The sequence below is a fragment of the Oryzias latipes genome, chromosome 16 (assembly GCF_002234675.1).
Source record: "Oryzias latipes chromosome 16, ASM223467v1".
Classification (NCBI taxonomy): domain Eukaryota; kingdom Metazoa; phylum Chordata; class Actinopteri; order Beloniformes; family Adrianichthyidae; genus Oryzias; species Oryzias latipes.
The window spans coordinates 14,688,167-14,825,412 of record NC_019874.2 but is presented as its reverse complement, the minus strand read 5'-3'; the positions used below and the strand labels follow the sequence as shown (position 1 = coordinate 14,825,412).

Below are 137,246 nucleotides of genomic sequence, written 5' to 3'. Positions count from 1 at the left end.
CTTTCTCTTCTCCAGCTCTTTTGATGTCTCTCATGGACCTCTTTAGAGCCTTGGGAGTGGGGGGCTGGGTAAAAAACAAGACCTAGTGAAACTGTACCTGAGTTTGATCATATTTATTGTGCTTCCCCGGTCTTGGGTCTTAATTGTTTATGCAATGCAAAGTTTGTCTGAATGTTGATTTGTATACAGTATTTACTTGAGTGTAGTTGAATAACTTAAGAAATTCATGCTGTCAATCACGATGACCATTGTGTGTTGTGATTTGACATGACTTTAACATCACACTGGAAAGTCTTTGTTGCTGCAGACTTAAAAATACTTCTTTTTTTAAAAAAAACCCTAATGTTTTGCATTCAAATCACAATAAAAAAGGAAAAAGAAAAAGAAACTACTAGAATAATCATTTATAAACAGCTCTAGGACATAGTTAGAAGTTGCACTTGCAGATCATCCAACAAGTGTAGTATGATGACTTTTAAGGGCAGTCGCAGGAAAAAAAAATACTCCTGATTTATAGTTCCAAAGTTGTTGATAATAAAAGATTTGTGATCATCCATCACTATATTTCACATCTTTTAAAATTTAGGCAAAGTCAAAGTATGTTAATAAATTTGGTACTTTTGCCCAAAGTAATTTGATAGTTTTGTACCACAACTTTTGTGGTAGAAATGAAGAGTACATTGCATTACGTATGCATATGCAGCTGAAAAACATTTTTTTGGTGTTTCTTTTTTTTGAGTAGCTAAAGGGTTAAGTTACTCTATGGTAAAATTGATAGAAGTGGAAATTTCATGTGCTTAAAAATGCTGGTATAATTTACTGTAACTCCAAAACCATCCCTTTTACTTTTCATTCTTTTTGACTAAACCGACTAAACACAGTTATTCAATTATTTTTTTCTGGCAATAATTCATCTTTCAAGGAGCCCATTCCTGTTATTTCAATTTTCAACATGTTTGAAGCAATGATGTATAATAAGTGACTGCTTCGGGAAATCCAGAAATATGATTGCTTTCCATAAACTACGTAGACTGATGACAGATCCGTCCAGTTTACTAGTAGTTTAAAAGCAGACCTCGATACATTTTTAGCTACAGCAGTCAGAGTGATGTAATTGAATGTGCTTTAACTTTCCAAGTCCGCAGGCAGTTTTCACTCAGTTCTTTAGTTATCACACAAAAAAATCACCATTCATAAATTTAACCTAACAACATATTTATTTGCTGACACTGGCTAAAAGTGCTACTATTTTTGCTTTGGTAAAAGACTGGGGAAATTCACAAGGCTCTCCATTATCACATTGCAGTGATGCACACAGCCTGCAAGAGTGTTGGAAGTGTCATTGATGCCCACATCACGCACTAACACCCCTCTGGTGCCAGACAGAGGAGTAGGAGAGAGTAGAGCACGCAGGGACTGAGTAATCTGTGGAGGAAGAGGGGGAAGATAAACATGAAGGCGCGATGAGACATGGTGGAAAAGAACAAAGTGTTATAATTTTGGATCTGTGTATGAAATATGCAAGTCGGGGATGGCAGGGTCCAGAACAGAGGGAAAACCTGCCGTTGCTGACAGGTCAGTGTGGGTCATCAGGGTCACATTTGTAAGATGAAAGGAGACGCTACGGTTGGTTGCTTTCAGGGGGGAAGGAGAGGTCAGGAAGTGGCCCCTCCACAAACACCAGACTCATTGTTCAAGTTCAAGGTTACTCTGAATAGGGTTTTCATTGACTAAGCCCAGCCAGCCAGCCTGCAAGAAGCTGGGGAGAAGAACACATTGTTCTTAAATAATCGGACGTTAGTTTCATGCTTTTAGAGTGGTAGACTAATGATTTCACTCCTACCTAATTAAAAGCAGTTTTTGGCTTGGCTTGAGGTACTGACGAGGTGATATTTAGAGGAGGGGCTTTTCAATATGCAAGCTATTTTCACTTAAAAAGGGGCTCACATGGGTCTGTGCTCAAGTGTGTCCAGTCTGTAACCCTTAAGGGGGTCAACAAGGTCACAGCCAGGGGGTCAGATGTCAGGGCAGCTCTCCCCCCCTTGCACCCCCCCAGTAGCCTCCCTCCTTCCCTTTATGTTGTGTCTGCTCACTCGTCAGCTCCTCATTAACTCCTCATGGGGGATTTCCTGTTCGCCTCCTTCACTTCCCCATTCCTGCTTAAAATGGAGCGGCGTATTAGGTCTTTTTGCAAAGCATGAATAATTAAATCCTTCACAGTTACTAAGCCGGTGCTGTGAACTAATGGCTTAAAGGTTGTAACCACACTCCAGGAATGCAAAAGCTGCTCTGAGCAACGCTGAACCTGCTCAAAACTTCCACGGAACAGAGCTAATTCTATCTATGTCCCAAATAAACCCACAAACAGAAGCACATAATTCAGCATCTGACTCACTGTCTTTAACAGAAAATCAATAAGCACACAGGAATGATTAATCAGTTTCCCGTGGCCCCTCCCTGACCACTCAGCACCTTCCACTCTCTCCTCTCCAACCCCTTTTGCCCCGTCTCAGCTCAGTATTGATCTGAATGCATTTGCCTCCTATTTATTCCTTAGCATCCCTCCCCCCATCGCCCATGTGCTGCCACCGCACTGAGCGGTCACAAAGAAGCTTGTATGCAAGGGCGCCTTACGCGTGCACGTGTGTGAGCCCCTAAAACACATCCCCATGTACGGCCTCACACTTTCAACTGCGGAGCTCGTAGTCCGTTTTCCCAGTGCAGGTGCATGACGTGTGAGCGTTTGTGTGTCACCCGCACATTCGTTTAGGCACAAAGCAGTGTTCTCAGGGGTCAAACTGACAACCCGTTTGAACACCCCGCCTCCCCTCCTGACATTCTGGTTGGTGGCACACAGGTTGCCATGACACCAGACTGTTTTGTCTGCCCTTTGACCCCTTTAAGGGGTTCTGTGGTAAATCAGGCATTACATGTGAGGGGCAAACAGAAAGGAGGAGAGGATCGGGGGGTCTGTATTTCCTCTGTAAAAATGAGGTCCAAAAGGTTTTTCTATACATCCGCTTTGTAAAGCAGAAGGTGGGGAGCCTCCAAGCGGCTTGCAGGAAAACAAAGACACATGTGCACATGCAGGCACTGCAGCGTTGTGCAAGGATAAATGAACTAGGCTCAAGCTCCAAGGAGGTGGAGAGTTATTATGCTCATTGTGCATTCGGCCAGCTAAAGCTGTTTGGCTGTTTCTTTTGAAGTTATATTTATCAAGCTGGAGCAGGAGGCTTAGCACTCCAAGCTGGCGCATTGCTTTGTCTGCACTGCAGAAGGCATCTGCACCCCGAAATACCTTTGATAGCAAGGTTTTCAAACCTTCCAATGTAATAATCTGGAGATTTCTCTGAAGACTTTTTATTATGAAGAAATAAATTTCTTGCAGCCTCAAAAGACTAAAATTTAAACTTTTTTGATAGAAAAACTTTACATACAGGTCTGAAAACTGATCCATAAATTAGGCTCTTCAATAATATTAATAATGATGCAATACCAAACACTGACTTCAGTGTTAGTTATTGTATTATTTATTAATGTTTTTATTTTGGTACAGAACTTATTAGAACGTATTTTCCTTGTATATTCGTGCTAAAACATGTATGCATATTAGCATCAATAGGCATCCAGTAGTTAAAAGCTATTAAGTAACAAACAAACAAAAAAAAAGCTGATAGCATTGCATATCATTTCTAAAAAAAAAAAATTTGACAAATGTTTTTTTTATGTTTTTCAGAGGGGCTCTGGTTCATATCTGAAGGACACGTGGAACACCTATAAAGGTAACATTTGATCTATCCTGTTTGTCTCTGCATCATTTTAGCTTTAAAAAGGCCTCTGACACGAATTCATAATTAGGATTACATGTCTCTTACCTCCTTATCAACCCATCCATTAACTTATCCATCTATCTATCATCTATCAATTCTTTGAGAAGTATTCAACTTGTCCAACTTTCTTTAACTTTTTGATCCTGTAAAATTATGAAACAATAAAACATCCTAATTTGTAGCCTAAGATACAAATGACCATTCGTATTAATTGTCCAGTTCTGCATCCATTGTTTTGTCTCGGCTCCTCTGTGCAAAAAAGCAGCAGAAATTGACAAAAAATGTGTCCAACTGTTTGGTGTCTTCACACTGTCTGCTTTATTTAGCTTACATCTTTATATCTATAACTGCAATGCATTCAGATAAAAGGACAAGTTTGGCAACAGTGGAAAGTACATTTAAACCTTTTTAATAACCAAAAACCCCAAAATGCAAATCATTATAAGTATGTTGCTTGAATCTTTTTTGCGATTTGCAGAATAAGTTTTGGTTTTTTAATGAAGAAACTTAAATATTATATAGTTTGTTCTTGAACTAACAAAAATTGCAGGATTTTGCTGGATGTTGTAACAAAGTTACAACAAAAAATTAATTCATAACTTATCTAATTAGTGACCTGTCCAGATTGTACCCCGCCTTCGCCCAGCAGTAGCTGGGACAGACTTTGTCAACTTTGTGATCCCGAAAGGGATACAGCAGGTTAAGAAAATGGATGGATGGATCTAAATAGTTTTAGCTCCCACTTCCCAAATCTGGATTCACTTCCTTCATGTTGTAGTCTAAGTTACCACAAAAAAACACTATCATCGTTACGTACTCACCCTTATAAAAATCTCTGTAATATAAATCACATGCATTTATTCAGCTTGTGCTTTATTAGCATCCTTAAAAGCGTGACATTACAAAGGACCACACATAAATCAATTCCATCATACGCAAATTGACAGCTGTGCCATAGCAACAGTTTGGCTAGTTGCCAGGCTGTTGGGGTTGTCAGGCAAAAGGTTCCCATGGCAACATTCATTTTGCCATCTTGGTACATGAGGTTGGCGGCAGATTAGTGTGGGACCGAGAACTGCTTTTACCTGGAAGAAGAATCGCATTCATATTTTAGCAGATTGTGGCTGCACTCAGTAACATTAAAAAACATTGCAACATTGATGTAACCCTCGGTCAGAGATGTTGTATGTATTATTCAAATGTGAAGAAGTAGCACAGGCCACATTGTGATATTTAAAACGGAACGCATATGAAAATAAGACCAGAGAAGACATGTATTTTCCATTTTCCTTGAGTTGCATCATCTTCATTTCATCAGCTGCTGGAACAAAAGTCAAGTCTGTAGGGTTTTTTTTTGTTTTTATGGGAGGGGGAGAGGTAAATCTTTAACTTCAATAACTTCAATAGGTTGAAGTGACACCACCCTGTTTCAGAAGGACTTTTTTCTGGCCCAGTTTTTCACAGCTTAGACAAGCTTGCTTCAGGAAAGGGTGAGATGAAAACTGAGAGATAGCTGACATTGGCACACTCGCTCTGCATTTCTGCATGAACTCACTGTGAAAATATTGCAGAGAGGGTGTAAATTAAAGAAGCTTGTGGCTGTAAAGAAAGAAAAGCCGGCTGGTCGGCACAGAGAGGGCGGTGGGCATAAAAGCAGAAGGTGGTCAAAAGGGTAAAGAGGCGGGAAATGGGGGGCCCATGAAGCGAGAGGGGGTGGATTGAAAGGGAGTAGCAGAAAGATGTGGATAAAGTAAAGGTGAGGAAATAGGGCACTAATTCATCTGACGATTTGCAAGGTTATCAAATGCTGCTCTGCTGATTCTGAAGACTTTCTTTTGGAGTTTTTTTTTCCCCTCGTCTTAGTAATGCTTGCGGTTCTTCTTTGTTGGAAAATGGAATCTCTAATTTCCACATGCCCAGAAATGATTTCATGCACTCGCTCCTGTTTACTGCTCTTCTTTATCAGCAGTGTGAAGTCTTTTAAATATTTTCAAATCTAACTTTTGTCATGATTGCATGATATTAATATTTTGTTGTCATAGGGGCGGGCTGGAATCCTTTCATTGGCATCATGTGGCATATCATTTTGCCCCAGTTATGTCTGAACGAGTTCTTAGAGGAGAAACTTAACACCCCCCCTGACCTGCCATTTCTAGAATGTAGCAGTGTTGATAATCTTCTTGTATCCAACAAACCAGATTCTGCTGAGAGTTTCCACAAGGGTTGACTTTATAAGTCTCTTTTCTTTTTTGTCTCGAAACTGGGGAAAAAAATTCAATTTTGACTGTGAAGCGAAAGTTAACCAGGTATAAACGTCACAGCTGACAGCAGTGATACTGACAGATGGCAGATGGTGTTTTAACTACAAAAACATGTCAGCCATTAAGTGGAATCCGAGCTGAATGAAGTCAGTGTGGTGTTGATGCAAAAACTGTATACAGTTGATCATTTTATAAAAGAAAAAATGTCATTATAAAAGAAGAAATATGAGCTCATTTCACAGTGGGCATACTTTGGAATAAGATGTCATACATAACTGTTACCAGGACTGTCAGACCCTGAAGCAATGTTTTTTTTTTAGCTGTCACTGTTTCTCTGCTGTCAAATCTGGTGACACAGAGGTGTTTGCACAGTCACCAGCAGAGGGCAACAGCTCCCAAGAAATATGTGGAAGTCCAGAGAATGAATGTAGGAAGGGGAGCCTCAGTAATACTCGCACCTGCGTGACAGTCTTAAATGTCAGGAAAAGGATTTTTATCATTTCCTGCCTCCTGTTTGATTATGTAAGCTGCTAGATATTTGCCCCCCTTGGTACCAATCTACACATATCCACTAAAGGTTGTGTATTCACACAGTCCAGGCTGTGTTGCTCCTTTTTTGTTAGTCACCCACTGCAGCCATTGGACACTGCCCCTCCTGTCCCATTACTGCAGCACTTGGAGAACGTCAAACGGTTATCCAGAGAAGTCAAGGTTGTCTGTTCAGACACCATTTAACAGAAATCGAGGTGTTTAAGGATGTTTTTACTTTCCTTTGTTTAATTAAAAAAATGTTAAAAAAAAAAAAAAAATGGCACAGATGCCATGCGTTAAATGATTTGTCAAAATCATAGCCCAGCAGAAAAAATACCCACAGATTGTTTTAAACAAAATATATACATATATTTTAAATAATCTGTATGAAAAGTTATGTTAGATTAAGTTCAGATAAATGTTTTTTTTTAAAGGAAATATGAAAGGGCTTAAAGGTGCTAGATGATCGTCTGGAGGCAGACAGGTGCAGAGTGTATGCACACACTCCTGCGTCCTGCTGCTGAAGATCTTGTGTGGAGAGCTGCTCTACAATCTGTGCTCTGCGGTGTGAGGTAGTTGGTTGTATGGTTTCGCATAATAAATAGCACGGAGATAACTGTACAACCTTCTAGCTTTCCCTGCGGAGTCACTTCTTGCCACGACTAGCGTACCACCAGCGGAGAGGTAAGTATGTTTTGTTACTCTGGCAGAACATCTCCTGGTGTTTCACAACAGGACCTCTGAGCTGCAATGTCTTTTATCCTCTCAAGGTCTAATAAGGCACAGTCCTCAAAAAGATTCCTACCCTTCAGCTAGTGTGAGACTTTGTGGGCAGTATGTGCAGCAGCTGGACATGTTTGCTTTTGGCTGTACGGTAATCAGTAATGCATCAACAAGAGAAGATGCCCGTCTTCTATTTTTATCTGACTTTGTAGTTTGAGTGCAAAAAGATTTAGTGGATATGAGAGTGGCTATAATGCACACCGTAGTTTTTCAAGACAATGCACACAAGAAAAATACGGATATTACTGTGTAGAATTAAGCAAGAAAAAAGTATCTAAAAAAATGCATTACTCCAAACAACAACAAAAAAAACTCTCAGATGATTCAGAAATGTTGGATTTTAAGAATCAAAAATAACATTAATGTGAAATATCCCAAATTAAAAAATAATCAGACAAAAAACCTTAAAAATATTTTACAAAGTGCTAGCATGTTAGACATAATCCCGAAATCTTGCAAAGCACAAGTTTTTTCAAAAATCAAGTGAGCCAAAACCAAAAGAAAAAAAGATATTTTAAAAAGAAAAAAAAGAAATGCTACAAATCATTGAGGGTATGACACATCACAAAATTCCGTGCTTGTTTAAGTAAATAACAAATAAAAGCCCGTACATTTAACAGTTGTCAGGAAAACTTGTTTTCTTTTAAGTTATTTTACTGCTTTATTTATAGAATGTTCAACCACATTCTCAATAAAACATGACATGTCATCAGGGCCCAGCAAAGCAAATCTGTTTGCCACACTGGTACTTTGGCATTATCACTTTCACATTATCAAAGTATTTTCCTTTCATTATCCTTCCACCACCCGTCTCTCACTTACCTGCCCCCCTCCCTCCCAGCATGTCAGGCTGGTGGTTCAAACAGCAGCCATCTGCAGTGCGTATAACCGGCTCTCCTCCCTGAGAGGGAAGGGTGAAACAAAGGGGGGGGAATATATCAGAATAGTGCTGAATCTGCTCTGTCAGTCAGTGCTCTTCATTATCCACTATACAGAACTCTTCACCAACATGCTGCCGAACATTAAACCACTCCAAGTATACAGTAGATGAGGTAATTCTATAGCTCATACTGGAACTTTTGGGACTTAGTTGAGTCTAAAATTGTTTCCCATCAGTGAATATTTGTGGATTTGCTTATTTTTCCAGCTAGGCAATCATGCTGATTATACATATGGGTGAACAGATTGTGATCAAATATTGCCTTTCCATGCGCCGCTCTAAATTTGTAAGAGTATGAATGCCAGCATCACCCATTTCAACAAATATTTATGACAACATTCAGCAATAAGCAGTTGTGGCGAGCAGCAGCATTGCCACGGACATGCTGAGTCCCACGGGACATATCAGCAACCTAGAGCCTGACGATCTTGAGACAGACGAGGCAGACACCATCCCAGACTGATGATGTCATCCCTGTGGAGCGCTCCTGGTGCTTTGTTTCGCAAGCGGCACTGCAAAGTACAGCATCTGCCACATACTCACAAGCTCACACGCGCACACCTGTCCGTGACACTTTTCATTTGTCATTCAGGCTCGGACCCAGTCGACGGCCGCCAGTTTTTACTTGGTTTTTGCTTTAAAATGGCGCCCAGATGGCTTCTGCCTCTGAGAGAGATTCTTAAACACACCCGAACAGCAAGAGGACAGAGACGAGGCAGAAACCTGCACGCCATAAGCTCTTCCCAACTTAATGCATAAATATACAGGAGTTTGTCTTTGTGACATTATTTGCTAGATCAAATAGTATATTTGCTGCACAAGCAAATACTGAATAGGGCAGAATGCTCTATGCACGTCTCCCAGCAGATCCTGCAAACACATTCAGCATGTTGTCTCTATGCAAATTTCAGTGTCATGGCTTTACAGTATTATTGCAGTGATGGAGGAGGAGGTTGTTGAAAGTGCTGCTGTGCATCTAAGCTGTTAATAAGACAGCTATTCAGGGAGGATCAAAGCGTAGGACACACTCACTATGTGCCTGCTGATACTATTCAAGAGGAATTATGGACGTGCAGTGCACATGTGTGAGTGCACCGTCTAACATTTTCATTCTAGCTTGCATTTTAAAGGTTGGATGGCGGTCATGTGTCTCTGTTTTGAATCTTATTCCTTAAAGGGGAAAATAAGCTTGTCTGAAACATTTCTACCGTAAGACTTTTCCAATCTAAATCTATGAACTTTTGTATATATTTGCATATTTAAGTTCATTTCTTGATAAGTCTTCCTTTTGTTCACCTCCAACTCTTTGTCAGTTTACTCTAATTTGGTCCATAAGGTGTAAGATACTGTTGATGTGCTCAGCCATACAAAAGGGTCAGAACACTTTAGGGTCATTAGTGATGCTTACACATCAAGTGTAGTGTTTATGCGCCGTCTCACCGAACAGACAGCTAATCAGCGGCTCTAAATTAGATTTACTTTCAATTCTCAATTTCCCCAGGGGCTGTATGATTCTGTTATCCAACAAACACAGCGGTGGATCTGTGGCCGCAAAGAGGGGAGCGCAAATATTAGAATTAAACTGCCCTTAGACACGAAACAGTGATTAACAAGAGGAAAACAAAATAACAATAATAATAGAAATCTTAGAAAGCGGCTGCGGCTTCTTTGTTTCATTAAGCACAAAGAGTGCATGTAGGTTTTACATCAGTGTCAATGAGTCGGTCGCGGCGAATGGCTGACTGCACACTCTGCACCTCTGGTGTCAGCCTGCATAATCAAGAGACATTTTATAGCTGGCAGAGCTCTGTATGATGGTTTTATTTAGTGCGTTTGATGTCACTCCAGCTGCAATTTACAGTTGTGTTGAAGGCACGCCATAAATCCTGTAATCAGTTTGATGATGCCATGATTGCTGTATGCACAGGAGGAGGCGGTAATGTCAGGCACTCAGGTTCACAAGACTCTCGGGCTTCATATTTTTGCTATTCTCATCCTATTAGAGATTCTGACCCTTCCCCCCCCCCCCTCTGTCTTTACTGCCATAGCCTCTCTGTTCCCCCCCTCCCACCCCCCACACAGTTCCCTTCTTTCATAGTCGCAGACATACAAACACACACATGTGCATGCACTCGTTGCACCCTCTTTCCATCACACACTTTCACAAGCCTAGCTCCCAGACCCATGTGTGTGTGTATATGTGTGTGTGTTTTTGTGTGTGTGTGTAGACGATAGGCTTGGGAAAAAAGTGAGGATAAGGGGGGGGGGCACACACAAAATGATGGCCAGAGATTGAAAAATACGGATGATGAAGAACAGCGGAGAAGACTTCATGGTGCAACGAAAGCGAAAAGAGAGAGCCGGGGACCACTAATGCAGCATGTAGGGCGAATATGTGTGCGTGCGTACGTGTTTGCATGTGTGTCTCATCTCCAAAGTGTAGTACAGCATGTGCACCAGCCGGTTCGGCGTACACACGGCATGTGAACGAACAACTGAGCAAGCTTTTTTCCCCTCTCTTCTGTATTTTCCCCCTCATTCTCAGCTCTCGCGTGTGAGACAGCAGCCCTGCAGAGACAAAAGGTGAAGCTCTGCATCGAGCTGTCAGGTAGGTAGAGAGCAGAATAATGGAATCAATACTATTGTCTGTAACCTACCTGCCGCTGGGCTCCCTGTCTGGTCCCGGCAGAGACCATCAGAGGGAGAGGGAGCTGGGAGAGGAGGCACAAAATCCCTAAGACTTGCAGAGAAAGGAGAAGATGAGGCTGACTGGAAGGAGATTGTCTGTTATTTTTTTCCTTTTTCAATCACAAGGTAGGATAATATTTTACCCCCGTGAGACTCATTTTTATCATAAACTTTTTTCTTTGTGAATGACAACCAAATAGAATAGCTAACAATCGTTGTGCGCATGCTTGTTTCCACTATTATAAGTGGACATGTTTGCAGCTTTGATGTGCTGTTCTACCCAGGGTTTGCATGCACTTCAAAGTGTAACCAGGTTGCATGTCGCTCAAGTCATGTTTGATTTGAAGCTTCTTTAAACTTACAATTCTCATTAGAATTCAGATGTATAGATTCGCAGCTGTAAATGATGCGGGGTTAGGATACAGTCCATGTAGCAAACTTTGATCTCTCCCTAGCTGTGGGAGTTTTTCTTATATTGATGACACGAGTGACAGTATTTAGAGGAAAATGTTCAATCTGTCTGCAGACAAATCCATTATTCATTGCAGTTATGACAAATGTCTGCTGTTGCCTGCGGTGTGCTCCAGCTGCCACATCTCACAGCAATAACAAAGAAAACAGGGAAGATCATAGAACTGCGTTTGAAAAATCCCAGGCCTGCACTTTACAAACTATGTCTAAGAAAAACCACATTTACATAAACGCAGTTAGCTCATTTCAGAACTACACTTTTATCTTCATTTAGGCTATAAAGCTGACAGCAAAGCTCAAAGACGGCATAACAGTGCAGACTTCGTTTCACTTTGCTCCCAACATGACATGGACGTGCAGTCATCTACGGTCCTTACTTGTCGTTCTGTCTGTCTACCAGTGGATGGCATCACCCTTTAATCTGCATTTTTCTTTTTAAATAATGAACTTGTCTGAGTAAAATTAAGTTGGCGCTGAATAAGATTTCTTTTGTTGTTTTACAGGCGGACGCGTCTTCTTATTTTTCATCTTCTTTTTCAGATGACTTGATTCATATGAAATGGTGAGTAGGATGACAATCTCTGTTAAGGATATAGTACCAAAAAAAGTGCATTAATGTGTTATTAAGTGTTTCTCACTTGATGAATGAAATTGCATTTTTCTTTAATGTATTTGGGCTGCAATGCCTTTTGAGGTACTAGTTGTCATAATTCCTGATAATAAAAAAATGCCATTCAATATATTTACAAGAAATATATAATACATTGCTGCAGAGGTAAAGATAATCATACTGAGTTTTCCCAGTATATAATGTGGGAGGGTGAGACAGCTGTTTGTTAAGCTGTACATAAATTAGTTTTTTTTTAAAATCTTTTTTCTTTCCTTCAGTTTTCAGATGGATAAGATATTTTTTATTTATTTAGCTGAATGAATAAAAAGACATTAAACATGTTTGACACAAAGAGCTGAAAAGGCCCTTTTTCCATCTAGATGACTTCCTTTACATTCGATATCCTTCTCCGTATTGTTCCTGCTGTTTATGTCCTTGGTGAAAAACATGTTCTTTTTCTGTGATTTCTTCATTAACAAAGTGTCATATTTGGGCCGCATAAAAAGCTTTAATGAAGTCGACCAGTTCTGCGGCAAGCCGAGAGACTGATTGGTGCTGCAGAATCCAAATGTCAGATAAGGTCATGTCTTTGTCTCGGTGCTGCAGCTCTGCAGGTCTCTCTGTTGATACGTTTCATCTTGATGCTGGGTTTTGGAGTCCAGTATGTCCGTTTGCTGTTAACCTTCTCCGTGTTTGTAACTTCTCCCGTATGCCCCTCTGTCCCTGAGACCCTTAACCTGTGAAGTCAAAGCAGGTCACAGGTGAGGTCCTCGGGAACAGGGCTGCATTCAGTGTCAACATTTTTCAAAACAAAGGAGAGTTCTGTTGGAATATTTACCACAATAAAGCATCATTCTTTCAAATGAGTCACTTGTGTGTTGTTTCTCTAAAAGGCCGATTACTCACCGTGGAACGTAAGTATCCGGTATTTTGAGATTTATTAAGGCCAGAAGATGATGACCGGTTCTCCTGCACTACCCTCTATCAGGGGGCCGACCCTTTTGGCTGGCTTTGTGTTATAGCCTCTAATGGGGGCCAATAGGAAGGCAGCCAAGGGTTGTGACCCCGTACTATTTATCTTCACTAAAAACCATCCACCCATTTGCACACTTGGACTTCTTAAATCATCTTTTTTTAATGCACTTATCTACTTTGAAAAAAAACTAGGTGCAAAATTAGTGTGTCATATGTGTGTATGATGAAATAAAAATACTTTGGTCAACATCTTAGATGTCTTTCCTTCACATCCTGAAAACCTCATCTTTTCTGTTTTCTGCTTTCATTAAAAAATGTGTTGATTTCATAAAGATTTGACTGAAATAAAAATTCTGTGCACGCTGGGAGATTTATCAATGTGTCCTTGTCATCAAACTCAGCCTGTTGTAAAGAAAAAAACCATAGACACACACACACACATATGTCCTCCTCACACACCAGCTTACACACACATGCTTGCTTGGGATTTTCTGCAACCCACCATCTGACTAGCTATCAGACTTTGGCAGTCCTGGAGCACACTCTTGTGCCTGATATTGATTGGCCTGTCTGTGTGGAGACAGATGAATGCATTAGTACCCCGCTCACCCTGCCACTGGAAATATATTAAGTTCATGTATTAGGCACCCTGTCTGGTTGCCATGGAGATGCACCAGGAGCGAGGGACCAGGGGGAGGGTGGTAGGGGTGGGGTGTGCGTGGCAGACTTGGAAGGATGAGGATGGGAGACAAGTGGAGGATACAGGATGTGATGAGGCAGTCGAGTTGATTTGTAGTTGTGCTCTTCCATTGCCTCCCCCTGTCTGTCACTTGTGTGTGTCCTCTCTCTGGCTCTTTTTCCTTACGCCGTTTCCTCTTTCTTTGTCTCAGTTTCTGTCCTACATCGAGGTCTGCTTTGTTAGAAAGATATGGCATAAACTTTATCATCAACAGCGGGCGCTTTCTCTGTACCTCTATGTATGCGGTTCACTGTATAGTCCCTTTTTTCCCTTTATTTATCTGTTTGCCTCTGAGTCTGCGTGCCGTCCCCACACCACCTGCCATTTATTTATTGCTGTAAATTTCTCTTGAGCTTTCGTACCAGCTCTCCTCTCGCTGTATCCACTCTTGCAAATAAATATATAAGCGTTTGACTCCCTCTTCATCTGCCCCTCTTCTCCCTGCTACCGCCACCTCCCTCCTTGGCTCGCTCCTTCTCTGAGCTCTGCAGCAAAACTGCTGCATTGAGGCGGCAGGAAATGGGGACTCGAGACAATAGAATGGAAGGAGGTGTAGAAGGAAGCCTCTCCATTTGTACCGAGGCAGGCTGAGAACGCAGAATACTTAAATAATGCTTCTTATCCTTTAGAAAATTTTAATCCAGAGCCATCATGTAGCAACAGAAACAGTTGGAATTTTCACACTTGTCGTTTCTTAGAAACCAGATATTGAATAGCAACACATTTTTAAATGAAATTCACTGTCTGACCAGTTTGAAAAATGGACTCATTTGTTTTCAGGTTTTTTTGTGTGGCTCTGCTGTTCTGGCCCTGTCAGAGCTGCTTCCAGTGCTTTGTGGATGTGCAGGACTTTCTTCGCCTGTGCTGGGGTCACGTTTTAATTCAGTCCAGCGCTAAGAACATTGATGAGTGTTTCAGGAAAGTGGAGCGCATTTTTAATAACAATGAGAAGATGATAGAGGCTGCCAGAGTAGGTAAGGGGGAAAAAAAGGTCTTTAACCTATTCATTTTGAGTAATACAAGATCCACAAAGTGGTCACATGTGTCCATCTCCCAGGTGAAGGCTTCGACAAGAAGCTGAAAGAGATTCTACTTGCGGAGATTATGCCCATGGTGCAAGAGTTTGATCAGAAACTGAACAGTGGTAACTAAAAACAGCTTTCTTTTTGCTTCTTTTAGCATTATTACAAGCCTACAGCTTCAAGGTTAAAAACAGAAAGATTTTAGAAATGATGCCCCAAAGCTTACATTTTACCAGGATACATTGAGCCAAATATTTCTTTCTTCCTCCTCCTTTCCCTTCTATCAGAGAAAGTGTACGAGCAAAGGTTTCAGACAGCAGCAGACAATTTCATCGCAGCTGCCTCCAAACTGCCTAGAGGTGAGACACAGTCTCTTCTCCTTTCCTTCATCTTTTCATCTAAAGTAAGGCCTATATTGGTCCATTACCGATCCCTCTGATCTGTCTCCTCTCTGTGTAATAAGCGAGGCACCTTATTACAGCCTTTCAGATTGTGTGAAGAATAAAGGAAGAGGTCAGGTTGAACTGACTCTTACTTTTGGTTTGGCACTAAATCGAGTCATCTGAGGAAAATGAAGTGTTTCTTTCTTTTTCACAGCCTCTGGGTGTTTCCCTCCGTGCGGTTAGTGTTTTCATTCAGCTTTTTTGCCACAAAATACTCTCTTAGAATATTTTGAAAAATGGTTCCTAATTAGGGTTGTCACATCTGTTTGATGCTTTCATCAGGTTATCAGAGTGCAGGTGCCGTGTACAACTGCATGACCTGCTCCTATGACTCCTGTGAGTTCCCTCTCGACTGTCCAGGTGGGTTTCAGAGGAAGAAAACATGACTCGACATGGCCTTGTGTTACTATACTCTCCTGGTGCTCTGGATTTGATCCCTGAAATGTTCTTAGCAGAAGTCAGGATTAAAAAAAAACAGTGGAAAGGTTTTATTTCCTCATATTGGATCTCCTGCGTGGAGCCCCTTGAGGTGTTCTTTAAGTCCTTGGCTTCTATATGTGAGGTTGCAGCTCACTCCCACTCACAGTGGTATTTGTATCACCCCTGAAAAGCGCAGCTAATGTTTAGCATATCATCACTTTTACTCCACTCCTCAGAGACTAGGCTCAAGTATAATTATTAAGGAGAGTTCAGACTGTGAGAGGTCCCCACCACCCAAGTGAATGTTAACTGTTCTAGCTCTGTCTCTGTCTATATGTGGGTGGCTATATGTATATTTCAGTGGAAGAAATTGAAGTAACAGAGAACAGCAGGAGCCGGCTGTGGTGCGATGTGCCGTTTGACCTGCCAGCCGATATTGAGGTGATCTGGAGTTTTGCAGAGGAGGTAAGCAGGAGAGGATTTTTTGATTTATAATTTTCCAACACTCTTTGACTGGCTTAATGTCAAGATCTGTATAAAAGGACCCCAATGTTACACAGAGTGGCCATAAAAAGAGTTTTAAAGATGAGAGACCAGTGAAAAGAGACCACACTTCCCCTCATCCATCTGGTTACATGCTCTCAACCTTACCTCAACCTAACATCACTAACAAAAATGGCAAGCAATATCGGAGCTGTCCATCTGTAAAGTTTTGAGGAGTTTTGAGGAGACGTACATGGATCTACAGTATTTGTCTGCAAGTGCATGCATCACAATGGAGCGAAGCTTTGCCATAGCAACTTCAACGTCACACCGACAAGCTTTTTCCAAAGGCATTTTTTTGTCTTCTCCTGATTCATTACAATTTGAATAAAGAAACACTCAGAAATGCAATTTTGATCTTAATTTTCTTTGTATATGTCATCCATCATGAGAAAAACGCCCTAAGAACCTGTTAAAAACACCAAAAATATCTTTTCCCAAATCATAGTGGATCTTTAATGCAAAACAAAGTAGAATCTGGGTAATAATACTTTGTGTCTATGGTTGCCAAATTCCAGCCTACTTCCAAACCATGCTTTTCTTTGTAACCATTGCATACTGGATCAGGTGAATGAATTGGCAGGAAAGGATTTAGAAAACGGGGCCTCACTGCTGCTTAAGAAGCCTTTTCCACATTTCAGATGATTTCTGTTTATTATGATTTATACATTTTCAAATTATTATCTAAGTGGTTGTCCAGGTCTTCTCAGTCCCAAGAGCAAGAGATTCAATGAAACACACAGTTCCAAATTTTTGTTGTTGTTTTAATTATTCTAAAACGTAGTCACATAAATTCCAGTTTACAGTATGCAAAAACAGTCGGTAATTGTTCCATCAGGTTAAAACCCAGCAGCTGGAGGAGTTTAAAGAGGTGACCACAGGAGTGGACAGGCTCTACTCCATCCCCTCAACCAGCTTCCAGCATCAGGGCACTTACCAGTGTGAGATCTACAGCGGCCGCTTCTCCATCGTTAGACTGTACTTCTACATCAAAGGTAACCTGATATGCACACAGAGGAATATACAGTAAAACTAAGAGCCTTAATGTTCACTGCAGGTTATTTTGAGCCACAGGTCAAAAATGTTGTCAGGCTGATAAAAATGTGGTCTGGTGGATAAAATTAGAACGTCGATAAAAACAATAGAAAACTCATCCAAATATCAACAGTTTATCTGAAACATTGAGATTGTTGTTATTTTATAATTCAATGAAAGTAAAAACAATACATTTTTTTATGTTTTTTTCTAAACAATGACAGCAGTCACAATTAATTATAGAGTTCAACAAAATGAATACACTTCCTGGCTAATAAAATACAGGAGCAAACCAAAACATAACATTTTAATCAAAAACACTTACACAGCTATGTCTGATGAATTCAATTTTATTTACAGAAATTAATGACAAACTCATACCTTTGATAAACTAGTTTCTCTGTTGATTGGTGATAGAAAATCACGACTTAAAATTTTTATTTTGAACATTCCCACTAAACCGAGAGTGAAAAATGTCTTTTTAATATTGGTTTATATGGTATATTCAGACAATTAGCAGAGAAGAAGGGCCTGCTGCAACGCTTTAGGTCAGTTTTTTGATTAGCATCAGTAAGTATGAGTACAGGTTCAGATTTTCCCAAAGCTTGTTGTATTTTCCATAAAAAAGTGTCATATTCTTGTTGCATCCAAAGTGTCATACCTTAAAATTGCAAATGGAAATCTTTAAATACAATCAAGATATAGTCAAATTAACAAATTTATTGCTATGGAAAATTGGAATTTGATTAGAATATAGAATAGATCAAATACTTTCATCATTACATTCAAACCTCTTTTTTTCCCTCCTCATGTTGTTTTGACTGTCAGTGACCCCCCAGGCTGTGGTGGGCCACACAGAGCTGCAGGAGATATTTGACCTGTCTCTGCTCCCAGGAGGGCAGTTAGGCCCTGCGCCTGAAGGTTCTCCAGACTCCTTCCTCCCCCGTCTCTCATTTCTTCTCACCGCCTGTTTAACCTGTTCATTGCTGCTACTGTTCCTGTCTCTGGGGTAAAACACAGCTATTATTTGCACCGTTTAAGACATTAGCAGCATAGCACAGCTGCCCCATGAATACATGATAGGCCTTCTTTATGTTTCAGAATTTTTCTTTGACTGTTTTCAGGGCTTTTTTTTGGTTGTCCGTGCCAGAAAAAGAGATTCCGATCTCAAACGAAGAGGAGGTGTTGTGATGCATGCAGTCCAGTGCATTAAAGGGATCCCATCCAGCACTGGGCCAGAGTTTTTACAGAAAACCGGCGAATAACTCCCTTTCACCACTGGAGGACAGCATACACACCAGTAAATGCATCAAGACTGCTGTGATTTGTCCATATTCTTGTAGCTTGTCTACATTACACCTATAAGCACATATTTAAGCAAAAAAGTTTTACCATTTATTTTGATATTCAACTTTAATACCATCCATTCATTTTCTTAACCTGCTAAATCCCTTTCGGGGTCACAGGGCTGCCAGAAGCTCTCCCGGCTACTGTTGGACAAAGGCGGGGTACAACCTGGACAGGTCAGAATTTCAACCAAGGCCTTTTTCACTGTAAGGCTAAAGCACTACCCACTGCGCCACCGTGCTGCCCACCCAACTTTAATGTCCAACTCAATATAATCTCATGTGAAGTTTGTACTTTTTATGTTAAATTGCACTGCGAATTCAATTCATTCATTCACAAACACACTTTACAAACACACTAAAAAATATATTTTTTTAACCTTTGCTGTTAAAATTATTATCATATTAAATGAGATGATAAATGTAAAGCATCTGAGTTCTAGACTTAAAACCAATCAATTTTTCTTCTTACAGAAACATTTCCCAGAATTTTCAATAACTAACGTGTTCATTTTATTTTCTAAGCATTATTTAAATTTTTTTGTTTTGTTTTAATAGTATGTCTATTGGCATTGGGCTTTTATTATAAATTGTCAACTAATAAAAACGAAATCTATGTTAAGAAATAAATAACTAATAATAGATAAGAAGCAACTGGAATGTCGTAGTGAATATGTCTGAGCTTATTCCATATAGTCTGTTCATTTTTGTCAAAAGGTGTTTGAATTTTTCTTTGTTTTAGTTGTTTTATTTTTAAGATTTTGTCTTAACCTCACATGCTACACAAAGTGATATTTACCACAACGATAAGGAAGAAAAAAAATGCACCGCCTGTCTGAGATTTACTGTTAACGTCTAAAGTTTAAGACCATAAAAATGCAAGGTGTCATTGTTCTTTTCTGTGATTCTCAGTGGTTTTTAACAGACATTTTTTGCTTAACTGGAATAGATTTAACATGTCAGAAATAACATCTGGGGAACTTAATGGGTGATTCTACAAAGTCTTATCTGGTAGAGATGAAGCAATGTTTAAAAGCTAACCCAAACCCCTTTGTGCAGGCAGGGTGGATCATATATTAAATGTTAAGGTGGCAGTTTGGAGCTGTCATCATGGAAAGACCTGATAGTCCATATCAGTCACTTAAGGGAGGCAAAACCATGCAGAAATGGGAAAAAAAAGAGATAAAAGTGACTCAATGTGGCAGGAATTGCACTGTTACTCACTAGATTAGATATTGTGGACATTAAAATCAATTACTGCCTTATTTGAAATAAAGTATCCTTTATATTTGAGCAAGAAGCAATACAAAAATATGTACAAAAAATGTATTTTCTGGTGGGGCAGTCAGTTCAATCATTGAAGTCCTTTTGTGACCACTAGGAGGCAGCAACATTTAGATAATTGAAGTCTCCAGAAATCATCAGTTTTTTGTAATAGAAGCATTTTTCTCACATATTGTTGCCTAGAAAGGAGTGGTTACTAAACATAACATTACCATATACAAAGTTGGGTATGATGACATGGCAGGGAGCTACTTTGATTGCAAAACAGACTTTTACCAAAGATGTTAGTCTGCAGATGTTTATGGCAAAGATAAATACCTCGCCCAAATCTGTATGATGTCAGAGTTTGTTGCTTTGGCAGTCAGGAAGGGACCATAAGTTGTTAAGCATTATGCAAAAGATTTTACACACAGGTCAGCATGAAACAAAAGGATGTTAGTTTTGCTATATTTTAAAGGAAGAAATGATTTATTATAGATTTAATTGAGAATTTTTCCTTAAAAAAGAAAAGGGAATCTCAGTCTGTTTAGGTTATTTGTTGCATGTTTACACTAACCAGAAATTCTGTCAGACCACAGATTTCTCATCACTAGAATATTCTCAACAAAGCTAACAGAAATTAAGGTTTCATAAGTGTTGCAGCTGAAGTTTAGACTAAAGCAAATTATTTGATTGCAGGTCATATTAACCTTTTTTTTTAAGAGTTTAATGTTAGACAAAAATCCTTCATAGTGAGGCTCCAAGTGAAGTGTTTACATTCAAAAATAACACACTAGTGCTTGGCTGACTGCCAGTGAACAGAAAATGATGAAGGAACGCTATGCAGAGCTTTAAACCCTTTCATAGCCCCCTGATTTTAATAATAAAATCCAGGTTGGTCCTGCGTACGCCAAAATTCATACACTGCATTTGCAGAAAGGGTTTCCAAAACTAACAGGTTGTCATCAACACTTAGCAATTTTTCAAAAATAAATGCTTATGTGCTCCAAGAACAATAACCACCACATTCCATAATTTAAAGCTGCCACAATAAAGAAAATGGAAAGTTAAATCATGCACATTTCTTGAAACTCTGGGATGGCCCACATTGCATAAAATGTTACAACATTATTTCTCCTTTTCTAAATCACATGCATCATGACTGGAGGCCTCTTTGACCATCAAATGATTAGTCAGATAGAAAGTAGTGAGGGTTAGGACACAAGTAGAAAAGTTTAAGCTTGCTTCAAGCTTTAGACTTACATGCAGAAGGAGTTGTAGTGAGTGAGTGACCTGCAAAAGGCTGTGCAGAAAACAAGCTCTCTGCCACAGAGTAGTAGATACATACTTTAGTTGAACTTCCCGTTCTCATTACTGCAGGCCAGCACACTGTTACTGCAGGGGTTGGTTCCAGGTGGAGATGTCAGGAAACCTGGCACAGTATGTTCTTCAAATCAACGTAAAATAACTACATGCCTTTTCTTTGGAAACCACATGCGCCATTGTTAAAAATACAATGGCTTTACTTCTTTAGAAATAAAGAATTGTCATCCGCATTTTTTTAACTTTAAGGGTTTTAGGGAGGGGGGACATTTCTGGGAAGTAAAATTCTTCACATGGGATTTTTTTTAAACAAAACAAGTGAAGAACAAGTCAAAACAAAATAAAGATTTGCATTTTTGCTACTCGTTCAGATTCAACTTCTGCACAACTTTCCCTCAAACTTCCAAATAGATGTTTCCAGAAATCCAACTGGGACTGGGCATCCAAGAGATACTCTTTTTTTTCCAGAAAGGTTTTTTGTTTGTTTTGTACCGGTAAGTACTTTTCTCATCAAAGTCAGTTTAAATGTGAATTTGAAACACAAAACACCCATATATCTGTCCTTCAGTCTGACTGCCAGCACCTTGGTTACAGGGAGAGGACATTAAAGCTCACAACTGCAACAGCAAAAAGGCTGTTTAGCAGACATAAAATCCCATTTTAGAAATTGTTATATCATGATCAGATCATGATATTAACAGAGAATTAACATGAGCCTCTGTGGCCTTGTTGTCATGTCTTATTTCCTATCTAAGCCGGTTTTCTTATTAGGAGCCGCCTTGTCATTTTTTAATCACATTTTATGGATTTTTTTTTCCTTTTTCTTTTCTTTTTTTTTGGTTGTTTGTTGCAAACTGAGTTTATTATTATGGTTTCTTTCATTTGGTGTATGGAAAAGTGTTTGTGTTGAATATCTAATGAAAAAAGGGCAAAATTTTATGGCAAAGTGTTTGAGTATTTGAGTGTTTTATACAGATGTTTTCCCTGTATAAGAAAAAACATAATTAAGGAACTTTTGGTTGACAGTATATGCAAAAGTTGGTCAAATTTACTTTTACTTAAATTTTTTTACATAAATTTTACAAATTATTACACATTGAACCAACTAAAAGGAACTGTGAAAATGATTTATTGGGAATGAAGTTTTTTTTAACGTAAAGTCCAAACTTTTAGTAAAAAATAATTATGCAAAAATACTATATGTTTTGTTGCTCATGACAACCAAAGAAACTGCAAAATGTTTTACCTGAAATTTAGGGCAAAACATTTCAGACAAAATAGACAACATTTTACTTTTAATGGTGATCCTCTTTTCTAAATCAACAACTAACTAACCAACTAACTATTTTTTGATTAAACAAATAATGTATACAGAAGTTTAAACACAAAGTAGATTTTCAACAAGATGTTAATTAACCCATAAGAACCCAAACGCATTCATCCTTAAAAATAAAATTATGTGGAATATACCACAAACATAATTCTAGTATTTTTCTGTTATACTAATATTATGGGTTATGAACATAAATGAAATATGGTAATACATTTCAAACTATTGTGTAAAACAATATTTATTTTGTTTTATTGCTTATTATAGTTGTATTGAAATTATAACCTTTATTGCCAAAAGTTTGATGAGAACTTCAGAAGAAGGGATTCACCAATAAAGAATTTCAAAGTAAACATCTTCACTGATTCTATCTTTAAGGCAGAGTAACCTATATTCATAGGTAGAATAGAACTGAACATTTTTGAATATGTTGGCATGTTTTCCCCCTTTCTAGTCCTCTAAACTCTCTGTCTTCTAGGCTATATCTTAAATAAGAGATAGGTCAAGTGAAATAAATTAACCTTTTTTTCATGAAAAACAGGGTTAAGAAGAATGAATAATGTAATAAATAAAACTGTGTTTGAACAACCTTTTTTGACTTAAATTAATTAGTATTCAAAAACATCAGTAAGTATTCTTTTGGTTTAGCTTTCAAAATGTATTTTTTTGAAGAAGTGTTTTTTCTTTGAACAGTTTAAGCAAAGAAAGATTGGAACTTGCTCCTTTTCCCTGTTCCAGCCTTATAGAAAGCAGTTCTTTTAGGATGTGAGCAGAATCCGATCCACAGCCCTTATAAAGCTACCATGACACAGCTAAATATAGCCAAACATGACTCAAACCTCAGTTGTCTTAGCAACAAGTGATGGATTTCAACAAGATAAACAACAGGAAACTTGCATGAGTGGGATATAGTACCTCCTTTTTCTTTATTTCACAGACTTTACTAGTCATTTTTTGTTCAACAGTGAGTCACACACACAACCCTCAGATGTGCTTCTAACTTTCACCCCAGTTGTGTATCAAGTCACTGGGAGGGGTGACCAAAAACAGCATTGTCAATATCTTCCATTTCAGATAAATTCTACAGGGTTGAAAGAACCATAAATCATTTCCATACTTTGCAGAAAGCTACATATAAGTTGTTACTTTGCTCTTTTGTCTCGTTTGTATAAAAACATGAAGTTTACTGTCATTTGTCATGAAAAAATCTGTTTCGTTTTGCATACAAATTCTATATGTAGCAATAAAAAAACATATTTTCTAGTTTTTTGTTGATTTCAAAGTTGCACTCTTTAAAACTTGTTGAGTCTGTTAAACATACAATATTCCTCAACTTTGCCTTGATTGGATGTTTTATTTTTCAGAAGAAAATATAGATTTTTTGTTACTGTCAATCATGTTATTTTCAAATTACTCTTCTCAGAAAAATGAAACAAAAAAGAATCAAAGGAGTGTGATAAGCATGACCTCTATTAATTTAAATAAAAGAAAAAAATCAAAAACATTCAGTGATTTTGCAAATCCCTTCTCAAAAATGTGATTGTGACTTTTTTTAAACAAAGATTACCCCTACGCTTTCCTGTGGTGTACCTCAGTGCTATTTTAGCTTAACACTACTTCAAAGGAGCACCAAATGCAGCCAGGTTGGGTGAAGAAAACGTCCAGAGACTATAATACTGTACGGGGTATGCTTTTTACAATTTTTGGAATTTTAGAGGAACCCCCAACAAATTCGTTTTTGCAACTGTTGGTCATACTTTCTGCAACTCGTAACCTAAATCAGTCCAAAGCCAACTTTAAGTGGAAACACTACCTTTTTGAAAGAATGAAACAAATAAACAAGTAAAAGGTCCTTAATATTTAACATAAATAAAAATCCCCAAAATATTTAATAAAGTTTTACCAAACTATTAAAGTGAAGAAAACATTATCTGTTTTTGTTTCTTTAAGTGTAACCAAAGCGTTATAAACTGTCTTTTTTTTTTTTTTAAATTAGAGGCTGGCCTTCCACCTCCCAAAAAAGAAAAAAAGTCTGGAAAATGTTGTGGTCTTTTACTGGTATCTTTTCCCAGACAATGTGTGTTGCGTAGTTTCCAGTAATTAAAATCCTTTTGCAGTGTTCATCCTGAAAACTGACACAGATGTTTATAAATGGAGGGTATTTCATGTCGACAAAAGTACAACCTAAAACGGAAAAATATTTTTTTTAAAGTTTGAGTTTTTCCAGTTGCACTCTAAATGTTAGGTCATTTATTTTTCTTCTCCAATCCTTTCCTAGTTACTTTGGACTCTGTCATGGTTTAGGATTGAATTTAAATGTTCTATAGTGAGTAGTAATTATCTATTGCACAATTGAAACATTTTGTTATATTTGTTCTTTATTCGGACCACATCATTTGAGCTGTTTGCAATATCAGAACAGATAATGACGTCAATGACAGAGAGGACGAGATTCATTCTTTTGTGGGCAACCAGGGTGGGGTGTGGGGGGGGGGGGGACCTTTTTCTGTTAGACCAACTCAACAGCTCATCGGGAGTAGGGCTGATGCAGCTTGTAGGATTACGCAACACTTCGGCTTGCCATCTCCAAGAGACCAAACGTGCTTCCCAACATGTTCGTTGAGGTCAGCAGGGAAGCCCAGACAGGGTGGGGGAGGACAAGTTAATTGAAAGCAGAAGAAGGGGAAGTGATGCCTTGCTTTGTCATACAGTTGGTAGGGACTGATCTTCTTCCATTTTCTCCTCATTTCTCTTAGTCATTAGGGGTCTTACTAAAATGATTTCTTACATTCTTTGACCTTTAATATTTGGTGGTTGCTTTGGAGAAAAAACACATAATAACTGTGAAATCTGGTTTGTACCATTAAATCTTAAGAAAGTTAAGCAAGAGTTTGATATGAGTAAAAAAAATGCCTCTGGTCAATTAGTTTTCTTTATTCCGTGTTAACGTCACTGTCTGGCAGAATCGTCTGAAGTGTGTCCTGGTGGTCTTTTAGTCACCATGTGTGAGCTCAAAAGTCAACATCCGCGGATTGACTATTGTGTTGATTATTAGAAAGACCAACAGTCCAGCAGCGCAATAGGGTGGGACGTCACCCTGAAGAACGTCATAAGACGCCTTACATTTAAAGTGATTCATATCAGATTGTGCAATACTGAAATTTTTCAGGACAAAAAAAAGTAGCTAAAACTAGTTTAAAGAAGATTAATACGCCTTTTTTTCCCTGTGTTAAGGTGAAAGTGGCTGGCTGCTTTAGAGTCTAGCTGTAAACTAGAGTTTGCTTCACAGCCTTTGCTGCTAGAGCTTCAGCATGTTTTTTTTTTTTTTTTGGGGGGGGGGGGGGGGGGTCCAGCACTTCCCATTGCTTGCACAGTTGTCAATATTTTCATTTTCAACCAAAAAAGCAACCAAAGTGGTGTAAAACTTAAAAAAGCAATCAGTGTGGTCTAGGCTGCACAGTTAAGTAGCGGTTAACACTTTCGCCCTGCTTCAAATCCCAGCACAGACCCTTTTTGGGGAGTTTGGACGTTTTCTTCGAGCGTGCGCAGGTTTTTTCCGAGAACTCCGGCTTCCTCCCATAGACCAAAAACAAGCTTCATGGGTTCATTGGTGACTCTAAATTGTCCCTTGGTGTGAATGTTTTTGGTTGTGTGACCCTGTAACAGACTGGTGACCTTTCTAAGGTGTGGCCCTGCCTTCCCCCAACAGAAGCCGAGACAAACCCCTGCAGCCCCGTGACCCCAGAAGAGATACAGCAGGTTAAGAAAATGGATGGATGGACGTGACCCAGCGCTGGTTTTTGATTTAGACAATAATCGGCCTCAGCAAAACACAATTTACAATTGAAGCCAAAACTGAATTAATCTTCTTTTATGTCTTAAAATACTAACTTCCTATCTGAAAAAAATGGGAGTTTGATTATGTTAAAGTTTATTCTAAATCAACAAAATATGAGCTGTAACTGCAAAAATTATGATGAATGAATTGGGGTCAGATGAGGATAGGTATGCAGGGCACTACAGCAACTACACCAACAAATAGTGGGAGGAGAGTAGTTGAAACTTTGAAAAGGCAAACTGCAGAAGAACAGGAGCTTGTTAATAGCTAATATCATAGCCACAGGACAGTATAATCTTTTTTACCATCTTTATTTTGAGACATAACTAGGCTCAATGCTGGCACAGTGCTGATAAATGAGAATTAATTAAATAGATGCGCAAGTGTTACTGGCAGTTCTTAATTAAGATGCTTTTCACGTAAAAGCTAACATCATAGCGTGATGTGGGAGAGAGGATCAGAGATAAAGATGAAACAAGAGAAGAAAACGTTTTTTTTTAGTTCATGTCTTTGGCAGATGAGAGCTTCGGCTGCAGGGAGATTGAGATATGGTCCAAACATCTGAACCTCAGACCATGCGCAACATGCTTGACAGAACATCCTGGCTTTTAGGGATGCTGACCACCAATCTTCGTGGTTGGAGTTCAAAGGTAAAATTAAAATTAGGGATAAAAGACCAACATAGTACATGAAGCTGAAAGGCTCAGTCCCGCAGATTGAGTTCCTGAAACTAACTATGTGCACTTCTACTCAACATTTTGAACACCCAAGTAATGTATTGAATGATATTTACTTGTGACCTTCACATTTCATTTAGATAATAGACATACCAATGAGAACACAATGTTTCAAATAAAAAAGAGACCCAAACATCACCAAATTGTTTTAAGACAAGAGTCAGTAAAAGTTGGCTATGTTTCTTCAATAAAAAAATGCACCCTCAAATACAAATGCAAGCTTTGTCACATTTTTTTAATTACATTTTATTCACTCTTATTCAGATGAATTTCCACTTCAATTTTTATAAGAAGTTCACAACTAAAGTTGTATCGAAGTTGCACACAAAAAGCAATAAATAAAAATAAAATCAGACAGAGCTTTCCTGATTGTGTTGTTATAATTCAGTTCAGCCCAGATCATTTTAATTGTAAACTGATTGCCTAAGGACACCATAGGCAACTTTGAAGGGTTTTTGATGTAGTATCAGCACAGAGCAAGGCAGTTTAAGCTGTTAGGGGCCACAAAAGTTTAAAAATCCCAAAAGATCTGTTAAAAGACAAAAGAGACATGTTAGTAACTGCAGTGGTGACACAACATGAGGAAGACTAACTTAAAATCCCTGGAAAATCTGGATAACTTGGTTTATTTTCAGCAGTGGCAAAAAAGAAAGCAAATGAGAATTAAACTACTGGAGTATCTGCTGTATCTGCTATCAGATAAAACAGATGTGTTAGTTGCGACTGCAACAAGAATTCTCACCGATTGCCAAAATCAAAATCACTCATTTTTGTAGAAACAAAAGAAATCATCAGAAACTTATAGGAAAGAGACACGTAAAGAGGACCAACACATATTTGGCAAATAAGATGTCTCACTTAAATAAAAAAATGAAAGTTAATCATAGATACACTTCAACTGTATAATGGTGCCAGAAAATAATTATTTGGTCCTTAGCAAACATTTTCTTATATACTTGTAATGTAGCCCTGGTTGGAAATGACTGAGACTGAAGGTTTCCTGTGGGTCTTCACTAGGTTTGCACACAATGGAACTGCTGTTTTGGTCCATTCTTCCTTGTACATTTCCTCAAGAGCTGCACAGTTATGGGGTCATTGTTCTGCAACTTTCAACACTCTCCACAGATTCTTTATTGAATTGAGGTCCAGAAACTAGATAGACCCCTCCAGAACCTTGAAATGATTTTTACATGGTCACCCCTTTGTTACCTGAGCAATGCATTTGGGATCACTGGCCTGCTGGAAGATCCTGCCATGTTTCATCATCAGTACTCTCACTGATGGAAAGAGATTTTAGTTCAAAATCTGACCATAGATGGCCTTGTGGTCTCATTCATCATTTTCTACACAAAGATCAGTCTTCCTTCCCCCTTTGGAGAAAAGCTGCACCAAAGCATGATGCTTCCACCCCTATGCTTCACAGTGGGTTTGGTGTGCTTTGGATGCAGCTCAGCATTCTTACAACTTCAAAATTGGCAAGTGGCATTTATACCAAGAGTTCCATTTTAATTTGATTAGGCCACATGATATTCTTACAATCTTCTTGTGGATCATCCAGATTTTTTTTATCAAACTTTAAATGGGTCTGAACATGTGGTGATTTAAGCTGAGGGACCTTTGGAGCCCTGCATAATTTGACTCTATGATGATGTTGTGTATTCCTTGTGTTACTGTTGTTACTGGGGTCCCAGGTCTCTTCAGGTCATTGACCAGTTCCCCCAGGTAGTTCTAGACCGTTTCCTCACTGTTCTCAAGATCCTTTGTACCCCAGATTTTACATGTTGAATGGTTCATTCCAGTCTTGTTTATGTGGACAATCTTGTCCCTGGTGTCCTTAGACAGCTCTTTGGTCTTGGCCATGTTGGAGTGGTTGCACACTCATTGTTTAAAGTTGTGTGTCCTATACAGATAACCATTTCAAATAGAGGCTATTAATACAGGTAACAAGTAAAGGAGAGAAGAGTTTCTTAAAGAAATGTGAACCTTCATTCCAATGTACACAAAAACACTAAAACATCTGTTAGAAGACAAAAGACATAACATTTAGTGACGGCACCAATGACACATTCAATATGATCATAGGTCAGCACAAGGTGTACACCACCCCACAAACTCATTTTCATCCTTCAGTATAAAGAGTCGGGCAACTTTTAAATACGTTTCACCATTTGTTTGTCTTAGTGTTACTACACTCCCTAACTACAAAATAATAGTTTAACAATAGCTATATAAAACTCCCAACCACCCCCTCCTCATTTTTATTGCTCTCTGAATAACAACTCCACCCGAGAGCCTGAGCTCAGTATATAGCAAGGGTCAGAGGTGTTTCTGGTGCCATGTCAGACACTTGAAGGGGATTTATTGTATGCTGCTTCTCTAAAGTCATATCACCCCTGTTGTCCTACACACATAGAAGGATTCATTAGTATTGGATCACTGCCTTTGTTAAATATACAAGACATCATCTGGTGTGCTTTAAAGAAAATAAAATAATAGATAAAAATTGAAAAATTGAATTCTATTGCTAGTTTCCATACCTTAAAATTCTCTTTTTTCACAGCATTAGTTTTTGATGGGGTTTATCTGAGTCTGAGCTTACTGGTAATTTAAAAGCAAATGTTCATTCAAAGTAAAACTATTCTGTTATTTAAAGCCCATCTAACTGCTCTAACTGTGTTTTAACTACATAGTAATACGCTTTGATTCTTATTTTTACCCCCCCCCCCCCCCCCCCCCCAAAAAAAAAAAAAAAAACATTGAATCACAACATGACTTTGTATAGGGTTAAGATTTTAATTTTTTCATCAAATTAATTAAAACTTTATTTATAAAAAGCCCTTCTCATGCATTGTGCAGCTTGAACCACTTTATATCCCTGTTCAGACTGTTACTATCTTGATTTTTTTTTCTTGTCCCCAGTCTGCAAAACATGAAAAACAAAGCATCCAGATACGTTGACCAAACTAGTGCTGTTATGTCATTTCTTAAGGAACAATTATGAAATTATGAAATGCGCACATCCACAGTAACTCTCATTTTTTGTCTTTATTTCCAATGAATCAAACTTTGCTTGCAAAATGTGTCCTTAAATCTTTTTTTTATTTCAGTACAGTCCTTGTACCTGATCACTTGTGTTTTCTGAAAGGTTATTTACTTGGTGGTCTGCGTTACATAGACAAAGCAGGGGCTAATGGCTTAAAAGGTTAGGATAAGTGTAAATTTATTCATGTGTGTGAACATGTATGTCCACTTCCTTCAAAGTCTGGCTCTATCTTTAAACAGCACCTCCCCTGCTGATAGCAAGGACTTGCCCACAGCCAAGTATTTTACCCGCTCTATAACAATAAATATTTAAAAAATGACTGCATAATATGTGATACAAAAATATTTTATTTCACAAAATTCTTTAAAATGTTTTCACATTTGCAGGAAACGTTCAGCCATCATTACATACATCAAGACACACTCCAAATATTCGCAAAAGTGCATTCACAAAGTCTAGTTAAACGCTTGAAAACAAGTCATGCAGCATCTGTTGTAAAAATAATTTAACAAAATAGTTAGGTTTATCCCGCTGTTCCATGTTGCATCATGTAACTCCGGGTTTCAATGAGAAATGTGCAGCATCCCAGTATTCTCATTGGTGTTTAACACTGTCGCACTTTTGGTTCAGTTTTCTACATTTTCAAGTAAGTCTGCAGCAGAAGTACAGCTCAGCATCCAGTGCAGCTAAAGGTCAAAGGTAGGTTCACTTAAATAATACAGATGCTTATGTCATTGTGCCTCATTTTCCACACAAAAACACAAAAGAAAACAATTCTGTTCATGTTCTAAAAAATGTTTCAAAAAATAACAACATTTCAACAAACATTTCAACATCACGTTTGAACATATTTAGATATTATAAATAAATTCAGTATAAATCTCCTCTGTCATCTTTTGATGAAAGAGAAACCTGAAAAGTGCAATAGAGGTGAAAGCCTCAGTACAGTTTAAAATAAAAGTGCAAACATCCACCTCCGCCTGTTAAGTAGCTTTCCAAAAAAAAGCTATCATATGTATAAAATGTTTCAAATACACACAAAGAATAATTAAATGAATTAAGGACAACTGAATAAATTATCTTTCCTCATTATAGCTACACATTTAATGTGTAATCTTGAGAGCGTTTTTTGCAGACCTTACGGAACAATACCCAGTACAAAAACATCATAATTATCCAGTAGCATACATATGCCACACACCCATAGATAAGAAACTTAGTCTCTAGTAACTTTGCTAGAGTTAACCAGTCCATCTGACTCTCTTTATAGATGGTGTATCCAAATCCGCTCAATAAAATAGCAGCCCACACAGACAGGGGCAGGAGGGGCATGTAGTTTCCCACTATTTTGCGCCTGCCTGAGGTGCCCCAGCTGCTTTTAGTCATTGTGAGAATCGCAAAGTACTTGGCAGGCAGCAAACTGGTCATGTACAGAGCTGAGTACAGTGACATAAACACCATCACTGGGTTTTGCCGCAGGATGCAGGCATAGGTGGCTTTCACCAGCCCAATCAGCTGAATGCAGCACAGGATCCACAGGATGTCCCACAGCGTGCCTGTCCAGAACAGCTGGATGATGGTCGCCGTGACGAAGAATGGGAAGATACCTGAAACAATGGACTCGTAGGTCATCCAGAGGTGATGCTTGTGCCACCACATGGCGTTGTAGAGCCACTCACGGAAGTAGGACTTAGTCCAGCGAGTCTGTTGGTTGAGCCAGCGCAGAAACTGAGCAGGCGTTTCTGTGTAGCATCTTGACTGAGCTGTGTATCTAAAAGATATACAAAACAGAAAAATCTTTAAGAAATCATTCTATGAAATCATCATAATTAGTAAGAATAAGGGGGGCATACTTTGTTGCATAGCCCATGCTTAGCATTCGATTTGTGAGATGTCTGTCATCACCAAACGTGCAGTGGGTTCCCAGAAACTTCTGATTATACCACGACTCCAGAAACTGCTGCAGAACGTCATTCCTATACAGACCTTCATGGGGGGGAAAAAATCATAAATTTTCATGAATATGACAATTTTCTGCTTATTTGATTGCCGATTAAAAAAAAAAAAAATTCTTTACCCAGAGGACCACTGATGCAAGACACACAGTTGAAGAAAGACTGGCAGGCCCTTTCAATGTTGAAAGCCATCCAGTACCTGAGACTGCTCATGAAGCTGATGTAGGAGTCTTTCATATTGAGGATCATCACATCGCCCCCCACTGCACCATACCTGGAGTTACTCTCCAGCACCTTGCACAGCTCTACAGTAGCTAACGGGTCCAGCTTTGTGTCAGAGTCACACACCTGAGGGGGAAAAAAGGACAGTGTCACTGGAAATGTATTCCCAAGCTCCTCCTTCTGGATTTTACCAGATAGGAAATTAAAAAAGAAAGAGTGAACAGGAATGCATACCTGCACATAATCAACTGATGAGCCGAGAGCTTTAAATGCTGTGTACATCACCTCGCGCTTTCCTCCCCATTTCTGCATGATGCACACACACCTCTTTGTCTGGATAAGGTGCTCAACTTCATATCGTTGTAAGTCATCTGCCATCATGTAATCAGCATCCTCTCCTGTAACTGCAGCCATTTCTATATCCTGCTCAACCTGGCTGGGATCCCACGAATGATAATTGTTTCTCCACACATAAAGTCCAGGATTGTATTCTGCAAACACCTCTTTAAACATATCCATCATGTACTGGTCATCCTCAGAGTTCCCATCGATCACCATGACGATTCGAAGCAGCTCCGGTGGATATTTGAGGGCCTTGACAGAGTTGAGACACTCTCTGAGATAGACGGGGTCCTCCTGGTAAGCAGATATGGTGAAACCGATGGTTTTAGTGAAAGTGCAGGGCTTTGTACGGGCTCTCATTCGCCTGTGCTCAACGAAGGCAAAGAGACTCTGAACAAGCACATGGAGTGAGAGGAGGAGTCCATAAAAACCAAAAGAGATGATGTCGTAGCTGGATGTCACTAACTGGAAACCAGCAACATAGGCCCACACCATGACACCCAGAACCAGCAAAGCAAAGAGGAAAGTGAGGATGGCACGGATTATTGAGCCCAGCTTTAATAACAAGGGTTTTGGATCCATATTTTCCTGAAATAACAAGACAGGGTGTTTGTTTGAGCTTGAATAAAGAAGATACATACTTTTAAGAAATGTTTATTTTTAAGTGAAATAAAAAAAAGACCAAAAAAATGTCTGTTTTTAGATTTTCTTTTTTGGGACTTGATTTATAAATCTAATTATAACCCATTGGTGTTAAAACTTTACCAAAATGCAAGAAATGTAGAAAACCAAATGGCACATGCAGAACTGCTTTATGAAAATTATGCATTAGAACAGTTGTAGCCTATTCTTTATGTCACTGACAAGGTAAGCTGCAAGATGCATTCATAGTTATGCAATAAAATATTAAAAATGCAATTTTATACAAACACAATGGAGCTGCACTCATTTTTCATCTTGTGAAGTACTCATTTGTAGTACAACTCTGCCATATAGCAGTTCAGAAAAACCCTATTTATGGTTTTTAACAACAGTTATAAAAGCTGGCATTCTGCAAAAATTCCTGACATTTCTTAGGCCTACCTGGACTCAGTTTCCCTCTGTTTTGAACGTGCCACGCCGGCTGGTCCTCCTTCTGTCTAAAGTTGGTGTGAAGTATGCAGTCTGAAGAATGAAGCTACGCTCGCGCCGTCCCGGCAAATTATCAAGCAGGCGCGCTCCCGCTGACTCAATGTGACGTCAGGAGCGAGGCGGTGGTCCCTGCTGAGGATTGGCGTTCCCCTTTACCATGGAGATGACTAAACAACCATAATTGTGTCTACTGTAAGGAAAAGGACTTGCCCAACAGCCTTTTTCCCCTCGTGGTCAAATCAGCCCTCACTGGATTTTTAGTGCGAGATTCAAACAATACTTACGGTAGCAAAAAAACGCTGAGACTCTGAAGCTTCAGGAAAAATGTTATTAGAACTCCTGATGAAGGTAATCACGTTATTGATACAGGTGATAATTATGTAAAACTGAGTGTGCACGTTTGGAAATCTTCACTAATAAAAGGATCTACAAAAACACAAATTACCTCATTTACTGATCTGGACTTTATAAGTAAAACCTGCTCCTCAAATTAAAAGATTTTTATACTTCATTAAATTAAAAAATATATATTTACTTTATGGTTTTTGAATAATCCACTTGTGAGATATCTTAAAAGCATCGATATACATTTGAAAATTTTGGCTGTGAATAAATCCTGATCTTCAATTTAGTACATTAACATTCCTTCAGTACATCATAGAGTACTACCACTGAAAATATTTTTCTTTTTACTTTATGGTTTTTGAGAAATACTCATCTAAAATATAATAAAGGTGTAACTAGGTGTACTAGATGTACTACAAAAATGTGTACTATACAGAATTGGTGATGCACTAAATTGAGGATTTCTTTACAGCCAAAATCTGCAGAATTTGGTCAGTATTACATTTTATGATATTTTAGATGTAGATTTCTCAAGAACCTTTTCATATCTTTAGTGGTTGTACTCTATGAAGGACTGTGTAGGTCTGTGAAGGAATGGCAATATATAAAATTGAAGGATTTATTTCAGGATTTATTCACAGCTTAAATCTGCTAACTTTTGTCAAAGTTACAGCACATGTCATATTTCTCATAAACCAAAGAGTAGAAAAACTTCATATTTTTTGTGGTAGCACTCTTTGAAATACTAAGTAGGTCTGCGAGTGAATGTTAATTGAAGCTCAGGATTTATTCACAGCCAAAATAACCAATTTGTATTAAGTGGATTTTCCAAAAAAGTACTCAATGAAGTACCAAGTAATATTATGAAGGAATAGCAATCTAATTGGAGAAGGTTTGACCGCAGTCCCAGACTAAGTTATAGTTTATTATTAGTTTTAACTTGTTTATTGTTGGTGAAATACTATAAAAAAGTTAAACCTCTCTCTACTCTTAAAATGTTTAAACTCAAAGCTTATTTGTTTTTATCAAACTCTCCAATTCCCTACAGCTGGCATTTTTGTCTGTTCTGTTCCAAAAGATAAAACTGTCAACAGTGAGTTTAAATAAAGCTAAATCTGGACACTTACTACAAATGTGGAATTTCAGGCATAAAGAAAGAGAAAGGGGGAAAAAGGGAAGACTTTCTGTTCCAGCATGTCTTCACATTTTGCAAGCTGGATGTCGCCCTCTACTGGCTACAGATAAAAACTGCAAAAGAAAAGAACCTATTTAAATCCCCCTAAATTTTATTTACTGTACATTATATAAATATATTGGGTTCTTTTTTATTTTTACCCAACTGCTCCTGGCAAACAAACCATTTTCACATAGGTCTGTGACCAGATTTATTTCTCTTTTGGTATGTATACACAGCTTTATGACGACAAAGTCTGTCAGATTCATATAGTCACAAAAGCCTGGGGTTAAGCTTCCTGCCCAAGGACATATCGACATGTATACTGTCAAGATGAAGAAAATAGAGCTACTCTTGAGGATGTTAGACACTTCAATGGATCTTGCTCGAGAGCTCAGTCTTTTTCTGATGGGGGAGTGAAGGTCAATCTCTTAAGAGGCAGGGTTTCTTCTACTGCAATCATCATACACCATTTGGCAGAAAGTGACTCGTCTTCTGATGAAACCGGAGGACATTAGGGTCACATTTTTTTCCTTTTTTTATATAGAAAGACCAACAGAGCCTTTACCACATGAGTCACAACAAAAGACAGAAATTTAAACCGAATTTTTTTGTTCATTTGATTTACTATATCTGAAGTCAAGCATAACTCAAATAAAGGAGTAATACATATTTCTTTACAAAGTCTATTTTCTTTATTCTAAATCTTTATGGTATCATGAAAACACAACCAAGTAAAAATTAATGAGAATAATGTGCAATTTGCCTTTTTTTGAGCTTCTATGTTTACTTTTCATTCAAAAAAGATGCATTATTGGAACACCGCTCGCGCAACCACATCAACCTGAAACAGCATAAAAAGAGTTCATAAACACAGTGGGCTGAATTCCAGAGAACTTCAAACACAAACTTCTACGGTGCCACAAAAAGTTTGTGGAGAGGTTTGTTTTGGAGACCTTTTGTATGTATGATATGACTCTTCATAAGTCTTGTCTGGCTACAACGTTTATAGATGGATTGGTCAAGCAAGTGACTCATTCTTACATTTGTGCCAAACCCATACAGCCATATTCACTTAAAGTCCTTTTTGGGGGGTTTCCAGAAGTTTTTTTAAATGTGAACTTCGTAATGTCCATTTGTTCCTCTTTGCCTCAAAAAATAACATTTATCCTAAAATGCAGCACATTTTCTAAGTGTAGTCCTGCAAAAAATCTGTATTTACTCTGAAACCTGATTTTTTCATTTTGTTCAGTCACCTTCAAAGTTTTTTCCTTGATCAGTATTTAAAGCTTCCAAAACGATGTGACACTATGAAGAAAATTAGATCTATTATATGCTTTAATGGAGTCCATTTGGTTTCTATCATACATAAGCAGGAAAATACTTTTTTGCCATGTTTAATTATAAAAAATCACCAATGGGAATCCAGAAACTTTCCCCAAAAGTATTGCATTACATTAACACCATACTTTTTGCTGTAGTGAAGTATTTTAAGGGATTACTAAAACATTTTGAGTAACATTTTTTTTATTACATGTCTAGTAACATGCATCAAAAAAGACATACATGCTATAATTGCTTATCAAGCTTGTAATAACAACTGTTTAATCTCTTTTTTTCAAAGTATAAAGCCTGTATTTTCTTTCTATGAACTGTTTTTTCACTTGACCAAAAGTAAAGAAAAGTACTTGTAGTTATATTACACTGTATCACCTCTCATGAAAATACTTTGTGGTTTATCTGACAATTCCCAGAGTGTTCTGCTCTTGCAAGTATATTAAAGAAAGGGACTGTGGAGTAATAAATACCTTAGAGCGCTACGATTTTGGGTGAGTAATATTGTAAGGTAAGGGTTTAAAACGAGACATGCACAGGTAGCAAAATTAGGCAGTAACTTGGACAATACATCTGAGTATTCAGTATTCAGTTAAGTTTTTCTTTCTTTTTGCTCATCAGTTTATTGATTGTCAGCAAAAAAACAACAACTCTTAATTTGGGTAACATTAGAAAACAAAAACATTTGCAGAAGAACAGATGTAGTTTTTATTCCTTTAACCTTACAAGAAACACACTAAAACAACAGTTCCCATCCTAGAGTACACATGCAGTACTTTAGATCAGCATCAGAATATCAAAAATCTAATGTAAAGGTATTCGAATAGTGGAAAACTTTGAAACTTCCAATTTGATAGTTCTATTTACCTTATTACGTACATAAATTGAGGTTAGTTTCTCAGTATCAATGTTTCAGGAACTATTAGTGGATCCTTGGGGTCTGTAAAGTATGCCAGTTCAAAAAGACTTAGACATTTTAGCCAATAGTCAGAACAGTAACATATTGTTATAAGGAAAACATTTCTAGAACAGTTTTCTGTTTGAAGAATAATACTGAAGAAGAATGATTTTCTGCTTTTAAGAAGAATATATATATATATATATATATATATATATATATATATATATATATATATATATATATATATATATATATATATATATATATATGTATATATATATTTATGCCACCACGTAGCAGAAAAATCAACTCTATCACAATTAACAAGTTTTTCTTAATCTGAAAACATATTTTTACAAACGAAAGTAGCAAGAACCAGAACATTTTCCCACCTTCTTGTTCTTTGATAGTTTTATGATGTTTTTTCTTTTTACCCTAAAAATTACCTAAATTCTGGACTCCAGGTTCAATACAATCCAACAGTTCGGGTGTCTTATAGGCACTTTATTTGATGTCTGCAAAGACGCTTAATAATTACGGGAAAAAAACATGAAAGTTGTTGAATTTAAAAAAAAAAGAAAATCACATCTGTTCATCCATCTATGTCCCCCAGCTCAGACAGAATCCAGCTACGATGAACAAATACAAATTTGATTTATTTGTGGATTATTATCCATCAGAAATATTTGTGGAATTCTGTGTGCAAAGTCATCAAACTATAACTCAGTTTTTCAGAAAAAGTTCGCAGTCAGTTTCTGGGAATAATTTTGGTCTGGAAAGGATTCCCTCTGCTGTACTCTATTGATTACATTGATTTAGAATAGTTCTGAATGTGGTCAATAGATGTAAAGAATACTTTTAAAAAAAGAAAGAAAATCAGAAGAATGTAAATAATGAGGATAACCACAGAGTTGGCATTATAGAAGAAAAATAATTCCAATGTAATTTTACACACAGACACAAAATTTAATCTATTCTCTGAATTTATGGCCAAACCCCAAATTTGCTCAAGTCATATATTTTCATTACTCAATTAAAATGAAAAAACGTGTTATCAAAATCTCTGAAATGGATCCAAGTGTACAGTGTCTGCTTAAGATGAGCAGTCATCTTCAGTTGCAAAATCTCAGCCTGCACATGGTACAAATTAAATACACGTTAAATGATAATCTTACGTTTTTGGCACAGACTTTCATTTTAATATCTCCTAAATCTTCTTAAATTCAAAGTTATTTTAGAATAGATATAACTTTAGAAAATGGCACTACATCATCTGTAGAATCCTGTGTGCATTTTTTTAGCTGTGGGACATAAATTATGATGTTTTCTGATGTCAGACAGCAAAAATGACTTTTTTTTTTTACCTTATTTCAAGTAGGACCTAAGTTCCTCCAACTTTGAACACAAAGTGAAGGTTTTGTAGTTAGTAGAATCTGTATTGCACTCAAGATGCAGCTCAACTCAACTAACTGAGAGACAGAGGCAGACAGATGCTTGCTATAGTTGGTAAAAGCAAGTTTCTTAGTGAAAGCTTTGCAGCTCAGGGTCAGAAAATGACTTGTCTTTGTTACGGATTGTGATCACTGAGATTGTGCAGGTATGTGAGCGGGACGCTTCCTCCTGGAAAGCAGTCTCCAGCACATTTAGGATCGATTTACGGACCTTATCCTTGAAATCCTGGCCCATGAACACATAGAGCAGTGGGTTCAAGCAGCTGTTGAGAAAAGCCAGACTTGTCGCTATAGGGACTCCGATAGTGATGACGTGACTCAGTATCTCACTATCTAGCATGTGATTTACCAACTCAATCAGACCCATGATGTGAAAGGGAGACCAGCACAGGAAAAAGGTAACGATGATGGCAGCGATGATCCTAAACGGCCGGCTTGACTGGCTGGCCAGAGTGTGGTTTCTTCTGAGCCGATGGATTATGACGGCATAACAGGAGACGATGACAGAGAAGGGGATGACGAATCCCAGGAGAAAGCGGGTGATGGTCATGACTTGATGGCGAAAAAGTCTCAGCTGATTTACTGATGGGGTGTCATAGTCGTCAGAGAAAGCAAAGTTGTTGAAGCAGTTGATGATGTTTTGGTTGAAGAAGGAAGGCCCCGTGTCCCTGAAGATAAAGTACGGGGAGCTGAGAATCAAAGCCAGCACCCACACGCAGACGCTCACACAGGAGGCCTTACGTACATTTCTGTGGTTCTGGGCCCAGACGGGCCACACCACAGACACACATCTGTCCACACTGATCACTACCAAAATGTAAACGCTGGCAAACATGTTCAGGAAGCTTATGGTGGTGTTGAGCTTGCACATGAACCTTCCAAAGCACCAGTGGAATTCCATGGCGGTGTATGTCACACTGAGAGGCAGGAATGCCGTGAAGAGGAAGTCCGCCACTGCGAGGTTGAGGAACCAAACTGTGTTGACTGTTTTCTTCATCTTGAAGCCCGTTACCCAGATCACCACCCCATTCCCAAGCACACCGAGAATGAAAGCCAGGCTGTAAACAATGAGAGACATGATGTTGAGTGAATGTCTCAGGTCAGCGTGGTCCTCCATGTATCCATACTCATCCCTGTATTCATACTCTTCATACAAGGACACATTTCTTTCATAGACGTGTGTTGAATTGATGTGGTGGGGCGGTGACGCCGTTATTAGCTCCATCATTATTTTTAAGCCTGCAACATAAGAACAGACGTTAGTTTTTACAATGATGCACAGTAAAAAAGAATCATTTTTAAACAAATAGAATATGTTTACTGAGTACTACTATATGTATTGTTTGCTATATTATGAATTGAAGTATCTTTACTCTTCTTCAACGTACCTAGTTACAAATATCTTTTTTGCAAATTTGCAAAATTTGCAAATGTGAATATATAAGAACTTGTTGAAGTGAAACTAAATACTGTGGTGAGATCAGCTGAGCTTTTTGAAACTTTCAGAGTGAAGGTTGCAGCATCTTATATGTATTAAAGGATAAGATGAAAGTCTTAGAGTAATTTGAGAAGATACTAGTTCACAAGCAGAATCAAAGAAGCTTCAAATGTGGCTATTTGGCTATGTAAGCAAGAACTGAATTCAAGATGTTATAAACAAACAAAACAAAACAAACCTAAAATGTCATCACTGCAACCACAGATGGCTCCAGCTATAGCAGGTCTTCTTTAACACTATTAATAAGCTCAAAATAAATCTCTGAATGAAAACATTAGAGCTAATGCAAAGTCAACAACTTTTTGACAATTGGAGAGAGAACCTTTAGAATTTGTCATTCCAAAAAAATCACACAGACAGTGAAGCACGGAGGTGGAAGTGTCAGTTTGCTTTGTTGCACCAGTGGATCAAAGACTATTGATTTTAATGTTTATTAAATGGTACTTTGAGATACATGAGGTACTATCTCATGTAAAAAAGAAATTTGCAAAATAACCCCAATCAAAACATGCAGAAATGGTTGTAAACTCAGAAAAGGAAAGTTCTTCTAACCCTATATATACTGTAATGCTGCATCCAAACAATCCATCAAATGGCATGACATTGGTTTGCACCCAAAAATGACTAACAAAACGTTTTTTTTTTTTTTTTCTAAAGCTTCATGGGGTTCTTCAGAGCAAGGCCAACTCCAAAAAAAGTTTTGACATGAATATTTTTTAGGTTAAATCTAGCTAAACTTTGTTTGCTTGCATAGCATAAATAAACCAAATAGAAATATATATATTTAAAAAATGATATTGATAATGCTCAAAAGTTTTATTTTCTCAAGTTTTTAAGATTTACCTAAAATTAGATGTATAGCAGCATTGAATGTTAAAATGTATGTCTTCTGTCCAGTACAATAAAGTTCCATGAAGGTTAGAGCGCGAGTCTACATGCATGTTGGAAATTATTCTTTTGTTAATTTCTTCACCTAAGTATTCCCGCTACAACATTCAATTTAATAACAAAAGAAAAAACAGCACGTCTTTGGTTTCAGGTCTGTTGGCAACCGAACGGACTGGTTTTAGAAAATCCAGAAACATCCTTTACCTTGTCGGTGCGGTCCGTGTGCTGAGAGCGCAGCCCCGCTCAGCTCTGACTGCTCGGCGCGCGGAGCTCACATCCCAGCCTCCTTCATTTGGTGACGTCACGTCAACAAGGACCAGTCCAATTTTTACTACAACATTTGTGCGCACTCTTACAACTGTATCAAATTGCCTTCACCAGTGCACTATGTGAGGATTAGAAGTCCCATCAGGATTAGATGGGACTTGACATGTGAGTCTCACATTTGAAACTTAAAGAACATGGTTTGTTTATTAATTCATCTATTCCTTTTTGGCCCCAAAACATTGCTGTCAGGTCTAAAAATTAAAGCTCCCTTTATCGCTTTGCATTGGGAATGCAGGAACACGAACTGCCTTTTTATTATTTTATGTAGTTTATTGACAATTAATGTCAGTAAAATATTCATTATTACTGTAACATTAGGACTTGGAACTTGACTTAAAATAGGGTGTAACAATTAATCGATGTAATATACAGGTGGTGTGGTGGAAGAATGTTCTAATAATGTTGCATTTGCATTATTTTGATGTAAACATAAAATGTGAATGGGTGTGATATTAATATTTGTTCACTTGTTTGCACACATATTTAATTTACACTTCATTATCTTGCAAGAAATACAAGGAGTCTGGTAAACTTCACCTGCTCTGTTCAGCACCTGGTATTAATCTCTGAGTCACACTGGTTGAATTTTTGGCTAAATATGTCCTGGATTGATTTTAGGTCAGTGAATCGGATCATTCAAAATGAACCAACATCCACCATGAATCGCATTGGCAACCAGAGATTATGATATGAATCAGATCATTGTTAAAATAATTCGTTACATCCCTACTTAAAACTAGAACTCTGAGACTTCACATGAGAGCATCTCTGCTTACAAACAGAAAACTGATATTTCCAAAAAAAATATCCTTTTTATTGTAAATGGGCTACGTCATGTTGTCTTTTGGGAAACTCCAGCTGTGAAAACGGTGTCAGCAAACAGCTAGATGCATAAATTGAGGGTTGTAGAAATGACTACCTGAGAGAGCATTGACTGCTCATGCCCACCCACGATCCTGCAGCACAGCATGTTTTTCTCTTTGTGGGCTGATCATGTGCTTGCTTGAGGTTAACAGTAATTGCTCTGTGTTGACTGTTCTACTCTATATCGGAGCTCATGCATTTCAATAATTCTTTCAATAACAGAAGGGTGCTGAGGCCTGAGTTACTTTGGGGTTTCAGGAGTTTTAAAAAACTTTTTTGCTGCTACACTCTCCTTTAAAAAGACTTACGTTTTAAACGTCAGGGTTAATTACACACTTATTATTGAGATTCCAAATTTCAGCTCTATAAGAAACTACACTCTAGCTTGTGTTTAAACCATGAAATAAAGTATTTTTGTGGTGCTAGAATTTAGGTTTTAGAGATGGGAGATAATGTTTTTTTAATGGATTTATAATCCTTAATCTGTCAACTTTTCAAAAAGGATTTTTGTGGCATGAACACAGAAAACACAGTAAGATGCTGAAAACAGCAAAAAACAAACATGAGGGTGTGTCAGCGGCAGACAATGGAAACAGCTTCAATTCATCGAAGTGAAACTTTGTTGGGAAGGAAACTGGAGTTTGGCTTTCAGCACCACCAGGATCCGTTTTTTGCGTAGTTTCTCTTTTCTCAACACCCACGTGTTATGACAAGGTAATGAACTGATTCCACTGGGACATTTGGAAGCTTAAACACCCCAGTTCCAGTAATCGTCCTCAGAACTGGTTTGATTCTACAGCTTTAGCTACTCCCACCTGCCCAACCCCAAAACTGGATCCCCTGCTAATGTAAGCACAGCCCACACAGGATCAGGGTCCTGCCAGCAATCCAGATGTGAGGGGGAGGAACAAAAGGTGGGGCATGTGTGCATTTGTGTGTGTTGGGGGGGGGGTTCCAAACATGAGACAACAGGGGATTTTTTGGTCTGTTTTAGCTCCTGCATTTTCTCAGACCAACATTCTTCAAGTGGATGGAAGAGGTTAAAGAAGATCTAAAACTCTAATCAAGAGCATTTTATGCAAAAATAAAAAAAAATTTCATCTCACCACTGTTTTCTATCTGTGACACAAACTTGACCATCCCAGATAGATTATGTGGTTTGATCACAGTTTTTGTTGATTCATCCACCAGTTTTGATTAGTGGATATAGTGGATTTTCAAGTTCGGTTTTCAGAATTGTACAGAATACAGCAGAGAGCAATTCAGCTAAGTCTGCAGTGTATATTGATAGCTATTTCAGGGCTATAGTTTCAAGTAAGCCTCCAGAGATCAGGGCTTGCCAGACGTCTTGATAAACCACCCAAACATGTAATCATGTGAGCTGCACAAATGCCAATTTAGTGAGTTAAACAAAAAGGGGATGGTTACAAGAATTTAGTTTCAGTGTGACGTAAGGAGATACTAAGTTTGGGGGTTTATCATACAATATGAAGGTCTAGAAAAGCATAAAATGCTAATTTGTTCAAATGCACATATGTATATAATTGTGTGTTTTTGTGTGCCTGTGCTCATTTGTGAGACACTAAAGTGCTAACTATAATAGTACGCTGCAGCCTCAAGCGTCACTACATTACACACTGTTATTTACTGCCATTCTCGGTAACAGTGTGACTTGCTGTAAGGAGGTTTTTCCATCCACAATTTATTCTTGGTGAAATTTATGTCAGCTGTTTTTAAGTATTTAAACTGAAAATATGATGCAAAAATAATTAAACAAAAATCCTTAAGGTTAAAGGTTTTAAAACAAGTTGCAGCACTGGCTGTAAATTGAACTTCTGCGTTTGTGGAAAGAGTTGAGATTTCTGTTTTGGTTAGAACTCTGTTTCATTGTTACTGTAAAAACAGCAGCCAAAGGGGGGAAAAAGCTGCACCTCAGAAACCTAAACCACTTCCTCACTTTTCTCCCTCCTTTAACCCACATGACAGATACGCTCAGCAGAATTAAGGCAATGAAGAATCTGTTGAGCAGAAAACAAGGCTACCACCACATGACCGCCAGTACAGCGATGTCTGTGCTCTGAGATGTAGAGAAATGTCCTTTATCACAATCTAAAATACATTTTTGACACTCTTGTAAAAACATTTTTCTTGTTGTGGCATCACGACAGCCTTTTTTTTCCTCTGAAAATCTCTTCGAATGCCATTTAAACATCAGGCCGCTGGTAAACAGTCATTCATGAATGATGATCCCTTGCATGTGTCAGTGCACTTCAAATTACTGTTCCAACCGTTATTAAACAGTGCTCTAACAGTAGAAATGCTGTATTCTTTCAAAAACATTGTATTTACGTCAGATGGATTTAGGCAAATTATTATGTCTGGTTTCACTTGTAACCACACAGGTAAGTTAAGGTTTAAATGAGAATTTACCCATTCAAATATATTGAGTTTCTTTACAATTGTAAAAAAAAGACAAACTATTGTGCAAAAAAACTAAGTTTCTATTAGGGTCACTCAGATGGAACACAACTAATTTTTGGTGCTGTTGTTTGATACACTGCTCCACTTTCCTTCTAACAGTTGCCTTTATGTTTTTCGATTTCAACTCGTTTAAAAAATGGTTTGGATGCTGCCAGGCTTTCTGCATCATAAAGCAACTTGAATCGCGTTGGGTAAAATGCTGAGCCAAAGATCTATCAGGTGACACCTTCTTGTAAATTCCTGCTTGGTTTGTTTACACAACTAGATCTAATACGTGTTTAGGTCTCACACCATGAACTGATTTTAAACTATTGTAAAAATTTTAGTTTTCTGTTTGGCTTCTTCTTTCAATGGTCGCCACACCAAATCTCCCCACAATACGCATGTAATTTGGATTAGCTGGATCGCCCATCTTTGCAGCACTTCAAAATTTATTCTTAATCTTGCTTTACCAGTAATTGGTATACAGACTTATAAATAGGAGCAAAGTGATCATTTCTCCTGGTTGTGGTAAAACACAGGCAGCAGTGTTTCTGAACGAGCTGCAGTTTTCTCACAGAAAACTGTAACTGTAGTCCAGTTTGCTTGGTTTAAAAGGGTAGAAACCTCTGTAATGTTGTGTGAACATGATATCTGTGAATTTCAATTGGATTGTGATGTAAAACAGCTGATTTAGCTGTGCCCCAAGTGAATTATATCACTTAGACATAAGTTATTATATAGCTATATTCTTAGGTCTTTATTCTTCTAGTATTAGTCTAATATTCAACCATTTTCCAAAAACTTGCATTGTTTAACTGAAGGATTTTGACTAAACTTTAGCTGCTCTAATGGACCACGGTCATTTGGTGACATGTCAAAGTAGAGTTGAGTGTCAATTGCTGAACTATCATATAAAGCGTTGTCAAAGCTGGTTATCATTCATCCATTCATATGTAGTTGTCTATCATGTTGTGTCTAATGCCTGTTTTATTTCACAAAACCACTGTGCATTAAATAACTGCAGTCCACCTTTGCTCAGCCCCCACTCTGTCTGACAATATGATAGAAACAACCAGCAATGCAGCTGCCAGGATTTATTGAAGGACAAAGTATGGGTAAGCCTGTTAAAGCACAACTGAGGCATCATTAGTAACAATGTTTATTAGAAACACTATTTTATTTATCACTTGTAATGAACTGTTTCACGCTGCAGTAACAGACGGAGGTGTGGGGTCTGTGCCAGAAAGAATGTCAGTCCATCCAAATGTGGCACACAGACAAACCTCACTCCCATCAGCTTTTGATCTATTTTCAAAGCGTTCCCACTTAATTATGATAATTCTATTTTGGGGCAAAATAAAAAAAACTGTTGTTTTCTAGGACATAGTTCCTGCAGAGCGGCAGAATGGCGTTGGCAGAAATTTGCCTCTGAGTTGTGGGCCGAACTGTTACAAGGAATAAGCCTGTCCTCATGTCCCATCATCCGTTTGACCCGCTAGCTTACGTCCCCTCAGAACCCCAACCTGACATTAAAAAAGACCAAAAAAAATGGCCAGCAATATTTGAGCTAACCTGCCGTACAATTTTGAGTGAGATGCCAGCTTGAAAGAAGACGGAAGGAAAACGTACATGAATCTGTTTGTCTGCAAGAGGATGCATCAGACAGGAGCGAAGCAGGGAGCTTGCCGACTGTAGCACCTACATCACGGCTACAAGTTTTTTCAAACAGCCTTTTTTCGTCTACACCTGTTTCACAACGATTTGAATAAATGCTCAGAAATGCTATTTTAATCTTAATTTTTTTACATATATTGTCCATCATGAGAAAAATTACAGAAGAACATATTAAAAAAACAACAACAGGATTTTCATTGGAGTGGGTCTTTAAGAAATATTAACGCCTTCAGGTTTCAGGAGATTCAAAGGAGTCCCAGAAAAAACGTTCAAACATGACCAAATTAGGTTTAAACAAATGTACTGATAGCCATTTTCAAAACAGCAGATGCAAATGACTGAGTCACTATCAGACCTCTGCAGTGTTGATCATTTGAATTGAACATGTTGGAACAGGGACTGAATGTAAAACATTCAGGGTGGTAAGACCTGAACCAGAACTTTGAGTTTATAATATGTTACCAACCAATGGGATGGGACATCAAGCATGAAGAATTGGTGGAATATATATATTTTTTAAATCTTGATCATAAAACTAACAATTTACGACTGACCAGTTTCTGTAGTTTGTATGTGTCTGTGTGTCTGTGTGCTAAGGTAAACAGAAAATTGGTGTAGAATTATAAATCGTAGCACATTATATACAATAAAATCATAAATGCAGATTTGATAGTTCACACTTTTTTCTTGATATAATTTTTTCCCGTTCATCAGAATTATTCTGTGCTTATTCTACATTTTCTTCTGTTTCACGTTGTAGATTAGACCCAGTATCACTTGGGAAATATAACACATGTTTTGTATTAAGGCGAACAGAAAAACCTTGAGAAAGAAAGATAAGAGTGCCAAATGACTGTAACTCTAGAACACAGTACCGAAAACACATCGAAAGCATGAAGCTTTTGCTTTTCCTGATACTTTTTGAAGGGGCAGGTATGGAAATGGGGTGTACATCACAGGTTATGATGGTTTCTCATTTTTCACTAATTTATTTAATCTCCAGTTGCCCTGCAAGAGGATGAGAAGATTGTTGGAGGATTTGAGTGCCAGAAAAACTCTGTGCCCTACCAGGTGTCACTCTTCACCGGGTACAACTACTGTGGTGGGACTCTTCTGTCTGAGCAGTGGGTGCTTTCGGCTGCACACTGTGAACCAAAGTAAGAAACAAGACTGATAATGTTTATTGTTTCACGGCAACTCTATTTGATTAAACCCACATGCAAAAACATCTGAATCCTTTCAGGTCAAATTTGGAAGTCCGGCTGGGAGAGCATGACATATGGGAACCTGAAGGGACTGAACAGCACATCATGTCTGCTAAATTTATTCGCCATCCCAACTACGACCCCCGCACCCAAGACAATGACATCATGCTGATTAAACTGAGTGAACCTGCCACTCTAAACAGCTTTGTGCGTCCTGCAGTACTTCCTTCAAAATGTGAAAACGATGGAACAATGTGTCGCATTTCCGGATGGGGGAACATCCGCTCCAGTGATGAGGGCTGTGAGTTTAACTTTTGCTATATACAAAGGCACTAATAACCAACATCTAAATGGTTAAATAAGGCATAAAGAAATGTTTCTTTTTATGTTTTTCATAGCAAGGTATCCTGATAAACTCCAGTGCTTAGATGCCCCTCTCCTGAGTGATGAAACTTGCTTTAATGCGTACCCTTTCCAAATCACGGAAAATATGATCTGTGCTGGATATCTGGAGGGAGGGAAGGATTCCTGCCAGGTACGTGCATGAGCATACAGATCAGTGATAAGAAACTCACACAGGAGCTGAGATGTGAAGCAAAAGAAAGAATGAGAAGAAGACAAAATTTAAAAGTGCCTTAAAACAGGAATATATATATTAAAAGCAGTTCACTTGTTTTTATGTGATAATGTAAATGTTCCACGTTAGCAAAAGGTATTTATAATGAAGAATATATTTCAGATACTTTTTTCTTTTTTTTTACAATTCTGTGAATGGTGAGAGCATGAGTTGAGAAAACTGGATGAACTTCTGCCCTTGAAAGCAAATTCAAGAACGTGATTTCTGATATGAGAATCACTGTATATTTCAAAGTCTGCATCAATATTTAACGATACCATTTATGGACAATTCCTAAAAACTAATATTTTCAAAAAGTTTTTTTCCTCAAAAATGTTTATTTTTTATGCTTGATACGCTTCACTGACTAAAAAAAAGAATATACCGTAATTGAATTAAAGTTGATTGATGAGAGATTAATTAAAGTCCATGATTGCTGAAGCAATATTTGTAGTTTCAATTGTCCCTAATTGACCATTAATATTGTTATTGTTGTAATTAGTAGAATCTTTGTGTTTATTTTAAAATGCATTTCCAGAACTGTTGCATGTTTTTCTGACATGGGATTGAATTTTTTCATGTGGCTTTGAATCCCCTCTCAAAATGGCCTCTGATCGGTTCTATCTTTAGGGAGATTCTGGTGGTCCCATGACGTGTGATGGAGAGCTTCAGGGTGTTGTGTCTTGGGGCCATGGCTGTGCCATGAAGAATAAACCTGGAGTGTACACAAAAGTTTGTAATTATGTGTCCTGGATCAAGGAGACAATGGCATCAGACTGAGCAAATAAATCTATCTGGGAGTACATTTGTACACCAGGAATTCAAAGTCTATGTGATTTCAATACATTATTCATTGATCTGAAAATAATTGTAGTGGCTTTATTTGGCTAATTTGGCCAACATTAAAACTCTCCTCTGTTGCTGATCCCACAAATGCATATTTCTAACAAAACTGCTTCCATATCACCGGCTTCCCAACATGGTTTATTGAGAATATTTTGTAGCAACAAAAAAGTCTAGCAAATACAAATGTCCTAACTTTGTTCTAACTTTACACAGTAAGTTTGAGTTTATCTGATGGTCTTGTGTGAAAACACTCAAAAAATACATTTTCTTTCGGTCATTTCTTGTTTCTAATCGTTTCTTGTCTCTTTGTCATGCTCAATGTCTAATTTTGCTGCAACTCATATTTTCCCTTGTTAAAAATATTTTGGGGGGGGTTGCTATTGTCAACTTACCCTCTCCCTGGACTACAGCATTTAGAGGTTTCCAAAAAGCTGAAGTAGAACTCATTCTAGGCAGTTCTAAAATAATCGGTGTCACTGTGTTTCTGGAGGTGAACACAACCATTCTGGAGAGTAAAATGTGGCAGAGAGAAGTTGTTCCACTTCACTGTCAAGTAGCCATCCATTCATCCATCCATCCATCCCTCAATCTTCTGCTACTTATTGAGAGTTAGATTGAGGAGAGCAACAAGACCTCCTGCAGAAACGTCATACGCGGCCGAGATCCTGTCCTCTGGTAGGACGTGCCCAGAATAACTCCCCAGGGAGAATGGACCACTAAAAAATAAAGATCAGTCACTGTGTAGTGAAAAGTTTTTTTTTTTTTGGCTTTATCATGGGTCTGTGAGTGTGTTTCTGTCCCAAAGGAGCAACCACAGCACACTAAACTCCATCTGTTTATTGTTGAGAAACCATGAAACATTTGGAATTTCCTGTGTTTTAAAACATGGAGATAAGTATATTTTAAGTAAACGGGTGTGAAGCAATTCCTGGGACATAGTTCAACATAAGCTACTTCATCACAAGCTTTATGGTGAGCTTGTTCAAGGGTTCCTCTATACTTTTTTTCTGTTCATGATTTTTTTTTAAAAAGTGCAAAATACACTAGAGAGATATAACTCATTTTCAGAAAACATATTTTTGACCCAAAAGGGATGCATCAGAGCAATGATGGATGTTGAAGTGGTTAACACCACAACCTCAGTGATTATGAAGTGATTATGAGTGTGTCTGTCTTTGTGCAACCCTGCAAATGGTATGGTGACTTGTCTTGAGTGTACCTAGCTTTTGCCTCAAAGTGCCAGACAGAGACTCACAAACCCTAAGACCATGCACAAAACAAAGCGGGAATAAATGACAGATGGGTGTATATTTTTTCACCTGGCTCATTATTTAAAGTTCTGCAGCAAAAAAGTAACAAACAAGCGACATGAAATGATCAGAGTTGGTGAAAAGCATCCTTGTTGTCATACACAAACTCAAGAAGGCATTTTATTGGAAGGTAACCAGATTTCAGGGAAGTAAAATTGAGCTGTTTGCAAACTGAACAGCAACTCCCACAATGCAACTCTTCATTTACGGCAAGTGTGTGCGACAAAAATAATCGTTCTTAAACAAAAAAAGAACCACACATCTCAGAAATCTATGCAGAATTCCGTGCTTTTTTGTTAACTGAAGTATTGTTTCCACAATTTAAAGCATTTATTGTCATATATTTAAATTTTCGTTCGTGTGTCTTGGCGAGGAAAGCAGGAAACGCCGTTTAGTTTTAAATTTCGCGCTGTTTGCTGCTCCGCTGCTAATGAATGCGTTAAGTTAGCAGGAAAGCTAGGGTCTAAAAACACTAGGGGAAATCGTCAATTAAAGTTTCTCAAGAGCTGATGAAAACTGCTGTCCAACTTCCATGGAGGTGACGGACATTGGGAACAAAGAGGAGGGGAAAGTGTGGCATCGAAAACCAACACCGGGGAAAAGGTGGGTTAACAGTGTACAGACTACAGTCAGGTGTTTCTATTGACCAGTTTGTCACCGTTTGTTGTTTAGCTTCCAGGAAACTTACGACTTGGCATAGAAATTATGAAAAAAACAGTCTTTTAAGCAGCAATCTATCTACTTAAAAAAGATCACAACAGAAGCATAAATTACAGTTAAAAGTTTACACTTTGGTCAAATTCAAAGAGATTGGTTCACAATTTCAAAATTCGGTTCTATTTCTTATTTGATGCAATAAATATAAATTAATGTTTTAAATTTCTATATATTCATTGTTATGATTTTTCCCCTACATATTATTATCTATTTATTTTGTTTGATATTGAAAAAGAATACTTGTTCAACTAGTGATGGATGGATGATCTTGTCATAATTATAGGATGGATCATAATCTTATATAATTATATTAGGTTTTTTAGTTTGTATGTATGTTTGTTTTCTTTTTGTACAGTGTGTTAGCTTCTCTGGTACGGACTGCTCAGCAGGGCAAGGTTGTGCGCTTCCTTCACGTGACCTTTGACACCACAGGAGACTGTTTCCTGGCTGGAGATCACCATGGAAACATCTATCTGTTTGATATTAGTAGAAACAGGTGACTATTTTTGGGTCATTTGGGCAACCGGGTCCTCACTTCATTTACAGGGAAAACTTTTTCCAACTATTACTGACTAGCTGTATTTTAAATAAACACATTTGCCTTAGAGTTTTTTAGTATTTTAAAGAATACTTTAGAATTCTAAAGTATTTTAAAGACATTTTTTGTCTAACTTGGAGTAGATTTCGTCTGGTGCTGAAGACGGGACAAGCTTGTACAGCTCTGGCCTTCAACCTTCGGAGGACCACGGAGTTTCTTGTGGCTTTAGCCGACTACAGCATCAGATGCTTTGATAAGGGTAAGGTAGGCAGAACACACACACACACAAGTAAACCGTTCCCTTTTTTTATTACGTGATTAAATAATTTGAATGATCATTCCATAGATACAAAACAACTGGTCAGTTGGATGCGAGGTCATGAAGGAGCTGTTTCATCCATCTCCGTCCATAGCTCAGGCCGCTACGCCATCACAACATCCTCGGACACAGCTCAGCTCTGGGACCTGGACACCTTCCAGAGGAAAAGGAAACTCAACATCCGACAGTCTGTTGGAATCCAGAAGGTAGAACTGCTTCCAAAAATTTATATTTTGTCCAATTTAAACAAAGACATATGTGTCCCATCTCTTGAAGTGAGCAAATCCAAGAAACTCATTTTTTTTGTAAATGTACTGTATTTAATATTGATTGGTTATTCAACTTATATATTTCTTTTTGTCTTCATTTTAGTTCATTTCTTGTAACACTCCCTATTGTGTATGTTGCAGGTGTTTTTCCTCCCTCTCAGCAACACAATCCTAAGCTGTTTCAGTGATGACTCCATCTTTGCGTGGGAGTGCGACACACTTTTCTGCAAATATCAGCTCCCGCTTCCCGATTCTGGACCCAGAATCTCCTACAAGGCTTTTGCTGTCACTCTGTGGGTCTTCACAGGACAACCATCATTGTTTCCCCACTCTCTGTATTTTTGGTCTTGACATTTCACAGCGTTGTGGTACTCCAAAAGTTGTTTTGTGTTGACAGCGATGGTAAAAGCCTTGCATCAGGTGGCCGCTCAAACCTGCTGCACCTGTGGTGTCTGGAGAGCCGACAGCTTGTCAGAGTGATTCAGATGCCGAGTCAGGTTCGGACCATCAGACAGCTGGAATTTCTGCCTGACAGCTTTGACGGAGGTGCTAGCCAGGTACAGGGGTCTGTTTTTTTTTGTGTTTTTTAAAGTTTGGTTTTCTTTGAGTGAGAACTACGTAATCGACCTGCCTTTACACTCGTACATTTTTACATTTTTGATTTTATAGTTTTTAGAGAGAGAGAGATAGTACTTTATTAATCCTAAGGGAGCTTGCAAGTCCATCCATTGCTCCAAATATACACAATAAATTAAATATGAGGATCATAAAATTATATTAAAAGTAATTAATATTCATAAAAACATAATATTGTCAATTGAACTCTCTAAGAACACAATAAAAAAAAGAATAAAAGTTGTTGACCTTTCAGTGACCCCTCCTCATGCCCCTTCCCCTCCCAGCTGCATTGAATAATCTTATTGCACGTGGTGCAAATGACGTCCTCAGTCTTTCTGTAGAGCATGGCAGAGAGCGAAAGCGGTCGCTGAAGGCGGAGAAGACTCTGTGTAGGGGGGTGATCAGTGTTCTTCACCATACTGTCCAGTTTGGACAGCATAAGAAATTCAGGAAGATGAAAAGCTGCAGATCAATAATTTAAGTGAGAATATAATTATGAATTAACTGTAAAATCCACTAAAAACTGCTCAGGAAGTATCCCTTCACTAATAATAAATAAAAAAGTATAGCTTTACAACGCTAATGCTAAATGTTTTCTGTATTTTTTATGCTTTTGAATATTTCAACGAATCAGTCAAACAAGCTTTGGCTGTTATAAAGCTGTGAAGCTGCTGAAACCTCTGTGACTGGCAGGATTTATGAATGTGTGCATTTGCATTTGTTTATTTTTTTTACTTCTTCCAACAGACATTGGGTGTGTTGAGTCAGGACGGAATGATGCGGTTCATCAACATTCATACCTGCAAACTCCTCTTCCACATCGGTTCCCACGATGAGGCCATAACCGCGGTGGCTGTCAACCCCAGTGGCCGGCACATTGTGGCTGTCATGGATAACGGGCGCATTAACATCTACAGTGTGCAGAATCTCACACAGGAATTAAATAAGGTGACTGCATGAGCGTTCTGTTGTAGTGTGTGTCACATCTTTTGTTTGGATCACCATTTTGATCTAACTTTGTCTTTAAAGTCTATCATTACAAATTATTTTACGCAAACAAAGAAAAATTCAGTATACGCATGTTTTTAGTTGCATGTGGAGACATTTAGGAATCCTGTTTAAGAATGTGTGAATTTCATTTGAAATGACCCTTTGGGGTTTCTAGGCTTATATATTCATTGCTTTTGTGTTTGTCCACCCACTCTCTCTCTCCTCAGCCTCCTCCAGCCCAGGTTGCTGTAGTGTCTGGAAGTGAAGGTGTTCCAGACCTCCCTAACCTGAAAATGAAGGTCAGATCAGAGGTGCTTCCGAGACCAAAGAGAATTTCAGGAAGACGACCTCAGGTGAAGCTCCTATCCCTGCCTGCAGCGTCTTCAGCTGAAGATAAAGAGGTAGAGGAAAAGGGTTTTTGAATAGAAGAACATTTTAGTTCTGGTGTTTTGTGTCTGTTTTTATTTGGCTCTTTTTGATCCAGTAATTCACTTTTAATTATCCAGATTATTTTTAACCGAAACATAATTTCCCTAAATTTGTGCAAAGAAGAATTTAGCGACTGTGTAAGTTTGTGTTTATATTGTTTTGTGTTGATTTTTTGTTTAGAATGAGTTACCAGCTGGTCTAAATAAGAAGAGACTGGTGGCTCTCCTAAAAGCATTTGGAGAATATCCTGCAAAATACAGGTAAAAACGGTCTCTGCCACGACTCCACATTGCACACCAGCAGGATTCTAACTGCTTTCTGATGTTTTTTTTGCATCACATTGTTGCAGGATGTTTGTTTGGCGGTCATTGCTCTGTCTCCCGGAGAACCATGCGGCGTACAGCAGTCTGACTGACAAAGGCCTGCACTCCGCTTTCCTCACGTTGCACGAAAAATACCCCATCAAGAGTCAGAAACTGCAGAGAGCACTGCAGAGGTTTGCTTTCTTCTCCTTCTCTTTTATATAATATTTCTCTCAGCACACTTTTATGTGAAATCCATGTAATCACAGATTGCTTTTCTTCTTTTGAAGTTGTTGGTTCTCTGTTCTGTTTTTTTTTCTGCTCCAGAGTTCTATCTGCATTAGCTCACTGGGCTGCCATTTTCGGAGAGGTGGAGTATCTCCCTCTGGTGGCCTTCCCCTTTGTGAAGCTCTTCCAGAACAATGCAATGCTCTGTTTTGAGGTGGTGGCCACTGTCATAGGTACTTTAACATTTCACTTGCACCTAATTAAAAAGGTAATTTAACCTTTGCCACTGCTATGACTACTGTTGTTACTATAAGTTTTAAATGTAAGAACAAACAAGCAATGTTCTGTTTTAATGCAAAGCCAAAGCTTCAATCTTCTGGTGATGTGTTTAAAATTACTAAACTGATCAAAAATCACTTTTCATTAGAGCGGTTTTGATTAAACAGATTGATTGTGAGGATTTTTTTTTTTTTTTTAGAAAACTGGTGCCAGCACTGGTTTGAGTATTTTCCGAACCCCCCGCTGAACATCTTGAGCATGGTGGAAAATGTTGTGGCTCATCATGACAAAGAGCTGCTGCAGCACCTGGTGGACTGCGGCATCACCTCACAGGTGAGATCAGTACAGACGCACAAAGACAGTGGGTGCTGTAAATTGTGTTGAAATTATTTTCTGTCTTTGTCCCAGCTGTACGTCTGGCCTCTGCTGGAGACTTTGTTCTCAGAGGTTCTGACTCGGGATGAATGGCTGAGACTGTTTGACAACATCTTCTCCAATCATCCGTCATTCCTGCTCATGGCCTGTGCGGCTTACATCATCTGCTGCCGTGAGCCTCTGCTGCATTGCTCCCAGAGACAGGACTTTGAGGTACAACTGGTTGGAATGTGAGCATCCTCGCTACTTCCTTCTCTGTGGAATCTCCCCTCCCATTTTTTTTCCCCTTCCAGTATTTCTTTCACCATCGTAACAACCTGGATGTTGGAGCCATGATCAAGGAGGCTTACAGGTTTATGAGCAGCACCCCAGCTGACCTCCATCCCAGGACTATGCTCTCTGACTTTACACCACTTACCAGCGGCCAGTACCCTGTGTTCAACAAGTACCCAGAATTCATTGTGGAATACCAATCCAGGGAGCGAGAGAGAATACGGTTGCAGGAGATGGAGTATCTGCGCGAGAGGTGAGCTTTTAGAGGAATCAGAAGGAGAAATGAAATGAATCTGAACTCATTTGACTGCTCAGAAAAATAAAAGCACAAATTATGTTTGTATTTTCAGGCAGCAGATGTCAGCATTGCGTGCTGATTTTGTGCGTCGCCGGGCTGAAGAGGAAGCTTTTTATGCACAGCAGGTAAATTCATTTTTCTTTTCACATTTTACTGTTATGCTACAGTTTCTTTAGATATTTGCAAAACAGGCTCTTAGAATGCTGTAACTGGTGTTAAAATGATCTTCCCTGCTTTTTTGATCCTTAGGAGTTGCTGCAGAAAGCAGAGGAGCAGCGCAAACACGTCCTGGAGCAAGAGGAGGAAAAGCTAACTCAGCAGAGGGCTAAGTAAACAATTACTTGTGCAGATAATTTCTAAAAAATGATTAGACATTTTATTTTGGTCAACTGCATAACGACCGTGTTACTTTGGTCAGGCTGGCAGCCATGAAGAGAGAGTTGAAGGTCAAGGAGCTGCAGCTGCTGGATGCAACCAGAAGACGCTTTCTCAAACACCAACAGGAGCTGCAAGCCTCCCAAATAAAGAAACTGGACCAGGAAATCAGCAGGAAGGTGAGCTAATGTAATAAATAAAAAACAAAGCATTTAAAAGGAAAATGTGCAGTGTAAATTCTGCTCACTGTGACTGTAGAATCATGACAATTTATTCACACAGTCTTGATTAAATTCTACATGTATACAACCCTAAAATATCTTTGATTTCAGCAAATAAACATATTTCCCATAAGCTTTAGATACGTTCATGACATAAAATAGTTTCAATTAAAATACGTGACATGAAAATTGGTGTTTTTTTGCATAGTCATGAGGAAGAACTTTGACCACTATTTGATTTTTTTTTGTTTATAAAATGATTCATCTTTCTTATAAATATTAGTTAATATTTTTCCTTTTTTTCCAGATGGATCTCCGTGACAAAGAGACGGCCACGGCGGTCCAGGATTTAGAGATCAGACAAATGGAACTGGAGGTTCAGAGGAAACGTCTTGAACAGGTGATAAATATTTTTCTGCATCTTCATTTTTATTCTTTTTCCTCTTCTGTGGCTTTCAGAGGACACTTATTTTCTCAAAAAAATCAAATATTTGTCACATTTTATTTAAATATTTTAAAAATGTTTTTAAAAGTACCCAAACAATGTTTCTTTAAAACATTTTTTTCTTCGTCTGTTCCAGCGTTTGTTGAAAGAGCAGCAACACGTCGGGCACAAAGTGGAAGAGGAGGTGCGAATAAAAATGAAGGAAGCGGAGGAAAACTTGAAAGAGATGTTACACGGAGCAGAGACTAACATGCAAGTTAGTGACGCAGTTTAACTGACATTTCACATCAGTACATTCAACGTGGTCAGTCTGATGCATGGATCTTCTGGTTTAACTTCTCTGAATTGTCCTAAAACACTTCCACAGGCTCTGGAGGAGTCTCTGGCAGAGGTTTGTCGGCTGGACTTGGAGTCTGACTGGCAGAGAGAGGTGGTGGAGCGTCTGCAGAAGGCGGATGCTGAGCGTGAGAGGAGCAGAGGGGGAGTGGAGGAACTTCAAAGACAAACTGGGACAGAAGAGCAAGGATTGGTAAACGCCATGAGAGAAGAAGCCCACAGAAAGGTGAGAAATACACAAATACGGCTTAGAATAAAAAAAAAGAAGGAATTATCTTATCAATTAATCAGATCCATTCATATTTTTCTTACGGAGCATTTTCTTATGTAGCAAAAAAATGCAAGGATTCATAATTTTATTGATAAAAGTTCCACATTTGTATACAACTGTTTCAATCACAACTGCCAACAACTTATGGGACTAAGAATGTTGGATACCTCAGTGAAAACTGTGGGATGTGCTGCTGGTTTATGGGCCGTAACCCAGCCTGATTGTTGAACATGTGGGTTTGTAGAAGGATGAAGCCGCAGCTCAGATTCAGGAGTCCCTGCAGCCTCGACCTTCAACACACTCAGGTAAAAATCGGAACGCTACAGAGATTTTTTATCCTTACCAACACTGATTTGTGACATAGAAAGAGTTCAACAGCTTATTAGATTTTTCAAAATATTTTTTAGATAAGCAACTTTTCTGTTATAGTTACCCTGAATGATTGTAATTCTAACCAGAAGGCTGGTGATTAAAACATATTATGACTATTCTTAGAAAAGTTTTAGTCTTCTTACACATCCCATCACATCACCTGTTTGTTTTCTGTTAGATGGACAGAGACTGATGGGGATCCATTCTGCTTATGCACCTCCAGGATTTGCTCACAGACACGCCTGTTCTGCTGGATTAAAAGGCGAGAGTTTGACAGACAGGAACAAGTCTGCCTCTTTTAAGCAGGCAGAAACTAACATGGTGTGTCTGAACAGCAGCTCACCTCCAGAGAGCACCTCTACCGCCTGTAAGAAACTTTAAAGCCTTTAAGTTTCTGTTTGGAAGTCTTTAGAGGAACCACTTTTTCTCTATTTTTTTTTTAAAGAAAATGGAGTCTTGTGTAGCATAAAACAAAGAAACAAGCTAATACTATTTCTTCTCCAATTGTTTTAAATTGATATTCAGCTTACATTATTTGTAAAAAGAAACGTTTGTCTCAGTAAAAAATGTTTTTTTTCTGTTCTGTCAGTCTCGTTTTGCAGAGGCAGGACCCAGCTAGACAGTGGCGAGAGAGAGCTGCTGAAGGAAATCAGAGAACTGAGGCAAAAGCTAGCAGCCAGAGCTAAGGAGGGCAGCTCGGCCTCCTCACAGACCGTCTGCACTCCAACCCCTGTGTCTCCATGATCGCAGATTGCTCTGCCGTCACACCACGAGAAAAAGCGCAACATCCGAAATAGACTAAGCATTTGCGCTCACGAGTTTTGGCTCTGAATGTTTATTTAACTCTGCTCGCGTCTCCCAGCAGCTGATCTGCAGGAAGTAGACTTTCTTTTGTTACAGATAGACGCACAACACTGTAGGGGCTCTCACCGTGCTGAAATGTCTGTGCTTTTTTTTTTTTTTTGCCTTTGCTTCTTCTGTTTGTGCAGAATGTCACAGAGAATAATGGAAGTCTCAACACCTTCAAATCTCTGAAGAAGTGAGCAGTCAAGCTCTAGTAATGTAAATCTGGCTCATCAGAGGAACAGCTGAGGGCATAGATTAAATTCTAGTAAAGCAGGTTGTGTTCATTTTTCTGCAGTTCTTAGAGCTGTTAAAAAGTCTGGTTGAGAGTTTATTAACAAACAAATAATCTTTTTTTTGAGTAGCTGGAACAATATCTTTGTTTTTTTTTTTATTTATCCTAAGTGCTGGTGCTTTATTTTTGTTAAATGTTAAAACTTTTTTTATACTTTAATTAAATGATCTAGAAAATTGTTGTTAAAATTCCTCTTTGTCAGTTTTGTATTCAGAAGTAACATAGCCATATATATATATCTATATATCTATCTATATATCTATATATCTATATCTATATATCTATATATATATATATATATATATATAGATATATAGATATATATAGATATATATAGATATATATATATATATAGATATATAGATATATATATATATATATAGATATATAGATATATATATATAGATATATATATATAGATATATATAGATATATAGATATATATATCATAATGGTAAATGTGGAATCATCAGCAAAGAAGAGTACCAGCAGTTTTCACTGCAAGGGTTCCCGTGTTTATTAGGGGAAATGATTAAAGTTGTTCCAAAGGAAACATGACAAAACACCATTTGAGCTCATTTATCAGTGATCATCAATCCCAAAAGGAAATATATTCAGACTGTTCATAGCAAACCAAGTAACCATAGTTTTAACTCGAAACAGTATAAGTGACATAAGAAGATTGATGCAGAAAAGCACACAGGAGTCCTCAATATCTCTTGATATCTCTATTTCTTGATATAATAGGATATAGCTGTTTACAAAGTTAAAAATACTGAAGGACATCAATACTTCAACACTTTGTTTCTTAAAATAGCTTTTATTTCATTGTGGGATAACTCGTGAAATCTGGTAGTGATGTGTGCGTGTAAACAGGCTGATTCAGAACATCTCACCCTTCATGTGGCTGATGGGTTAAAGGTGGAGCTCAAACTTTCACTGTCGTACAGGTAAAGACTGATGTACTTCAACACGTCTGGATTTGTGACTTACCTGCTGACGGGGTCTGTTTTAGCTCCAAATAACATCCAGGTGTTGTTTGACAGGAGCCGAGGAGACAGCCGTGCTCATTCCTGTCATTCATGTCTGTTTGTCCACCCATCCGTGCTCGCCTGCTGTCTCTGGCCTGGAGAGAGAAATGTTAAACGAGTCCGTCATTACCCACTCAACACAAATCACGTCCGAGCTGTTGCTGCTGTGAGCCTAAAAAAACAAAATCAGAGTTAAAAAAAAAAAAATAAGGCGCTCAGCAGACTGTCAAAAAAAATCAGCTTATTTTTCATTTATGTTTCGTCATTTCACCACACTGAACAGCTAAACAGAGTACTGCCAGCTCACCTGTCTCTTCTCATCATGCTTGTGGAAACCACCCTCCTCTGAAGAGGGTGGATTCACCTTTCTCACCTGCACCTGTCTTTTTGCTTCACTACACCTCAGACTGTGATCCTTCAGTCCTGCTGCATCTGCTTAGTGCTTGAAGTTGTCCTGCTCTCTTTACATCTGAGGGTTTAAGCTTCTGGTATGTCTGTACTGTGGTTCATGAAGCCCAAACCTCTGGGGAAGGTGAGGCGACGGGTTCAGGATCTCCGCATCCCCTCCTCCTCACTATGCGTCTTCTCACCGGACAGACCCGTGCTGGACCTGAGTCACAACGAGAGCGCTAGACTTGCAGTGGACAGCCTGCTTAGTCAGGGCTTGACGGGATACCATGAAGCTTTGAAGACAGAGGGAGAAGTGGATTTTCTATCACAGCCAGAGAAGAATTACATTCTGGAAAACAGGACAAATGGCAACACAGGTTCGATTTGGTTATTCAGTATTTGTGTATTCAAAATACATTGATCGGCTGACACAATGTAAATGCTGCAGTTTTCAGCTGTTTCATATTAGGATGATCACAGTTTTGTGCTTTACCTAAAAGTTACAAGTGCACCAGAAGAAGAAGGCTTGTCTGCTGGATGCCAGTTTTCTTCACCATCTTCCATGATGTCAACAGACAGCAGCTCCACCGTAGAAGAGATGCATCTGTTAAGTCCAGAAGGTGCTCCTTCTAAATGTGTTATGGAAACAGCAATAATGTGTGGGAAGCAGGTTCACGGTAAAGATTGTGTCCCTCCCAGATATGAAACCCATGGATCCTCCTTGCAACAAAAGTACTGAGATTTTCCTGAGTAGAGCAGCTGGTATGAAAGATCTGGTTCGACAATTCATCAGTAAAGCTGAGCAGGTGAGCTTCGGGTGAGGGAGGTGTTTGTGCACATGCTTGTTCAGGTAAGAGGCAGGTCTGTGCAGTGAATTAGTGTTCAGAGAGACATGCATGTTGAGTCACATTGGACTCTGTGTGTTTAGAGCCTGGTGGTGGTAACAGACAGCTTCAGCGACACTGAGCTGCTGTGTGACCTTCTGGAGGCGAGCAGGAAGAGAAACGTGTCGGTTTATCTGCTGCTGGATCTTCTCAACCTGGACCTGTTTCTTAGCACATGGAAAGACCATCAACTCAACAGCAAAGACTTCCCTGTGAGTCTTCTCATATAGGAACCTTTTAACGTACAATTTATGTAACCCTTGTGCTATCCTAGGCACTTTAACATTGGGAGTTGGGTCATCTAGACCCCACAAGACAGTGCTCTGAACCTATTTTCTTCAATGATTTGTGATCTTCACTGGTGTCCATGGATTACATGAAATCTTCTTCACCTTCATCCACCTTTGTCATGGTAGGGAGAACACGTCAATGTAAGGGTGGGGTCATCTAAGATAGCACAGTATGTGAGAACTAACGTGAAAAGGATTTTAGCTTAATAGATTATAAGAAAAAATCATTTTAATTAGTTGTAAAAATTTTACATAAAGATGGACTTAGTGAAAAATGTCCTTTTATAAAAATCAGACAGAAAAAGCGGAACTAAATACTTTTTGTTAGTTAAAACTCATCTAAATGTAATTTCCTGTTGCAAAAAATGCTTTTATTTTCAAACAAAATTTTTTTTTTTCTGTATTTGTATTTGAGGTATAAAAGGAAAATACAAAGAAATTAACTAGTTTTAGCTTCATGTAATGTTTTGTAATCTCAGCAGTTAGAGGTTGGACTGAAGTGTGATCGGGATGACAGTTTGTTTGATCTGACGTTCTTAGTGGACAACTTTGGATTTTTGAGCACATCATTCTTTTTTAAAATACTTTATGAGAAAGCAAATTTCAACAAACAAATGTAACAAATATTACTGTGAAGACTCATTCATCAAGGATGGTTTTATAGTTGAAAAAGTTGTTCTGATTTTTTTTTTTTAACCACATAAGAACCCAGACTAATCCTTCAAAATAAGATTTTGTGGAATATACCACAAGCCTAGAGAACCACAAGTCACATTTCTGATGTTTTTCTGTTACACTGATGTCACCATGAGTTCTTATGGGTTAGGATAAAGATGTTTTGCCTATTATTGAAAAGACTTTCTTAATTCTGATTGAACTGAGGTGACATGTCTTCATTTCAAAAACTAAGTCCTGATAAACCGTTCTTTTTTTAACCCTTGTGCTATAGTAGGTACTTTAACATTGGGAGTTGGGTCATCTAGACCCACTAGACAGTGCTCTGAACCTTTCTTCTTCAATGATTTGTGATCTTCACTGGTGTCCATGAATTACATGAAATCTTTCCACCTTTATCCACCTTTGTCATGGTAGGGAGAACATGTCAAAGTAAGGGTGGGGTCATCTAGGATAGCACAAGGGTTAAAAAAAATGGGTATTTTAAAACTTAAAGTATGGCTCCCTCTGGCTTCCATGCATTATTTTAGGTTTATTCCAGCTCATTTACGTATTTCTTCTCAAGTTTACGTGGTTCTATTTCCTTATGCAGATCACAGAAGTAGTTTTGAAGCTAGTTGTTGTTTTTGTTTGTAGAAGCTGTCGGTGAGAAGTGTTCAAGGCCAGACTTACTGTTCCAAAACAGGAAGGAAGCTCACAGGTCAGATTGCTGAGAGTTTTATCATCACTGACGGCGCTGAGGTGCTCACAGGTTCATACAGGTAAGAAACCTTTCTGTTCAAGCTGTGTGAGAAAAAAGAAAACTGCACAAACTGTGTGTGTGTCTCCCCCCCCCATCACAGTTTCACGTGGCTGTCCTGGCAGGTCCATCGGAGTCTTGCTGTCCTCCTGAAGGGGAGCCCCATCAAACCTTTCCATCAGGAGTTTCACAGACTTTACTCCCGCTCTGAGTCGGTTGCTGGGTTTGTCACCTTCCTCCCAGCCCCACTCACTCCTCATCTTCACTCATCTACTGCAGCTCAGAATAGTGACGTCGGTAAGCAAAGATCAAAACAAACCAAGACGGTGCATCACTGGGAGGGTAATGGAGCCAGGAGACAATCCTGGACCAATTCAACAACAACCCTTTTGACTGGAGAAGCTCCTGGGGAAAATGGTGATAATCAGCCTCCTTTGCTGCAAACCTGTTTGGCCGAACCAGGAGCGAAGGGTAAAAAACAAAGTCCAGCGGTGGAAAAGCCACAGAACACGACGGCTCCTGATCAGACCTCCTCGAGCTTGGTTCCTCATCTCATCAGCTGTTCCATCAGTCCTGCAGCTGAGAAGAAGTGGATCAAAGAGCCAAATACTGCTTCCAAGTACGAGTGGCTACAGAAGAAAACCTCCAACCTCAGCCCCCTTGGCTTTCATGCGTTCAGACATTCAGGGTTCACTGAAGCCTCAAATAAACAAGGTCACTGGAATAAATTCAACTTTCAACAAAATAGAGAAGTTCCACCTGATAACTCCAACTTATACCCCGCCTTACAAGCAAATCCCATCCTTCAGTCTGCTTTTAGCAGTTCCAGAAGCCAAGCGCCCGGCCTGCTCAGCTCACAGCCCAACTCCGACTTCTCATGTCAACAGCCTGCACGGATGGTAACTCATCTCAAGACACAAGCAGAGCTCAAGCTGTATCTGCCAGGTCCAAGCGCCAATACCCCCCTGCAAACCCGCATGTACCAGCGGGGAAATCTACAGAGATCCAACTGGGCTCAGCAGAATTACCCATCTGTAGGCTCCAGAGATGTGGTGAGACACCACTCTTTCAGTGGCATTCACGTGACAGAACAGCTGGGGTGGAGGCCACTCCAGAGAACAGTGAACGCATCGCTGGAAAGAAGCAAGAGCATGAATGAGAGAGGCACAGCAGGCCACTGAGCGCAGTGTAGACTTCAAACGTTTGTGTAAATGCTGTTTACAGACTTTAAAATCACGTAGAAAAAGTCATAATTTGTCTGTGAAAATACACAGATTTGACAACGTAGATTTAAAATGAGCACATCTGCTCAAACATGTAGCATTCAGAACAGGGTTTCATAGTTTGTGTATTCATTATAAAAACTAAAAAACATTTCCATTTTTTTATTTAAAGCAAAAAAAAATGTGAGTTTTAAAATGTATATTTACAGTGCAAAAAACAATCATCTTTATACACTTACACATTAGAAACAAGCAAACCTTTATTTTAAATATTGCAGAATCTTTAAAACATTCATAGAAATGTTTAAGGTGACATGAGTGACTGCAGTGTTGTGGCTTTTTCTTCCCCGTTTCGGTCTGCAGCACATGTCAGTTGGACCTTGCTCCACCATCGCTCTCTGAAGCCTTGCAAGCACACGCTGGACAGGCTCTCCCCGTCCTGAAAGTCCTCCCTCATCTTTTCTGGAATCAGATCTTCTGACATCACCTGGGAGATTGGAAATCTGGAATCAGTTCAACTCACCTCACTACTTTACATTCAAGCAGACGGTTCATATTTCGGGAAAACAGGAATAAAAAGCAGAGCTCTCACCTCAGTAAGAGTCTGGAGTGTTTTTTCTTTAGGGTTTAAGCGCCGTAGCGCCTCCTCTGTGATCTCTAACGCCCTTCTGCTGCGCTGCAGCACAAAAGAGGACTGCTGCTGCCGAAGGACTCTTAACAGCAATCTGTGAAACGCAGAGAGGACATCTTCCTGATGAGCTCATCTCTTACACTCAATTTGAAAGTGCATTCTTCCAACTAGAAAAGTTAAAATACAAATTTGCTTCTGATAAGTCTCAGCAAGAACTTTTTTTTCTTCAATTTCTTGCACAAGTAAATAATAAATTCCCGGTAAATTCTGGAATCTGTAAATTCCTGCACTGAATTTCTAAGGGATCTGAGGAATATCTAAATGTGATTTAAATGTAGACAACAGGTACGTGTGCCGTTTTTGAACAGCACATGCGTCCACAAACTGTACCTTGTCCTGATGAAACTGATGCAGGCTTTGAGCCAGATCCAGTCCTTGTGGAGTTCCTCTTCCTCCTCTAGATGCAGACCCTCCACTGCTGCAAACAGATTACACTGCAGGCCAATGGAACAACACAGAAACAGCACCTAGAGAAATGATGACTCTGCTTACCTATGGCTGGGTTGGGGTCGAGTAGCTGCAAACACACCTGTCCTAAGCTCAGCCAGTGCCAGGGGTTAAAGGGAAGCAGGCTGCACAGCTGCTGCAGACAGGATATCTTTGATCTCACAGATCCAAAATGCTGATGTACGCTGACCTGCAGGAGAAACAGCCAGATTTTCCTCCTAAATGATTTCACAAATGCTCGATTTTGATGGAGCTACAATTAAACTGATGACATGATGGGTGAGTGCTTGATACTGACCTTTAGCAGCAGCAGACTTGTCAGGTGACAGGTGTTTGAGGCTTCTTTGCTCTGAAAAGTAAAATAAAAATACTTTTCAGATTTTAATATTTGAAAGTGTGTTTTAAAACTGGCATAAAATATGAGAAAGTATACTTTCCAGAGTAAATGATTCTCTTTAGTTCAAACTTTTTCTTAAAGCTGTCTTTTATGCCACCTACTTTCCATTCACATCACTGTCATGAATTTGTTGCTAAATGAATACCGATGTACAAGAAGCTTTTTTCAGATAATATACTTATATAAAGATCAAAACTTTTGCAAGTTTTATTAAGTTTAACTCTATAAATAACTGAGTTGCCTGTTAAGTACACCTTTTAATTTGAAAATCATACATTTTATACAGGATTAATATATTTATCTTAAAAAATGTTTTTAAAAAAATGATTTTAATATCTAAACTTATAGGTTTAAGCAAAAAAGGAACTATTAGTCATCTTATTGTCAAATACATCAACACCTATTTCTTCTAAACCTGTTTTCCACTTTATCTTATTGCACAAACGTAAAACATTTCATTCCATTTTCATCTGAAAATCAGGAATACAACGATAAAATGTTCCTTACAGCGTGTTTCAAAAATAAAGTCCCTATAAAAGAAGGCATTTACCAGTAAATCAACCAAGTCCAGAGCTCGGTCTCTCTGTCCTAGTTTGGTGCAGCATCGAGCCATTCCCTCCAGCACATCCCGCCTAATGGTCAGGTTGTTGTCAGCAATCCACTGCAGGCAGCTGTTGTACGCTTCTAAGGCTTTCTGAGGAAACAGAACAGGATGCAAACAATATGGTGGGTTTGCAGCTTTAACCTGCATGAGAGAGCATTTATTTTTTCCTCCTTTGGTCATGCTGCAATTATTTTTGCCAAATATGTTCAGAAATATGTTTACAGAGTTACTATTCCTGGTTGGTTAAATTCATCTCCTCTCTGTCTGTTCTTTGTCATTTTAGCAAACATTTGTGCGTTTAGTCAAAAGGTGAGGATCAAAGTGTTGGTTTTGTTTACCTGATAGTTCCCTTTTCTCATGGCCAGGTCTCCTCTAAACTTGTAAACTTTCTGTTTCTCTATTGCATCGTCTGTTTCCAAAGCAGCACCTTCACAAAACCACTGCGCAAAAGAGATGAAGAGCACAAACACCTTCAAACATTTCTCTACATGGCAGTCTTTCAATGGAACAGGTTGAGGACAAACAAGTATTGTAATGCCATGCTGCACCTTCCCCCCTTATTGACCTAAAGAAAAATTTATAGAAAAAGAAAAGTAAGATAAAACATGAGGTCTGCACAACATTTTTGTTTTGTTTCTGAAAATACTTATTTCTTCATTTTGATCTTATGATCCAACAAACGCATTCTCCTTCCTAATATGAGTGAAGCTTTGGAACTTAACGATGATATGGAATTTTATTAGAATAAAGAAATTCTTCACCAAGCAAACCTCTCTTTTTATCTTTTGGGCTCTTTACGTTTTTTGTTTTGAATAGTTTCATTTATCACAGCTGGAACAAGATGATATCTGGCTTATTCTCTTTTTTAACTAAGGTTTGCCTAATTAAGAGGTGACAAAAGTGTTAAAGTACCACAGCGTTGATGATCGTTTAATTAACGTTTTGAAGATCCGTTCATTCACTCACCTCTGCCTCACACATCTTGGGGTTATATGATGTCAGAGACTCACATACTCGGTCTCTGGCCTCCGAAAACACGGAGTCATCGAATGTACTTCCAAATATCTCCATCTGGAACAAAACAACAAACGAATACCTCCTACAACACTTCAAACATGTTTAGACGGACATACGGTCCTTCATCATCAGCTACACCACCAAAACATGAGCCCATATTTTAAGTTCCGGAAAGAAAGGTTCCGATTGGATTAAAAAATGATTTTATTATTATTATTATTAGTATTATTATTATTATTATTATTATTATTAGTAGTAGTAGTATTAGAATTCAAAACATTTACAAGAGCTATAATAAGAATGGCTATATAGACATATATATATATATAGACATATACATATATATATATATATATATATATATATATATATATATATATATATATATATATATATATATATATATATATATATATATATATATATATACATATATATATATATATATATATATATATATATATATATATATATATATATATATATATATATATATATATTTTTTTTTTTTTTTTTTTTACATGACATTTAATATGTTCGATAGTTTGTCAAATCAAAGACCCAAACTATCTGGTCTAAAAGTTCTCTGCCATTAAAGGCCTTTTTTTATATCTTAATAAAATAGTTTTTTCCTACAATTGTTTAACTAGCAAAAACATAACACCTTAATCCTTAATAATCCTTTGGAATCAATTTCTTAAAGTCTTTACACAATTACCAAGAGGGCAAAGATAGTTTTTTTTTTTGCGTGTTTTTCGGAAAAAAAAACACAACTTTATTAGTTAATCCTCAGGTTAAAAGGAGGTTTAGCCTGAGATTTTATCAAGCGTAAACGTCTGTGTGTAATCTTGTTTGTTGTGCTCTTGATGTGTTTGTTCCTTTTGAAATATGGATACTTTTTTGTAAATGTATATCAGAAATCTGATCTGAAATTTATGTAGTAGATCCATCCACTAACAAGACTGAGAAGTATCTCTCGAAGAAAACTTGAAGCTGTGTTTCAGGAAAACGACAAATCAACTAAATTTGTTAAGAAGAAATATTTTGGTAGGCTTTAAGAAAAGAAAACATGAGCAAATGTAGACAAACTCAAGTTTTATTTATTTTATTCACAATGAGAAAATCAAGTAAGATTTCTTATTTACTTCTTTTTCATTAACCATTCTATAACTAATGCTGTAAGGTAACATTTAGACTTAGATTTAATTAATGATTCAAAAGGTTGGATTTTGATCATTTATAACAACCACTGAATGTTTTCAACACATGACAATCAGACAAGTGTGTTTTTCAAAGGATTTATTTTTGACAAAAACATTTGTTTTGTACAAGTGCACATCGCTTGATCCAAATTGATTGGGAATTGTCCTCAAACAATTAAAAAAAATAAATAGCTAACTTTTTAAAATCAAGTTAGAAATAAAGCCAAACAACAGCTGGGGGCGTTAAATCAACACTGACTGCTTTCTAAACCAATACTGCAGAAACACCGAACACATGCTTGTCATTCCGCCTAGTAACAACAAATTCAAACAGATACTTAACAGACTTCAGATGTACAGGGGACACAGACACAGAGCAACGCCAGTTTCAGCCGTTTTGTTGGGATTTTTGATCATACGCATGGCTGACATCACTTTTGTAACACTTCATGGTGGAGGACAGTTAAATAATTCAACCTATGTCTTCAAACAAAGTCAAAATATATGTAACATATTTGACAAATCTTAGTTTGAGCTGAATGTTTTCTAAAATATATCTTTGGAACTAATTGTAACGGCTGCCTCAAGTCAGAAAAAAAAGGAAAATATACAAAGAATTGAAGGAAAATACCCAATATTGTTTGATTCAACATCTGGGGGGCGTACATAAAACAAAAACACAATCGTTGTGAAATACATTTCACATCACAATTTTCAATTGAATGTTGTTCCTGTATAAATGTGACAGAGCTAGGGGAATAAGGAAAACATTGGAATCTGAATAAAACCTCCACCCTACTACCGGTGTAAATACGGGGAACACGTGAAGAGCACTGTAGGACTGTGGCAAAGTACACAAGTCGAATATATGAATGTACAAAAAGGGAAAAGTACAACAACTTTACAATACACGCATTCACAAGTCAGGATTTCAATAAAAATGTTTTACATTTAAATTAAGTCAGAGTTCAACCTTTAAAAAAAAGAATCTTTTTTGTTTTTGCTAAAGTCAAAAACTCTGCACTGAGCCATTCCTTACAGGTTTTTTATTTTTTTTTAAACATTTTGTTAGGAACTTCAAAATTACTGACAGAAATCTAAAGGGTTTGAAATGAAGAAGCTTCATTTATTAATTTTTATTGGTAGAGTAAAAAAGTCTACAGTTTGATTGTGGGTTGAGTTTATGGGCGGGCAGCTCAAGTTTTGTTAATTTTTCCTTTCACTAACGAAAAAAAAAGCTAATTAACAAATGTCTTTTGAGACATTAAGGTTGCCTAACATTATTTGGTGTCATTAATCAGAGACCATAACATGAACAGATATGTAAAAACTTGATAGATGATGTACCTGCAGTTGAGGACAGCAGGACTGCATACAATCCACTGATGAAGATCACAATGTTGTTTTTTTGTTTGCTCTTAGCTCAACTCCACAATATAAAGTAGTTTGCATTACAACTTTTGAATATAGAATCACAACTCAGTGAAAACAGTGCTGGCATGTATATAGAATTTATGAAAATACTTAGATCCTTTTGATATTTTTCTGGAGTCAACCTGCCTTCATGATTTTTAAAAAAAACCTGGAAATGTTTCCTTTAAAATGTTGGCATTTGTGACAAACAAAACAGAAAATCATGTTAAAGTTTTAAACATCATTTCGAAAATACATTGAGCAATTAATATGAGTTAAAATTACTTTTTTTTGTGTAAATGTGTTAAATAGACCTGCAAAATAAATCGCAAATTTATCGTTATCGCGATATCAAGTGGTACCATACCCATATCGCAAAAGACGGCAACATTTGTGTTAAATGCTTACCTCAAATGTGCTAAAACACTCTTATGGCAGCTTGAAGTGTTTAAAGAATCAAATAAATCCATTTATGCATTCGACCAATCGGATGAAGCCATGTTAGATGTTCACCTCCTATGTAGACGAGGGTTATTTGGAGTATAATTTAGGAGATGTTGACTCTTCTATAAGATATAAACTGTGGCAGTGAAATGGAAATGATGTTTTCGGTTGTTTTGTTATTTGTTCATGTATTACAAGTTATATCCTCATTGCAATATTGATACTTAATATCGCAAATCGCGAGTTTTCCTCATATCGTGCTAGTTTAAAAAAAAACCAAATGAATAAGGAACTTATATTTTCCTCTGAGTTGTGATTGTATATTTTTCCATTCAAAAAGCCATTGAGAAACACTGACAGGACTCTATCAAAGTCCAGTCTATGGAGCTGCTGCATTGATAGAACACGTAGAAGGAACAGCCAAGTATTGTGGAAAAAAAGGGCACAGAATAAAAGAGCGAGGCCATGATGCTTAGAAGTTTTAGAGCTAAACTACTCTTACTGTGGACTAGCTTAACACTAAGAGTGAACAGCTTATAAAAGGGTTTAAAATGCTGGCAGGTGACTGATCTCTGACTTTTCTTCAACAGTTTCACCTTAGTTTAGAAATCTGTTTGTCCCAGGCAGGAAAGGTACTCCAAACATGTCTCCAAAAGTCAAAAAACATCAAGGAAAAGGAACTAAAACTTGGCAAATTTGGACTTGGTAATAAACTGTAGTATAATTAAAGCTTTGGATGTAGTTCAGCCCAGAATATACTTCACATACAGCGTAGTACAAACAGAAGGAGCTGTTACTTGTCTGGGTTTTTGCAAACATGACACTTTCACATCATAAAGCTGTTAATTGGTGAAAAGGCTCTTGCTAATACATAAAGAAATGTCCATTTCTCACCTTCAGGTCCTAAAAACAACAAATTGAAAGTTTCTAAAAAAGATTTATTTTGACAAAATTGTTTCAAATTGCTGACAAGAGCCTTGTGAGAAAATCCAGAAACACCTGGAACAGCGAGGTGCTGATTTTTTCTTTTTTTAAAGATCTAGAAAAAGTAAGCAAACTCCAGTATGTAGGAATCTTTTCATATCAGAAAAAACAACTTTTTCTAGAGTCACAGTTTAGTTTGGACATGTATTTCTTTAGAAAACGATTTTGATTATCAAAGTCAAATAGGTAAAGTCCGTCTTAAAGAGGAGCACGCCATGCACACTAGCAGGTTTAAAGATAAGGCTTCAACAGTTTCCGACTACAGGAAGGAACAATAAATGAGACAGCAGCTGGTATGTTGTCTTATAGCAGTGATCTGTGAGGAAAACACAAACAGGGCGTCCATTGGAAGACTTTCTGCTGCAATCATCAGGCCTCACCGATTCTTTGAAGATCTTCAGCTTCCTAAACCAGCTTTTTTTTTTCTCGTTTTTTAAAGATCCTAACTATAAAAGCATGTCTGCATGTCAGTCTGTTGTTGTTGCAGGCAATTGTAGAGGACAAGGCATTGATAACATTTACAGAAATTGGTTTTTGGGAAGGTGCTGTACCATTTGTGTCACAAAACAAGACCAAAGACAAATTCCAGTCATTTTAAGGAAAAGATCAAGTCTCATTTTTTACATTAAAAGAGCAGCCTTTTGTCAATAATGGGGTTACAAAAGATGAAATTTGTACAACAGATTGTTCTTTTCAATAAACATCCATTGATGATCAAGTAAAAAAAAAGGCCAAACAATGGTTCAGTGTGTTTTGGTCTCTCAGAGCCATTTCATGGTTTAATGAGAGTAAGGTGGCTAATCAGGATTTATTCCACTCATTTTAAAAGTGGACAAAGTGCATTTTTCTTTTGGATTGAGGTGCTTCCTATGATTTTTTTTCCAGTGCAGAATCACATTTTAATTTAAAATGCTTTAAAACGACAAGGGTTTTGATTCAGAATTTTTTTTTTATCCACATCTGCCCTGGATCTGCAGCTGGAGCTGTCGTTTACAGAGTTTGGTCTGCGACTTCAATACTGCTTTCTGTGAAAACGGTGTCCATCTAGCAGTGGACATTAGTCATTGTGCAGTGCTTTGGCACAACAGGTCTATTGTCTTTAAATCTGCAGAAGATCATGTGGCACATCACGTTTAAAACCTGTGCATAATCAAATCAGATCATTTATAAATCATTATCACCGAGGGATGAGCAGGGTTCATATTACTACTTAAAAGCACAACTGTAGGCCTCCGTTTTTCACATCAAACAATGCTCAAAAATCTTCTGATTTGCATTATCTGGCACTTGAGATCACTTTAAAGGTGCTAGAAATAAACATAAACAAAACAACAAACATCCACTATCGGATATTTGACGCCGTCCTTGTGGACGCTGCTCAGCAGGGATCTCAAACGGTTGACACGCTTGTCACTTTTGAAAGTCCTTTTTCAGTGGTTTCGTGCAGAACGCGTGGTGAGACATTCATTACGTTCGAATCTCAACTTACTTGTAACATTAGAACACTCCTAACACAAACACATAAATAACCACACCCTTTCAGGTTGAATCCAGCAAGACAGGTAAATCTGAGGAGGACGCGCAAACGGTAAACTCCTCACAGGATCCATCACCTCTTCAGAGTGATGAATGAATGGATGGATTATTTAGTTTGGGGTAATTATTTGATCTGAAGAGTTTTTTTGTCATCGGTTCATCTTAAAGACTGTGAATGGTGAACTTTGACAACACTTTGTGTAACACAAGCCAACTTTCATCAGACTTTCTAACTTTTAGTAAAAGTACTGAAAGAGTGAGCTAAAGCTAATAGTCCACTTATTTAGTCACAGAGACATGTTTAAAAAAAACAATCAAATTAGGAATATTTAAGGTGACAGACAAGCCTATTAGGAGGGAAATAAAACACGATTGGTTTAGCTAAAAGTCTTCCAGCATGAATTAATGCAGATCTCCTCTTGTAACATTCAAGTTCCAACCTGCCTTCCGTTCTCACTAGTCTTCTGAAACGGACAAGGACTTCTTGACGCTACGCGACGGCTCCCAAACCTCGCTGTCGTCCGTGTCCTCACCGTCATCCTCTTCAGCATCATCGTCGTCATCTTCATCTCCCATCCCCGGGCTTATCCGCTCCTCGGTGGGCGCTGATGTCTCGCCTAGCTCCCCTCTTTTGTCTCCGTCTGCTCGCCCCGAGGCCAGCTCCATGAAGGGGTCGGCGCCCATATCCAAGCGTTTCTGGACCTCAGCGAACCACTCCCTCACCTTTAGAGACAGGAATATGTGTGAACCTGACAGCAGAGGTCTGGAGACATAACAACTCTACTCATTCATGTTTTTATCTGCTACTCCAATGATGTCAAATCAATATTTTATATCTAAAATTGTTGCCTTTGTATGTCAAGACATGAAAAAAAGTGATTACTTAAAAATAAAACACCTACAACTTCAGATAAACATTGGCACAATATTTTTTTTAATGCAATATTACCTATGAACTGAACTGAAAACCATTTTATTATAGAATTACAATAGAAATCAAGTCTTGGTGAGAAACCTATAATGAATTACCAATTAGATTGTGGTTTAGGCGTCTTTACTGATACTCAGGAAGTGTGGTTGCCTCTGTGAAAGCCAGAGTTTCAGTTTCCTGAAGCCTTCACACTAACTTAAAAAACACATCAGTAATTACAAAAAAAAAAAATCTATCTTTCCAAGTTAAGAAAAGACAATTTAGGCTGTTGTCAGCCTTTTTAAAGATAATTAGGCAAAAAATGCAAACAAAAAAACTCTAAAAACCAAGAGTTTTATTCTTAGATCACAGAGATCTGAGAGGAAGTAAAGGCATCAACATTTAAGTGAAGCACAAAAGAAAGTCTGAATAAGGAAGGAGAATAAAAAAGGACTTTTGTAGGTGTTGAGGTGAGCTTTGATGGATAGATTTGGAAGGGAAAGACAATTTAGCGATTGAATAAAATACTAAAACAGAGAAGAATGTTGCTCCAGAAAAAGTCGAATAGTATGAAATGCTAATTACTTCAACAAACTTCAATGTTATTAAGTGTAATTGAATGATATATAATACCTGTTCGTAGCTCATGTTAGTCTTGGTGACGAGCTCATCCAGATCCTGCTCATTGAGAAAGTGGTGTTTTAAGTAGTAATCCTTTAAAAAGTCCTTCCCGGTCTTGAATTTTTTAGACAGGGGGCATTTATAATCTGCACTTGAATGGCTGGATCTCTTTGGCTGCTTCCTGCTCCGGGATCGGCCCCAACCACGGTTTCGCCCACGTCTTTTGCGACCCCCGCCAGCCCCTCCCGGTTTACTGCCGCTCCCGCTGCTCGGCCTCTCCACGCTGCCGCTTTGGTACTGAAAGAACCACTTCAGGTTTCCGTTTTTCCAGGAGTACCGCGAGTCCCCAAACCAGCTGACGATGTAGGGTCGAGGAAGGCCACTCTCCTCCGACAGCTGGTCGTACTCCTCTGGGGTGGGCCACTGGGTCCGCACAAAGGCACATTTTAGAATATGGAGCTGCTCCGGAGTCTTTTTCGTTTTATCTCTCATTTCTTTCTTGCTGCACCCAGGCGGCCTCTTGCTGCAACTTCCTGGAGGAGTTTGGCTGTCCTTTCGAGATGAGGAGGCAGAGGGGGAATATGAATCTGCTTCCTCTGCCTCTCCTGTCTTTGTAGCGTCCGTCTTCCCTTTCCCTCTCCCGGAGTCTGGGAACGAAGAACTTGCAGATGGAACTTTTCGCCTCTCGCTGAACCAGGCGTCAATCTCCCTTCTTGTCAGTTTTGTCTCCGTCCTGAGTCGACTCAGCTCCTCGTCGGTCGGAGTGCTGCTTCTCTCAAAACTTTCCTCCAGCACCACAAGCTGCTCTGGAGTCTTCTCCTTAAACTTCTGTAGTGTGAAGTCGGGAAAAGGGTTCCATGTTTTGGGCCGTGACTCTTTTTCCTTGACAGGAGGAGTGTGTGGAGGATGAGGAGAAGCTGGCGTTTCATCGCTTGAGTCGATAACTATTGGGGTGTTGGCAGCACTGCTAAAGCTGCTACCTTCTCTCGGCCCTCCGTCGTGGAAAATGATGACATGACTGTTTTTGGAGTTGCGCTGGTTGTATCGGGTGTCGCTGAACCACTTTTTGATCTCCCCCTTTGTCAGGTTGGTAATTTTCATCAAGCGGGCAATTTCTGCATCTGTAACAAAGTGGTTTTTCATGTAGCTGGCCTTCAGCTCTCCCAGCTGCTCTTTGGATTTCTTAGGTCGCATGTTGAAGTTATCAGCACTGAGTGCCGAGTTCTCCTGAGAAGTAAAAAAAAATTGTTCATTGGTCAAGAGTCATTCATTAATCAAAAATATAACTGGAATTCCTCCGTACAGAAAGATAAAAGCGAAAATGATTACATGTCTGCAAAAGCCATGATGTTACAGGATTATCCAAGAGTGAAAGCCACCAGGACAGGCCAAATTCTAGAAATTATAAACTTGTTTTTTTTAACATCAACCACTCCAAAAGGGAGATTAAAGTCAGGTCCTTACCTGAGGAGACAGAGATGGAGGCTGGATCGTGGTAGCCCGTTTCAGTTCGCTGTTTGCTGGAGAAGGCTGACAAGATTTGGTGGCGCTCTGGGACTGAGTGGGCAGTCCCGTCACGGTCAGGGTGATAGGATTAGTCACTGGAAGAGGTCCACCTGGACAAACCTGCAGGATAGCAAACAGACAAATGTACAGTTCAGAAGGGCAACTTTAACATTAAATACTTCTGAGAAAAAAATGAAATCTCTAGTTAAATTTCCCTGGTTAAATACAGGACAAATCAAGTGCCAGTAAGGATGGTGTTAGGCTCCCTCCACCAAAAGAATAAAACAAATAGGTTAACTGTCTTACCTGTGTGAACATGAGGCCAGGCTGGCCAACTATCTGGCAGGTCTGCAGGATGGACTGCAGTCCATTAGCAGCAGCTGACAGCTGGTGTGCAGGTATGACGGTGATAGTCTGAGGCACGGTGTGGACCGTTCCGTTGAACTGTTTCCTCCTGGCCTCCTCGACTTCCTCTGGAGTCCAGCTCACGCCGTGCTTCAGTCGTTGGGCTGACAACCACACCTGTGCAGAGATCAAGCAAGAAAGAGCCGTGAAGACAAACTGAGCTGTTTTCAAACTAAATGAAATAGAAAAGAACATTTGAAAATCCTGAATCGGTGTCGGAAAAAAATAAGGATGTTTAAAGTAAAACTATGAAGAATAGTGGACAGAAAAACAAAACCAATTTACGGCATTTCAGTTATGGTTAGTTTTTGCCTCCTCCCCTATAATCCATACACACTGTTATGACAACAGGGATTATTCTTAGTAAAGGACATAAAGAGAACACCTGCTGCATGAAGAAATACAGGGTCCGCAGTCCCAAACTGAGGAAACTTTAAGAAGTTCTAACCTTTATCTGTTCCTCTGTGAACTGTGTCTGTGCTGCCAGGTTGCGGATTTCTGCCATGGAGGGGTAGGGAAACTTCTTGTAAGCACTGCAGAGGAGGGGGTTGGTGTCCATGGCTGCACTGTAGGAGGGGATGCTGCTAACAGGAATCAGCAGCTGAGGATGAGATGTTGCTGCTGCACTTTGTTGGGCCTGAAACGCAGAAAGGACCTGGAACAAAAGAAGGGATACAGATTGCAGCTGATGCTTCATAAGGATAGTTACATAATTACAGCCCACTATAAGGTGTTCCTCCTGACACAACTTACACAACTGCTACTGTGTTGACAATCTTTAACTTGTTAGTGAGAACACACAGTGTAGGAAAGTTTGAAGGTTTTGAAGCTTTTAATTTGAAAATATGGAGTGAAATGTCACATATTGGTTGCGTTTCTACATCCAGTTTTGCAGGAAAAAAAAACAACTTAGAAGAAAGTGGTCTTTGCACTCTACCTGTGCCAGGCCAGCAGGCACAACGGTGGGGTTTAAAACCGACGATTTTCTCTGCTGTTCTGATGGTGGACTGAACAGGAAGCTGCCTCCCCCGAACTTCACTGAGTCGTGCAGAAACATTTCCACGGGTGTCATGGGTCCCAGAGGGGCTTCTATTGGTTCCAGCTCTCCACCCAGCTCCCTCTCATCCGCTGCCGCCAAACCCTCTGCAATCTCATCGACAGACTTCAGGGACACTGCGATTCTCTTGGGTTCTGATTTGGTCCTCAACCTCATAATTGGAGTTTTACTGAGAGAAATGGCGGACATGGCAGCGGGGTCTGCTCCTCCTCCTCCTCCTCCTCCCCCAGGTGAATCCTTCTGCTGCTCTTGGAGAGACGGATCGGCACTTGAATCCTCGGGAGGATCTGCAGTTCCGCTCCTCAACGTACAGTCAGCCTCTTCATTGCATTCTACAGCGGAGACACTCACCTCATCTACAGGGGAGACACAATGAATTGTTTGATTAAAAGACCCACCTACACAAAGTTACTGAAAGGTTATTTATCCTTCAAGTTCACGGATTTGTAAAGTTTCTGAGCTTGCGTTTCTTACCGGCAGCAGGTGGAGTGGGAACAACCACTACAACCTGACCATGCTCCTCTGAAGTGGAGCCTAGCTCTTTTGCTTCCTTCACTTTCTCCTCTTTGTCTTCATCGTTTGCCTCTTTCTCCTTCACCCGATCTGTTTTGTCCTCTGCGGTCTCCGGCTCTAACACATCAGAAGGCAGCACCATGCATGGTGTGGTGGATTTCCGGCGACTCGACATTGTCAGACTGTGTGCTCCTTAGGAAAGAGAACTGCGGCAGGGCCCTGAAGGTTCACATGCTTGCTTATTCAAAAAGGTCTGGAATTAAGAGTTTATGAGAAAGCAAAAAAAACAAATAGGTCATACACATTCTATTTTAAACATTGACACTCAATGTTAACAATTGATGAATTCGTGAGTTAAGCTTACAGGTAACATGATACAGTTAATATAGTGAACCCAATGCACAGAAGCAAAGAAACAAATCCATTCATCCATTTTTTAAACCCACTAATTCCTGCTCAGGGTCATGGGGTTGCTGGAGCCTACCCAGCTACTGTTAGGCAAAGGCGGGGTACACCCTGGACAGCCAATCACAGGGTCACACACAGACAGAAACCATTCACACCTAAGAACAATTTAGAATCCCCAAATAATCTATAAAGCTTGTTTTTGGACTGTGAGGGGAAGCTGGAGTGCCCAGAGAAAACCCACGCATGAACAAGGAGAACTCCGCACAGAAATGACCACGCTGGGATTGGAACCAGGGCCTTCTCGCTGTGAGAGGACCCTGTTAACCCCCCCCTGTGGCCATGCAGAAATACAAAAAACCTTTGGCTCTACATCCATCATTCTAAAACAAGAGGCTATCCCAAACCTAAAAATGAAAAATAACGCTTGCTTGCAGGACAATTTAAAAAAACAAAAAAACATTGTATCATGTAAACAGAAAAAAAAAGATGTTCAATAATTGCGAATGAAAATCAGCATTTAATCAACCTCTTTAGACCTAAGAAAGTGGGATAATAGTACTTTAACTTTAACTACATCTGATTTTAATCATTCAATACCTTCACATGGATTTTAAACAAATGCTGGCATCAATTAAAAATCTTTTTAAAGAGTCTTGTTTTGAGACTTGTCCACATACAAAAGGCAGTCTCCCACACAACTAAAGTACAACCCTGAGCCTCCATCATGCACAGGAACATTCACACATTAACTGAGTGGGAGGACTAAGTGGTGTGGAGTTGATTCACCAAAGAAGGAGTTCTAATCAAATATTTGTTCATTATTGGTAGTAGTTATCTAATTTAATAGCTTTTATTATACAAATGACCGGGTTATAGCAAATCATAGCACTGTCAAACACATCTGCAATAGTCTTTATGTCTCATTACCTGCAAGTAGATTTTATTTCTTTTCGTCAAACATACTAATAATAAAAACTGTTTTCACAGCGAGGTTGTTTGAATCAGTAATTCCACGTCGTGGAGGTGTAAGCTAGTGAGTTATATTATTGACAGACTATGGTGAAAAGGCATCATTTGGGTCTGCATCATCATCATCAGGCGTAAACCCACTAGCTAGTGTTAGCCGGGCCATGTCGTTCAGGCGCGCGCGGCGGTAAACTTACGAGAACTACTGAAACGCGTGTTGCTACCAGGCTGAAGGGACGAGGCAGGACTGGGATTTCCTGGGTCTCGACCGAGCAGCCTCCAGGTTCTCAGCTTGGCATCTACCGGCGTTTCTGTCTCTCAGCTAAGCCCTCAGAGCCGCGGTTCTAGCGTCAACGTTCTAAATAAATAAATATATTTTAAAAAGAGGGTTGGTACCCCAGAACCCAGTCCGACCCGGTCTAAACGGCTCTCGTTTGCAGATGCTGAAGCGCCGGACATCTCTCTCAGTCTCACCTCGTCAGAACAGGTTATTTTACCGCTGAGGCGCGTCTTAGCTAAAGAAAACACGAGAAGTCAAACCTGGAGCGGAGAGGACGCATTCTGAACCCGTCTGTCCCGCCTCGTGCACTGACCCAATTCTCAGATATTTTTTAAACGGCTGATTTTTTTTTTTTTTAATAATCGAACGGCGTCATCATTCAATGTAATACGTGCTGACGTCATTCCTCGGCGACTTTTCTGGTCTCTCCAAACATTTTTGCTAAGTGTTTAAACAAGTTATCTTAATTTCTACCATTAGCTGGGGGGTTAGATCGGTGTTATAATAGTATAATATTCCTCACAAAGAGCAGACTCTGGAATGTCAACACAAAGGACTGTAAACACTTCTCACCCCGGCTGGCAGCCAAAATGTCCTTACATGACCCGCGAGGAGCCATGAAAAGCTACTTAAGGACACCGCTGACGCTGTAGCTTCACTTGCAGTTCAAATCAATGTTCAGATCCTGCATTGATTCATTTTTTTAAATCCCCATGTTTCTATCAACAAAAATAACCCCAAAACGCTGGATTTAAATGATCAAATCTATAAAGAACGTCTAACACACAGAATCCAAAGCATTCAAACATTTGATTAAAAATTGAATTGCGTCAATTAAATAATAGTTAAAGTAAATGTGAAAAAAAACTTTACCAACAGTTCAAACAAACTCAATTTAGTGAAAAAAGGGAATTATGAACTTTTTACCCCAGATATTGACCAAAAAAATAAAAAGTATTTTTGGCAACAAGGCCACTTGTGTAATAAGAGGAAAGCACATCATTTTATTTTTGTTAATGTCAGACACACTCCTGTTATGTCCCGACCTACACTAACGAAGTGCTTTGATATTCCACATAAGGAAAAGTCATCAGTAGGCATCTCATCCATCATTAGCTTGCTTATAAGGAGATATGCTCTACCACTTTGTCCCACCAAAAGCATCACAACACACATAGGGACGATCTGCTATTGGTATTCAAATTAAGCAATATATGATTATCCATCTGACCCACACTACTCTCCACCTACCTCCTACATTCCTCTGTGAATTAAAGACAGAACCAAGAAACAGGCAGTTTGGAAATATACAATAAGACTTTAATCATTTTATTTTTACAACACTTTAAAATACCTACTTTACCTTTTTCATTTTTTCCATTACATTTAAACTGACAAATACAGATAGACAATAAAACAAAAATTATGTTTATTTTTTATTCTAGAAAGTATTAATGCAAAATATTTGTATAAAACATCAGCTGACAATTATGTTTTCTCATCTGGGATGTAAAAAAGTATCCCGGAAAACTGTAACAAACATTTATTCAACCATTTCACATATAATAAAGGCCAGTGAGAATAAAACTGAAGTAGAATAACCATTTGTTGTACTTGCATATGAACACATGAGGTAATGCAAAATGTAAGCTAAAGTTCAGACTTGAATGTCTATAAAAATAGAATTGTGTTTTAAATTGGGAAAGATTAAGGAACAGTGAGGATAACTGTTGAAAATGGCTGACTTTCACATCAAAAGCTCAATAGAAGTCTTGAATTTCTTTTTCCAACTCCTGAAAAAGAAAATACATGAAAAACAAAAACAACTGTCAGCATAAAAGTGTGAAAGAAAAGACAGAATTTGGATTGCTAAAGAAATGTGGAAAAAGTAGATCACATTTTTCAGTCATCTTTGGTATTAGTAGTAGATGTGAGCGTCTAAGACAAAGTTTACCTGTAAAAGAGTTGTTTTGTTGTAGGCTTTTCTGTTTCTGTAGATGCACTGGCAGAGAAGAGCATAGAGTTTTTCCAACTTATAGACCTCATAGTCCTCTGTCTTTGCCACAACTTTCTCCAATAGCTCCTTAAAAAATAAGACGATGAAGAAAGAAGAAGAAAAAAGGGTTTAATATGTTCCCTGGGAAGAAATGATTGCATCGTAGCATGTTAGGGGCTGTGAGATCTCAACCCAAACCTTTAACTTCTCTCTGTCCACGACTAGAGGAGGTGTATCTTCATCCAGGATCTGCAGCACTTCATCCACATTGATTGCCTGCTGCTGGAGCACGCTGTTTTTAAGGGCCCTGGTCATTCGTCTCGTGCTACACTCTGAGATAAAACACAAGCATGATGTTGGTACAAACCGTAAGATAACAGCTGAAATGGTCCTTTGATTAGCTGCATATTCTTTAACTACAGCAGTATTAAATAACAGCCTTTGGGGACAACAAATCAATGTAAACAAGAGAAAGCAATGTGACGGCTGACTACATCATTTTCACTTTTCTCTAGTCCTGATTGATTTATTGGTTGTCTAAGATTTGATTGATGCTTACCTATAGGACTGTCACTAAATCAAAAAGTGAATGAATGAATTTGTTGAATTGAATATAAGAAACTTTAAGAGTGAAGTGTAATAAGATCAAACGAATCAAGCTTGATTATATGGACAAATTTGTATGACTAGAACCGTTAGAAAACATGGGACTAAGTTTTCAGGCGCAACAGTGTTGGCAGCTAACCTGTGGCTCCCATGGAAGCTGCAGTGGAGATTTCCATCACGTCTGCATCCATCGGCTCAGCAGAAGTGTTCAGCTTTGATTCCTGCCTAGCAGATTCTTTGCTCTTCTCTTCTTCAGTCTTCTCCTTACGAGCCTCTGGTAGATTTTGAATTTCTTTTATTCTAGTGTCTCCCGCTGTTCCTGTGCAGCTACTCTCATTAGTGTTCTCTATAGCATTGTTATGGTTTTCGTCTCCTCCCTCTTTCTTTTCACGCTTAGACTGTCCCCACAGATGTTGGACTTTTTCAGTCAAATTCTGGCTGTGGTTTTCTGATTCCTCTTTTTCACTCAGAGCATCAGAGTCTGTGGGCTTCCTCTTTTCTCGCTCTTTCGTCTTTTTCTCATTATCCTGCTCTTCTGCATTTGGCCCAGACTGACTGTCCGGGCAAGCTCCTGGTCCTGACTGCACAACGTTTTGATTCTCTTCTGCACTGTTTTGCTCTGCACCTTCTCCCTTGTCAATCTCATCCTCTTCATCTGCATCTTCTTCCTCTTCATCAGAACCATTATCTCTGGAAGCATGAGGAGAAATGGAACACTTCTTTTTTGTAATGTAGCCATTAGACCAGCGATTTTTCCGACGTCTTTTCTTCTGGACTGAAAGCACAAAGAAAGTCATTTTCAAAATTGGTATATTTTAATTACCGGTAGATTACTCATATTTATGTTTCTACGATCAACTAAGTTGGTTACCTGTATTTTTAGGAGTTGTACAAGCAGGAAAACTTGTACTGGCAGCAACTGCAACGGTGGATCCAACGGTGTCACTTTTCTGGACCATGTTGGTGCTTTTGGCATCGCCAGCAGCGTTTGGCTGCTTGGGAAGAACATGGTAGAAGGTAGGAGCAAACTCTGTAGTGGAGCAACCTGGGATAGTCGATGGAAAAAACACAAACAAAGATGAGCAAAAGACATTCTAAAAAGAACTATAACTTGCACAAACACAAAAAAAATGCACCTCTTCTTTTGCGTGACTCTTTGATGTCATCGCAAATCTTTTCAAAGTCTTCATCCAGTTCTTCTTGAATGATTGCATGGACAGTGTCCTTCAGAGCACACGCTCTGTGGCGGATCTGGCGATCTGAAATAAGCGCAAAAGGTTTGAGGCTGAATAGTTGTTGGAATCAATGTTACAACAAGTCACAGACCGTAATCCAACTTTGTACATGAACACACGGGACACTTTTTATGCAATAAACAAATCGGTCCCCCTTCTAATTGGTAATGTTAAAAAGTCTGAAGAAACCGGCCAGCTTCTGCTCCCAGAAACTGTAGTTTGGGGTTTTTGTGCTTTGACATTTTATTTTACGACAAATACAAGTCAAAAAGCACCAACAGTGTGAATGCCAACATTTTCAGTCAGTCTTGTGTGCTGCCGTCTGTCCCTTTCAAGTGTCCCATGGGAACAAATAAAGTGTTTTGAATGGAAGTGTGTGCAGCCGGTACCTGAAGGGTCCCTGTCTGGGTTGTACTCAAGTGCATTCTGCCAGATGAGATCCACATCCTCCAGATACTCTTTCACAGTTCCATACTGATGGAGGTCTATTTTGGAGAGAACTGTGGACAGATCCATGGGCCTCTTGATCACTTCAGCATAATCTGGAACCTAAATCACAAACAAAGCTTTGAAAAACTGCTTGGAACCTCATGTAAACCACAACAATGTCATAACATTAAATTGTTATAAAGGCTTTACTACTAGAGGTTATACAACAGCACCTCCTCCAAATCCACGGGCCTGGTGAAGGCCTTGAAACGTTTATCTTGGGACAGGCGGTTTGTGACATCGCGCAGGAAAAGGCGAAGCTCGCGAAGGGTGTCTTCTTCCTGCTCCTCTAACTTCTTACTTTCCTCTTTAGTCAGCTGACGTGGGGGTGGAGGTGGAGCAACTGGAAGCACTTCTAATGCACGAAGCGCTGACAAACGTAGGGAATAGACAGCTGTTATGCTTTATACACTTTAGCTAAGATTAAAGTAAGCTTCCATGAGTCTGTTGGCAAAGAAAATTACTTTTATAAAGACTGCACTCTTACCCGCTTTCTTTTTTGTAGATGGGGCTTTTGCAGCCTGATGAAGGATAAGATCCTCAAAGAAGTTCCACCTCTCTTGCCGAGTGGGGACCCGGACCTGAAACACCTCCCCATATTCAACTCGAAACAGTTCTTGCACCTGAAAAGAAAAAGAAGAGAGGACCGCCATTGGTGTGACATTAATGAAGTGTCACCATAATTTAAGCTCATAAATAAATATCAAAGTTGTTGACAGCCATATTTTCTTTTTCTAAAAAACTAGTATGATGCATTTAATGTGCTCAGACCGTCAAATGCATAAGTGGCATACCTCCACACTGAGTTGTTTGTAACCAAGACTGCAGGTAGCCAGCAGCAAAATGGGAGAGAAGGCCGGGATGGAGCTAAGGAGGCTTAAGAAGGTCGCTCTTAATGCAGGACCAACGGTTTCCCACCACTGTCCAATGCAGGGAATGTATAGGATGCTGGGAGAGGTCCGCTTGGCTTCAACAAAAACCTGCAGCCCACAAAACACAGGACTGTTCATGCACAGTGGCAGGGAGCACACATTTTTAGATTCAATCATGCAGTCGTCAATGTATGTGAAGAAAATTACACTAAATTAGACTTGTTTTTATTTCTGTTTTATTTATTTCTTGCATATTTGAACATAATTAAATGGTTAAATAGTATTGGCATAGTTCCTGACACAAAATGCCTAAATTTCAGAGTTACTCATATTCACCTGAGCACAGGTTTCTTCAGGTGTACATGCACTGGCTCCAAAAAGCACAGCCATGTCCAGAGTGTACACAGTGAACTTTTCCAGAGCGTGCAGAACAGCAGGGGCCAGGTGGGAGCTTTGACCCGAGCCCGGTCGTCCCTCCAGCAAAAGCCGGGGCCGGTACGACATCGGCTGGCTGAATGCACTTCTAGAAAAGGGGGAATAAAGAAGACTGAAGTTTTTAAGCTAAAAGTACCAGATCAAAACAAAAACTGGAAATGTGTTTGGCAATTATTTACACAACAGAATGAATTAATAACCTGTCGAGGTTAAGGAGGCCGTTTGCGTCTTTGATTTTGAGCTGAGGCTGAGATGTCAGTTTTCCAGAAGTGACTTCAGAGCTCTCGTCTTCACTGAACATCAGATCATCCTCAAAGCCTTCACAAGGCTCATCTGTTAAACACAATCAGAATAACTCAAACCCCAACCAGATAAATACATTTACTGGAAAAATGGACATAATTTATTAAGCATTTCTAAAAGGAAAAACAAACAAACATAAAAAATGATTTCAAATGAGCTGATATACGTCTCAGAAAACAACATAAAGGTGTGATATTCAATGTCAACTATCCCTGCATTAGGAATACATTTCCTTTTAAAAATTAGTGCTCAATTCTTTTAAAAAGCATAAAAATACCTAAACACTAGTTAAATAGCCTTAATATGTATATAAAATAAAGAAAGTTGCTTTGGCATTTGTTGTTAGTTGCTTGTTAAGTAAATTAGCAAGAATAATAATTATTATAATACTGAAGAACAAAAAAAGTGTTTTCAACGTCCCTAAGAATGTCTGAAAGTAGAATAGGAAAAGCTGAAAGTAAAAGAGTGAATAGACTGCACCTGGTTCTCTCTTTCTCTTCAGACCCTGTTCAGCATGCGGGAACACTTTCCTGACTAGAAGCAGGATGCTCTGCAGGGTGGCTCCCAACAGAGGACGAATAGCAGGTATCAACGCTTTGGCAGGGGACACTACTACCCTGAATGACAGAAAAAAGCAAAACCAATGTCTAGTTACAAGAGTTACAGTGTTGAGACACCAGGACATCCACAAAGCTGACTGTTAATGTTTCATGAATAAAATGGATTTTAAAGAGCTAGCAGAATCCATAGCTGTTACTTGAGAAAAAATTTAAAACCCATTTGACCTCCACCCAAAAACAGAATGCAGCCTTTCTTCAAAGATCATTGTATTTAAAAATAGATATATTGGTGGAAAACATCATAAAGCTGTTGTTCTTGGTGTTGTTTATAGTCTTCAGCCACAACAAAAAGTCAAATTATTGTACAAATTGCTGGATTATTTTCACATTACCTTTGGGCAGCTGGCACCATTTTGGACATGGCGAACACAAAGTCTTTGCTGGTGATGACAATGGAGTCGACGTCCAACAGAAGTTTCTGTGTTGAGGAGTAGATCTGAGGGTAGCGCCGCCGCAGCGCACAAAGAGCGGCCTCCGAACACACCGCCTTTATATCGGCCCCACAATACCCTAAAAAACAAGTGGGTTGGTGTTAACTGTCAGTTTATCTTCATCCTCTAAGTATACTTGTAGGATGTAGTTAGAAAGGAAGTCTATGGATAAATGTAAAAGGATTTCACCTCACCAAACTCTAGTTAGACACAGCTAAAAATCATTTGTTCAGTAAACAGATCAATAAACAGAGCAGTAAATCACATGTACATCTATGCTGCAGACCAGCAGCAGCAACATACCAACACATTTATCTGCAAGTTCCTCCAGGAATGTGTCTGAAGGTTGAGGAGTCCACTGTCTGGTGTGGATTTTCAGAATTTCTTTTCTTGCCTGCCACAAAAAGGAAAACACCCAAACTTATTACTCATGTTTTCCCCCCTAAATTTACTGTTACTTAATATTAACCAACAAACAGGTTTTTCCTTTGACTTCAGACAAAATTATTTGCATTCTCATTTGAAATCTTAGAAATGCTTACGTCTCTGTCTGGGAGCCCAAAAAGAAACTCTCTGTCGAAGCGTCCAGGTCTCCTGAGTGCTGGATCGATGGAGTCCAGTCTGTTTGTTGCTCCAATAACAACAACTTCCCCCCTGCTGTCCAACCCATCCATAAGTGCCAAGAGGGTAGACACAATTGAGCTACCGATAGAAAACAAAAAGGAAAATTGTTGTCTTCCCGGAGAGGAAAAAAAGAAAAGAAAAAATAAAGAACAAGTGGTCCTGTGGATGTGTGTCTTTAGGAAGGAAGTAACCTGTGGATCTGATCCTGACGACTGGACCTGACTGGAGCCAAACCGTCTATCTCATCAAAGAAAATGATGGATGGACGCATCTGATAAGCCTAAAAAGAATGTGGCAACAAATAGGTTTAAAAATATCCATTTGATGTACAATGATTTCAATTTTACTTTCAAGCTGATGTGTCACAGACATTTGAAGTAGTTAAAGAAGCCAATATTTTCTATTATGTTAGGAGAGAAAATAAGTTCAAGCTATAATGATCCCAAAAAGGTAAGTTTAGTTTACCTGGTCAAACAGCAGTCTCAACTGTCTCTCAGATTCTCCCACCCATTTACTCAGACAGTCAGCTCCTTTTCTCATGAAGAACGACACTTTCTTTTCCCCCTGACTGCACTCATTAGCCAGCGCTCTGGCTACCAGAGTTTTTCCAGTTCCTGGAGGCCCGTAAAAGAGACAGCCCCTAAAAACAGGCAGAAACATAAGTTACAACAGCCTGAAGAGTTCTAGGATAGAAGAGGAAAGAACCAAGAACAAATGAGCTGAAGAAGCTACTAAAATGAGCAGAAAAAGGTTTTCTTAATGAACCTTTGAAATCTAGTTGCTCTGAAGAACAGAATCATGTGATAACATGACCTAGAATCTCCACAGACTTAGGCCTAGCATTTATTAGTGGCAATTGTGCCAAAACCATAAAAAATGCCTGCAAGCGAGTCAAAAACAGCTTTTCTAGAAACTATATGCAAATTAGACTCAATTTTTTAAAACATTTTTGGATTAAGTGTTAAAAACCTTGAATCCATAACTCGTTAACTTCAAGTTTAAACATTAATATCTAAAGCCTAATGTTTTTTGCGACATTTTAATATTTACAAAAACTACACAGCTTTTTGGTTTGTACACAGAAACAGTGTTTACCTGGGGGGCTGTATTTTGAACCTCTCAAAGACTTCTGGGTAAAGAAGAGGAAACACCACCATCTCCTTCAATGCTAGGATGTGTCTGCTCAAACCTCCGATGCTGTCAAACCGCACCTGCATCACACACAATGGTAGGATGATGGACACATTGTACAGCATCCAGAAAGCTTGCAATTCAATATTTATTATATTCCATTTTTACTAAGATTAATTAAAATATACCTACAATAACAAAACATTGTAAATCTAAGTCAAAGCATGGGTTTATCTTCATAAACATCCATATGGGAAAAAAAACCATTAGAAAATCTTTGTTGTTTTTATGTAACTTACTGTTCTGTCTATGTGCATGGGGTCAACATCAGCGAGGCTCGCTCCAATTTTCATCCTGTCTTTGTGGATCCCCAGTAGGTCTTCTTTAATGAGGTTCATTGGAAGACATCTTCAGGCAAAGAAAAGTATCAATATTTTATTATTATTAAAGCACATGAAATCACTTTCAGTTAAGATAAAAAGTCTTATCAGTCCTTCTGTGTATAAAATAACATGGAAATTGAATGTCAAAGAAAAGTGCTCAGATTCTTTTAAGTTGTCATTGCTGGAAAACCTCTGGTCTCAACTGGAGTAAAGGCTATTCTTAGCTTAACGTTTTTAGTTTTCTTAAATATTTAAACTTTATGGCTTTAAACTTGTTCTATGAATTGTATACACAGCTTTTTGTTGGCACACACACCTGTTGACTGGTCTGCTCCTGCTCTTGATCCTGCGCCTCTGAAATATCTCATCATCTGAGGAGGAAGACGTAGAGTCGCTGCTGTGGATAGCATGTCTCCTCCTGCCATGCAACGGAAAAAAAGGACAACTGCTGAGAGCCAACAAAAGACAACGTATAAATATCTGCAGAATAGTACTGAATTCCAGAATATGAACCCATAAGATTTAATGGTGACATAGGTGTAACAGAAAAACATCAAGAAAAGGCTTCTGTGGTCCACCTGGCTTGTGGTATATTCCACAAAATTTATTCTTAAGGAAAAATGGGTCTGGGTTCTTATGGGGTTAATTTAAAAACTAAACACAAACACACACAATCGAAACAACAGAATAATAAAACATTCCTGTCAGTCCCAGTGTACTACAATAACTAACAAATTTTACTTGATTGATTCTTTTCGGAATGGAAGAAGTTTGACAGCAAAAACTATACACAAGACTCAGAGTATAAAGTACAAGCTGACTTTTTGATGCCACGGTCTGCCATTAAACTACTAATTTACAACATTTTGCTTTAAACCACAATGTGCAGCCCTCATGCACTACTTCATGACAATACCATTGCCCCAAAAAAATAGAGAAAAAGCACCCAAGAAGGAAGAAAAAAGAAGAAAAAAGAGGAGCAGTTAAGGGTCTTACCTCTCAGAACTACTCCTGAGTATTAAAGGAAGACATTAAAAAACAAAAAGGAGTTTTGGTAAGGATGAAATGTGAGGCTCAACCAAATGTCTGTCAACAACAGTGCTGAAAACATTAGGTTTGTAAACATACCAACTGTTAAATCTCTGTATGAATTGGCTCAAACAGCATTTGTCAAAATGTAAGATTGTAGGAATATATAAGTTTGCTTTAGTAGCAAATTAGTCAAAAATGTTCACTGTTAAATGTGAGGCGATTACAAAATCAATCTGGAAGAGTATTCATGCTGATTGTGTATTAAAGTAGAAACCTGCTAGATCTCCTCCTGTTGTAAGGGCTCCTGGGAGCCGTGGAGCTGAACCGGAACCGCCGTCTGGTGGGGGGCGAGTGGTCCTTAAAGTACATGCTGCGCTTCCTGGGCTCTCTGGGTTCTGATGAAAATCCAAAAAATATCAGCAATCACGAAGTTAACAAAGTGCAAGAAGAAAAATAAAAACAACAACATTGTGACTTTCATTATTAAAAATAGTAACATTTTTTAAATCAAGAGGAATCAACAATGAGTTAAGAAAAATATCATTTATAAAATCCAAAGCTTTGGTTATATGATGAGCATTAATTAATAACTGATAAATCCATCTAGTTATGGCAGACAGTACCATCCTGTGGAGCCTGGTAGCGAACCACAGTTTTCCTCTGTCTAAAGTCGTAACGTCTCTGGTTTTCCTCTTCCTCTCCATCTTCTTCTTCATCCTCCTCCTCCTCTTCATCATCCCCTTCTCCATCTTCCTCCTCCTCCTCTTCTCCTGTGGTTGAAGAAATGTGTAAACTCTAAATTTTAAGTGCAAAGTTTCATGGAATGACGCTGCAGCCTAAATCTTAATGTGGACTAAGAATTACAGTTTGATAAAAGTCCAAAACACAAGAAATACTTTTAGAAGAAGAAAAAAGAAAGCAAACAACTTTGAAATGGAGTCTAAATTGTGAAAAGAGGAATGTGTTTTGTAAAAAAAAAAAAAAAAAAAATAGATTTGTTACAGAGATTTTGGCAAAACAGGAAAATATTTGACAAGTGCATTTTTTTTACAATAAATGAAACAGTTTCAAAGCCCAAACAAATAAGTTGTAGTGAGAGACTTTAGAGACGTTTTTAATCACACTTTATTTCCTTAATCCAAGTAATAATCTCACTGTCCTACCTTGGTCTTTCTCCTCAGATTTTTTACTCTCAGTATTTGACCGAAGAGACCGTCTCATTCTGCCACTGCCGTACGCACTCAGCTTCTAGGCGGTAACAGAGCCAAAGTTTTGCTAGTTTTCAAGCAGATTACTCCACAGGTACCCCCAGTGTCTCCTATTACAAGGATGATTACCTCTTCTTTAGTGTCTCTGCTTCTCAGTCGACGTCTCATCTTTTGCATGTCATCCATTTTCTGCAGAACAGCTTCAGCCGTGCTGAAAGTCAGAGATAAAAAATATCTATTTTAGTAAAAGTTCATCACTGAATTTGAATCATAATATTAATAGAAGAAGTCTTAAAGTCTTGTAATGTTTTACTGAGGAAATGTTGAACTCACTTTGTAATGAGACGGTCATAGAGCACTGACTGGTTATGGGAATGGAGTTTGTATCTGGTGATGCGGGAGCTTCGACGCACAGAGCCCTCTTCCTCTTCTTCCTCTTCCTCCTCCGTCCTCCCATCTCTGCTCTGTAGGTTAAAGCGACTCCTCTTGGGAGTGGAAGATTCCTCAACTGGAACTTCATCTGGAACTTCTGAAATAGTGCACATAAAGTATAAGCTTGATTTAATACAGGATCTTTCTCAACTGGTTCATTTGCTGAGCATTTATTTGGACATTCATGTACATTATACCTGCTTGCTGCTGTCCACTGGAGGCTTTACCTTCTCTCTGCAGTCTAGAAGATTTTCTGTTGACACATAAAAGTTAAAAATACAAGTATTTGGCTTTTATAAAGAAATATGAACTTTAAAAGTTTGACAATCCTTTGGTATTTTTCACATCACTTCCCAATTTCTGTGCTATTCCGAATTTTATCTTTAATAAAATAAAGTAAATTTTTTTAAGTTAGAATAACTTTTTTATTCACTTTAGGTTCTGCCACCAGAAACTGAACTTTTGATTGGTAAAAATATCTACACAGATGTTGTGACAACAGCTGTTCAGTAACATAATGTTCAGATTTCTAGTTATGCTCTCCAATGAAGGGTCCTGTGTTACCTGGTACAGTAGCCTTCAGCTTTGTCTTCATTTGTAGGAGAGCTGGTCTTTGGTCCCATGTTAGTGTAAGAAACTTCATGTTTCACTCGCCGTCCTCTGGTTCTAATAGAGTGATGGAGATCAGCTCCCTCCTCTTGTTTTGTGTGGCCCTGATGTGGTGACATACATAAATCAGTTCCCACCAAAACAAAAGGTTAAGTATATGAACTTGCATTAAAGAATAACAAGCCAGCAACACGTCTAAAAACTAACCAATGCCATCCGTTTACGTTTGTGACAACCAATTAGACTATTTCTAAATTATGGACAGGGATGATAAAAGAGGACATTTCTACTGTATGAGTTCTAGCATTAATTAAACTCAGTAGAAAATGTTTATAAAACTATCCTTATATATGTTTGGTTGTCAAGAACAATAATATACTAAATAACTAACAACGGAAAATATTAGATTTCACATCACAAGAAGTAAAACTAATGAGAAAGACTCGTTTGAAACTCATAACAAAAACTCCATTAAAAAGAGTTAGCGCTGAGAATCAACTCAGTGACAAACTGCAAATACATTTCGCTAGTTAGCTTAGCCTACTAGCATTTAGCGCCCACAGTTGCGTTCATTGATAGCTGCTCTAACGGACAAAACCGTTATTCTAGCTAGCTATATAGGCTTTAAACACTTATCCTTACATTAGCCAATGGGTTTTCAGGGCTGCTAAAGCTGTCATTCAAAGACCGAAAGGAGCGGGTGAGGCGGGTAGACTTTTTCTGTGACCCGGGAATCAGCGACAGGAACTCGGAGCTTGTATCCAACTCGAGGGTCCTCCTCTTCGGAGTGGTTGCCACCGACTCCGCTCCGACACAGCCGCTGCTGCGTAGTATCACCATTTTGACTCCTCTTCAACCTCATACAATCGCGAACAACGGAAAGAAACTCGCTCACGTCTTGTGTTTTCGGATATCGCCAAGAGAAAAAAAACAATCACAATCCAGCTGACACAACGCGCGACGGCTCCTGAGCAAAACCTTGATTTCTGGCGCCATAAACGTCATGGTTGTAATGTGACTAACCGTAATCCGCCGCTGACAAAAATAGATCTTTCAATAAAACAATGTATTCGTTCTAAAAGTACATACTATTCGACTACTTTGCACAACAATTGAAAAATACTACTATGGGTTAAAATGATTTCGTTTTAACAATTGCAGTTTAACCCAAAAGTAAGACTGCGGAGGGATCCATGTGCTGTTGTACAACGTGTTCCGGTTATGCGGTTCCAACCAACGCGCTCGTTTCGAAAGTTGGCGCTAATTTTAAGCGTTTCATGAATTCATGCAGCAGTCACTTGTTGCATTAGCTGCACATTGTTAAAAAATAAAGAGGCAACCTTTGAACACATTTCTTTTATTTTATTTAAGTGGCAGATAACAGAATTGAAAATACAAATTTAAGAATCGTTTTTATAATGAAAAAAGTACATGTAAAACAGCTGTATAGGCAACCAGATATTCCTCAAAATTTAAGACCACCCACTAAACCTTTTCAAGTTGTACTTTGTAGATGACCTGATTTCTAATTTGATTTTTAACCAATTGGACTTAAATGAAATATTTTGCCTGAATTTAAATATTTTGCATTTTTAGAGAGATCTTGCACAGAAACGTTCTGTAGAACTTTGCCTTAATGCAAACTTAGCATGGCCACAAGTACAAGAGTTGAGCAAGAAAATCAGAATTCGGTGGATAGCTTAAAAATATATTTATCTGGAGCCAGCAATCGTTTCTTTTGCACAGTAGCCAATTGTCACATGACACAGTACAGTGTGACATGGATATTTCCGGGGTATAACCTGAGACAACCACATTAGTGCCGTCTATGCTGGTCAACAGGCTGCAGGAGTCTAGTTTATAATATTTATTGTTCTGCATATAGTGATGCTTTAAAGGGGATGCCTTGTAAATATTTAATCATTCAACAAAAAAGACAAAACATCGGAAAACAGTGGTCTACAACAATGTGTCATGAGATTATTGGCTACTGCACTCAAGTGTTTGTCTTGAAGTGAGGGCAGAAGGCCCCGCCGTCAGGGAGATGTGTTCACGCAATAGCTGCCAAGTAGTCCTTCACCTCTGCTGGGGTGAGTCTTTTGAATCCAGCCTCATTGCAGATTCCCACCTCAATGTTTTCCTCAGTCATCTGACCCTCAAAGCTCTCCTGCAACACACAGAAAAAGGTATATAAACATTTTTACTTAAAAAAAACCCAATAAAATTGTATTCCTTAAAATAAATCTACCTTGAGTGTCAGAATGGCTGTGTGGATGGCATCCTCTAACTCAAGATCATTATTATATCTGGAAAACAAAGATTAAATTAAATCATAACTTGAGAAATCTCTCTAAAGAAAAAAAATAGCATATGACATTGACTCACTGAAATATATTTAAAAACAAAACAAGGGCTTATTGTGTGCATATTGTGATGAATCCAAGAGTGAAAAACTCAATTCAAAGATTTAAAACCATTACCCACATTCATTATAACTCCCTAATTTGGCTCATAATTGTAAACTTGTACCTTTTTTCAAGGAATGTTTTCCCATTAACGTAATTCTTTCCCATGGCTGTGGCTTTCCATGCAAAATACGCACCCTGTTGGTCACAAATAAGTCAGAGATTTGAAAGTTTCTATGATGACTGATGAGGTTTAAAGACAGAGGAAACTATAATTCATCTTAAAAGATTCCAATGTAAAAATGTCAACTGCTTCTGTAAAAATGGAGCTATAAAGAACATACAGAGGGATCAGACTGGAACAGGTATGGGTGGTCCTCGTCCCATCCAGCTATCAGCAGCGAGACACCAAACGGGCGCACTCCACTAAAAATTAGGTGAGAATAAAAAACCTTGCATTGTCAATTGTCACAATGGTATTAAAATGTCGAAAGGAACAAATTTCAATGATAATAATCGAACTTGAAAAATAACATAAAGATGATCTCCAATAATATGTCAAACAAATCTCAGTGAATGTCCAGCATTAAATGAGTGCCTGCAAGACTAAAATTTTTTGGATACCCACCCAGACTGTGTGTACTCCTGCATCACAGAGGCCACTCTCTGCACAAGTTGGCCTGTGGGAATTGGCTCCTGATACACCAAGTAGTACTGCTGTGCCAGCTTCCGAGCACGCCGCACCAAAACCCTGCCAGGATAAAACTGTGTGTTACTATTTTTTGCTGGTATAAGACTTCTTTGTCCTATTAGCAGTGAGTGACACGCACACATTTAAAGGGAAAAGCGTCTATTCACATTTTTAAAGTAATCAAAAAAGAAAGAACATAAAAAGAAAGAAAATTACATAAGATATATTGAAATAGAATTTAAATGCAGAGCTTTGAATATTTCACTTTTTCTATTCATTTATGAGTTGCTGCTCATGATACAGTTTTGTATGCATTCAGTGAAAAAAAAAACAGACAATATGGGTCTAAACTGAGACAAAGCACATACCTGTAGTCAGGGCCCATCCCACTGTAGACCATGCCTATGTGCTTAGTGATGGGCTCCACTTTATGCACACTTTGTTCGTCATACAGGATAGACTTTTGCTTTTTCTCCGTTGCCAGAACTACTCCATTTGAAGCTGAAACAAAAAAGTAAATGATCATTTTGTGATGCATGATTTTCTTTGCAGCAGTAGCAAAAATATTCAACAAATCATGTTTCAATACACCTGCATTACTGAGGATGAATATAAACAGATTTTTATAAAGAGTTCTTTGAAAAGTGTTATCAAACAATTATATGTTAACCTCAAGTCTTGTATCCTGCATTTCTACATGGTAATATACAATAAAATAACTTGAGCCGTTTACAAAACACAATAAAAGTATGTAAATAAATAAATGCAAATATTTCAAAATACACATACAAAACAATCTTTTTAGAGGGAATTTAGACTTTCCATTTTGAATAATTGATTCATTTTATTTTAGTTAGCAAATAATACTAGCCATAATCCATGTAATAAAGGAATGATTTACAAAAAATGAATAAAAACAGTACCGTTTGCTTTGAAATGAATTGGGGTATTATAACGTTAAGTGTTTGGTTAGTGTAAGATATGTATCATAGTATTTAATACTCGATAGTTTGATGAGAGCATCCCTTTTCAAACTTTTTTTTTTATTTTTAAAGTAGAATTTATATAAATACTCTGTAGCCAGTGTTCTTGAGCAGACGTATATCCATTTAGTCAAGAATCCTTCCTCATGATTATTATTCCAGGTTAAAAGGTTCTTACCTTTGATGCCAACGGAAGGAGCTCCGGCTGCTACAGCTGCCAGTGCATACTCGATCTGGACCAGTTTACCAGAGGGACTGCAGAAGCAAATACAGAGTGATTTTGGTGCTGGAGGTGTGTGGAAGAAAAGTCTAATCTAAGAGTAAATAAATCCATAATATATTTGGGATGGGACGAAACAGAAAGTAAAATAGAGAAGACTAAATCAACTCATTTAAAGGCATTAAAATAACATTCTAAAAGGTGACAATCTCTGATAACGGTCTTTATGTGCACTTTAAAAGTGTAACTTAGTGAGTTCATAAATAACTAACGGCCAGCAGCGATTTTACAATTTTCATCAGCGACTAGCCGCTTAGCTAACACAATCGAAATTAGCCGATTCATAGCAGGCGATGACAGTGCACCAACTAGAGACTTTGAAAGAGACTCTGCCTTTACAAGAAACCCCGGGTTTGAAAGAGTAACTTAAAAGTTTAAATACCGGTCTGCATATCTTAATAGACGGTTTTTTTCCAACGTCTACAAGAATGTTAAGAAAATATACCTAAATGTGGTCAGGGAGAAACTGTAGCCACGCTCCGCCATCTTGCTCTTCCTCTTCTACGCTAGGTGGAAACAAGAGATTCAAGTAGTCTTGTAAGGCAGAGCGCCCCCTTCAGGACAGGATGATAAACACCACATTTATGGCAGGCCATTTTAACATTAAAAGGCTAGACTGGATGTGTGTTGCAGATATCTTTATTTGAGTTTTGCTTAGTCAAAAAGAACATTTCAGATATCCGCAACTACATTCTTCCTATCCGTAATCGTAATTTTAGATATCCTCAAAGATTTTATTCCTAGGACAAATGACATCACTTTCACCATTCATTTGTATGGGGTTTACAATTACAGATATCTACAATTCAGTTGCAGATATCCACTTCATGAATTACGGATATCTGTAACTGAATTGTAGATATCTGTAATTCCAGTTTCAGATATCTACAATTTCATTCTTACTAGTCAAAACTCAAGTTAAAGATATCTTTATTTCAAGTCAATTCAAGATATCTACATGTTCCTTTTCAGATATCTTAAATTAAGTTTTGACTAGGCGAAATGACGTTGTAGATATCTGAAACTGGAATTATGACTAGTCAAAATGACGTTGTAGATATCTCAAACTGGAGTTAGGGATAGTCATAATTTAATTGTAGATATCTATAATCAAGGTACAGATATCTTGAAATGAAATTTGAATAGAGATATCTGAAACTTGAGATATCTGTAATGTTCATTCAGGATAGTCAAAATGTAATTACAGATATCCTGAATTAGAGTTTCGACTAGGCGAAATGACGTTGCAGATATCTGTATGCAAATTGGGTCCGCATCGCACTTTAGGGGAGGAGCAGAGTGTGTTGTTGTAATCATTCAAATCGCACCTAATTAGCACTGATTAGCACCAGGTTGCAGCAGTACGACGGGGTTTTAGGACCAGTTTACAAAAAACGTTTTGTTTTCTTTAATTAGAAGATAAAAGTGTTGTGGAGTGTGTTTGTGCGTGCGCGCGCGTGCGTGCGTGTGTGTTGAAATGGGGGTGAGCACGGAGCGGAGGTGTGTGCGTTGATACTGTGTGTTCGGAGGACGGAGCACCGTAATAAAAAGAAGGTGCCCCCCCCCCAGAATAACTGTTTTGGAGTCGTTCTTAATCCGCACTGGAGGTTTAGGGTTCCGATCAGGAAAGTGAGCCCCGAAGAAGAATCGCCTTCGGCGGAGGAAATCTCCCCTGCGCTTCTGACCGCGATCGGAAAGAGAGAAAAGAAAAGAGAAAAACACCAAAGTTTTCCGTTTTTCGGAGCCTAGCTTGAAGATGAAATGTGTGGAGCCTTTGGTGAAGCTTTATTTCCGGATAGCTGTAAGCGAAGTGATTCTGAACCTTTTGGCGACTCAAAATCAGATTCTTGTCAGTGGAGCCGGCTTTCCGGGGTTCGGTGTCGGTAAAGCGGAGTTTCATCTGTAAAATGAGGAGCTCAGAGACACATTTGGGTGCAGAGAACCACTGCAGCCTTTATTTTACTTTTCATTCAACCTGAAGTTCTTCTGTCACCTAATGTCATGAACCTGTCATCCGAACACCAATGCGGAAGTAAACAGTGTTACATACACCTCTCCTGCAGATGAATCGTCCCGATCCAACATAAAACAATAAAGAGGAATGAACATAGTCTGTTATATTAGCATTACAACGTTGAAAATGTCAAAAAGTGCTCCTCCATAGACGGAAGCGTCACAGAAACGTAGAGATCTTGTCTTTAATGGAGAAAGAAAGGATTCAGGTGGACATCTGCAGGGACACCGACGGCTTCGGGCTGCAGAGATCCTTCAAACCACCCATCAATGAATAAAACATTAATAAATCATAAATCAAACTAACGAATTTCCAAACATTTAGAACGTTATCCATAAACATTCAGCTCACCTCTTCAACAAAGTTTAGTCGGTCCGCTGCTGCTGTGTGGCGTTTACCTGCTGCTCATCATGCTCACTTCCACTTAATATCGTACATTTACGACTAAAAATCTTTTAATTTTACTTTTTTTGGTGGCCCTAAATCTCCGTCGTAGAGCAGCCAGCGGGCGAAGCGATTTTCAATCGTCTTTTTAATGCTGAAGCCCGTGCAAGACAGGAGGAGCTAGTGATGATGACGTTTGAGATATCTGTAACTGTTATTCTGCCTAGGCAAAACTGAATTACAGATATCTGCAATTGTCATTTAAGATGTGTGACGAGTTGAATGTCGTTTTCAATGACGTCATTGCAGATATCTGTAATTCAGTTTTGCCTAGTCAAAACTGAATTACAGATATCTCTATCGGTCGTTTCGACTAGTCACAATTACGTTACAGATATCTTGAATTACAATTCCAACTATCCAAAATGTAATTACGACTAGTGAGAAATACGTTGCTGATATCTACAATGTTCATTCCGGATAGTCAAACTTAGCTTTTTAATGTTAAAATGGCCTGCCATACACATTGAAAAAGAAAAGCATTGCCAGTGGACGGATGTTACAGTATCCTGACGATAAACAGGATTCTGCTAAGGTTAAGCACAATGAGTTATATCACTAGAGGAGACACGCCCGCTTTAGAAGCCTGGCCGACGGTGGCGGAGCGTGACGCCATCTTGGTGAGGTCGACGACGCCCACATGACAATGATTTCTATTGCTTTTAGTGGTGTCTAAGTAGCTTTTATATACTATATATGTTTTTACAATTTATATATATTTATACATATATGTAAATATATTACATTTATATATATAATATATATATAGATACATAATTTGTTGTTGTTAAAGAAGAGAAACAGTCAGCCTTAAAAGCTCAAACTTTAATGAAAAGGCATTGTTGCAGGACTTCTTACAAATAAAAAAATTATTACAAAGAATTTTAAAAAAATTATTTGTAAACATTTAGGAGTTTTAGACCTCTTTGACACGTAATTTAAATTATTTAGAAAAACCCAACAATAAGTCAATAATAATAATAATAATAATAATAATAATAATAATAATAATAATAATAAATCAATAGTAAGTCAATACAAACAATAAATAATAGCAATACATACATAATAAGTCAATAAATAATAAAATATAAGTCTGTTAATATTATTATTATTATTATTATTATTAACAATAATAATAATAATAATAATAATAATAATAATAATAATAATAATAATAATAATAATAATAATAATAATAATAATAATAATAATAATAATAAAAATTCAAAAGAAGTCCAAAAGTGAACAATAGATTTACCCTAAAATAACAACAACAAATAAAAACAATAGATTTATACTGATTCATGTGAGTGATCAATTTGTGTAACACAGATGTTATGGTGTCGGGTTTCAAGCAAACAGTCTGGCCTCTCATCAAAATGTGTTTCCACAAAATGTTTTGAACAGTCAGACTGTATTACTGGTTGGTACCACAGTGATCCATCTGGGTTAGCTCTTTTTATTGCTAAGATCCACTTTCTCCTTAAGTCTGAATAGTGAACAGTTCAGTCACTGAGTCAGAAATTTTTAAATCTATATTACTATAATAGCCTAGTATGCTGTATACAGGTTTAGCAAAATAAAATGTACATTTATGTTGACAGCAAATTCTCCGTACATCATGCAGCATGTTGATAATAGCCCTGCAGCATCATGCATGTCAACATGTGTTCTATTAATAAAGCCCCTGCAGCATTAAAAGAAAAAAATTATAATACTTATCTGTGAAATGATATACTTCCTCCTTCATGGACTCAGTTCTCTGATTTTGGCAGTTGAAACACAAACAATGAACTGGTATTATGCAAAAAATGTGTTCAAATGCATTCACTGCAGCAGTAACTTGACCTCACCAAGATGGCGGTGCTCTCCTCCCATGAGGAACCACGTGATGTCTCCTCTAGTGATATAACTCATTGGTTAAGCTAAACATTTTTACACCCTAAATGTTTTCAAACTTTGACACTATAAATACATTGAACATATGAAAACAAAAGAACTACTTGAGGATTAGCGGATGTTTGATTGACAAAATGGGAAAAAAGCATACATGTTTTACACTAAAAAAAGTCACATCAAACCACACCACGAGCTCACAAGCATGTGATGCCTGTAAGTTTTAGAATGGTAAGCGGCAGGAAATTTATGACAACTAAAATAAAGTTTTATCTGAAAGAACAACTAACTAGTTTATGAAAAAGGTTTTCTTAAAAAGATATATATTGGAGCGACATCCTCTCTCTAAAATAAAGATGAATATATGAGAAAGTGCAATTAAAAACTTTGAAATGTAATGTTAAAAAACTATGTTTCGAACAATCTCCATGCATTAGACACTATCTTCAAATGATTTAGAGAAGCCAAATAAATATGTATGTAATAAATGCAAAGATAAGGACAACTTGCACAGTTTGGAAGGGATTCTGTAAACTATTTTAAGGTTTTAGAGAAAAATGTTCTTTCTTTTAGAGAAAGTTTTTTTTAAGTGTAACATGTTAATTCCTAAACACACACCACTGCTGTCGTGGTTTTGTAGTAAAAAAAACACATATTGCATGTCATGTTTGTTCTGTTTGTACAAAATAGTTGGGTTATGTGGTTTAAAGTATTTAGTTTTCCTTTTATAGCATTTGTAAACTTCTGCCACCCTTTCCTTGTTCCTTCTTTTCTCTTAAAATTGGAAAATAAAATAAAAATATATATCAATTACAAATAAAATATATTTGAGAATTCTTTTTTTTTCCACAATCCTTTGAAAACTGCTTGAATTGTTAAAATTATCATACTTTTTTGTCCATTGACAGAAATCTAAAGTGAAATAGATTTTTTTAAAAATCGGTTTATTTGAAGAAAAATAAAGATCTTGATGTGTTTTAGTGTTTTTGTTAGTCTTTTGTTAGAACTGAACGCATTGACAAAACACTTTTAAACTAATATAATAACAATGAGATAGTTTTCACAAAAAAAGAAAAAAATAGCATTTTTATTTAGAATCAAAGTATGCTAGATATAAATGACTTGATAAATGACTGTAGGATTTTGCCACCTTCAATACACTTTCTTAGTGCAGGTGCAGTTTGTGTTTCTGGCCACTAGGTGGCAGAAACACTGGCAAGGGCGAATGCCGTAGTCGCAGCTTTATGACGTAAACACATAGGGTGACCGTGAGCTGTTTATGTTGAAAGAAAAAGAAACGTGGTGGGAGAAAGTATGAATCTATCCGTGTTAATACAGAGCCTTCGGTGCTCTTTGCTACGGATTGAAAGCAGATTATTGCAGGCGAGTGGACTCGAAACCAACCTGGGTAAGTCACGGAGTCATGCTTAGCTAGCTGAAAATGTCAAATGAGTTATGGTTCCAAATAACTTATGTGTCGTGTTTTGTGTTAAGGTCTCACTTTTTTCTTTTTTTTACCCGGCGAGCTGTCATATAACTGACTTTCGGTTTTGTTCAGCCCCAGCGCTGGCAGTGGACGGCCCCAGCCTCCCTCCTCAGCTCCACCCGGAGAACCAGCTGGAAGAGCAGCAGGAGAGCCAGGAGCAGCCCACTGGCCTCCTGGACAGCATCCTCTGGATGGCAGCACCAAAGAAGAGGCGCACCATAGAGGTCAACCGCACCAGGAGGAGATCTGAAAGCAAACTTATTAAAGTGAAGGTATACAGACTCTGACGTTTTTATGTTTTCTCCTGGAAAAAAAAAATACTTTAGTGGATGTTGTTCAAAGTGGTTACATTCGGAGGTGTGGGCTGTCAGTGTCATTTTCCTACCGCAGGGTGAAAGTTCAGGGCTTGACCTGCATCCCTCGATCCTACATTACGGCTGCTCCTTCATCTCCATCATCCTCACCAGTTTAGTATTTAGATCTGTGTGATTGGTTCTCAGAGTGTGATGTGAGGCATCTCACCACAGCTTTGGCTATTGACCATTAAGCCATGGAAATGTTTGTTTCAGCTGTAGTTTTTTTCAACTCACAGGTTGTTTTAGAACAATCTCTTAAATGTTTTTTTCTGTAATCCTTTCTGTCTTCCAGAACAACATCGAGCCGTGTCTGGAGTGCGGCCACCTGAAGCAGAAGCACACCCTGTGTGGGTTCTGCTACGCTAAAGTGAGCAGAGAGACGGCTCTGATTCGTCAACAGATAAATGCGATGGAAGGCGGCCCGCTGAGGGCCCCAACCGTGGAGACTGTGGTCCTGTATGAGGGGGAAACGCCAAGCAACCAGGATAAAGACAAGAGGATAGTGGAGAGACCCAGGAAGAGACCCGCTTGGTTCAGTTACTAAGACTCGGCCGCTGGTGTCAGCTGAAGACTGAGAAGGAATATTTCAGTTTATCAATAAGTCAATGTGAGATGTGGGTGGGTCTGTTTTCTCTCCAAAGATTTAACTCAATGGAATTTGTATATATTTTTAAGAATTCAGCTGCATTTATGGATATTGTTCATTATTATCAATTGTAGATGTTACTGTGCAAACATGACACATTGTTAATGCTTGGATCATTTTCATACATATTCTGTCCTTCAACTTGTTAGCAATTCTGATTTTTCAAGTTTGTGAGCTGACTGGGAGTCTTTAGAAGCAGCAATAACTTCTTCCAGCTGAATCCTTTTTGAATTGACACAATAAAGATGTCTACATTTTCCTTGAAGCTGTTTTTGCTTGGTCACCATACAACCCAAAGTCTTAGAAGGACTCATTTAAGATGGAATTTGCTGCTGTTGGTCAGGTAATGCCATCTAACAATAGGAAAGGACAAGTCCTGATTCAGTTATGAAAGAAGCGTTCTAATGTCTCCATGGTTTTCATCTGAAGCCTTCGTCCACATTTGGACGTTGACTGGCACCACCTGCAGCAACTTAGTGTCCCGTCTTTAAGGCATGCGCCAACTTCCTACCTGTCTAGATGTTTTAATTCTTTCTTTTTTGTGGAATCGTACAAATGCCTTTCATTGCTCAGGTTGGAAAACGATTAAATAAACCCATATCCTCTAAAAATAAATGTTTCGTTCTAATTCTGGTTGGTTGTTTCCGCACAGTGCCACAACAGCTTTTCCGTCAATAGGAAGCACTTGACAGACAAAGCCATAGTTATAACCTACACATGGTACACTGCAAAAACAGGCTTACTATGAATTGTTCAAATATTCTTAAATTTCAAAACATTTCTTTAAATGAGGTACTTATTAATATTCCTTCAGAAATGTGTATGACATCAGACCTATACAGTTTAAACATCAACTAAAAACATACTTTTTCTCAATAGCTTATTAACACTTGATAGCATCTTATTTTCCTTTACTCATTTTATTGAATTCTTATATGTCTTTTAGCGTAATTTTATGCTTTTTTTACGTTTTTGTCCTAATTTAAGCAATTTTAGAATGTTCTTTCTCTCTTTTTATTCTAAAGCACTTTGGCACCTTGATGATGATGATGTAAAGTGCTACAGAAATAACATTTCTGTTAATGATTCAATAAGCAAAAAAAGAAATCTTCCAATGGGGTAAGAAGAACGGTCTAACCCTGTTTAACAAAAAAAAAATCTAGTCATGAAGTCTAATTTAAAAACTTTATAAGATTATTATTCTTGCAAGATAGAATATAAAAAATTTTTTTCTTAAAACAAAGGTCTTTATCTTGTTTTAAGATTCAGTTTTTACAGTTTAGTTAGTAACCTTTGTGCTATCCTCGGCACTTTAACATTGGGAGTTGGGTCATCTAGACCCACTAGACAATGCTCTGAACCTTTTTTCTTCAATGATTTGTGATCTTCACTGGTGTCCATGGATTACATGAAATCTTTCCACCTTTATCCACCTTTGTCATGGTAGGGAGAACACGTCAAAGTAAGGGTGGGGTCATCTGAGATAGCACAGGGGATAAAAAATATGACAATTTTGAAACAAAGACAAGTATTATTTTCTAAAACTGTCAACTTAAAAAATTTCAATTTTGTGTATTTTCTGTGTGGTATGTGAATAAAATAAACAGATAAAGGCCCTCCATCGGGCCTAAATGATCAATTTGATTTTACAAAATTCAAGAAGCTGCTCAGACATCAAAAATCAAAACGCTGTAGATTAAAGTAAATGTTTTACTGGCAAGTGAGGATCAGTGCAACATAGTGCATCAGAAACATGAAGTTTTCCTATATTGGTCCTGATGCCATCTCATCCTAACATTTTCATGCAGCTTTTGCAAAGTTTTCTCTCCTATACAGTGGAAACGTTTTGAGTAACCCCTCTATCAAAAGACTTTCCTTCTATTTTTATTTAAAAAAAACGTATATATGAATCCAGCCATCCAACCATTTTTTGGACCCGTTTAGTATATTTCTACATAAAACAGTATATATTTGTAAAACAAACAGAAAAAAAGACAAATCTAGCAAACTATAAATGCCAAAATGCTCCTATAAGCTAATTTAAGGGGCACACAGTTTTAATTTTCTTTAAAAAAACGTATGAGTTAGGAAGTTGGAATGGATATCATTTCACCTGCACCTTAAGTTGCACACAATGAAAGCTAGTGAGGCTTCTTGTGTTTTTATAATATTCTTTTACCTTTTGCATTACATTTGTAAAGGATAGACTTTTTTTAGGGGTGGAAATAAATAGCAATTTTATTTCAATTTGTCATTTGCAAAAATTTCCTTTTTTGTTTCTGAATCAAGAGAAAAACATTTGTCATTTGGAATGAGGCTGGACTTTTCCTTCCAAAACAGCTGTCTCAGCTCTTTTGTGTCTCTGCATGGCAACCTTGAGGTGCCAGTACTTCAGATACACCCACATGAGGCTTCCGTTCCTCCTCCTGTCAGTGTTTAGTGCGTTTGCACAGTAGCTGTCTCTTTTAAAAATGTCCTTCAGGTCCGACTCCAGACCAAGTTCTGCTACAGCAGGGTCCTTAACAACCTTGAGCAGCATGTTCTTCTCCATCTCCAGCCGCTGATCTCGAGGTTGGATGTAGGAGCAATAAGCATCCTGCCGCTCCATCAGCTGACTCTCCAGTTCCCTCAGCGTGGCTGTGGCGTACAGACACCAGTTGTTTTCCCTCTCCAGGGCTTCGCGCAGAGCCGCACCAGCGGCGCCAGATGTCAGCCACCTTTGCTTCTCTCCGTTCAACACATCTCGCTCCTTGTAAGGAAGTAGAAGGTGTTTGGGTCAAGGTTAGGCTTTAGAATTAGGAAAAGAAACACAAAAGCATACAAACTTTAAAAGCAAAGAGCTCTGTAGGTCTTCTTTACCTGCTGCAACTTTTTTTGTTCTACTACAAGCTGTTGCCTCTGTGACACTATTGCATGCCTGTAGCCTTCTCCTCTCTGCTTCTCCTTCTCCAGCTCCAGCTCCAACGTGGCGGCCGCCCTCCGTGTTTCTGTCAGTGTCTCCTGATAACGCGCTTCAAGTTCACTTTTTATTGCGGAAACATCTTTGCTGCACTCGTCTTTGACCCTCTGGATCTCCTGCTGGGATTCTTTAGTCCAGATCCAACCTGAAAATACAGAAAGGAGCACATGAGAGTTTAGGAGGAAACCAGATAGGTTTTAGTGATGCATCAATATCATTTTGATTTGTTCATTGAGCAACATACCTTAAATGTTGCTCTTTCTCCTATAATGCAAAAGGGAATCAAACTTACGAAATGCAGCCAGCCCCAACATGGGGACCAAAAGGGCGTAGTTCCATGGGTTCCCATCACCTACACCCGCCTCCCTCCCCCTGGGGTCTTGCTGGATGTTCCACCTGGGGGGGTTGTTCAGGTTGTTCATGCTTGCTGCTGTAAACAAACACACACACACAGCAGAGCCAAGCATCAACAGCATCTTAGTTTATTTGTTTGTTTACTTCTTTTGCTGCAAATAAGTTCACTTATCTATACCTCCAAATATGGCTCACTAGAAGAAGTCACTGATTAACTCCTCAACAGCTTATACTTTACACTACAGCACTGCTAAAAGCAGCTGAAGGCAAGAAAAATATTTACTCATTTTGTTTAGAAATCCCACAACACAATACAGCCCATTGATCGGTCTGTGCTTTCACTTTTGACTTGTTTGAGAGCATTTCATGCTAGTTTTTAGCTGATTAGTAACTCAACCTTTTTCTTTGGGGGTGGTGACCGCCTGAGCATTTTATTTATACCAAATGGAATAATTTGCATGTCTAAAGTGCGACAACAGAACATTATCTGTCTTAAATCTATGAAGTTTTTGCTCACCTTGGAGAAAATGTCTAGGTCACTTCAGAACTTGTTCCTACATACACCGCTTGTATAAGTATTTCTCCTTAACGGTCCACACATCGGTAAAGGGGTGGTAAATATAACTGAGCCTTTTGAAAAATTTATATTTTTCAGAAGTCACTGGGTTGACTCATGTATTGTATTAAATTTACTAGACTGCATTAATTCTCTTGTATATAATACAACAGTTGTAGCTTAAGGAGGGAAAAACAATCGCCAAGTTGATCAATTTCCCCCCATATTTACTGAATGGTTTGGTCCAGTCCCACAGAATATTTCTTCCCCACCAGCGCTTCAACATTCTGAGCTGGCAACATGGCGAGTGTTCGCGCTGCGTCTCGTCTCCTTTCCAGGAGGGCGATCTCTAATATTAAAGCAGTGAGTAACGAATTATTGACAAACTAAATTAAATTGAACAGACATTTATCTGTTTGCACCAATTCATTTGTGTTCGTGTGATCATTGTTTGTCTAAGTTTGAGCCAGTCTTTAGCTTTCATAACGGCTAGGTTACGGTTTGCGTAATCTATTATGTAGCATAGGGTGTCTCAATGTGACATAAGAAACAACGCGTTTTGTTGCTGATTTAACCAGAATAATTCCCAGTTTACTTTATATTCCTATTTATGGTTTATACATGCTCTCTTACATTCACTTTTTTGGGGATTACTTTATAAACTAAAATGTTGCACACATGGATGGAGGATTTCGTCTAAAGTGAAATGTTAGCTTTAAGCGCAGGTCGTACTTATTATTGTATATATAATGAAGTTATTCATTAAATACAATTGGCCTCTTAAAAGAAGGACATTGCTAAACTTGCTGGTCTTGTAGTTGTGCCAATTAGCCCGATGGCGCAGTTAACCAAAAAACGTCCAGTATTTTGATTTATTTGATTAAAAAGCAAAATGCCGGTATGAACAGTCACTTAAAGCACTACTGAGAAATGATGAACATTAAAAGTAATAGTCGTTAAAAATAATAATAACAACTAACAACAATAATAAATCACTCAACACGGAAAGTGTAAATTATTTTAATTTCGGTGGGAAACAAAAGTAGTGCAGATTTTAGTTCCACATGTTGACTTTGCAGAAATCGATTGCACTTGAAGAGATAAGAGAGAACAATTTACGAACCTTTAAGATAACTTTGGTAAGTGACTCTGCAGTGACAGAGGCTTTCTCAAAGAAAAAAACTAAAAAATATTAATATTTTATGTTTATACCAAATCAATACCCCAGGCAATCATTTGGACTTTTAAGTTAAGGCTTTTTTTTCCCTCTTTCAGATTATTCTTAATCAGTAATTTGTATTTCTTTATTAGGTCAGCTGTTTTTCTTTTTCTTTCTCAAATTTAACTTGAAGGAGTGAGGCAAATGGTGAGCTATCGATGCCTAAAAGCTTTAAAAAAGTTGGTTTAGGTAATGACTTGTAAAAGGAAAACCTTTTATCTAGATTGTATAGCATAATACATTTATTTATACATTTATTTATATGTACAGCATAATTCTGTACAAACTACATTTTCAAAAATTGTAACATGTCTATATTAAAAAAACTACTTTGTTTATGTTTATCTGGTATTACACATTACTTATAGTTTATACATTTGGAGACGAGCTTTAGGGCAAAGTAGAATAAAAGAAAATGAAAACATGTCTTCTGGATCTGTATTAGGATAGATCTTTATTGCTATTAATATACTGTATGTTGTTTCTTGTTAGCTTTCTTCTTGAACTAAAGCCGTCTTGCTCTCTTGTCAGGTTCCTGCTGCTGCAGTTCAAAATTCAAGGAACTTTCACTTCTCCATCTACGGCAAAAAGAATAATGCCAAAGTTTCAGATGACGTGAGTGCCGGTACTAGATGCACTGGTTCTTAGGGTTTTTTTATTTGTTTGTTTTTTTTGCTAGTGTGGCCTAAGTTCTTGTTCATGATGCAAAGTCACATCAAAATTTTGTTTCTCCCCCTCAGATATCCACTCAGTATCCAGTGGTGGACCATGAGTTTGATGCAGTGGTGGTGGGAGCCGGAGGAGCGGGGCTGCGGGCCGCTTTCGGCCTGTCTGAGGCCGGCTTTAACACTGCCTGCGTCACCAAGCTCTTCCCCACCAGATCCCACACTGTTGCTGCACAGGTGAGAACAAGATGGAGTTGGACATTTGGATGGATATGAGACGGATGTGGAATAATTTCCGATGACTTTGACAGGCTTGAATATGTTTGATTTTCCACAGGGTGGGATCAATGCGGCTCTGGGAAATATGGAGGATGACGACTGGAGGTGGCATTTCTATGACACAGTGAAGGGATCTGACTGGCTTGGAGACCAGGATGCTATTCATTACATGACGGAGCAGGCTCCTGCTGCTGTCGTGGAGGTAGGAGTTCTGGAAAAAACACTAAAGAGCTGGTTGTCATTGAGCGTCTGCGGGGTTTGAATTTAAGACTGCTGACGCCAAATAAACAGAATTAAGCCTGAATGCAAAATACAGAGTCAGAAATGAGTAAGGCATTCTTTTCCCAGCTGGAAAATTTTGGCATGCCGTTCAGCCGCACTGAGGATGGGAAGATTTACCAGAGAGCCTTTGGAGGTCAGAGTCTGAAGTATGGAAAAGGAGGTCAGGCTCATCGCTGCTGCTGTGTAGCAGACAGAACAGGTCACTCGCTGCTGCATACTCTTTATGGAAGGGTGAGCCCATCTACTTCATCCTTAACTCTTTCAAAGCACCGAAGAGCTTTTCTAGCTGTTTGGTCTCGTCGAACTGCATTTTAATCATCTGTTTTTCTTATTTTGACTTTTCAGTCACTCCGTTATGACACCAGCTACTTTGTGGAGTACTTTGCTCTGGACCTGCTGATGGAAGATGGGCAGTGCAAAGGAGTGATCGCTCTCTGCATGGAGGATGGATCTATTCACCGCTTCAGATCCCAAAACACCGTCATTGCCACAGGGTAAGACTTCGCTGTGACTCCCTCTCGTTTATTTGAGAGCTATCGGAAGTGAACACATGTTGGGAAATAATTTCTATGCTCTGTTCTTTTTCTTCCAGAGGCTATGGAAGAACCTATTTCAGCTGCACATCTGCCCACACAAGCACAGGAGACGGAAACGCCATGGTGACCAGAGCTGGTCTGCCCTGTCAGGACTTGGAGTTTGTGCAGTTTCACCCCACTGGTGAGAAACTTTAGTCATTTTGCATAAACCCTACATTCAAACACACAAGCACTTAAAAAGAGTTCTTTGAAAACCTTAGTAAAGTTGAATTTATAGATGGATGAACCCAAAGTTTTTGTAGTTGATGCACAAACTCTGTTATTGGTCAGCTAAACCGCACTCTGGAGCAACATTTATTTTGTTTTCATTTTTGCTAAATAAACTACGGAAAATCATTTCGGTTCAGTTTAGCATGGCTGTAGTTTGCCACTAGGACCAGCTGATCTTAAGTCAAGGTTTGATTAGGCCAGTCTTGGTAAAATTAATACATTTTTGGTTTCATTAAATCTTTATCAACTCTAAATTAAACATTGCTTTAGTATTTTACACTCTTTTCTGTTAGTTTTTAAAAATCTTTTAGGAAGTCTTATTCTAATTTTTATTTATTTATTTATGCATTTTTGCCAACAGGTGGAAATCCAAGCAAATGCTAAATTAAGGTAGTTTTGGTATCAACGTTGTTTTTACTAAGAAATAAATTCTCTTTTGGGAGAGCTTATGTCAATTTATAAATTCTATTGCTTAATGAAATTTCTGTTCTTATATTTGCGCTGGAAGCTGCTTTTCTGGTAGTTGTTTGTTTTTTAGGGTAAAATTAAAAACACTTAATAATACAATCTGTACCCTTTTTCCAGTTAAAACATAAGTCATGCAAAAACACTAGCAACCTTAAATTTTGGGTCATAAATTATAAAAGAATATTATTTAATCTTGAAAAATTCTTAAATATATTTTAAGTTACAGTCACACAAACGTAAAATAATTCAGATCAGGAAATTATTTTCTAATTTGGAATTCGTGTACATTTCTTTTTTAAATTATTTACTTTTTTTTTAGCAGAGTAAATCGTAGGTTTTGGTTTCTGGATTTAAGAATAATGCCTCTATGCTGAGACAGGATAGTTGCTCAAACTTTACATGACCTTTCATTCCTTCATCTTCTAAACCCGTTTTGTCCCTTTGGGGGTCACGGGGCTGCCGGAGCCTAACCAGGCCACAACCTTAGACGACCTCTAACACATAATTCCCAACAGGGATCTATGGAGCCGGTTGCCTGATCACAGAAGGCTGCCGTGGTGAAGGAGGAATCTTGATCAACAGTGAGGGAGAGCGCTTCATGGAGCGTTACGCCCCCAACGCCAAAGACCTGGCCTCCAGGGACGTGGTGTCCCGCTCCATGACCATAGAGATCAGGGAGGGCAGGTAGGGATGAAGATGGTGTCTCGCATGCATTTGAAAGATGAATTGACTTGTGATATTTATATATTTTTTTCTTTTTTCTTTTTTTAGGGGTGTCGGTCCAGAGAAGGACCACGTGTACTTGCAGCTTCATCATCTGCCTCCTCAGCAGCTGGCCGCAAGGCTGCCCGGTATCTCGGAGACGGCAATGATCTTTGCTGGAGTTGACGTCACCAAAGAGCCCATCCCCGTCCTGCCCACAGTCCACTACAACATGGGAGGAATCCCCACAAACTACAAAGGACAGGTACGCCGTTTGTCTTGGTCAGGCACAAGTTCTCAGCAAAAGACGCATTTCCAACCAAGAGTTTTTACCTGACAGGTAATCGATTATACAGATGGTAAGGACAAAGTGGTGCCTGGACTTTACGCCTGCGGTGAGGCAGCTTGTGCGAGCGTCCATGGGGCCAACAGGCTGGGTGCTAACTCCCTGCTGGACTTGGTTGTCTTCGGGAGAGCCTGTGCCCTCACTATTGCTAGTGAGCACAAACCTGGTAAGCTCTGTTCACTGACACCACAGAAATGTAACCGTTTGAGTTTGAAAAAAAAGGGCTATATTAAAATTATTTTCTTTTTATTTGTTTTCTTCCAAATCATCAAATATCGTATGAGAAATATTTCTCCTTTTAAATCAGAAAAAACAATATTGTTAGGAATATAGTTTCTCATTCAGTTTTTCTGCTTTGCTGTTTGACACCTCCCAGGAGAGAAGCTGTCGCCCCTGAAACCCAATGCAGGAGAGGAGTCTGTGGCCAACATGGACAAGCTCCGGTTTGCCAGTGGGAGTCTGAGAACCTCTGAGATCCGACTTAACATGCAGAAGGTCAATCAATCATCAACAGCATATCATAAAGAACTTCTATGAGCAGAGGAGTCATGCTTGGACCATGACATGTTGTGTTTGCAGACGTTTCTGTTCACCTTGCTGAGCATATGTTGTGTAGTGAAGAGGCCTTGAATGCTACATTCAGTAAAATGTCAAACTAAACCGATTTGTCGTTTCGTCTTCGTGCAGACCATGCAGAACCACGCTGCCGTTTTCCGTACCGGCTCAGTCTTGAAAGAAGGATGCGATAAGATGGACGACATTTACCAGACCCTGGATCAAATAAAAACCTTCGACAGAGGTGCTGCACCTGTCATTATTCATGTTTTTAAAGCTGGAGTAGGATCCTAAACTTCCTCCTTTTCTCCCTCTGCTGTAGGCATTGTGTGGAACACAGACTTGGTGGAATCATTGGAGCTGCAGAACTTGATGCTGAATGCTGTTCAGACCATCCACTCTGCTGAGCAGAGAAAGGAGAGCAGAGGAGCCCATGCTAGAGAGGACTTCAAAGTCAGCTTTTTTCTTTCTTAAGATCCATCTTCCTGCCATGATCGGTGTAATTCCTGCTAGCCTGACGAGCTCTCTGACCTCCCATCCCTCATGTTTCAGGTTCGCGTGGATGAGTTTGATTACTCCAAGCCGCTGCAGGGTCAGGAGAAGAAACCCTTCGACCAGCACTGGAGGAAGCACACACTGTCTTACGTCGACCGCAAAACTGGAAAGGTATCATCCGCTGCTCCAATCACCCTCAGTTCTGTCAGGAGCGCTAAACAGTTTTAACTTACCTTTTCTTTCGGCCAATCACAGGTGACCCTGAAGTACCGTCCCGTCATTGACACCTCCCTGGATGAAGAGGACTGTGCCCACGTTCCCCCCGCCATCAGATCCTACTAATATCTCAAACCCATCCATGTTCACTTACTCCTTACTCAGTTACAGAATGTTAGTCATACTGCTCTTCAATAAAATCCCGTCTGTAGCAAGAGATCGCAATGTAAAACAGTCAGTGGCGTGTCTTTGCAGAGGTTAAACGCAGTGTCGTCTCATCAGCTTCCAGTGCTTCGTGTCACTCGTGACCTACCATCCAGTTTGGCTTTTAGTTGCATCGCATGTGATGTACTAAATGTTTCAGTAATTCTCACCTATACTCCAGAGTGAAGAGGCAATGAGAATGATGGTAGTTCAACTTCTCTGAGACAGAAGGAAGACTTTAAAGTATGTAAATATTGCACAAGTGCACAAGCAATGCAGTGATGCTCACCACCCCTCACTCCCTGCAGCTTTTTAGGGTTTGAAAGTATTTACTGATCAAACATCGCTTAATATTCTTCTGATGTTGTCATCATTATGCCTGCTCATACGTTTTGTTGTTGTTGCCTTTTCTCTGAACTCTGAAGAGATTTTGAATAAAAAGGGCAGTAATTGCTGCAGTGCACAGGAATAAATGGGGATTTGAAAAAAGAAAACTGTTCTGAGATTTCCCTGTGTTTGTGTGGCATTGCATCTAAATGCATAAATCTTTGCATTTATATTGACGGTTGTTAGGAATCAATAACCAGGGTGTTTTAATTTATTTGAAAAACAGTAAAAAAAAAAAATATTGTTTTGCCATTTGTACTGGTTTCCATACCTTCAATAAAATGTCTGCTATAATCGGAAGAAAGACGTGGCCTGGCTATTTTTTTTCCGTTATTTTGTATGTAAAACTGAACTTTGAAGAGTTATCTACTTAGAAAAAGATACCCAGATACTCTCTTGGTGCTGTTTTAACAGCCACAAGACTTTTAATTCATGAATTATGACAAAATAATTAAGACTTTTAAGCCATTTTAAAGGTAGATTTTTAGTTTTGAGAATGGCAGAAACTCGTATGATCACAAGATCATGTGACCAGTGTGTCGATTGTAACCTTAAGAGCACCATAAATTTAAAAAAGGGGCTTTTCCTAAATTTATGGAACATCTTAACACCATCAAGCTAAATACATCAAAGCATTGACAGAAATGTAATTTTTATACTAAGAAGTTTCACAAATCCTTTGAAATCCACACACAAATGGCAATATCACTGTTTATTGAGATTAATATTTATTTTTATTAATTTTGATATGTTGGTTTATTTGGTAAATTTTTGCTCACAATAATGTTAGCTTAAGATGCAACAATACTGACATGAGTGTTCAAGAGAAAAGCACCTTATTTATCCACTTTTACAAATTTGCTCCAGACATTTTTAACAGCGTTTAACTGTTTTGTGAAGGGTCAAATATCAAATTTAGCTTTTTTTTTCAATACGGCAAGTATCTTTGTTAACAAAGAGTTAACAAGATATGAGCTATTCTCACCAAAAGTTTTGAAAATTAGCAAAACTTTTCCCACTAAAAGTATTTTTGAGATTTTATGTAACTGTAAGCAGCCTTTTTGAAATAAAGAGAAAAAGGCCCTCTACTGCCTCTAGTGGAATAATGATGAACTTCAGGGCAAAATTGACCAAATTACAATGAGTTAAGTAAAGTTTGGATCACGCAAATAACACAGGAGTTCCAGAAATGTGTTTATCAAATATGATATGAGCGGCGTGTTGAACTATCTTCTTGTTTGAAGGAAAAAGGTTTTCCCTGTTTTGGTAACATTACATGTTTACAATTGCAATTTTATCTGCAGGTATTGGTTTTAGAGACACCATATAAAATGAATATTCCTCTTCGCCACAATTGACAATAAGAAACCCAATTTCTGGCCCGCCCACCTTTAGCAGTAAAACCTGTGAGGAGTTTGCAGTCCACTTTACCACTAAGACAGATGACATTAGATCATCTATCTTACAGGGGAGGGATCAACAACCCCCTGTTGACCTTTCCATTGTACTCCTATCAATGAGAAAACGCTCAACAGTTTTGTCTTGATTGATGCTGCAGCACTCCAACAAGTGATGGCCCAAATGAAAACAAAAACTTGTTCTCTTGATCCCATCCCCACCTCACTTTGTAACCCTTGTGCTATCCTAGGCACTTTAACATTGGGAGTTGGGTCATCTAGACCCACAAGACAGTGCGCTAAACCTTTTTTCTTCAATGATTTGTGATCTTCACTGGTGTCCATGGATTACATGAAATCTTTCCACCTTTATCCACCTTTGTCATGGTAGGGAGAACACGTTAATGTAAGGGTGGGTCATCTAAGATAGCACAAGGGTTAAGTCAGTTTTCACATCATGTGAGGAAGAGCTACTAAACATCTTGAACTGTTCTTTTTAGACTGGAGTCTTCCTTGCATCCCTAAAGATTGCTATGGTTAGACCCATTCTGAAGAGTGGTTTAGATTTGTCCAATTTAAACAACTACCGGCTGTTATCCAACCTGTCATTTTTAAGTAAAATTTTAGAAAAGCTTGTTTTTACTCAGCTCAATGATTTTTTTAATGAAAATAACATTTTCTGGTTTCAGACCTCACCACTCAACAGAGGAGGCACTTGTCAGGGTCTTAAATGATCTCAGGTCCAATGCTGGCATGAAGAAAGAATCTGTTTCAGTCTTGCTGGACCTGACTGCAGCCTTTGACACAGTTGACCACTCTATCCTTTTAACCCTTGTGCTATCTTAGATGACCCCACCCTTAAATTGCCGTGTTCTTCCTACCATGACAAAGGTGGATAAAGGTGGAAAGATTTCATGTAATCCATGGACACCAGTGAAGATCACAAATCATTGAAGAAAAAAGGTTCAAAGCACTGTCTAGTGGGTCTAGATGACCCATCTCCCAATGTTAAAGTACAAGGGTTAAACAGATTTCACCACATGGTTGGAATTACAGCTTTTAGTTGGTTTAAATATTACCTCACACATAGAGATTTTATTGTTAATTTAAATTACTTTTCATCTGGAAGGCACAAGCTGAGAGGGATAGGGTCCAATTTTATCTGTCAACCAATTCCATGACTACATGTGATACATTAAGGAAACTCGGTGTGATTCTAGATGGAGATCTAAGCTTTGACCAACATGTGAATCAAGTAATTAAATCTGTATTTTGCCATCTGAGGAATATCGCCGGAGTGAGAGCCTTTCTCTCTAGAGCCAGTGCTTAAATCTTAATCCATGCTTTTATTACATCAAGAATAGATTATTGTAATGCCCTCCTTTATGGTGTAAAGCAAACAACTCTTAATCGTGTTCAACTAGTCGGGAACTCTGCTGCTCATCTTTTAAGGAGAACTAGGAAGAGGGAGCACATTATACCAATCTTAAAATCCCTGCATAGGCTCCCTGTCAGGTTATGGGTTGATTTCGAGATTTTTTAAATAGTTTTTAAGAGTGTCCATGGTCTTAGTCCTTCTTTTATATCCGACTTGTTTTTAACTTATGAACCTCCCAGAGCCCTTAGGTCCTCAGGTGCAGGCCTGCTGAAGGTCCCTAGGGTCAGGAAAAAAAAACCACGGCGAGGCCTCGTTTAGATTCTACGGGCCTCGTCTGTGGAACAGCCTACCTGAGGATGTGAGGGTCTCATCCACTGTCAAGGTTTTTAAAAAGAAATTAAAGACACACCTATTTAACTCAGCTTTTACTTAGATTTCATACCATATCTTTTATAGGCTGGAATAATTTTGTTATTTTTTCTTTCATTTTTGACTCTTATATTTTAAGATGTTTTATCACATCATTTTATCATTTTATTTGTTTAATCTAGAATTTTTACTCTATTTTATGATATCACATACATATTTGTTTAATCTAAAACATCTACTTTTATATTTTACGATTTTTAACATATTTATTCGTTTAATGTCTTTTAGCCAAGTTAGACTTTTTCCGAGTGTTTTCTCACTTTTAGCTGGGGTGTTTGTGTCCATGCTGACACCCCGGCCAACAGGAGGACAGGCCAGACGGCGCCTTCTGGGTTCTCTCTTCTTTAGTCATTTCTCTTTTACTTCTGTTTGTTTTTGTGTATTTTCTTGTGCGGGGTTTATTTAATTCTTTTATTGCATGAATAGGGATTGGTGTTTTCTGCATTCTTGTTTGTTTTCATGTACAGCACCTTGAGCGGTTTTTTTACATGAAAAGTGCTACATTAATAATATTTATTAACTCATTTTTTCCTTCTAGTAAAAGTAACAGGTTCAATTCAACAAATTTCATGTTTAAAATCCATTGTTACATTATGGATATTTAATAGCATAAAATCTTAAGGTCTGTTTGAATACAAATATTTTTTTCCACTTGGGGGCAGCATAAGTAAAATATGATGTGTCCTCATCTAACCTTTTCCATTAACAGAACCAACACTGTTCTTTCACAGCCTGCTGCAGCTGCTTTAAAAACTGGAACTGATAACTAAACGAAAGATGAATCTATTCTCTTTAATTTTTTTCAAACCAGTAAAAGTAAATAACGAACTGGCGAAGAATGATGAAGCTGGGTCTCCTTAAGAAGCAGGTGTCTTCATGAGTTGAGTAGTCAAAGCTGAGATGAATGAGCAGCAGAGCTGGAGGGGGAAGAGCCTGACAGGCCACCATGACAGATAAACAGCAAGCAGTGAAATCAGAATAATTAAAAAAGAATTTTAATGACAGGTATTAAAAGAAACAAAGCTGAAAAATGCATAACCGACACCCATGGCAACAATGCAATAAAGTACATCTTTACAGGTAACCAAAGAAAGATATTAGGAAACATGCTGTTTCTGCCACAGTGGCTCCTAGTTCTCATGCTTTCGAAGCTTTTTCAATATCAGTTAGAATAAACAACAGTGCTGCAGTGGAATTAGAAGAAAATCAAAGGTGAAAATCAAAAGGTGAAAAGCCTCTTCATGGTGTAAGCAATGTCATTTAATGATGGTAATAGGACCCTCAGGAATTGATGACTGCAATATAGGCAATTATCAAGACAAGCCCAATTCCCAGAGCCACGTGGTTCAGTGTCTTGGCTGTTCTGCTGTTACTCTCTGCCCTCACTCGGTTCCCAGAAATGTTCGCTTCACGGGCCTAAATGTAAGAAAAACCCAAATTTTCAGTAAGAATGGCATTTTATATTAAAGAAAAAACAGTATAAAAACACCATCACCAATGAATTTGTACACATATTTGTAATTGTGCATTTTAGAAAAAGAAAGAAGAACCTTAAAACAATAGTTGAAGAGAAATGCACTATTAAAGTTTTTGTAATGGTCGATGTCCCACCAAATGTAGCTCAATAGTTACAGTAAAGAAGTAAAGTTTTAAATAAATGACTGAAGGGGCTTTCACTCTTCGATAGGATACCAAGTACACTTTTCTAACTTATATCTCAGTGTCTATCTTTTACCCCCAACAACAACAAGTAAAGTGATAGGAAGTGCAGATAACATTGATCTTTTCAAGAAATTATTTCAAGTAAATGAATAATTGAACTTTACATTTTTTTTTACTACCATTACACTACACACAAATCAGAAAACATATAAAATAAGGAATTCATGCTAGTTGTAAACCAATGTAGTTAATTGAAATCTATCAAATTTATTCCTGTAAATTTTGTGAATAGTTCATTTCAAAGACCACGAGTCTGTAGATACATTTCTTCACAGAAACTGCTCAAGGTGTTATAGTCTTCCTGTGCGATAGACAGAAAGGAGGTCAAACCACAAGATATTGAATGTGTCAGTAACATTCTTTTTACCCTTCATTGGGGGGTATGTTTTTACAGTCTGACAAAGTGAGAGTGTGTCACTTCAGAGAGCGTAGGTAAAGGTCTGGTGGATCACTGTGAGGTATGGCTTGGATAGGTGTTTGGCTGCAGAAACTTGTTTCCATGAAGTTCTTTAAACCATGTTCTTGAGCTTATCTTCGGGTGACCCTGGGGGCCTGAAGTGATCATGTACCTCAGCACCTGCTCATCTTTCTCTGCAAGGGCTGCCACTTCCTGGTTGAGTTGCTCTCATTTACAATTGTTAAAAAAAAGTTTCAATTAAAACCACAGACTGGAAAAACAGTCTATTTTTGAAACCTGTTGCCCAAGTAAGCTCCAATCACAATACCATTCACTGAGATTTAGATGAGTAGTTCATACTTTTACAAATGTTTAGTTCACAAATTGAAACTTGAAGGATTTAAAGTCTTCTTTTTTTAACTAACTACAGCATGGAAGTTATTGTTTTTCTTTTGACTGGTCCCTTCAGGAAATCACTCTGCAATTTGCACATAAGATTTGCCTTTAGTTTTGCAGCAGATGCCCTTTCTGACCAAACTCCCCACATTTACCCAGACTTGTAACCATCCCACGTAAACAATGGAAAGTGCCCCCACCTGGCTGTGGTAAATTGAATGCCCCAGCTAGTCTTCCAATAAAGGACTAACCAGGTGCTACCCTGCATTGCTTCCAAGCTCAGATTAGATTTGCAACAAGGCATACAGGTAATGAAAACCCAAATAAAAGTCCTTCAGATAGTTTAAGTATTGTGGTAAAAATCAATTTGGTAAACCCCTATTGTAATGCCCTAATCTCCTAGTAACTCAAAACAAATGCAAAAGTGGAAATGGTTTAAATGGGGGCAAGAAGGCCCCGGTTCAAGTCCGGAAACAGAATCAGCAATAATAGGTTAATAAGTTACTCTAAAGAATGGCTTTGATATGGTATAAACCATGGGTGCCCAAAGTAGGGTGTCTTTTGGCCCACCAAGTCATACCTGTAGAGGCCGCGGAGTGTTCAGTTAAAATCCCTTAACCTTTCCCATTCATTCATGGAGCGACAACGGCAGTAGCAAACGGATAAGAGGCATTTTAAACAAATATGGGAGGAGGATTATTTTTCTCCAGAAATCTCTTCTCAGGCTGTTTGTCTTTTTTGTTAGCAGTCCGTGGCTGTACTTAAAGAGTACAATATACGCCGCCACTAAACTAGACTAAACACGCAGTTTTATCCAAACACAAAGGTGAGGCGCAAAGGACAAATTCTAGGGAGTTCCAATCTAAACTTCTGTCACAGCAACCACCCTCATGATGCCCTCTGCAGCACAGGATGGGGCCACATTGGTTAGCTACGAAAGTTCGGCGTTAATTGCCGAGAGTGTGCGATCGAGAAAGATTCAAAGAAAAATGTTACTAACTATTTAGTCTCACTAATGTGCGTTACCTTGAAAAATACAAAATACAAATAAATAAACTAAACTATATTCTTTGTTCTCTGCCTTTATTTCATGACATGCCAAAAATGATTGTATTTGGCCCACGGACTGGGATCACATTTAGATTTTGACCCTTTGAGTGAAAAAGTTTGGTCGCCCCTCCCCTGGTATAAACAATGGTGTCATGTCAGTTCTTTATCTGCTAAGTGCCCTTATAAAAGCAAAACAACACACAACTTATTGATCATTAATTTTCCTCCTAAATGAATTGCATTTTTGCCTGTTTCTTTGTTCTTCTTCAAAAGTGTTTGAACAACATACCTTGAAACCTTAGTCTGCTTTGAAACCGTTCTCTGGATGAGACTCTGGTGATTCGGTAGAGCTAGTTTCTGTCTTGGTAGAAATGGTTGAGCAAACACCTGACTACAATCATACAAATGCAAAACTTTGAGTAAACTTGATTTATATCAATTTGTAAATTCATATAAATGCACAATAGTTACAGATTTTTCTGAAGATATCTTTTGCTCTTTCAAATCTGACACAAATGTTTGAAAGCCAGACACCAACTTCTTCTTGTTGGGGTTCACTTCCTTTTTTTGTACTTTTGACGCACTCCTTCCAGTAAGTTGCATCCCTACGCCGGGAATTCACACACAAGAACAGTTTGAACATCAACGGTTTCCTGTTACTTATCAATCAGATAAGTGCCATAAAAAAGCAAAACAAAACACAAAACTTCCAATCATTAATTTTCCTTCTAAATTGAGTCGTTTTTTCATATCAAACATTTCCTCAGTAAGAGACATAATGGGAAAATATATTTCATTTGAAACTTCTGCTGAAAATGGAACAAGAGCAACATAAAAAAAAAAAACTTTAACCTAAAATGCACCTTAAGCTATGACTGTTTTTATCTTCTTGCAGTGAGGCATGAAGTGAAACCCCCCCAAAAAAATCTTCAACTCTTGAAAATCTGCGTGACATGGCTAAAGGATTCTACAGAATGCCGGGTTTGTGAAAGAGAAAAACACAGTAAAAGTAAAAGTACAGTAAAACTTACATTAATGGAGTAGATGAGCGCAGCAATTCCAAGTGGTAGACAGCAGCAGAGCATGGTGAAGATTGAGTAGCACATGTAATCGCTCACTGGGTTCCCCAGAGGAGCTTGAGTCACGTAAACAGTGGGCTGGACAGTGACAATGCCAGGCTGAGCTGGGGGCTGTTGGTTCATGAAACCCGGTTGCTGATGGTATCCTGCACCCGCATACTGTGCTGGATACCCAAACGCCTGCGGGAAACACACAAAGTCAACACACACCTCATCTTTTTAACCTCACACCAGCAGCTGGAAGACTTTCTGTGATCAGACGAACTGCTTGACAAATACACCCCTCCAGAGAAAAGCTCAACACATTTAAAAAATTGAGGAACAAATTAAGTATTGTTCCCTCAGTACACAGTCTTTAGCTTTTAGATTTGATCTTTGAGATAGGAAACTATTGAAGCATAGCTCTATGGCTAGAAAACTTCCACAGAGGAAAAATGTGAAAGTTGAACTCTGTATCTCCTAAAGCATGCAAACATTTCTGTAGCATAATTAAAAATAAAAGTAAATACCATAGATGCTTTTTGAAACTGAAATGTCAAAAACATTTTCTTTATCATTTAAATTAAGTGACAGAATAAGCGGTGTTCAAGAAGAAAAAGAAAAAGCAGTTTGGTGGATTGCTTTTTCTTTTTAATTTTGAGTCAACAAATGCAGCTTCATTTTGAAAAAGAAAAAGCATTTCTGGTATTGACTTTTTTTTAATTATGCTATAATACTTCCATACTAAAGCAAGGTATGAAAAAAAACCCACACACAACCACTTCAGTAACTTTCCACTACATTAAGTTACATTTTTTAGATATAATATTGATGTTTTAAGTATTAGTCCCCTCAGTACACAGTCTTTAGCTATTAAATTTGATCTTTGAGATAGGGAAATATTGAAGCATATCTCTATGGCTAGAAAATTTCCACAGAGATAAAATGTAAAAGTTAAACTCTGTATCCCCCGTCCCCCAACCCCCAAAACTGTCTGGAAGCATCTGGTCTTAAAAATGTACTAAATTTCTATACATTTACATGTTATGGGAATTTCCAACCACAAAACAAGAGGGCACGTTTATGCAGTGAACAGTAAAGAAGTTAAATGCAACTAAAGTTCAAACAATTTACAATATTAGATACAGGATAACAATGTCAACTATTTCTGAGTTGACTTTATCTTACTTTTAAAAATTGATTTGTTATTAGTAATGTGTTAATAAAAGATCATTTTACACAGAAGCTTAAAACTCACAGAATCAAGGATTATACAACAAGCATTGTAATTTGTTTTTAAAATGTGAGTTTCACACACTGCCAGTTTCTGATTCTGCTATTCTTTCAATCATGTCCACATAAAGTTGAATGCAGGCATCAGCAACTAGGTTGGAGTGAAGTGAGCCTCTGATCAGGTAACTTACAGTAAAATTGTAATTTCATTTAATTCATTTAAGTTTTTCCTTATTATTATGATTATTATTATTATCACTGATATTTTAAAGTGTTTGTCTACATATCCAGATTAAACAATAATTAAATTGAATAAAAAAAAAAGGCATTGAATAAAATGTAGGCTATTAAAGGTTTAGCTCAGTTACCTGTGGTGGTGGGTGTCCTGACGGTGAGGGTCCCTGGTGAGGCATGTCCTGGTAAGGTGGAGGAAGCAGGTTGTGAACCATCGGCATCTTCTCGTCGTTCCATTCTACTGGAGGAGCGCTGGCAGACTTGTTCAAATCCATGAAGTTAAGATTTCGGAAGAAAATGTGATGCACCTTTATAAAATGATATAGCAAAACGCAGACTAACGTAGTTTTGCTATATTACAAATTTTTTTTTTTTTTTTTTTACTGATGACAGAGTTCTGAGCGTCTCTTTTGCTGGATGTTGAAGTGCAGAAGTCCGACTGGATGACAGGCTTTTACTCTGTAATCAAGTTGATCTAACAATGGACTTCCTGTTGGGACTTTCAAAACAAAACGCCTCCAGAGATGAGAATGAACGAAATGAAACCTAACTTCACATACCAAATCAGACACACGGGTATTATTATTGTAAAACCTTTACCAACCCAACCAAGAAATAATCAATTACCCCCCCCCCCCTATTTACTATTGCCTTGCACGAGTAATAAAACAATGTTTTAAAAAAATATTTACTCAAAGTGAGCTCACCCTTTATATTGAGCAGGCAAACAAATACATAAAGAAATTAATTAAATTATAAACGACATACAATATGGTTTATTTGTTTGTTTCTTTTAAATACGTCTGAATATCAACTATTATTTTGTCAAGGACGCCAGGTTTGATTTCAAGTTTTACTTTCTCTTTCACACCTGTTTTCTCTGTGGGACTGGTTGTAATGTTCGTGTTTGAAATGATGAAGAGGCCTAGTTAGCTTCCAGTCACTTCTTTAATTAGCAACGTTGTGCTACATTCACCATGCCACTATCTGGCACTCAGTGGTCAACATACGTTACTGCATACTATCGCAACAGTGGTGTGGTTTTTTTGGATAGCAAAAGTGCCTTCAGGCCTTTTAACTTTAAAAGCTGGATAATTGTTTTAACTGGCAAAAGAATTTTACTTAAGATTAAGATGGAATATTTAAAGGTTTCTGGGTCAATCAAATAGCACTATGTCTCAGGGGCCGGTAGATCTGTCAATGACGGCTTAGAGATGAATTTTTGTAATTTAAGTTCTTGTTAATACTTTGGTTTATTGGAGTTTTAAGGCTTCACTGAATTTTTAAAAACTCCAATTAATTTTTAATCTCCATTCTAGTTGAATACAATAGAGAAATTACTGATTTCAAGATCACCAGAGCTCTCGTATTCAGAAAACATCAGGCAGGTTGGAAAAACGTGGTGTCCCGCTCCATTACCATAGAGATCAGGGAGGGCAGGTAGGGATGAAGATGGTGTCTCACATGCATTTGAAAGATGAATTGACTTGACTTGTGATATTTATATATATTTTTTCTTTTTCTTTTTTCAGGGGTGTCGGTCCAGAGAAGGACCACGTGTACTTGCAGCTTCATCATCTGCCTCCTCAGCAGCTGGCCGCAAGGCTGCCCGGGATCTCGGAGACGGCAATGATCTTTGCTGGAGTTGACGTCACCAAAGAACCCATCCCCGTCCTGCCCACAGTCCACTACAACATGGGAGGAATCCCCACAAACTACAAAGGACAGGTACGCCGTTTGTCTTGGTCAGGCACAAGTTCTCAGCAAAAGACGCATTTCCAAACAAGAGTTTTTACCTGACAGGTAATCGATTACACAGATGGTAAGGACAAAGTGGTGCCTGGACTTTACGCCTGCGGTGAGGCAGCTTGTGCGAGCGTCCATGGGGCCAACAGGCTGGGTGCTAACTCCCTGCTGGACTTGGTTGTCTTCGGGAGAGCCTGTGCCCTCACTATAGCTAGTGAGCACAAACCTGGTAAGCTCTGTTCACTGTTCACGGTTTATTTAATTCTTTCATTGCACGAATAGGGATTGGTGTTTTCTGCATTCTTGTTTGTGTTTATGTACAGCACCTTGAGCTGTTTTTTACATGAAAGGTGGACATTAATAATATTTATTAATTCATTTTTTTCCTTCTAGTAAAAGTAGCAGGTTCAATTCAGCAAATTTCATGTTTAAAATCCATTCTATTAGATTATGGATTTTTAATAGCATAAAATCTTAAGGTCTGTTTGAATAGATACAAATATTTTTTTCCACTTGGGGGCAACATAAATAAAAATATGATTTGTCCTCATTTAACCCTTGTGCTATCTTAGATGACCCCACCCTTACATTGATGGGTTCTCCCTACCACGACAAAGGTGGATAAAGGTGGAAAGATTTCATGTAATCCATGGACACCAGTGAAGATCAAAATTAATTAAAGAAAGAAGGTTCAGCGCACTAACTAGTGGGGTCTAGATGACCCAATTCCCAATGTTAAAGTGCCTAGGATAGCACAAGGGCTAACCAACAACGTTCTTTCACAGCCTGCTGCAGCTGCTTTAAAAACTGGAACTGATAACTAAAATGATGAAGTTGCCTGACCTCCACCCATCTGTTTGCCAGTTGGTAAAGTCAACAAATATGGGTTGGCAATGAATAGAAAAACAAGTTATTCAGCCATCATTGTCAGCACTTTCTGCTTGGGCAAAGTTGACACTGAGAACAGAAACCACTAATAGCAGATAGAAATTAGGTATAAAAATGGATTTGGTGAATAAAACAAACAGACCTAAAATCTATTCTCCTTAATTTATTTGCATACCAGTAAAAGTAAATAGAAAAGATAAACAGCAAGCAGTGAAATCAGAATACTTAAAAAAAAGTTTTAATGACAGGTATTAAAAGAAACAAAGCTGAAAAATGCATAACCGACACCCATGGCAACAATGCAATAAAGTACATCTTAACAGGTAACCAAAGAAAGATATTAGGAAACATGCTGTTTCTGCCACAATGGCTTCTTAGTTCTCGTGCTTTCGAAGCTTTTTCAATATCAGTTAGAATAAAAAACAGAGCTGCAGTGGAGTTAGAAGAAAATCAAAGGTGAAAAGCCTCTTCATGGTGTAAGCAATGTCATTTAATGATGGTAATAGGACACTTGAGTAATGATGACTGCAATATAGGCAATTGTCAAGACAAGGCTTAAAAGCCCAATTCCCAGAGCCACATGGTTCAGTGTCTTGGCTGTTCTGCTGTTACTCTCTGCCCTCACTCGGTTCCCAGAAATGTTTGCTTCACGGGCCTAAATGTAAGAAAAACACAAATTTTCAGTAAGGATGGCATTTTAGATAAAAAAAACAGTATAAAAACACCATCACCAATGAATGTGTACACATATTTGTTATTGTGCATTTTAGAAAAAGAAAGAAGAACCTTAAAACAGTAGTTGAAGAGAAATGCACTATTAAAGTTTTTGTAATGGTCGATGTCCCACCAAATGTAGCTCAATAGTTACAGTAACAAAGTAAAGTTTTAAATAAATGACTGTAGGGGCTTTCACTCTTCGATAGGATACCAAGTACACTCTTCTATCTTATAAGTGAGTAAATAAATAATTGAACTTTACATATTTTTTACTACCATTACACTACACACAAATCAAAAAACATACAATGAGGAATACATTCTAATTGTAAACCAATGTAGTTAATTGAAATCTATCAAATTTATTCCTGTAAATTTTGTGAATAGTTCATTTCAAAGACCACGAGTCTGTAGATACATTTCTTCACAGAAACTGCTCAAGGTGTTATAGTCTTCCTGTGCGATAGACAGAAAGGAGGTCAAACCACAAGATATTGAATGTGTCAGTAACATTCTTTTTACCCTTCATTGGGGGGTATGTTTTTACAGTCTGACAAAGTGAGAGTGTGTCACTTCAGAGAGCGTAGGTAAAGGTCTGGTGGATCACTGTGAGGTATGGCTTGGATAGGTGTTTGGCTGCAGAAACTTGTTTCCATGAAGTTCTTTAAACCATGTTCTTGAGCTTATCTTCGGGTGACCCTGGGGGCCTGAAGTGATCATGTACCTCAGCACCTGCTCATCTTTCTCTGCAAGGGCTGCCACTTCCTGGTTGAGTTGCTCTCATTTACAATTGTTAAAAAAAAGTTTCAATTAAAACCACAGACTGGAAAAACAGTCTATTTTTGAAACCTGTTGCCCAAGTAGCTCCAATCACAATACCATTCACTGAGATTTAGATGAGTAGTTCATACTTTTACAAATTTTTAGTTCACAAATTGAAACTTGAAGGATTTAAAGTCTTCTTTTTTTAACTAACTACAGCATGGAAGTTATTGTTTTTCTTTTGACTGGTCCCTTCAGGAAATCACTCTGCAATTTGCACATAAGATTTGCCTTTAGTTTTGGAGCAGATGCCCTTTCTGACCAAACTCCCCACATTTACCCAGACTTGTAACCATCCCACGTAAACAATGGAAAGTGCCCATTAGTATTTTTGCCTGTTTCTTTGTTCTTCTTCAAAAGTGTTTGAACAACACATCTTGAAACCTTAGTCTGCTTTGAAACCGTTCTCTGGATGAGACTCTGGTGATTCGGTAGAGCTAGTTTCTATCTTGGTAGAAATGGTTGAGCAAACACCTGACTACAATCATACAAATGCAAAACTTTGAGTAAACTTGATTTATATCAATTTGTAAATTCATATAAATGCACAATAGTTACAGATTTTTCTGAAGGTATCTTTTGCTCTTTCAAATCTGACACAAATGTTTGAAAGCCAGACACCAACTTCTTCTTGTTGGGGTTCACTTCCTTTTTTTGTACTTTTGATGACTCCTTCCAGTAAGTTGCATCCCTACGCCGGGAATTCACACACAAGAACAGTTTGAACATCAACGGTTTCCTGTTACTTATCTATCAGATAAGTGCCATAAAAAAGCAAAACAAAACACAAAACTTCCAATCATTAATTTTCCTTCTAAATTGAGTCGTTTTTTCATATCAAACATTTCCTCAGTAAGAGACATAATGGGAAAATATATTTCATTTTTACTCTTCTGCTGAAAATGGTACAAGAGCAACATAAAAAAAAACTTTAACCTAAAATGCACCTTAAGCTATGACTGTTTTTATCTTCTTGCAGTGAGGCATGAAGTGAAACCCCCCCAAAAAAATATTTAACTCTTGAAGATCTGCCTGACATGGCTAAAGGATTCTACAGAATGCCGGGTTTGTGAAGGAGAAAAACACACTAAAAGTAAAAGTACAGTAAAACTCACATTAATGGAGTAGATGAGCGCAGCAATTCCAAGTGGTAGACAGCAGCAGAGCATGGTGAAGATTGAGTAGCACATGTAATCGCTCACTGGGTTCCCCAGAGGAGCTTGAGTCACGTAAACAGTGGGCTGGACAGTGACAATGCCAGGCTGAGCTGGGGGCTGTTGGTTCATGAAACCCGGTTGCTGATGGTATCCTGCACCCGCATACTGTGCTGGATACCCAAACGCCTGCGGGAAACACACAAAGTCAACACACACCTCATCTTTTTAACCTCACACCAGCAGCTGGAAGACTTTCTGTGATCAGACGAACTGCTTGACAAATACACCCCTCCAGAGAAAAGCTCAACACATTTAAAAAATTGAGGAACAAATTGAGTATTGTTCCCTCAGTACACACTCTTTAGCTGTTAGATTTGATCTTTGAGATAGGAAACTATTGAAGCATAGCTCTATGGCTAGAAAACTTCCACAGAGGAAAAATGTGAAAGTTGAACTCTGTATCTCCTAAAGCATGCAAACATTTCTGTAGCATAATTAAAAATAAAAGTAAATACCATAGATGCTTTTTGAAACTGAAATGTCAAAAACATTTTCTTTATCATTTAAATTAAGTGACAGAATAAGCGGTGTTCAAGAAGAAAAAGAAAAAGCGGTTTGGTGGATTGCTTTTCATTTTAATTTTGAGTCAAAAAATGCAGCTTCATTTTGAAAAAGAAAAAGCATTTCTGGTATTGACTTTTTTTAATTATGCTACAGAAATACTTCCATACTAAAGCAAGGTATGAAAAAAACACACACAAGCACCTCAGTAACTTTCCACTACATTAAGTTACGTTTCTTAGATACTGTATATACTTTTTTTACTGGTTACAATAAAACGAAACCTAACACACCTAAGGAATGATGTTTTTTTTCAGGCTGGCAAGAAGCCACTTTATACCTCACTTTGTTTGCAGAACACCTATCACACCTATCAGTGCTTTTAACTGACAGGAAATCCCCCGTCCCCCAACCCCCAAAACTGTCTGGAAGCATCTGGTCTTAAAAATGTACTAAATTTCTATACATTAACATGTTATGGGAATTTCCAACCACAAAACAAGAGGGCACGTTTATGCAGTGAACAGTAAAGAAGTTAAATGCAACTAAAGTTCAAACAATTAACAACATTAAATACAGGATAACAATGTCAACTATTTCTGAGTTGACTTTATCTTACTATTAAAAATTGATTTGTTATAAGTAGTATGTTAATAAAAGATCATTTTACACAGAATCTTAAAACTCACAGAATCAAGGATTACACAACAACAAGCAGTGTAATTGGTTTATAAAATGTGAGTTTCACACACTAGCAGTTTCTGATTCTGCGATTCTTTCAATCATGTCCACATAAAGTTGAATGCAGGCATCAGCAACTAGGTTGGAGTGAAGTGAGCCTCTGATCAGATAACTTACAGTAAAATTGTAATTTCATTTAATTCATTTACATTTTTTATTATTATTATTACTGATATTTTAAAGTGTTTGTCTACATATCTAGACTAAACAATAATTAAATTGAATAAAAAAAGAGCATTGAATAAAATGTAGGCTATTAAAGGTTTAGCTCGGTTACCTGTGGTGGTGGGTGTCCTGACGGTGAGGGTCCCTGGTGAGGCATGTCCTGGTAAGGTGGAGGAAGCGGGTTGTGAACCATCGGCATCTTCTCGTCGTTCCATTCTACTGGAGGAGCGCTGGCAGACTTGTTCAAATCCATGAAGTTAAGATTTCGGAAGAAAATGTGATGCACCTTTATAAAATGATATAGCAAAACGCAGACTAACGTAGTTTTGCTATATTACAAATTTTTAAAATTTTTTTTTTTACTGATGACAGAGTTCTGAGCGTCTCTTTTGCTGGATGTTGAAGTGCAGAAGTCCGACTGGATGACAGGCTTTTACTCTGTAATCAAGTTGATCTAACAATGGACTTCCTGTTGGGACTTTCAAAACAAAACGCCTGCAGAGATGAGAATGAATGAAATGAAACCTAAGTCCACATACCAAATAAACACACGGGTATTATTATTGTAAAACCTTTACCAACCCAACCAAGAATAATAATCGACCCCCCCCCCCCATTTACTATTGCCTTGCATGAGTAATAAAAAAATGTTTTAAAAAATATTTGAGCTCACCCTTTATATTGAGCAGTCAAACAACTACATAAAGAAATCATTAATTAAATTATAAACAACATACAATATGGTGTATTTGTTTGTTTCTTTTAAATACGTCTGAATATCAACTATTATTTTGTCAAGGACGCCAGGCTAGATTTCCAATTTTCCTTTCTCTTTCACACCTGTTTTCTCTGTGCGTGGTGAGTGGTTTATTGGATAGCAAAAGTGCCTTCAGGCCTTTTAACTTTAAAAGCTGGTTAATTGTTTTAAGGGGCACAATAGTTTTGCATTTAAGATTCAGATGGAATATTTAAAGGTTTCTGGGTGGGGCAGTGAAATAGCACTATGTCAGGGGCTGCCAGATCTGTTAATGACGGCTTATAGATGCATTTTTGTAATTTAAGTTCTTGTTAATACTTTGGTTTATTGGAGTTTTTAAGGCTTCACTGAATTTTTAAAAACTCCAATGAAGTTTTAATGTCCACAACAACATTCCAGTCGACTACAATCCAGAAATGACTGATTTCCAGCTCTTGTATTCAGAAAACTTCAGGTCGAAAAAACCAAACTGATTTGTAAAAAAAAAAAAAAAGACAGAAAAGAAAGTCAGGTTGATGATACTATAATTGAAAAACATGTAACAGGTGTAATAAACAGCATAAACTTTGAAATATCTGAGTTTACTCCTCTACTCTTGGCTCTGGAGTTCCTCTGTTGGACTCGTTTAGCAGAAGTGCCTGAAGATTGGTCTATAAGATAAGATAAGGAAATTCGGTTGTTGCAGCAACTTTCTTATACTCATAAAGCCTCACCATGTGGCTCTGAACTGTGGTTAGGAAGGAGCCACTGGTTTGACCTAATTCTCATTTGGCCTGGATCATTGTGAGTGACAAACAGACACGATAGTGCTGGTGGATATATGGCCAGTTTTTTTTAATGTGTATTTTAGGTGCATGACACTTAAACCTACAGCAAAAGCACACAGAGAAATCCGGCATCACACAATCAGTTGCTCTAAAACCATGTACTGTACACACACCACAGGCATGAACAAAACAACAAAGATGGTGGGAAGACTGCTCAGGCATTACTCATCGTGAGCTGAGTGCTGCAGTCATTTTAATAAAGTGTAGCCTGGCTACAGAAGACGAGAACAAACAGAGACCCTAACAGTCTATTTAAGACAGAGGAAACCCAGTAAGGACACAGAACCTTAAATCTATATCTTACCAAAGGAATACCTTCACTTTTTTACAATGAACGAGTCAAAAAGGCGTTAATTTGAAAACTCTTATACCAAGGTTGGGCTGAATCTCATTTGTTAGACAATCTTTAAAAAGGCGGAGTTGCTTTTTTCTTGGTTCCAGAGACTCCTGTGTCCTTCAGTTTTTCTGTATGTGTGAAAATGTTGATTTTTAGTTTTGAGGTTATCAGCTGTACAATATTAGTTGATTTTGTTCTGTCTTTTTTTTTAGTGTGCAGCAGCTGCATTATGGAAATATCTTGCTCATCTAGTTGTATCTTTTTACGGTTTAGAAAATGCAATAACTTCTGTTCTAGTGTTTGTAACTCTTAAGGTGGAGTTACATCGCCTTCACTTAGTATAGCTCCCATGCTTTGTTGAAAAGCCAGAGAGCCCTTTTCCAGAGCCTGCTGTTGCTTCTCCTGCTTAGGTTGCTTTATCTTCTGCTGCTGGTATGTTCAACATGCTTCCAGTACAAATCAGTCATTATACTCTGTAGTTTAGAACAGGGGTGGGCAAACTACGGCCATATGCAACCCCATTAAACTAACAAAACTATTTCATCTGGCTCGCCAAACTGGAATAAATTATTTTGATGATCCTTAATGTTTTATTTTGCCTGTAATTCTGTTGTGTCCTATGGTATAAAACAAACACATGACCTTTGTCTATGGTGCAGAAAGTTATTCTTCATTCATGTGGTGTTGGAAGATTTGTTGTTTTTTGGATGTTCGTGTGTGTTCTCCAAGTCATTTTTCCAAGTCATTGCAAGACCACCTGAACACAGCATTTCTCTGTGATCGGGAGGAGGGTGGACTCTGTGGGAACTGTGCTGCAGAAGAGGATGAGGGCTTTTATGCAAAGCATCCTGGGCAATCCCAGACATCCGTTGCACAACACAATGTCTTCAAAGAGGAGCACACGGAGTAATAGGCTCCTTTCATTGCACAGCAGGACAGAGCGCTTTAAGAATTCATTTGTCCTTTCAGCCATCAGGCTGTTTAACAAATCTGCTATTTTATGAACTGTTATTGTATTGTTATTTATTCACTGTGTGTTCGTCCGTCCGTCCGTTTGCATTTTTCCCTGAGGGACATCAAACTATTGATGTGATTGACACAAAAATAAGAACAAAAGCCACAAATTTTGCTATTCAAAACTCCAGAAGGTTCTGATTTTAATTTTTATATTTTAATTGTCAATGAAAACCTCAGATATTTCATGAAAACTTGAGCGTGATCATCGTACTATTACTGTAAGAGATTTTTGGCTGAGAAGAGCACAGGTGGCTTGGTGCAGATAAAGGCAAAATGAGGAAGGTTTCTGCTAGACAATAACATTGGATTACTGTAAGAAAGCAGCTGGTAAAATACCATTACAAAGCAGCAAGCACATACATGTATTTGAAGGCGCTGGTGTCTCTGGAGTCAGACAAACATCAAGGTGTAGGAGCCTCAGAGGCTTGCTATACGTAAATCTTTGATTGGACCACCCCTAAACAACACTCACAAGCAGAAATAACGGCAGTGGGCCCAGAAATAACATGAAGACTCATTTTCAAACAGTCTTGTTCACTGATGCATCCAGATGGATGGATTGGTGGGTGGTTTGTCACAATAATAATAATAATATTTATTTATATAGCACTTTTTGAATTCCAGATTACAAAATGCTGTTCAATTACAGTTTCTCAGTCGCTTTAGTACAATTCTCAGATCAGAATTGAAGTTTGCAAATACGTGCGTGCATTTCTCAAAAGAGTTTGTACAAACAGCAAAACTGTCAGGGTCGGGTGGTGGACACAAACGCAGGACGCCAGCGGATACGTATAACTCGAATTTAATCGACTATTCTCGTGAGAGTACAAACAAACGAAACGATCCTGTGACCATGACTGGGTTGACAAAGAATATATACAGTGACTAAAGTGGAAACAGGTGAAAACAATCAATGAGGCAAAGACAACGAGTGTAACTAGTGACCAGAACCGGAAGTGTCAAACTAAAACAGGAAGTGAATCAAAAAATAATATCGGCCGCCCTGGCCCCTCCTGGTACCTAACAAAAACACTATGGATTTCTTGCAAAAGCCTGTAACTTGCTCAATATCTTTAGTTCATCTCTCAAAACTAAGTTTTTATGTCATTGAACATGTCAGTGCCATCAGAATGTCAAGTCCTCGTGTCATTGTCTACGAACAAGACAGTCAAATGACTTAGTCATGTTGTTAATAGAACTGTACTTTAGAGGGAGGTTCTGATGTAAACTATGGCTGAAGTTTTGATGACAATTATTGTAAAATGTAAGTTACACCTTTTTTGTTTGATTGCAAGAGACTGGACAAGATTCACATTTACACTTTTATTGTTCATATTGTAATTTGTTGACAGACCATGTCATACCAACATAGGAAAAACCCACTGCAAACAGTAACACAAAGGGAAAAAAAGATAGGACAATGTTCTGTACAACAGTACAGGCAGTCCAGTAGTCTTGTCGTTCCTGTATGTTAGGCCACAAATTCTCATCCACATCACAGCGAATATCCTCTCTTGCAATGCAGCAAAATATCTTTGTCACATTTTGTCACAACTTGGTCAACCATTTCGCAGTTAATGACTTATACGATGAACTACTGACTAGGTGTTTTGAGGAGTAAGACTATTGCACAGTGAACTATTTAATACATTTTGATCAACATGACATAAACAATTGATAATGTAGCAAAGAGCAGAGGATTGTACAGAATCATTTGCATGGATGTACCAAAGCAATTGCAACTTGTTCAAAGAAGTGAGATACTGCTTATATGATGTGCACAAGTGACATGATGTGAAGATTGAACAAATAGTTTTGGAATTTTATTCTGGTCTGAGAATTGTACTAAAGCGACAGAGAAAAACTGTAACATAAAACAAAATCAGGATTAAAAACAGTACACAGTACGAAAAAATAAAATCCAGCACACAAACGAAACAGTAATAGCGGTTAAAATCAATCAAAACAAATCAATAAAATCACAAGTTTAAATTTACGAGCCAGTAAAATCATTAAAAGCACGCCTGTAGAGGTGGGTTTTTACTGTAAAAGAGATTTAAAAACTGGTAGGGATTCAGTGAGCCTGATCTCTTCAGGGAGACTGTTGGTGAGTGTTGGGGCTCTTATAGCAAGGGTCGTGTCTCCCATGGTCTTCAATCTGGATTGTGGGATTGTTAAACGGCCTTTTGCCGAAGATTGTGACCAGGTACATAGGGAACAGGGAGATCAGCCAAATATTTTGCGACCAGACCACAGAGTGCTTTAAAAGCATTCATTAAAATCTTAGAATCTATTTTAAAATGGACTGGGAGCCAGTGCAGAGATGCTAAAACTGGAGTGATATTATCTCTTATTCTGGTTTTGGTTAGGAGTCTGGCGGCAGCATTTTGGACTAACTGGAGTTTATACACACTGTACTGTGAAAGGCATGTGTAGAGTGCGTGAAAAAATAAAAGCGTGAATCACCATCTCAAGACATTTTTTTCAATAGGAGAGGGGTTATCCTGTATAATCTATGTATATGCCAGAAACAAGATTTGACCACCGATTTAACATGTATCTGCAAATTCAAATCTATCACCCTCAGATTTCTGCAGCTTGTAGAAACAGCATGGAGGTGGCTGAGTCATGCTTTGGGCTGAAATCATGGGGAGAGAGCTGGCCTTTAGACCTTTAGGGTCCCTGAAGGTGTCAAAAGGATTGACCACATTCTTCCATGTTGTGGAACTCATTCATTAATTTTCTACCATTTTGTCCCTTTCAGGGTCACAGAGCCTATCCCAGCCACTTGTGGGCAAAGTAAGTCACAGGGCCACAATCACACACACATTCACTCTGACACCCACACCCAGGGACAATTTAGAGTTTTCAATTGATTAATGAAGGATGTTTTTGGACAGTGGGAGGAAGCCAGAGAACCTATGCTTGCACAGGAGGAACATGCAAACTCCACAGAGACAGGTCCCCCAGGCGAGTCTTGAACGGGGGGCCTTCTTGCTGTGAGGCAAAAGTGCGAACCACTGAGCCACCGTGCAGCCTGCATGTACATAACAATGTGGAACAGTGCATTTTAAGATTTTTATTTAAAAAAAAACTGTTATCTTTCGGAGGTTTGCTAAGTAACATAATATATACTTTAATGGTAAGGGACTTGAAAATTATGCTGACTGTCATTTAGAAAAATCATTTAAAAACGATTACTTGCAAAGTCATTTAGAATACACAGAAATATGTCATCACATCATCTGAGTCGAACTGTTTACACTTAATATGCAGCACATGGATAGAACCAACTTCCCAATCCACTATACTGTATCCCAATCTTTTGGAATTGATTTATTTTATTTTAAGAAATCACAACAACAAGCAAAAAAAAAAAAAAAAAAAAAAGAATAGAGAAGACAAACACAGGACATTTATATTTACACAGAGATTTATCAAACAGGATAATTTGTCAAAAATTGATTGGAAAATTAAAAGAAAAAAGAACGGTAAATGAAGATATAGAAACACACACATTTACAGTATACATATATATACAAACGTACATCTCCGCATATTTATCCACATTCAGATGTAAATGTTGCTATTATAATTCATTTTAATCATACAGACATATTTGTACTTAAACATACACAACATGACACATTGAACACATTAAATATTAAGATTTTCAAATAGTTTGAATAATTGCTTGAAAGGGAGTGCAGAGGACAGCACTACTCGAACCAACCAGAAGAGGGAGACAGAGAGGCAGGGATCTGCCAAACCATGACAGATTCATTCAAATGGCCCAAACTTGGACTTTACTGGGTCATTGCAAAATTCCTTTTCTGAGATGATCAGAAAATAATTAGTAAAACAATATTCAGTACACATTTAAAATAAATAACTGTATATTTTCACTCTTTGTCTCTTTACCGCTGCAGTAAATGGGCTTGATTATTTCATGTCAGACCACCACCGTAAA

General features: G+C 38.3%; 16 protein-coding genes and 1 non-coding gene across 28 annotated transcripts; 8 read left to right on the top strand and 9 right to left on the bottom strand.

The window, feature by feature from the left end:
• The first annotated feature begins 12,819 nt into the window (after positions 1-12,819).
• mir125a (microRNA 125a) lies at positions 12,820-12,906 on the top strand. The gene has a single exon (NR_107181.1). It is a non-coding gene; the product is annotated as a microRNA 125a (primary transcript).
• An 890-nt stretch (positions 12,907-13,796) lies between these two features.
• spaca6 (sperm acrosome associated 6) lies at positions 13,797-18,615 on the top strand. 2 transcript variants are annotated; one of them, XM_004077796.4, is made up of 9 exons: positions 13,807-14,802; positions 14,886-14,972; positions 15,138-15,209; positions 15,448-15,471; positions 15,576-15,653; positions 16,075-16,178; positions 17,095-17,251; positions 18,120-18,300; positions 18,416-18,615. In XM_004077796.4, exons 1-9 carry the CDS (start codon positions 14,589-14,591, stop codon positions 18,480-18,482), a joined length of 984 nt encoding a protein of 327 aa, XP_004077844.1. In that variant the 5' UTR covers positions 13,807-14,588; the 3' UTR covers positions 18,483-18,615. The 2 variants fall into 2 exon arrangements, with proteins under 2 accessions (XP_020565742.1, XP_004077844.1); XM_020710083.2 differs by lacking the exon at positions 18,416-18,615 and having other exon boundaries at positions 13,797-14,802; positions 18,131-18,275.
• An 11,850-nt stretch (positions 18,616-30,465) lies between these two features.
• Positions 30,466-33,884, bottom strand: LOC101171028 (hyaluronan synthase 1). Of its 2 annotated transcripts, XM_004077795.4 has the most exons (5): positions 33,774-33,884; positions 32,583-33,278; positions 32,249-32,474; positions 32,025-32,157; positions 30,470-31,942 (listed from the first exon to the last, which is right to left on the bottom strand). In XM_004077795.4, the coding sequence occupies exons 2-5, from the start codon at positions 33,270-33,272 to the stop codon at positions 31,267-31,269; spliced, it is 1,725 nt and encodes a 574-aa protein (XP_004077843.1). In that variant the 5' UTR covers positions 33,273-33,278; positions 33,774-33,884; the 3' UTR covers positions 30,470-31,266. The 2 variants fall into 2 exon arrangements, with proteins under 2 accessions (XP_020565740.1, XP_004077843.1); XM_020710081.2 differs by having other exon boundaries at positions 30,466-31,942; positions 32,249-33,278.
• Positions 33,885-38,927: 5,043 nt separating this feature from the next.
• LOC101173005 (chemokine-like receptor 1) lies at positions 38,928-41,652 on the bottom strand. The gene is made up of 2 exons (XM_023964634.1): positions 41,618-41,652; positions 38,928-40,266 (listed from the first exon to the last, which is right to left on the bottom strand). The coding sequence occupies exon 2, from the start codon at positions 40,253-40,255 to the stop codon at positions 39,098-39,100; it is 1,158 nt and encodes a 385-aa protein (XP_023820402.1). The 5' UTR covers positions 40,256-40,266; positions 41,618-41,652; the 3' UTR covers positions 38,928-39,097.
• A 5,915-nt stretch (positions 41,653-47,567) lies between these two features.
• LOC101170788 (trypsin-like) lies at positions 47,568-49,684 on the top strand. Its single transcript, XM_004077794.4, has 5 exons — positions 47,568-47,674; positions 47,745-47,898; positions 47,985-48,247; positions 48,345-48,481; positions 49,193-49,684. The coding sequence occupies exons 1-5, from the start codon at positions 47,635-47,637 to the stop codon at positions 49,340-49,342; spliced, it is 744 nt and encodes a 247-aa protein (XP_004077842.1). The 5' UTR covers positions 47,568-47,634; the 3' UTR covers positions 49,343-49,684.
• Positions 49,685-50,768: 1,084 nt separating this feature from the next.
• tbc1d31 (TBC1 domain family member 31) lies at positions 50,769-59,503 on the top strand. 2 transcript variants are annotated; one of them, XM_023964300.1, is made up of 23 exons: positions 50,769-51,321; positions 51,791-51,931; positions 52,117-52,232; positions 52,320-52,498; positions 52,703-52,854; positions 52,959-53,118; positions 53,927-54,127; positions 54,397-54,570; positions 54,779-54,858; positions 54,948-55,094; positions 55,228-55,361; positions 55,607-55,740; positions 55,816-55,995; positions 56,076-56,308; positions 56,406-56,478; positions 56,603-56,682; positions 56,772-56,907; positions 57,257-57,349; positions 57,531-57,650; positions 57,762-57,956; positions 58,246-58,306; positions 58,597-58,740; positions 58,963-59,503. In XM_023964300.1, exons 1-23 carry the CDS (start codon positions 51,251-51,253, stop codon positions 59,115-59,117), a joined length of 3,159 nt encoding a protein of 1,052 aa, XP_023820068.1. In that variant the 5' UTR covers positions 50,769-51,250; the 3' UTR covers positions 59,118-59,503. The 2 variants fall into 2 exon arrangements, with proteins under 2 accessions (XP_023820068.1, XP_023820067.1); XM_023964299.1 differs by having other exon boundaries at positions 50,773-51,321; positions 58,552-58,740.
• A 489-nt stretch (positions 59,504-59,992) lies between these two features.
• On the top strand, positions 59,993-64,773 carry LOC105355904 (protein FAM83A-like). Of its 2 annotated transcripts, none has more exons than XM_023964302.1 (6): positions 59,993-61,309; positions 61,433-61,552; positions 61,632-61,738; positions 61,861-62,028; positions 63,418-63,542; positions 63,624-64,773. In XM_023964302.1, the coding sequence occupies exons 1-6, from the start codon at positions 61,033-61,035 to the stop codon at positions 64,699-64,701; spliced, it is 1,875 nt and encodes a 624-aa protein (XP_023820070.1). In that variant the 5' UTR covers positions 59,993-61,032; the 3' UTR covers positions 64,702-64,773. The 2 variants fall into 2 exon arrangements, with proteins under 2 accessions (XP_023820070.1, XP_023820071.1); XM_023964303.1 differs by having other exon boundaries at positions 63,646-63,773.
• A 117-nt stretch (positions 64,774-64,890) lies between these two features.
• Positions 64,891-68,047, bottom strand: LOC101172523 (zinc fingers and homeoboxes protein 1). 2 transcript variants are annotated; one of them, XM_023964304.1, is made up of 8 exons: positions 67,849-68,047; positions 67,221-67,322; positions 66,829-66,972; positions 66,180-66,230; positions 65,927-66,071; positions 65,765-65,852; positions 65,336-65,468; positions 64,891-65,230 (listed from the first exon to the last, which is right to left on the bottom strand). In XM_023964304.1, the coding sequence occupies exons 1-8, from the start codon at positions 67,951-67,953 to the stop codon at positions 65,048-65,050; spliced, it is 951 nt and encodes a 316-aa protein (XP_023820072.1). In that variant the 5' UTR covers positions 67,954-68,047; the 3' UTR covers positions 64,891-65,047. The 2 variants fall into 2 exon arrangements, with proteins under 2 accessions (XP_023820072.1, XP_023820073.1); XM_023964305.1 differs by having other exon boundaries at positions 65,765-65,849.
• Positions 68,048-72,381: 4,334 nt separating this feature from the next.
• LOC101172274 (zinc fingers and homeoboxes protein 1) lies at positions 72,382-80,864 on the bottom strand. 2 transcript variants are annotated; one of them, XM_011485097.3, is made up of 8 exons: positions 80,405-80,864; positions 78,452-78,743; positions 77,858-78,333; positions 77,369-77,575; positions 76,822-77,037; positions 76,474-76,635; positions 75,022-76,236; positions 72,382-74,201 (listed from the first exon to the last, which is right to left on the bottom strand). In XM_011485097.3, exons 2-8 carry the CDS (start codon positions 78,663-78,665, stop codon positions 73,935-73,937), a joined length of 2,757 nt encoding a protein of 918 aa, XP_011483399.1. In that variant the 5' UTR covers positions 78,666-78,743; positions 80,405-80,864; the 3' UTR covers positions 72,382-73,934. The 2 variants fall into 2 exon arrangements, with proteins under 2 accessions (XP_011483399.1, XP_020565735.1); XM_020710076.2 differs by lacking the exon at positions 80,405-80,864 and adding an exon at positions 80,062-80,375.
• A 578-nt stretch (positions 80,865-81,442) lies between these two features.
• On the bottom strand, positions 81,443-93,651 carry atad2 (ATPase family, AAA domain containing 2). Of its 4 annotated transcripts, none has more exons than XM_011485095.3 (30): positions 93,193-93,651; positions 92,506-92,654; positions 92,139-92,194; positions 91,843-92,038; positions 91,639-91,720; positions 91,465-91,546; positions 90,925-91,071; positions 90,576-90,696; positions 90,266-90,280; positions 89,586-89,687; positions 89,186-89,294; positions 88,851-88,966; positions 88,221-88,395; positions 87,947-88,035; positions 87,674-87,833; positions 87,435-87,525; positions 87,033-87,210; positions 86,561-86,697; positions 85,978-86,110; positions 85,679-85,865; positions 85,265-85,450; positions 84,958-85,093; positions 84,644-84,840; positions 84,371-84,530; positions 83,883-84,005; positions 83,618-83,791; positions 82,886-83,521; positions 82,339-82,472; positions 82,099-82,227; positions 81,443-81,937 (listed from the first exon to the last, which is right to left on the bottom strand). In XM_011485095.3, the coding sequence occupies exons 1-30, from the start codon at positions 93,388-93,390 to the stop codon at positions 81,905-81,907; spliced, it is 4,431 nt and encodes a 1,476-aa protein (XP_011483397.1). In that variant the 5' UTR covers positions 93,391-93,651; the 3' UTR covers positions 81,443-81,904. The 4 variants fall into 4 exon arrangements, with proteins under 4 accessions (XP_011483397.1, XP_011483395.1, XP_011483396.1 ...); XM_011485093.3 differs by having other exon boundaries at positions 91,465-91,549; positions 93,193-93,650; XM_011485094.3 differs by having other exon boundaries at positions 91,465-91,549; positions 91,843-92,035; positions 93,193-93,650.
• Positions 93,652-93,891: 240 nt separating this feature from the next.
• psma2 (proteasome subunit alpha 2) lies at positions 93,892-97,486 on the bottom strand. Its single transcript, XM_004077793.4, has 8 exons — positions 97,355-97,486; positions 96,808-96,884; positions 96,015-96,147; positions 95,584-95,706; positions 95,300-95,381; positions 95,080-95,153; positions 94,799-94,856; positions 93,892-94,717 (listed from the first exon to the last, which is right to left on the bottom strand). The coding sequence occupies exons 1-8, from the start codon at positions 97,393-97,395 to the stop codon at positions 94,601-94,603; spliced, it is 705 nt and encodes a 234-aa protein (XP_004077841.1). The 5' UTR covers positions 97,396-97,486; the 3' UTR covers positions 93,892-94,600.
• A 5,008-nt stretch (positions 97,487-102,494) lies between these two features.
• Positions 102,495-104,019, top strand: mrpl32 (mitochondrial ribosomal protein L32). Its single transcript, XM_004077792.4, has 3 exons — positions 102,495-102,674; positions 102,825-103,024; positions 103,401-104,019. The coding sequence occupies exons 1-3, from the start codon at positions 102,581-102,583 to the stop codon at positions 103,650-103,652; spliced, it is 546 nt and encodes a 181-aa protein (XP_004077840.2). The 5' UTR covers positions 102,495-102,580; the 3' UTR covers positions 103,653-104,019.
• A 1,427-nt stretch (positions 104,020-105,446) lies between these two features.
• Positions 105,447-107,818, bottom strand: ccdc127 (coiled-coil domain containing 127). 3 transcript variants are annotated; one of them, XM_011485092.2, is made up of 4 exons: positions 107,585-107,818; positions 107,006-107,143; positions 106,614-106,858; positions 105,447-106,503 (listed from the first exon to the last, which is right to left on the bottom strand). In XM_011485092.2, the coding sequence occupies exons 2-4, from the start codon at positions 107,133-107,135 to the stop codon at positions 106,057-106,059; spliced, it is 822 nt and encodes a 273-aa protein (XP_011483394.1). In that variant the 5' UTR covers positions 107,136-107,143; positions 107,585-107,818; the 3' UTR covers positions 105,447-106,056. The 3 variants fall into 3 exon arrangements, with proteins under 3 accessions (XP_011483394.1, XP_004077839.1, XP_023820074.1); XM_004077791.4 differs by having other exon boundaries at positions 107,006-107,140; positions 107,585-107,652; XM_023964306.1 differs by lacking the exon at positions 107,585-107,818 and having other exon boundaries at positions 107,006-107,578.
• Positions 107,819-107,879: 61 nt separating this feature from the next.
• LOC101169635 (succinate dehydrogenase [ubiquinone] flavoprotein subunit, mitochondrial) lies at positions 107,880-114,551 on the top strand. Its single transcript, XM_004077789.3, has 15 exons — positions 107,880-107,986; positions 109,374-109,457; positions 109,583-109,744; positions 109,845-109,988; positions 110,135-110,299; positions 110,414-110,562; positions 110,661-110,785; positions 111,858-112,026; positions 112,114-112,309; positions 112,385-112,556; positions 112,767-112,885; positions 113,078-113,189; positions 113,268-113,398; positions 113,498-113,611; positions 113,696-114,551. Exons 1-15 carry the CDS (start codon positions 107,924-107,926, stop codon positions 113,780-113,782), a joined length of 1,992 nt encoding a protein of 663 aa, XP_004077837.1. The 5' UTR covers positions 107,880-107,923; the 3' UTR covers positions 113,783-114,551.
• Positions 114,552-118,429: 3,878 nt separating this feature from the next.
• On the bottom strand, positions 118,430-124,082 carry LOC105355903 (proline-rich transmembrane protein 1-like). Its single transcript, XM_011485091.3, has 3 exons — positions 123,676-124,082; positions 122,048-122,275; positions 118,430-118,867 (listed from the first exon to the last, which is right to left on the bottom strand). The coding sequence occupies exons 1-3, from the start codon at positions 123,814-123,816 to the stop codon at positions 118,733-118,735; spliced, it is 504 nt and encodes a 167-aa protein (XP_011483393.1). The 5' UTR covers positions 123,817-124,082; the 3' UTR covers positions 118,430-118,732.
• A 436-nt stretch (positions 124,083-124,518) lies between these two features.
• Positions 124,519-125,584, top strand: LOC111948936 (succinate dehydrogenase [ubiquinone] flavoprotein subunit, mitochondrial-like). The gene is made up of 4 exons (XM_023964121.1): positions 124,519-124,576; positions 124,861-124,981; positions 125,074-125,269; positions 125,345-125,584. The coding sequence occupies exons 1-4, from the start codon at positions 124,519-124,521 to the stop codon at positions 125,567-125,569; spliced, it is 600 nt and encodes a 199-aa protein (XP_023819889.1). The 3' UTR covers positions 125,570-125,584.
• Positions 125,585-126,397: 813 nt separating this feature from the next.
• Positions 126,398-130,789, bottom strand: LOC105355902 (cysteine-rich and transmembrane domain-containing protein 1). Its single transcript, XM_011485090.3, has 3 exons — positions 130,451-130,789; positions 128,830-129,057; positions 126,398-126,830 (listed from the first exon to the last, which is right to left on the bottom strand). Exons 1-3 carry the CDS (start codon positions 130,589-130,591, stop codon positions 126,666-126,668), a joined length of 534 nt encoding a protein of 177 aa, XP_011483392.1. The 5' UTR covers positions 130,592-130,789; the 3' UTR covers positions 126,398-126,665.
• Positions 130,790-137,246: the final 6,457 nt, after the last annotated feature.

Bases quoted from the DNA above. Each gene is read 5' to 3' on its own strand.
- spaca6 (XM_004077796.4), top strand. From the start codon at position 14,589: ATGGACTCATTTGTTTTCAGGTTTTTTTGTGTGGCTCTGCTGTTCTGG. The intron at 14,803-14,885 runs GTAAGGGGGAAA...TCCATCTCCCAG, and splicing joins GATAGAGGCTGCCAGAGTAG to GTGAAGGCTTCGACAAGAAG. The intron at 16,179-17,094 runs GTAAGCAGGAGA...TTGTTCCATCAG, and splicing joins TCTGGAGTTTTGCAGAGGAG to GTTAAAACCCAGCAGCTGGA.
- LOC101171028 (XM_020710081.2), bottom strand. From the start codon at position 33,272: ATGGATCCAAAACCCTTGTTATTAAAGCTGGGCTCAATAATCCGTGCC. The intron at 32,158-32,248 runs GTAAAGAATTTT...CCCCCCATGAAG, and splicing joins TTGCATCAGTGGTCCTCTGG to GTCTGTATAGGAATGACGTT. The intron at 31,943-32,024 runs GTATGCCCCCCT...TATATCTTTTAG, and splicing joins AGCATGGGCTATGCAACAAA to ATACACAGCTCAGTCAAGAT.
- LOC101173005 (XM_023964634.1), bottom strand. From the start codon at position 40,255: ATGATGGAGCTAATAACGGCGTCACCGCCCCACCACATCAATTCAACA.
- LOC101170788 (XM_004077794.4), top strand. From the start codon at position 47,635: ATGAAGCTTTTGCTTTTCCTGATACTTTTTGAAGGGGCAG. The intron at 47,675-47,744 runs GTATGGAAATGG...TTTAATCTCCAG, and splicing joins GATACTTTTTGAAGGGGCAG to TTGCCCTGCAAGAGGATGAG. The intron at 48,248-48,344 runs GTGAGTTTAACT...TGTTTTTCATAG, and splicing joins CCGCTCCAGTGATGAGGGCT to CAAGGTATCCTGATAAACTC.
- tbc1d31 (XM_023964299.1), top strand. From the start codon at position 51,251: ATGGAGGTGACGGACATTGGGAACAAAGAGGAGGGGAAAGTGTGGCAT. The intron at 51,322-51,790 runs GTGGGTTAACAG...CTTTTTGTACAG, and splicing joins AAACCAACACCGGGGAAAAG to TGTGTTAGCTTCTCTGGTAC. The intron at 56,683-56,771 runs GTAAACAATTAC...TACTTTGGTCAG, and splicing joins CTAACTCAGCAGAGGGCTAA to GCTGGCAGCCATGAAGAGAG.
- LOC105355904 (XM_023964302.1), top strand. From the start codon at position 61,033: ATGTCTGTACTGTGGTTCATGAAGCCCAAACCTCTGGGGAAGGTGAGG. The intron at 61,310-61,432 runs GTTCGATTTGGT...TTTACCTAAAAG, and splicing joins CAGGACAAATGGCAACACAG to TTACAAGTGCACCAGAAGAA. The intron at 62,029-63,417 runs GTGAGTCTTCTC...TTTTGTTTGTAG, and splicing joins TCAACAGCAAAGACTTCCCT to AAGCTGTCGGTGAGAAGTGT.
- LOC101172523 (XM_023964304.1), bottom strand. From the start codon at position 67,953: ATGGAGATATTTGGAAGTACATTCGATGACTCCGTGTTTTCGGAGGCC. The intron at 66,072-66,179 runs GTCAGTATCAAG...TTTCTCCTGCAG, and splicing joins CAAGTCTGCTGCTGCTAAAG to GTCAGCGTACATCAGCATTT. The intron at 65,853-65,926 runs GTAAGCAGAGTC...ATCTGTTTGCAG, and splicing joins CGACCCCAACCCAGCCATAG to CAGTGGAGGGTCTGCATCTA.
- LOC101172274 (XM_011485097.3), bottom strand. From the start codon at position 78,665: ATGTCGAGTCGCCGGAAATCCACCACACCATGCATGGTGCTGCCTTCT. The intron at 76,237-76,473 runs GTAAGGACCTGA...TTTACTTCTCAG, and splicing joins CTCCATCTCTGTCTCCTCAG to GAGAACTCGGCACTCAGTGC. The intron at 74,202-75,021 runs GTATTATATATC...CTGTCTCTAAAG, and splicing joins CTAACATGAGCTACGAACAG to GTGAGGGAGTGGTTCGCTGA.
- atad2 (XM_011485093.3), bottom strand. From the start codon at position 93,390: ATGGTGATACTACGCAGCAGCGGCTGTGTCGGAGCGGAGTCGGTGGCA. The intron at 89,295-89,585 runs GTGTGTGTGCCA...CTTTGCCTGAAG, and splicing joins AGGAGCAGACCAGTCAACAG to ATGTCTTCCAATGAACCTCA. The intron at 88,036-88,220 runs GTAAACTAAACT...CATTCTTTTTAG, and splicing joins TGAGACTGCTGTTTGACCAG to GCTTATCAGATGCGTCCATC.
- psma2 (XM_004077793.4), bottom strand. From the start codon at position 97,395: ATGGCGGAGCGTGGCTACAGTTTCTCCCTGACCACATTTAG. The intron at 95,382-95,583 runs GTGGGTATCCAA...CCTAATTTTTAG, and splicing joins CAGGAGTACACACAGTCTGG to TGGAGTGCGCCCGTTTGGTG. The intron at 94,857-95,079 runs GTACAAGTTTAC...TTTGTTTTCCAG, and splicing joins AAAACATTCCTTGAAAAAAG to ATATAATAATGATCTTGAGT.
- mrpl32 (XM_004077792.4), top strand. From the start codon at position 102,581: ATGAATCTATCCGTGTTAATACAGAGCCTTCGGTGCTCTTTGCTACGG. The intron at 102,675-102,824 runs GTAAGTCACGGA...GGTTTTGTTCAG, and splicing joins TGGACTCGAAACCAACCTGG to CCCCAGCGCTGGCAGTGGAC. The intron at 103,025-103,400 runs GTATACAGACTC...TCTGTCTTCCAG, and splicing joins GCAAACTTATTAAAGTGAAG to AACAACATCGAGCCGTGTCT.
- ccdc127 (XM_023964306.1), bottom strand. From the start codon at position 107,189: ATGCTGTTGATGCTTGGCTCTGCTGTGTGTGTGTGTTTGTTTACAGCA. The intron at 106,859-107,005 runs GTAAGTTTGATT...CTGTATTTTCAG, and splicing joins GTTGGGGCTGGCTGCATTTC to GTTGGATCTGGACTAAAGAA. The intron at 106,504-106,613 runs GTAAAGAAGACC...CTTCCTTACAAG, and splicing joins AACAAAAAAAGTTGCAGCAG to GAGCGAGATGTGTTGAACGG.
- LOC101169635 (XM_004077789.3), top strand. From the start codon at position 107,924: ATGGCGAGTGTTCGCGCTGCGTCTCGTCTCCTTTCCAGGAGGGCGATC. The intron at 109,745-109,844 runs GTGAGAACAAGA...GATTTTCCACAG, and splicing joins CCCACACTGTTGCTGCACAG to GGTGGGATCAATGCGGCTCT. The intron at 110,563-110,660 runs GTAAGACTTCGC...TTTTTCTTCCAG, and splicing joins AACACCGTCATTGCCACAGG to AGGCTATGGAAGAACCTATT.
- LOC105355903 (XM_011485091.3), bottom strand. From the start codon at position 123,816: ATGGATTTGAACAAGTCTGCCAGCGCTCCTCCAGTAGAATGGAACGAC. The intron at 122,276-123,675 runs GTAACTGAGCTA...TGTTTCCCGCAG, and splicing joins CAGGACACCCACCACCACAG to GCGTTTGGGTATCCAGCACA. The intron at 118,868-122,047 runs GTAAGTTTTACT...TCTTACATTTAG, and splicing joins CGCTCATCTACTCCATTAAT to GCCCGTGAAGCGAACATTTC.
- LOC111948936 (XM_023964121.1), top strand. From the start codon at position 124,519: ATGCCACTATCTGGCACTCAGTGGTCAACATACGTTACTGCATACTAT. The intron at 124,577-124,860 runs GTGTGGTTTTTT...TCTCCATTCTAG, and splicing joins TGCATACTATCGCAACAGTG to TTGAATACAATAGAGAAATT. The intron at 125,270-125,344 runs GTACGCCGTTTG...TTTACCTGACAG, and splicing joins CCACAAACTACAAAGGACAG to GTAATCGATTACACAGATGG.
- LOC105355902 (XM_011485090.3), bottom strand. From the start codon at position 130,591: ATGGATTTGAACAAGTCTGCCAGCGCTCCTCCAGTAGAATGGAACGAC. The intron at 129,058-130,450 runs GTAACCGAGCTA...TGTTTCCCGCAG, and splicing joins CAGGACACCCACCACCACAG to GCGTTTGGGTATCCAGCACA. The intron at 126,831-128,829 runs GTGAGTTTTACT...TCTTACATTTAG, and splicing joins CGCTCATCTACTCCATTAAT to GCCCGTGAAGCAAACATTTC.